At 42.3% G+C, this 144,179-nt stretch overlaps 3 protein-coding genes across 3 annotated transcripts in view; 2 read left to right on the top strand and 1 right to left on the bottom strand.

Annotated features, from left to right (window-relative positions):
• Positions 1-5,009, top strand: part of APPL2 (adaptor protein, phosphotyrosine interacting with PH domain and leucine zipper 2) — an 86,574-nt gene extending 81,565 nt beyond the window's left edge. The window contains exons 18-21 of the mRNA XM_036759992.1: positions 1,312-1,348; positions 1,478-1,618; positions 2,666-2,713; positions 4,465-5,009. Of these exons, the coding sequence (XP_036615887.1) occupies positions 1,312-1,348; positions 1,478-1,618; positions 2,666-2,713; positions 4,465-4,599 (361 nt within the window). The 3' untranslated portion in view covers positions 4,600-5,009. The remainder of the gene's footprint in view (positions 1-1,311; positions 1,349-1,477; positions 1,619-2,665; positions 2,714-4,464) is intronic.
• A 2,281-nt stretch (positions 5,010-7,290) lies between these two features.
• WASHC4 (WASH complex subunit 4) lies at positions 7,291-64,578 on the bottom strand. Its single transcript, XM_036759210.1, has 33 exons — positions 64,449-64,578; positions 59,661-59,800; positions 57,028-57,081; positions 56,871-56,936; positions 55,188-55,233; positions 54,718-54,785; positions 52,614-52,696; positions 48,720-48,762; positions 48,098-48,201; positions 47,068-47,188; positions 43,969-44,092; positions 43,188-43,315; positions 42,498-42,658; positions 41,323-41,449; positions 39,927-40,052; positions 38,649-38,756; positions 37,581-37,727; positions 37,396-37,475; positions 36,370-36,475; positions 34,670-34,786; positions 33,663-33,831; positions 32,808-32,962; positions 31,477-31,551; positions 30,852-30,956; positions 28,646-28,780; positions 26,905-27,013; positions 24,367-24,433; positions 23,773-23,859; positions 18,174-18,321; positions 16,087-16,183; positions 15,290-15,486; positions 14,964-15,063; positions 7,291-10,461 (listed from the first exon to the last, which is right to left on the bottom strand). Exons 1-33 carry the CDS (start codon positions 64,507-64,509, stop codon positions 10,385-10,387), a joined length of 3,531 nt encoding a protein of 1,176 aa, XP_036615105.1. The 5' UTR covers positions 64,510-64,578; the 3' UTR covers positions 7,291-10,384.
• Positions 64,579-79,454: 14,876 nt separating this feature from the next.
• ALDH1L2 (aldehyde dehydrogenase 1 family member L2) lies at positions 79,455-139,203 on the top strand. The gene is made up of 24 exons (XM_036760803.1): positions 79,455-79,531; positions 86,537-86,639; positions 100,395-100,539; positions 104,741-104,975; positions 108,483-108,648; positions 109,214-109,315; positions 110,938-111,027; positions 112,135-112,269; positions 114,816-114,941; positions 115,055-115,146; positions 116,580-116,727; positions 118,431-118,550; positions 120,739-120,866; positions 122,459-122,609; positions 122,936-123,006; positions 123,102-123,207; positions 126,413-126,500; positions 128,835-128,928; positions 129,791-129,890; positions 131,558-131,656; positions 133,031-133,196; positions 134,872-134,977; positions 137,303-137,502; positions 138,953-139,203. Exons 1-24 carry the CDS (start codon positions 79,455-79,457, stop codon positions 139,006-139,008), a joined length of 2,904 nt encoding a protein of 967 aa, XP_036616698.1. The 3' UTR covers positions 139,009-139,203.
• Positions 139,204-144,179: the final 4,976 nt, after the last annotated feature.

The raw sequence follows: 144,179 nt of genomic DNA, 5'->3' as shown, positions 1-144,179 counted from the left end.
GTCAATGGACAGAACCAGAGTCACACACACTTCTCATCTAGCTCTGGGGTTTATGGGTAGCATGACATAACCACACTGGACACACACAGAAAGGATACAAGGAGACATCTGCTTCTGACTTACTGCCATACCTGGCTTCTAGACCTGGTAAAGGAAACCACACATGTAACTTCAACCCAGGCAATCAGTTCTGTCTGGAACAATCTGATTGGCTTATGTGAATTACTCTGCATAATTTTATAATAACATAGAGAAAAGGAGCTAGAACCCTATAAATGTACCAAACTTGGGGGCCTCTAGTCGGCTCAGTGGATAGAGTGCCGGGCCTAGAGTTAGGAAGATTTATCTTCCCGAGTTCAAATCTGGCCTCAGACACCCATTAGCTGTGACCCTGGACAATCCTGTTGGCCTCAGTTTCCTCATCTGTCAGTGTGCTAGAGAAGGTATTAGCAAACCACTCCAGTATCTCTGCCAAGAAAACCCCAAATATGGTTACAAAGAGTTCAACACAACTGAAATGAGTCAACAAGGCTTTAACATGCTGCAACTTAACACATTAGATACTTGGAAAATGTTGGGGGTCACAGGCTTAACCATGCTCTTTTATAAATTTTATTTTCTTTAATTACTAAAAATCTACTTTCTCTCCCTCTCACATTCTCTCCCCCAACCCCTGCCATTGATTAAAAAAAAAAAGAAAACCTTTGTAACAAAGAGTCCGAGTCAAGAAAACAAAACCCCTCAATGTCCATGTCCAGAAATCAGATCCCATTCTTCATCCTGAGTCTATCACCTATCTGTCAGGAGGTGGGTGGCATTCTGAATCATTGTTGGTCATTACACTGATCAGAGTTCTTAAGTCTTTCAAAGTTGTTTATTTTTGCAGTGTTGTTCGTGAAAGTCTTCCCAGGTTTCACTGAAATCACCACTTCTTACAGCATAATAGAATTCCATTCCATTCATATGCCATGCCATGTTTTCCACACGATGGGCACCTCTATGGTTGCCAATCCCAATTTTCCACTGTAAAAATAGCTATGAAGGGGCTCCTACCTGGGATCTGTCAACCTGGCTTTTAAAAAATATCTTGATAATTATATTTCATTATCACTGGTTTTCTCTGCAGCCTTGTACATTTCATTTTATGCATTTAAGCACCACATGATTCTGAGAGGGTCCACAGGCTTCACCAGCCTGCCAAGGGATCTGTAACGCCAAAAAAGGTTAAGAGCCCCAGCCCTAGAGCCACGAGCTTTTCTGAGAACATAACTTTCTCATTTCCTTTTCTGCCTTGTCTTTTTCACATTCCAGGCTGATCGACCCTCAAACCCAAGTGACAAGGGCCAGCGTAAGTATTCTGTGTGCGTTCTTAAGTCCAGCGTTTCTAGTCACTGCCCGTCTCAGCCGAGGTTGGCTTTGTCTTTTCTGTTTGATTTGTTAAGTTCCATGAAATCCAGTCTCTTCTGTGTGTTTTCAGTTTGAACTCACCAGCGTCACACAGTTTGCGGCCCATCAAGAAAATAAGAGATTAGTTGGTTTTGTCGTGCGTGTTCCTGAGTCTGATGGAGAAGAATCCCTGAGCACATATGTGTTTGAGAGCAACACAGAGGGAGAAAAGGTGGTGATAGCTTTCTATTTTGATTCCACCCTAACTCCTTTTTCCCCCGCCGTGGAGAATTTTTTTTTTAGATTTTTTAAAATTACATGTAAAAACAATTAACATTCATTTTTTAAAATTTTGAGTTCCAAATTCTCTCCATTCCTCCCCTTTCACCTCCTTGAGAAGACAAAGCAATTTGATATAGACTATACGTAACTTCTATACCCTTTACCTCATAGGGGAAAAAAAGACCCATTACTGTCTTAAAAATTCTTTTATATTAGGTTCTTGAATTTCCGAACAAGATTTCAAACCATTCCCCACCCCCCAAATGCAGAGATTTGGCATCCCCCACCAGATATGTCCTTAAGAACCCCTACCTCTATAGACCCTTTCTTCTCTTCTGGACCCATGATTTCAATGGTGTAGGGGACTCCCAGTGAGGGAATTCCCTCTACAGATGCAGGTTAGCAACTTTATGGTCTTCTAGTTTCCTGGGACACTGATTGGGTAAGTGACTTTCCCAGAGTCACAAAGCTAGCATATTTAGGTCAGAGGAAAATGAGCTATTATCAAAGGGTATGAATTGAACTCTATGGTTCTTCCAAAACCTATCAGCAATTCCTTTACCTAAGGGGCAGGGCTGCCTACAGGGCACAAAGCTGGGGTCAATTAATTCTTGTGGCTCCCATTTTTGTTCAGTTGTGTCCCTCTTCATGGCCCTATGTGCGGTGTTCTTGGCAAAGATCCTGCAGTGGTCTGCCATTTCCTTCTCCAGCTCATTTGACAGATGAGGAAACTGAGGCAGAGCAAAGTGACTTGCCCAGGGTCACACAGCTAGCGAAGTTTCTGAGGCTACATTTGAACTCAGGTCTTCCCTAACTCCAGGTCAGGCATTTTATCCCACTACCACAGTGCTAATTTCCTACACCCCAGGCTTCCATTCTCATGGCCCTCCACTTACATACCCTACCCTGGAAATCGAGGAAAATGATATGCTTTCCTAAAATTCAATGTGCTTTCCACTGGACTTTCCCAAACCTCTAATTTTCTTTTTTTCTACAGATCTGTTATGCTATTAGCTTGGGTAAAGAAATTATTGAGGCTCAGAAGGTAAGGGGCCTTTCAGTTATTATCCAAACCAGCATTCTTCTAACGTACACTTGCAACAAAATCCAAATTAGCTCCAGTGAATAAAATGAAAATAGCACAGCTGACTTTGGTAGGGATGCAGTTAAGGGGAGGAAAGGGATTTTTCTCATACTGCCCACTATCAGCATTGAGAACACACACACAAAACCTGTTAAGATACCACTGGTATAAGGCAGCGCATCACTTAATGAGATGTCACCTCTACACTTGGCTGGGGCTATCATGAATGACGTGCCTGAACTCCTAAGACCCCTCAGGTGCTAGATGATTCATTTGTTTATTCATTCAACAAAGCATTTACTAAGCACCTACTATGTTGTAAGGCACTGTGAGAGATGCAATGGATACAGACATGGAAAATTTCCTCAGAGATCAGCAATATAATGGGGGGAAGGGTCTACAGGCCGGAAGCAGAAATAACATGTACTCAAATAAGTCCTATAAGAAATATGAGATATAGACTACGTGTTAATCAGAGGGATTCATGGAAGACAAAAAGTTAAGGAGAGCTAAAAGAGTCCAAGAAAATTTCATGGAAGAGATAGGACTTGCCATGGCCCGTGAAAGAGGGGCAAAATTTGGACCACTGATTTACAAATGGAACCAGTCAGCCAATAAGCATTTATTCAGAGCTTGCCATATGCCAGGTGTTGGAGATATAAAAACAAAAACTAAAGAGTTCCTGCTCCCACAGAGCTTAGAGTCCATCGGTGGATATCATAGGAATGTAAACAAAATAAATAAGTCACTGGGAGAAGGCAGCAGCAACTGGAGGGATGAGGAAGGGTCTCATCTGGGAGAGCCTGAGCTGAGCTTTAAAAGCATCAGGGATTCTGAGATGCACAAATGAGGAGGGAGCACATCCCAGGCACAGGGACAGAACATCTACACATAGGCTCCCAAAGAGGAGGTGGAATGCTGTAGATATGGTTCAGCAAGTAGGCTGGTTAAGCTAGCCCATTAAAATGCATGCAGGGGAGTAACAGAAGCTTGGAAGGGCCAGCAGGGGCCAAAGGAGTTTGTGCCTTATTATTCTAGAGGCACTTGAGTTTTACAAGCAGGGGAATGACGTGGTGGGGCTGGGGCCTCGGGAATGTCGCTCTGGCCACTGTGTAGGGCATAGATTGGAGAGGGAAGAGTTTTGAGGCGAGACCAAGGAGGATGCTATCTATCATTCCAGTCCAGGCGAGAGACAATAGGGCTGTGGGAGTGGAGAGATGTTCAGGAGGTAGGGTCAACAAGACTCGGCAAAAGTTTGGCAATGTGGGATGAGGGCTGAGAGTCTGGTCACTTGGGGGACTAGGAGAATAATGATGCCCTTCACACAAAAAGGAAATGTAGAGAGGGGTGAGTTTAGAGGGAAATATAATGGTTCTTTTTTGGAAGTGTTGAGCTCAAGGTGCCTGTGGGATATGCCATAGGACCAGTTAATGCTGTAGGAAAAAGGCTAGGGATAGATGGGCCTGGGAGTTGTCTGCATAGATAACTGGATTTATGGTGTTAATGAAATCACTTAGAGGGTGCAGAGAAGTGGGCCCAGGACAGAGCCCTGGGGTACACCCACAATTAGGCAGAAATTCTAAAATGGACCTCAGACGCCACCTGGTCCAGTCTCATTTTGCTACGGTCTAGAGAGTTAAATGATAAGTACACCCCTCTTTTCCTGTGCACCTTGCCTTGCTATGTGTATGATTTTTAATCCCTAATTGCAGGACCCAGAAGCACTGGCTCAGCTGATGCTCTCCATGCCACTGACCAACGATGGAAAGTTTGTGTTACTGAATGACCAGCCAGATAGTGAAGATGGAAACCCAAATGAAAATAAAGGCGCTGAGTCCGAAGCCTAAGCTCATTTCTGCTGGTGGTGAAGGTACTGGGGAGCCTCCTCGACGCGGGTTCTTGGCGTTTCTCCCTGCTGGGCAGTTTCTGTATTCTGACAATCACTGGCAGAATGTTTCATCCAAGCCTTGGTGCTGTGAGACCGAGAAGGATGACAGTGAGAAAGGTTGACGATGTCTCATTTCTGCCGAGTTGAAAATATTTTAGGTACTTTAGAGCAAAGTCCTTTTCCCTGTTTGTATCATACAGTTCTGAATGAAGGTTGAGGGAAAAAAATGCACTGTTTGCTTTATTTTTAAATGAAGTCAACGCCTCTCTCCCCAGTTCCTAGCGTCTTTCTAAGTGTGGCAGTAGCCGAGATTTACAATTTGATAAACACTAAATGTTTCCTATTAATATAATCTATTTTTGTACTTTACCTAATAAGCTTCAAGTGCCTCTCATTCTTACATGACCATTCTGTAAAGAAACACATTTGCAGGGCCACCATCCTTGGACTCCTGGATTTGAGAGTTTTCTCCTGCAGGTGGGCAGAATGCACAGTTTAGCTGCCTGAGATGTAGGGGCAAGTCTGGCTTTGGACGGCCATCTCATATATTGATCATGCAATAAAAACTTCAGCACAATGAGATGTATGATTTTATAATGAAACAAAATGCAACCAGCATCAGAAGCCTTGGAACAAGTGGCAGGCCTTTTTCCATGGTGGAGTCCCATATGGAAATTCACGTGCTGCTCCATAGATCCCTGTTTCTGCTGAGCCAGACCTGTCCCAGGGAAGGGACCAATTGTTTCTAAAGTGGATTGAGCCACAACCAGGAAAGGCTGGAATTCAAGGCCCAGTTATGCACCCTCCCCAGCCCACCCCCACATACAAACAATATTCTTACTGATACCAGACCTGATGATGGAGTCAAGCGTCTTCCTCAGCTGGATTTCTAGTCTGCCTCTGGGCCCTGTAATCCTCCCCCTTCCATAAAATAAGCAGACAGGAATGATGATCTTGAATTTACAGTGACAGAGTCTGACAACTCACACCTGTCTTTGTCATTAAATTAGTCTAGCACTAAATGCTAGAAAATAAAAAAGTCTGTTATCACTCTGCTTCTTCTCGTTATTTGCTAAAAGATCATCTGCAACAAGTCAGTCAGATGGATTCTGTAGCTCATTTCCAAAAAAAGAAAATATGAAAGTCTCATGTTCCTGTTAGACTTTCATTTTGCCTCAGACTGATGAGGGAAAGGTAATTCCTTAACCATAAACTGCTATCTGACCATAGTAAAAAGAAGAAAAAAAACAAGTCAGCTTTAGAATTTCATCTTCACATAAAACGTTTAATTCAAATCGACTCAACCACCTATAACCTAGATCAGGGCTGGCCAACCTTAGATTTTTATTGAAACAATGGACAATATATTTTGATTTGCCATTTTAGCGAGAGCTCGGTGGTAGTTCAGCTTTGTTACTAAAGCATTTATGTAAATTTCTATGCTTGTAGGTGGCCGCATAAATCACACTGCAGACCTGCGGGGGCCACATTTTGGACAGCCCTGGCCTAAACGAAAGCCATGTCTGTAAATGGGCAGCTTCCTCAATCTCTCACAATATATTTATACTCTAACCAAGGGTGGGGAACCTTCAGCCTTGAGGCCACATAAGGGCAGCCCTTTGACTGAATCCAAACTTTTGTTTGGGCCACACTTGAGGACCTAGAGGGCCACATGTGGCCTTGAGGCCCCAGGCTCCCCACCCCTGTTAGGGTATCACCCTGAGTCAGTCAACTAGCATTTATTAAGCACCTACTACATGCCAAGCACTGTCCTAAGGGCTGGAGATAACAAGGACAAAACCCAGGCCCTGTTCTCAAGAAGTTCACAGTCTAATAAGAGAAGAAACATGTAAACAAATATGTACAAAGATACACTAGGTGGCCTGGAATTGGGAAGATTGAGTTGGTAAGGAATGAGCTATGTAAGTCTTAATATGAGTTGAAAAGTTACTTGGAGCCTTTCTCTTAAAACACACTAAAAATTTCCCTTAAGACAGCCCAAGTTAAGGTTAGAAGTATTGTTCTTGCCACCGATGCATGGCTGAGCCAATTACAGAGAACTAATTCTCAAGCACGACAGTATGCTCAGTCCTAAATAAGGATACAATAATGCCTTTGTTTTCGTGTTTTCAGTGATTTCCTTCTGTTCGGGTAAACCATGGCAGAATTAATCCTACAGAGATATAAACAAATGCCTATTTCTTCCCAAGATATTAGAGTTGGCACAAATTATTCTCTTGTATCTTGGTTTAGTCAATATTTTATCTATAGATAATATTAATTTAGCAACAAGCAGTTTTGCAGCTTTGTCTAAACGGACTCAGAATTTTGTTTTATCTTAGAAGGGAAGGGAAGCACCTGCCCAATACGTGCAGAGGACAGTCCATAGACACAGGTGCCCTAAATGAAAGGAAGTGGTGACAAAAAATAGCCCAAAGCAGTAAATAATCCCAAAGCATTTTTTTCTAAGTAAATCTGCTTTCCAAGTCAATGATTCACTCATCATGGCCATTAATTTCCATTTACTGAAGACATACCAACTAGGAGGCTAAAAGTCTAAGAAAGCCTGGGCAAAAAAAGCGCCTACTGTACAATCCAATGCTGAATGCACAAAAACTGAAGATGAATAAAAAACCCACAAAATCACCCCTTATTGGTTCAACATGACTTTATTTTTGTAGTCTGTAAAACAAGCATTTGTTTTTTATAAACCAAATCCTAACTAGACACAGTTGTTGTCATCAAGCTCATCTCAGTACCCAGCAGACCCCCTAAATCTCTGTTGACTTTTCTATTTGTCTTCCTGGAGTCCATACTCTTCATCTGAAGTCTCTGGAGAGTATCCAGAATCCTAATGGAACATTCCCCTCATTTGAAATTTCTTTGAATAAAACTGTAGAACTAAATCTGCCACATGACAAGGAAAACCATTTTGTCTTGAAATTCTCTATCATCATAGCTTTAGGAGGAAAATGTTTTGGGGGCTTTTCAGGGTGGGGAGCAATATGAAATAGGTGGAATCAAGCACGTATGTTAGACTTTCTACTGTTTGCCAATGCAGCCATAGCTATCAGAGGAGAGGAAATACTGACGGCAATGGAAAACGTGGTCAGTACACAAGCATATGCACCAAAGGTTTTGTCACATGGCTCTTCTGGCATTGACTGACTACACGGCCTTATCACACTGCTCTTCTCCAGCCTGTGATACATGGATAGTCTGGATAGTCTCTGGTCTGTGCCAGTCAGACTCAGCTCCTGCTTTTCGGTAGCACCACGATCCCTGTTCGACATCTCTGACAATGCCAACTGGGTTGTTATCACCTCCCAAGGTAAAAAAAAACCCAATGATTCTTTTTCACTTGAAAATAGCAAGCGGTGAAAAGGATGGACTTAGAAATGGTAACAAGGAAGTTATGAGAACTTCTTTGAAAATAAATTGGAAACTTTCTTACACGACATTTAATTCTGAACATAAAAACTCAGGGGAATGAAAATCATTAAATTTACTGACAAGGTTTAATGTACAGAGTGTATTTTGCTCCACAAATGGGAGGGTAGAGGGGAGGGAGGCTGACAACAGAAATGAGGTTAACAAAATCCTAATTTTTTAACAAATAGAAGAGACAATGTTATACTTAGTCCTTAATTCCTGAGAATTTGATTATCTTTGTTATTAAAGAGCTTACAATGAGTGCTTACATTCATCCCTAAATTATAGTACATTAGAAAAATATGAAGCTATGGGAGTTAACAAAGAAAGTTATTACTATCTTAAAAGTCCAATGGACATGAATACACATGCCTTCCTACGGCTCTGCGGCCAAATAAGCACGGCCAAGTGCTCTGGCATCCTCCCACTGGTCTGGTCCCACACATGGATTTGTTAGCCTTCGACAGACTGGACAAAGTGCTGTGAACAGTAAAATTCAACTCTTCCCAATGGCAGGTGGCCAGGTAAGAACAGAGGTAAAAGTGTAAGCTTGATCTAGTAATGGGGAAGCCTTCAACTGATAATGTTTTGAGGCCTCCACAAAAAGGCAGGAGCCAATTCTCCCTCCATTTACAATTAGTTGCTATCAGACATCATACATGGGTTTAAAGTTAGAACAGCAATACTGTGGGGATTATTGCGAGGCAGTGACTAGTTTGGTACAATTAAATGCAAGATCACTTAAGAACATTCAAAAGTAAAGAGGGTGAATTATGCAGCATGCTCTAGGGCCACTTTTGAGTTAGGATGAAGCATAAATCAAGGACTGAATGCTTTCAGGGCATTACCAATCCACAGTGCCGTAAGGTCATGTTTAAAGAAGAAGCAAAAACAATTCCACATATTATGCTTCCTTTGACTTCAAATGAAACATGTTTACTCTGGAAGAGGTAACATTGACTCTCACCAATGAGTCCATGAAGGATGGAAGGACATGATGCATGGCTCCCAAGGGGTGGAAGTCAAAAGACCAAGCTTGGGGTAAGTTACAGCATTTCTTGAAAGAAATGTTAGGACAGGAAAATGCAATAGAAAAACAAGTCATTCCTGGATTTAAACTTGAATTACACTAAGAAAGTTAAATTCCTTTTTACTCAAAGTAATCTTTTTAATGCATTTTAATATGCTAAGATTGGCCTTTTAGTTGTTAATTGGTACAACTTGACAAAAATAAAACTAGCAGCCGGCCAATAGCCAATGATACGCAAACCCTCTGGAAGCTGTAGAAGCAGTAAGGGATTTCGGTTATTACATTATATTTTATTCTCACAGTGGTTATTTTTTCATGCCTGCACAGTGCAAATATTATTTCATGAGAATCCACTTGGATTATAACCTGTTAAAAGAAAAAGTATTTCAAATTTCCCTTGAATTCAGGCTTGATGTAAAAAGAAACCTGAGTGTCAGTATGAGAATAAGCTTTCATCTCCTATTTTGAGAGCTAGCCCACAATGTCCTCAACCAGTCTCTGAAGAAGAAATTGGGCCATCACTTTAATCTTCCTTAATTATGAGTACCAAGAAACAAACTTTCAATATTATCATTTAATGTAATGTTTAAGTGTTTTCAGAGCATGTAAACTGAGTGCACAATGACTCACAGCAGGCTTCCAGAGCTCTGGCAGGTCCACGCAGCATGTTACTAATGGATAATCCCATACTGCCTCGAATGGACGCCCAACACCTCAAGCTCACTGAACAATCCAGGACGTAATAGCAGTTTTATTCTAAGTCTCTTTACAGTGTCATATATGCTTTTAGAATTGGGCCATTAATATCTATATTTAAATAATATTTGCTAGATATGCACAGTATCTATTTTAAATTTGTTGCCATAATAGTTGAAAATCTTTAACTGATTTAATGCAAATCATGAATCAACAGCCTATAAAAACAAGCTCCCAACATACCTGTGCATGCCAAGAGATCTGCAGGTAGCAGCAGGAATTCAGATTTCCATTTCTACAACTTTACGTTAAACCATAACCATTCAAAAATAAGCACATCATTTTGGAAGCTATTAGAGGCCAGAACCAATTTTTGACAATTCTTTCAGCACCTTCTAAAATTAAAGTCTTTAAAATGAACATAGATTTAAAGCCTGGCCTTCAAAGAAGGCCTGTGACATGACACATCTGGAGAAATGCCGGCCCAGTCAGCCATCCGTGTATCACAAGGTTTCTAAGGTCCAACCTACAATTGCCGGTGTAAACAATGCTGGTTACCTGATGCTCCCCAAGCCCAGCCTCAGGATCACTTCACCACAGGATCAGTGAGGGCAGAGCTGTTGCTGCTGGGCGTGGAGTCTTCATTGCTTATTTTATTTTCTTCTAGAAGCATAAGGAGCAAAAATATGCATTAAGCTGATTTGCAAAATGAACTGAAAATTACGACACAAATTCTGGAAAAATCAGGCCTTGCTAGCTTTCATTTCTGCTAAACAAATATTTGGCTGCACCTGAAGAGCTCTCTCAAACACATCAGCCTGAAGTGAAAGCTGACGAGAGAAAGGCCGACTTGACATGTTCCACCATCATGTCCATCAGGCTTGCGTGCCGGGATGACAAGGGCCACACTGCTATGTCAAGGCACAACATGAACCAACAGAAATCATCTTGCTTTCCACTGGGTCAGGTGAGCGGCTTCTTGGTGCGGTGTCATGCACAGACACCAGACAGAACTCCAGAGAACTGGGCTCTAAGCTAAGCTTGACCACTTATTAGCCAGCTGAGTGACCCTCTCTGGGCCTCATCTGAAACCTGAAGGGTGGAACTAGAATTCAGCACTTCTTAAACTGTGATACGGGATTACAAACCACAGTTTAAGAAGTGCTGAAGGGGTCATGGGTGGAAAATTTTTTTTTTTTTAATAAATTTCTTTCTTTATTTTTAGTTTACCACACACGGTTCTACATAGTTTTGAGTTCCAGTTTTTCTCCCCTCCCTCCCCCCTCCCTCCCCAAGACGGCATGAAGTATCATATAACTGTCATGTATAACTTCGCACTGAATTAATTTATGCACTAGTCAAGTCGTGGAGAAGAATTTTGACCAATGGAATGAATCATGAGAAAGAAGAAACAGAACCAAAAAAAAAAAACCCAAAAACAAAAACAAAAGAGAAGCAGAAAAGGCAAGCATGTAGTGTGCCTCAGTCTGTATTCAAACTTCGCATTTCTTTGTCTCGATGAAGATAGCATTCTCCATCGTGAGTCCCCTGGAGTTGTCCTTGCCCCTTAGGTTGCTGAGAAAAGCGCAGTATGTCAGGGTTGGTCCTCACGGAATCCATATATCTGTGGCTGTGCACAACGTTCTCCTGGCTCTGCTCTGCTCACTCAGCATTATGTCATGTAGGTTTTTCCAGGTTGTTATGAAGTCTGCATCATCCCCATTTCTTATGGCACAATAGTATTCCATCACCTTCATATACCACAGCTTGTTCAGCCATTCCCCAATTGATGGGCATCCCTTTGATTTCCAATTCTTGGCTACCACAAAGAGAGCTGCTATAAATATTCTTGTACATATGTTTCCTTTTCCCGCTTGTGTGATTTCTTTGGGATACAACCCTAGAAGTGGTATTGCTGGGTCAAAGGGTATGAACATTTCTATAGCCCTTTGGGCATAGTTCCAAACCACCCTCCAAAATGGCTGGATCACCTCACAACTCCACCAGCAATGCAACAATGTTCCAATTTCCCCACATCCTTTCCAGCATTTATCATTCTCCTGATTTGTTATTTTAGCCAATCTGACAGGAGAGATGTGGTATCTAAGAGTTGTTTTGATTTGCATTTCTCTAATCAGCAGCGATCCAGAGCATTTTGGGGTGGAAAAATTTTAAGAAGCTCTGGACTAGATGCTCTGAATTCCTTATGGGCTTTGAAAGTTTATGATTCCACTGATTCCAACAAGTATTATTAAGCAAAGGTCCTGCCTTCCTGGACAAAAGGTTACACAAATATGATCCATAAACAGATAAAGACTTTATTCACTAACCTATGTGGCCACTGCAGCTGCATCCTTGAGCAACCTCTGGTTAGCATGAGACTCCCAAAGAGACCCAAGGGTGTAGCACAGCCCACACACCAATGCAGGACCCCAGCCAGCACCACATGAATGGAGGAACCAGGAGGATGCCCAAACACCAAGGAGCAGAAGGGTCCAGGAAATGAGACCAAAGCTCCTTTAGCCCCTCCTGGAGAGTGACTGAGGACACCACAGTGCAAGGGCTAAAGTCAGGGCTCTTCCTGACTGGTGGAATAGGACTGAATCTCCTGAAATCATCCTGGATGATGTCATCCATCTTTATCACCAATCTGCCAACCTCTCTGCTAGTTCACTCTCTGAACTGAACTGGGACTATTCAAAATTACCTTGTCATGCATTATCCTGGCTACTGGTAGTAACAGAAATAAAATTTGTGTATCTAAAAGAAAGCACCTTGAAAACACCCTTCAAATGCACACTTAGTGATTACTCAGTTCTAACTTCAAAAATATCTCAATGTTCTGAAGTAGTAAGAATAGTAATGTTTCATTTAACTGGCAATAGTGGGGAGTGAGGTATTCCCATATAAATGAATTTTCCAGGTAACTAAAGCTTCTTCATGCCAAAAGTTTTTCTTAGCCACCTTTAGTAGAAAGCTTTCTAAAACAGATTAATTATCTCTCAGCAAGTTTCTTAGATAAAGGTCCCACTTCCAAGACATATTAAAAAAATGATTCAAATTTATAAGAATAAGAGCCATTCCCAAGTTGATAAATGGTCTAAGGATATGAACATGCAGTTCTCAAAAAAAAAAAAAGTAATTAAAGCTATCTCTAATCATGTTACAACATAAGTAAAAAATGCTCAAGTTGCTAATAATTAGAGAAATACAAACTGAAACAACTCTTATGTACCACCTCACACCGATCAGATTGGCTAACATTACATAAAAGGAAAATGACAAATGCTAGAGGGGATGTGGAAAAATAGGGCCACAAATGTCCTGTTGCTAGAGTAGTGAACTGATCCAACCATCCTGGAGAGCAATTTGGAACTATGCCCAAAGGGCTATGAAACTGTGCCTACCCTTCGGCCCAGCAATACCACTACTAGGTCTCTATCCCATAGGGATCAAAGAAAAGAGGAAAAGGACCCACGTGTACAAAATAATTATAACAGCTCTCTTTGTGGTGGCAAAGAATTGGAAACTGAGGGGGTACCCATCAATCAGGGAATGGATGAACAAGTTGTGGTATATGACTGCGATGGGATACTACTGAGCTATAAGAAATGATGAGGGGGATGGTTTTGGGAAAACCTGGGAAGAGTTATATGAACAGATGCAAAGTGAAGCGGGCAGAACCAGGAGAACAATTTCTACAACAACAACCACAACATGGTAAAGATAATGAACCTGGAAAGACTGCGATCAATAAAATGACCAAACACAAGTCCAAAAGGCTCATGACGAACCACGCTCTCCACTTCCAGGGAACTAACGGACTGGAGCAGGCAGACTGACGTGGCTAACGTGGGAACTTGTGATGCATGGTTACACATACTTGTAATGGGTTTTGTTTTTCTTGCCTTCTCAATGGGGGAGGGGAGGCCAGGGAGAGGATAAGAGACAATTTGGAACTAAAAATGGGAATTTAAAAAAGGAAGAAAAGGATCCACATGCACAAAAATACAACTCTTGTGCAAAGATCTGGGAAGTAAGAGGCTAAATGTCTTAGGAAATGATGAATGGAATGGAATAATACTACTGTGCCATGAAATGATAACGGCTAGTTACATGGAAATCTGGTAAGATTTGATGCATGATGCAGAGTGAAGTGAGCCCAGCCAGGAGAGCAACTTCTACAGTGACAATGCTGTAAAGACAAAGCACTTTGGGAGACTTAATTACTCTGCTTAATGCAACAACCAACCAAGATTCCAGAATACTGACAAGGAAGCCCGTTAACCCACCTCCTGACAGAGAGGTGAGAGGCTCAATAGGCAGAATGAGACATAGAATGTTTGGATATGGTCAACAGAGCTGACGTGAGGACTGATTTTGCTAGACTGCATATGTGGTATTAAGGGTTTCATTTTCCTTTTTAAAAAATAAGATGGGGAGAAAATAAATGCTTGTTAATTGAAAAAACAATTTAAAAAATAAAGTATATTAAAATTTTATGTTAATATAGTTACTATGTTAATAAAACATGTTAATATGTTAATAAAATATGTTAATCCTTCCTTCCTTGTCTTCCTGCAGTGTATTACCACACGATTCCCCTGAGGACTCATGATGCTATCTTACAACATGGCCAATGCCTTGGGAAGAATAAAAACAGGTTTTCCAAAGTATTTTCCTCACAAGCTTGTGAGACAGGTCAGGTAGATATGATCTCACTTTAGAGATGAGCAAACTCTGCTAAGTGGGGCGCTCTTTTGCCCCAATGCTTCAGCGCCTGCTTCTTAGATTTCTGTCCCCTCTTGACAGCAGGTTTTCAGCTGCATCTCTGCACTTCAGAGTGCTTGCATCTACTAGGGTTCTTCCAGTACCTTTTTTATTGAGTTGGCAATCATTAGCTATGGTTCAGGATGCCTGATGCATAAGCAGATTACAACTGTGCGTTAAATTCAGTCAGGCTCTGAGGGAGGCCTAAAGTTCTCAGAGGAAAATGCAAAGCAGCACTTTGAGCTACACTAAGACCCTGTTCATTTACTTCTGGAATGTCAATTTCTAGCCGTTTCCCCAAGGGCTGAAGTAGCCAGTGTGCCCTGTAGAGAAGTAAGACATTGTAGAACGCTGAAGAAATATTCGTTCAACTTTCCAAAGCTAAATTTACTAACCTTCTTTCTCTTTCTTTTCTTGGTTTTCTTCAGCTGCAGTTTTGTCTGCTCTAAAGAAAATTCTTGCACTACTCAGTGAGAAATAGAGTAATTCAAATTCCTAAATAAAAATAATGGAGAATATTTAAAACAACTTCAAACATTTTCTATCTTATTTTTAAGATCCCATTGAACAAACGGATACGGAAACTCAATGAAGAAATGTACTCCCTTGGTTGAGATTCCTGCCTAAGGGTTCCCAGGGTCAATTCCTTCACCTCCCAGAGTGTCATGGGGATTCTGTCTTGCACAAGGCCCTGGATGCCAGAGGCTGCCCAAGGCCTTACCTGGAGATAGACATCGAGGCGCTTCTGGGTCAGGTTCATTGTCTGCAGCAGTTTCTCATCCTGGTTGGCCAACTGCACGCTCTGCTGCTTGGCCACGACCCTCATCTCTTTGAGGTACTTCTCTCTGGCAGACTGGAACCAGTGAAGTGAATCAAACTCCTGGTACTGATCCAGAAGCTTGAGAATATAAGCTACACCTGCAGTCACGAACAAAGTGAAATGACAATAAATTCAGGCATGGATGTTACCGGTTAGTCTTCATTTTCATCACAAAACCAAGTCATTTAGAATGCATCCCCTTTAAATTCCATTTTAGAGCTTAGCACTACACACTACAATCCTATCTGCTTCATTTCTCCACAGAGGAACAATGCTACAAACTATATTCCAAGAGCTCAAAAGAGGTCTTGCCAAAACCAAAAAAGTAGCCATTAATTTCCCAACACATCAGGCAGCAGCTACCATTGTGATGGGGGAAGAGGGAGGCTCTACCCTTAGGGCAAGGCAGTCATGGAAGCCAGCCATGAGAGAGCACCCGGAAAACTACCCTGCAAATCCAGACTAAATGGGCACAGGCATCAGAAATACTACGGGCACATTAGCAAGAAGGGCGAATGATGCCCACGCACGTCTGGCCAAGAAGAAAATACTGTTAAGAAGGTGTCATACAGTCAATACTATTCACCAACAGCAACGTGCAAAGAGCCAAAGGCTCCATTTCCAAGCAAACTTTTCCAAGGATTTATGAGCACAGTAGCCCATAAAACTAATGGAAAACACAATCCAGTCAAACTTACCCATGGCAAAGCCATCATCGGTAAAAGCTGCTCCCATTTTATTCTTTTTATTCAATTTCTCCTTGCAGCTAATGGAATGTTCTACAAAATTGAGGGTCTGAAAAGGAAAGAGTTGATGATGATTGGGAAGAGCAGGGCCTGACCAGGCAAACAGCAGCTTCAGGCATAATCTCCATGTGCATTCACATAAGCTTCCTTTGCTCTGAAAGGTTTTCTTCACATAAATACCTCCAAGTGGTTGCCTGTGGGTGAAGTGTATCTGGACCCTGGGATCTTCATCACTGGCTCTGTTTCCTCCCTCTGTGCCTGAAATGTAGTCAACACCCCTTGGCCCTCTTCTCTCCACATCCTCTCCTAAACAAGGGGAGTCACTATCTCATAGCTTCCTTCCAACACAAACCTTCTCCCCATTTCTAAATGCAAATTGCTGTTCTCAACTGGAAGACTGGCTCTTACTTCAAAATCAACATATCAAAAACTCCACAGCTTCCCCACAAAACTGCCTCCCTCTGCTCCACCTTCACTATTTCAATTAACAAATGGAACCACTTATTCAAATCAGTGAGAGTCAAAACCTTGTCTCTGGTTTCTCCATCATCCCTATAACAAGTTAGTCATAAGGTCTCTTCCCTACAGAATCTCTCACAAACAAGTCCCTTCCCCTTCCTTCCCACTGCTGTCCCATTAGCTGTGGCCCATATGACTATATGCCTAGCATACTTTAATGATCATCTTTAATGGTCCCTCTTGCCTCCTAAAAGTAGAGATGGTTTCCATCCATTCCATTAATGATATCAAACAGTACTTCCAACCATGTCATAACCCTGGTTCAAAACACTCCTCGGCCACCTGCAGGATCACCAACAAGACTCCTTACTCTCTAACAAGCTTAAAGTTTAACCAAACCAATTCACTGGTGGTCTTCTACATGGTACCCCAGTCTCATGTTTCCTTCTCTTCACGTCTCCTTCCTCCAGTTGGCCATCTCCTGCCAAGCTCCTGGAGGCTTGTGTCTTCCCTCACTTAAACAAACACGGTAATTCCTCCCTGTAGAATTCATCTGCAATGAGCAATGTCCTTGCAACATCTTTTCTACTGTTCTTTTGAAGACTTTGTGCAATCCTGTTGTTGATTTGTCTGGTACCTACAACGTGGGGCCCAACTACAATTGCTCTGAAGGGCCGTGGAGTCTGCGCACCGTGCCTTGTACCTCACCAGTGTGCTCCATCAATGTGTGTGGGCTGGACTGAGCACACACTATGGGACTTGAATAATAACTACTTTAAAAACTTAGAGGTGCCATTTTTTTACCTTAACATGCCCAGAAAAGCCCTCAGTAGATGCACAGTTATAACCTTTTATAGGGACCTGACCTTCAATGGGGAAAACAAATCCCAAACCTAGAAGCAGTCGCACTGGTATTGAAATACATGTGATTCACTTCCTTTTTATCCCTGGCATGTTCTCAGGTTGAAAAAGAATACTTGTAGGGTATGTGTTAGAATAGGATCAAGCATTAAACATTTAATTAGGATGTCAGGACATTCTACTGAACATTACCCTTCCCAGACGCTGGTGGAAACTTTCTCAAGGTTTGACAATTAGAGTTTGTCATTATTAAGTAACTGTTAACAAAATTTGTCATTATTAATTAAAAACTAGAATATTTAAGGCAACAATTCTACAAATAAGAAAATAATTGCAAAGAGTATGACAAACTAATCTAGTTTAATTCTGACAATAGCATGCCAGTAGGCAGCCTCTTCACAACAGACTTGCTGAGTCACAAACAACTGGCGAGGAACACTGCAGAGCAGATGCACAGGAAGCAGGCTCAGTTTCACTGTGCCAGAATCACCCAAAATGTCACCAACAATAACAAAACCATCAATATTGTGTGTAAAATATTTCATGTCATATTATCTCATGATCGAACAAGAGAACACTTATAAAGTGCTTAGCTTTACAAAGAAGGCCTGGCACCCAGCAGGCACTCACAAGCTTATTCCCTTCCCTTCGGGCTGCAAAGAGCCTCCTAGCACAGCAATAATCAAACTTACTGGGATTCACAGGCTCAAAGTACTGACCAAGGGAGGGACGATGATATGGAAATTTCGGAGGTGCATATTCTTGGGACTTCGGAATTCAGGAGCAAAAACATCCACAAGCATTTTGAAATACTCTGTGCCTTCTGCAGAATTCCGTGTGTGATCACTGAGGACTGAGTCCAGCTGCCTAAAAAAAAGAAAAGAAGGGGGTGGGGGAAAGGTTGAAAAACCATGTGGCTGGTTCCTCCCCCCCTCCGAGGAAGCGGAGATGTTAACCAGCTTCTGTCATCATCACTGCTCAAGGGCCCAAGGAGTTGTAGGAGGGCTTTCAATCTGTGGAAGGTGCTCAGGGTCCTGTCAGATCCATGGAGAAAGCTGAACCACGTTCTGCACAAGAAGTGGCAAGAAGCTAAGCAGCTCCGAAGACCAAGCATCAAACTACCAAGCAGCTGACTAGGGAAGACTCTGAGGCACCTTCTACCACTCCTTGAACCCTGGCTCCCTCCTGATACCCCAGGCTCCCCGGCTGCACTTTTACTCATTCCCCCAAATCACTGGTCGTGATGGGGGAGTCAGAATACTCCTTGTTCCCCACTGCCACTATCCCTGTCATCTCTTCTGCTGTGAGGTTCACTCATTCCAAATTTACCATACAATCAAGATTCTGGTGGCTGTCACCTACTGAGCCCCAAGACATCCCCCTTCCTTTCTTCCTCAATGAGTCCAGTCCCTGTTAACTGTCTTCCTCCCCACCCCAACTCCTGTCCTCATACTAGGAGACTTCCATATCCATGATGATACTCTCTCAAACACCCCAACTTCTCAGTTCCTCAGACCCCACCTTAGCTACACACAGAGACAATCATAAATTTGATCCTGCCATCACCCCCAAATATTCCATTTACATGGTCAAGGACTCTGAAATTCCTTTACAGGATCAGAGTCTTTAAATACCTGTCTTTGCCTCTGCCTTATGATCCATAACCCTCTTCAACCTGCCTGTGACTTTACTCCTTCAAGCCCTTCCCTCCGCAGTCCCTGACCAGGCCACCCCCTCTGCTTCTTTCCTCCCTCCCTTACCAACCTCAAACATTTGGTAAACCGGATCAACTGGTTCTGCTCTCAAGTTTCTTGTCCCCTTATCCTACTGCTAAGCATGTCTCACCAAGCTCCACATGGACTACTTGCGCCCGACCTGTGGTAGAGCCTTCCGATCAGCCACAGTCAGACACACTGTACCTTGACCCCTACATGGCAATGTCCTTTTGGTCCTCTTCAAGAAAGGACAACCATGACCACCACTATGCTCCAATCTTGGATACTCCCACCATCTACTGCCTTCACTCCTAGCTACCTGCTGCTAAACCGTATACAGTCTGATGTCTAATCTCATCATTCCAATGACAATGCTCTCTCCCCCAAGTCACCAAATCCAATGGCCTTTTCCGCATCCTCCTCATCCTTGCTGCTCCTGCAGCCCCTGATGCTGTCAATTGCCCTCTCTTCTTTAGATTCTCTCATTTCTCTCCCCTGACAGCACCTGGATTTTCACCCAGGTCATGCCCGCTAAATGTGGGTCCCCAGAGGCTCTGTGCTGAGCCCTCCTCTCTTCTTCCACTATACTATCTCACTCAGTGATCTCAACAGCTCTCATAGATCCAATTAGCTTCTCTAAGCAGATAATTCTCAATTTTACTTATTGGGCCTTAGCCTCTCTTCTTGCCTCTGATTTCACATCTCAAACTTCCTGATGGAGATCTCCAATCCTGAACCCTGGCAGGCTGAAAACTGAACTCCTTCTCTTTCTCCCTTTCGCTAACTCCTTTATCGCTGTTCAGGGCAGTGCCATCCTCCTGATGACCCAGGCTCTCAACTCAGATGTCGTTCTCACCTCCTCACTCTCTCACCCCACAGCCAGTCTACTGCCAAGGCCAGCCCACATTACTGTACCAATATTCCTTGTATGAGCTGCCTTCTCTCCCCCAGCCGAGCCACCACCCTGGGGCCTGCCCTCATCACCTCACACCTGCACTCCTGCAATGACCCTCTGGTTGGTCTCCTTGCCTCATATCTCTCCCCACTCCCTCCCTTCAGATATCAAAATGATCTTCCTAAAATGAAGGTGTGAGCATGTTGTAATAAATGAGATACCTTCTATCATGACACACATATAAAATTTATCTACCTCTTCAATAAACTACCTCTGACCTCCAGGACCAAAAATAAAATCCTGTTTGGCTTGTGAAGCCCCTTTTCATCTACTTTCCTCTCCTGCATGTCCTCTGTGGTCCTGTGACACTGGCTTCCTGTCTCTTCCCTCACCCACCAGACACTGTCTCCCAGCTCTAGGCATTCTCACTGGCTAGGGCACCTACTAAATGCCTCTGCAGGTTCGGTCTGTTTACAACAGCCTAGGGAATATAGTTCAAGAAAACTCCTCCAAGCCAGCCCTGCTCTCCTCTGAACATGCTTCCCCATCATTCTGGTTCTTCCCGGTTCAAAGCTGTAGCTGTCTTCCTTTATACGGATGAAACATGAGTAAGCAAGCCTGTGAAACGGGGGAATACCAGAATGAACATGGCAGTGATTTTTTTAGATTTAACACATTTTTCATCATAGATTTGCAAATGAAAAGATTAAAACATTCAGATTAACATAGTACTGGTTTCAGTAGGAAGTCAATTCTAAAGAAATGAGACGTAATCTCTCGTCAATCTCCAGGAACCACAGCCACTGGATAAACCTGAGAAGCTCTCATATATCCCAAAGCTGAAAGATTTCAGGCCATTTTGGTCAACATCCTCCCACCAGCCAGAGCACTGCTTGTGCTATGTTCCAGAACCTAGAAAATCTATGAATGTAGGTGTTTTTGTGCACACTCAGATTTACATTTAGCATGCTGAAACAAAGGCTCCATTTACTTTAAGTGTCTGTAATGTATCAGAAACTTTGCTGACTAAGTATAAATTAAAAAACAAGTGTTCCTGAAAACATATTCCTTATCTGCCAAAAGAACCCACACTATCTCCTCCACCCACAGTGAACTCAAATGGGGAAAGTGACAGGCTTCCGGGGCCTACGTAAGAACCTCCAATGCCGGAGCTGCTACAGGTGCAAGGTGTTTTTGCTCTCCTTTTGAATTGGATTATTTGAAAGAGGCAAAAGAAACTGCTTGTTTAAAGTCATTCCAATATATCAAGGAGAAGCCTGCAGTCCCCCTGCAATGTCTCCTCCCCTAGAGAGCTGGGCAACACTGATCTCTCCTTCAGCCCCCAGGCAGCAGGAATCCTGAAGTTACAAAGGAGCCACAGCATTTCAGACAGGGAGGGGAGAGCAATGGCCATCCACTCCAAACCATCCCTGCAAAGAGTCTCCTCCTCAGCATGTGTGGCCACTGAGTCTCACACTGAAGACCCCCAGTGAGGAAGAGCCCAGCCCATCCCGGTCAGCTCTAACGAAGAGCACTTTTGTCCTTGAATCCAGCCTAGAAAGACCTCCTGGCCACTGTCACCCCTGGCTCCTGGAGATGCCCTCTGGGCCACACCAAACAAGTGCCCTTGTTCTCCCACATGAACGGCAGCTAAGTCAGAGCCTGATTCTTCCCCTTCCCCTCCCTGGGTGACCTCAGAAAGGCATCCCCCCCTTGAGGCCTCAGTTGCCTCATCCGTAAAATGAAGAGGCTGGACTCTTAAGTCCATTTCAGTGCCAGACCTATTGCCCTATGGAAACAAACCCAACACCGACATGTGAAACTTGAGAAAATCACGTTGAGGCACATATTGTAAGCCATTCCCCATTTCCTTTAAAGAACTGCACACTGAGGCAACGAGCAGGCCACTGACATTGAGGCTTTGAGGCCAGCTGAACAAGAGATGTTACAAAAATACTTCCGTGATTCCAGATGTGCAGAAAAGATGAGACAACGTAGTGACCCTAGTCTGGTCACAAGACACCATATGGAATGTGGAAAAGGGATGGAGAACAAGGTCAAAGGGAATCCTAGGCAAATACGGCGTCTCCCTAAAAACTGAGAGGCTTGGGAGACCTTCAGACATCAACTTATGTCTTCTTGAGGAACAGAAAGTCTTTCCCATACTTACACAAGTAACAGAGAACACCAGGCTGGGGCGGGGGCTAAGCTTTTACTGGCTCTACCTTCTCTAACACTCTCAGATCAAAGAAATAAGCTTTTTTTTTTTTCAAGTCTTCCCTTAAAACATTCATCGTCTTTCCTGTTTTCAGTGACTCAGGCACTGTTTGTGGATGAGAATCCATATGGATTCCTACAGGGTCGATGTCTACAGCAATACACAAGAAAACCAAATTTAGCATGTTCCAATCCATCGTCACAAAGACTCAAACAAGATGGGCCAGTGGGCTAATACGGTGCGATGCAGGGCTCGACCACGGCTTTTAAAGTAGCTCAGGCAATTCTTTGTGACTCAACTTAACTTACGGCAAAACACAATAGCAAAAATGCTAAGAACCCATTTACCTGATGATGAACCAAAGAGAGGTAATGATTCTCCGCCAGCTCATTCTCACAAGTTGGACATACAAAAGATGGCCGTGCAAAGGGCAGATGCCTGTGCTATGGTCCCCAGGCTCTATGTCCTCTCCCACTCTGGGCTCACAGAGAGTGAGAAGAGAGAAGCTTCCTCTACTTTATGTCTTTCCACAAGAATACCAACTGTGAAATCTCACCCTCGATCTTTCCCGTGACTCTCAAAGAAACACTCACTAAGGTGTGACAAGGTCCTTTGAAAAGCTGCTCTTTGGGAATTAGGTGAGCATACTAAAAGTCTGCCTCAGAGCCCACTGAGATGTCACAAGGTTTAGTTATACTGTGGATCAAACTCACACATCTCTCTCCCTAAACAAGGACTATTCATAAAGGGTGTGCTGGTTAGCACTCTACCCTGGCATTAAGTTTTATGGGAAGGGGCAGCTTGGTTCAAGTTATTGCCAAGGAAGTCAAGTAAAGAGGCAGCCACCATGCAAGTAACCTTGACCTTTCTTTCACTGAAGCAGCCAGATCTGCCAAGGATCACTCCCTTGCCCCTCCCTCCCAGTACTATACCCTATGGAGACAACATATGGATTTTGAACATGCTGCATGCTTGACCTCTGTTCTATAAGAGTGTCAACCACCACCAGATGGAAGAAGGGCACTCCATGCTGCCAAAATATTCTGCCCAAAATTTATTCAATTTGTCCTGCCAAAGCCATAATTTGACTCCAAAGAGTGCAACAAGACAGGTTTAATCACTCCATTAAGCATTTACCAACCCCATTTACCTCTCTTTAATATTAACTAAATGCACATCAGAAAAATCAATTGTAGCCCCAAGTTCTAGTGGGAAGCACAAAGAGAAAAAGTAATAATCTCATGGGAGATTTCCTTCTTAACCAAATATTAAAGCCCATTGTCTGGTAAGCTCATTAAGAAATGTGACCTTTAATTTCATTTAGGTTTTTGTTGCTAAAGAATTGCTCAAAATGAACACTTCTGAACAAGCATCATGTTTCAGAAAATTGTCTTAAATTGCATTTTCATAGATTAATTTCTAGTTCCCTTTTTGCCACCTGATCAAATTTGACCCCAAGTACTTTTTGTAATCCCCAAATACAACATTACCTTGCTGCTTTGAGTGTTTCTTCTGAAAGCCCTTCTTCTTTAACTAGCTCTTCAAAGTTGACAATATCTTCAAGATCAGGAACAAACCTATAGTAAATTGTGTAGGATGTCACTAAAATTGGTAACATATTCAATTTACACAGACAGTGTGATCCAACTAAAAACTGAAATACTCACAGTGATTCATTTAAACTACAGAATCACCAGGCATTTGACTTACAGATGCCAGCATAGCTTCACTGAGTATAAAACGATCTGGGAGCTCAATAAACAAACTGATCCCGATGATCAAAAGATCATTTGAGAGCAACCTGAATGCTATACCATGTTGTAAAATTAGATTAATAGCAATAGAGGAAAAGGGAAAGCTTTTCAGAGATAAAGACATCAAGTGTGAGACAGCCCCAACGTCCCCTGCCCTGAAGGATGTCTTTTATCGCCCACCAAAGTATCTGATTAGAAGCAGAGGAAGAAGCTTCTCTCCTGTAGGAGGAGCTCCAGAAGGCGTGAAACAAATGGCACAAATGTTTAGAAAGGGTAAACGTAGAGGTGAAACATGCATCAATTGACAAGACAAAAGATGTCTGCCCCTACCTGATGGCGTTGCTGCTACAGTGGAGCCCGCCCGACCGGATCATTCGCACGTAGCCCATCGCATTCCCTTCAAAATGACAAAAGAAGCCAATTAGATGAAGGGACATCAGGGTCTCAACAAGTCTAACAACTACAGCATGGCCACACGATGCTCACAAACAAGGTCTGCAGCCATTCAGTTACCAGGTAATATAAAATGTAAGCACTTCCATCCTCTGATATTTTCAATTAAGCAAAATCTGCCAGGCTTTCATTTGACCAATCAAAGAATAAAAATGCAGAGCACAAAGATCTCCCCAAATCACACATGAGCATATGTGTGTCTGTGTGTCTGTGTGCTCTGTGCGTGTGGGTGTGTATGGGTGTGAATGGGGTACAGGAGGTGGTACATCCAAGTACGTCATTCACTTCCCTATTCCTTCCTACCCTTGAAACCAGAAATGATCCAAAGCTCACATGGCAGAAAGAACAGAAAGTGTGTAACAGAAAGTGTGTAACAGAAAGTGTGTAACAGAACACAGCAGTTGACAGCCAGGGTCTCACAGCTATCTCTGCTACTTTCTACCTGCATGACCTCAGTGGGTCATTCAATCTCTCAGGGCTTGAGACGTTATCTGAAAAATAAGTGAGCAGGAGGAGGAAGGGAGGGTGAGATGGCCCTTCTGGCTCTAAATGACATGAGGATTCAGCTGTCTATGAAAGCCTATTCCAGAGTTTAATCACCTTAAATTCACCATCAAAGACGTTGAGAATTGCACATGCAAAGGATGAAGTGTGAAGACTGCCACCCCATGGCATACAAAAGGTCTCAAAACACAACTGTTATTGTATAACAACAGCTTATCTTATTTAAACAGTATTAAAAATGAAAGATTCACAAAGGCAAAAATTCTAAAGTTTTGCTATTCTGATGTTTTAGTACCTTAAAAGCTAGCTAAGATAAAGTAAGTATAATTATAGAAGCGAAGCTGGTCTATGATGACTATATTGCAGAACGTACATTCTCTAAAGCACACATAACTTTTCAAAACTCAGTTCAACTAGAACGTGGGTCATCTATACTATGCCCAGCAGATTGGGGCAGGGCGGGGGGAGTGTCTGTTAAAGTCAAAGATCCAGCCACCTTCTCCAAAGAGCTTCTAGCTATTTGTAAAGAGAAGTCCAGCATACAAAAAACCGTAAAGAACAAAATACAACATCTAAGCAAGTGTGAGAGATGTGGTACAAGAAAGTTAACAATGAAAATTTAATATTTCTTTTTTTATTGTATCTATGGACACCCTTTAATTTCTTAAAACCTTATACTGATGTATGTATAAATGTATATACATAAGGTTAAACAAGTTGTCCCAAAAGTCTTTTGCACTAAGACTTCTGGGGCACCCTCCATCTCTTTTTTCTTTTCTTTTTGGTCTGTACCTGTGATTTCACTAGTCCAGGCGAGTTTCCCATGAAGCCGTTCTTTCTGAGCAGACAGCCCGGTAACTATCACTTATAGTCTCAGACTTGCCTAAGGCATGGGGAAGTTAAGTGCCTTGCCCAATCACATGGCCAGTACATATCACAAGGTAAAACCTAAACCCAGGTTGTCCTGACTCCAAGCCAGCCTTCTATCCACTGGACCAGGGGTTCTCAAATTTTTGGTCTCAGGACCCCTTTACACTCTCAAAAATTACTGAGGATCCCAAAGAGCTTTTGTTTATATCAGCTGGCTCTATCAATACTGTATTAGAATACAATATATTATATATCAATACTGTACTAGAAAATATTATGTCATATTAACTATCAATTTACTAGATTAAAAATTAAAACTGAAAAATTTTCAAAATACTGAATTCATTTAAAATAACAATAATAAATCTATTACGTTAGGATAAGTAACATGTTCTTATGAAAAATAAGTATATTTTCCAAAATAAAAAATTTTAGTTGGAAGAACAGAAAAGTTTTTATAATTTTTCAAAATCTCTCCAAGTCTGACTTAAAAGAAGACAGCTGGTTCTCACCTCTGCTTGCAGACTCAATCTGTTGTCAGATGCTGTTTTGGTCAATGGGCCTATGAAGAAAATCTAGCCCCATACAAATATGTGATTGGGAAAGGAGGGAGTATTTTAATAGGCAAATAACATCTTAGTATTACTCTGGAAAGCTCTGATCTTGAGGACCCCCCTGAAAAGGTAATGGGGACTTTTGGGGGTCCAGAGACCACAATGAGAGAACAAAGATGCACCAGACCACAAGGCCTCTGGTGTAAGAGTGTGTGTGAGTGCATGTGTCTATATGTCCATCTCTCTGAGAGTGTGCATATATATGTATGTGTGTATATATAGTGTGTGTGTCTATATCTATATCTATATGTATGTATGTGTACATGTGTGTGTATAAATTTATAAGCATAGTAGAGTGCCTGACTTATCTCAAAAGAATAAAGAAGAGTTCTCACACGGACATCGTAAGCTGTCCTATATTAAGGTTTATTTAAGATAGGATTCCCGTAAGAATGATGAACTCTAATTTCACAATAATTCTTCTTACCTATTTGGCTGATGAGCTGTCTAAACTGATCGAGGTAACTCTGGCCATCTGGTGTTATTCCAAGCTTTCTGATGCCTCGATTGAATTTTTCTGCTCTTTCAAAAGGATACTAGAGAGAAATAGTTTTAGGAGTACCTTCATAAGAACACAGAAGTATTTATCCTTAATGTATATATAACCTACAAGCTTTTCATATTAATTCCATTCTGGGTTCTAATTTGTTTACAGAATTTATCCAATCCAGCAATCAACCAACCAGTAAATATTTAATAAGCACCTACTATGTGCTTATTAGGCATTGAGTTAAGCACTAGGGATACAAAAAGAGGCAAAAGACAGTACCTGCCCTCAAGGAGCTTACAGTTAATAAAAAAAAACATTTATTAAGCATCTATGTTCCAGGCCCTGTGCTAAGCACCAGGGACACAAACATGGTGCTGAACGATTCAGGCAAGGCTTCTTTGAAGGATGATGGTACTTGAGAAATAGGGGTGTTCCCAGAGGGATGAAAGACAGACTATAAAAGTCACAGAGGCAAGAAACAGAATGTGATGGCACTGAGGCCTAAGTCTGCCAATTGGGCTGGAAGACCAAACGTGTGATGGTGAGCAACATATCAGTGACCTGGAAGGATAGGGTGGAGCCAGAGAAAGGCTTTAAATATTTCAATCCTGGGGCAGCTAGGTGGCGCAGTGGAGAGAGCATTGACCCTGGAGTCGGGAAGACTTGAGTTCAAATTCAGCCTCAGAAACATACTAGCTGTGTGGCCCTGGACAAGTCACTTAACCCTAATTGCCTCTAAATAAAAAAATGCTTCACTCCTTTGTGCTTTTATAATAGTTAAGATTTTTTAAAAGGGGAGATGACAAAAGTCTGATGTTAACAACTACCTTTCTTTTCTCTGATAAGTCACAGAAAAAATACTCCCCTTGATTGTGTGCTCCTCATCACCATGACTACATCCAAACATCTAACCAGCCTGCCCAAGGGTTCAAAAACAGAACCAAAATCCCTCTGTGGGGACATCTACTTCCTCATCCTAAAATGATAGGCAGGATGAAATCATTCCTGGAGGGCAGAAGCTCACCAAGGGCATTCATTCCCAAGTTACATCTGGCAGCTGGATTATATACTGCCACCAAGCAGACAACAGGCTTTTTCAATACACCGAGTTAAAGAGATGGGTGATAAATTCATTTTGGAATAACAATTAAGCCTTCTTTTTCCTTACAGAAGGAGAGAACATGATCACACAAGCTTTACTGACCTCCATTAAGGTAGGGCATAACCGGTGTAATTTCATCTTTGATAGAATGCGATCTTTTAACACATTCCATCTCTATTTTGGTTTGTTGCTCTGACTGTCACAATAATCACCAAAAAGGATGCAGAGCATCACTAGTTTATGGCATTTCCAACAGACCTTTATAAACTGTCTACTGTGCCTACAAGGGTAATTTCAAATAAATCTATGTTTGGTCCAGGCCTGTGATGTCAGGAGGGTGGGGAGCTCAGTATGGAAACTCCCTCCCCCAATGCAGAGCAGCATCTCATCTGTGAGAGTCACCGGGAGCAATAAGTAGTAAATGACCTGTTTAAGGCCAAATAGCAGGATGTGGCAGAAGCCAGGATAGTCACCCACATCTTTCCCAAGTACAAGGGTAAGCTTGCACCCATTAAGCCAGGCCGCCTCTGAAGCTCAACCAAACCATCTCAAAAATAGTAAAGAGATACAATATACCTTGTGATCATTTTGGTCCTTGACTTCTCTGAAAAACCGGATATCTTTGATCAATCTGGATTTGATGTGTTCATCATACATAAACTGACTAAATATATAGAACTTCTTTCTCAAAAACTGGTAGGTGAAATTAACCTGTTAAAAAGTTAAAATTCAAAATTAGAAAGGAGGACATAGTATAAAAGTACCTAATGAGTTTTTGAACCAATGCCAACAGACATAATTACAAAAAGGTCATGAAGTGGGGGACTAGTGATACTGACAAGAAAGAGGAGAAAAGAGGGTCACTAGAGCATTTTTTTAAATGCACAGAATACAAAGGAGTTCAGAAGTAGACAAACAGGGCAGCTTTGAAACTAACATGCTAAATTTATCATAATTCTTTTTAAAAATGCAATAGAGAGTGGTTTCATGTATAACCTTCTGCTTCTGTTCTTCTCCATATATGGAAATTCTCAAGTATGCTGAAATTTGTGAAGTTTAGAATAACCAAAAAAAAAAGATTAAAAGATGACTCTTTTGGTTTTAGATCTACTGGGTTTGAGGTAACTGATACCAGAAGAGAAAACCAAGGCTGAAAAACAAATCAAATCAAATCTGTAGGAAGAAAAACAAAAGGCCCCATTAAACCAAAATATTTATAGTAGCCCTTTGTATAGTAGCAAAGAAATGGAAATTGGTGCTCATCGATTAGGGAGTGACAAATTGTGGCGTACAAAGAATGTGATGACTAGAGAAGCATGGAAAGACTTACATGAACTGATGCCAGACAAAGTAAGTACAAAAACAGCTACATACACACACACACACACACACACACACACACACACACACACACACACCAATGTAAAGGGAAACAATAGCCAAGAAAAAAACTCCAACCCTGAATTCTACAAAATTGTAATCAACAAATTATTGCTCTGTTTTGTTTTTCCATTAAGGTTGGAAGAGGTAGGAAGGAGAAAAAATAGATGCTTTTTAAGTTTTTTAAAGAAATCATAATAGAAAAGTTTGGCCCCCCAAAAAATATGTGAAGACATTTCCTCTCACCTTCTTTGCAAAAGTGAGAGACCATGGGTGGATAACACTAAATATAACATTAGATATTTTCACTATATTGTTAACTTTCCTTCGATTTTCTTTACTTTCATTTATTCTTTTAGGTTGGCTCTCTGGGAGGGGAAGAGAAGAAGGACACACTAGAAATTATAGGTGATGTAAAAACAAAAGATCCCCAAAAAATTTCTTCTTAAAAAACACATAAGTAGATATTAACTGAAGATAAGGAAGTAAATGAGATTCCTAAGAGAGAAAAGGCTACTATAAGCTCTGTGAGGTCTGAGACCATGCTCTTTACTATTACCAAATGGTCCAGGGGAAGGGAATCTACAGTCTCAAGGGCACATGTGGCCTTGAGGCCACAGGTTCCCCACCCCTAGGCCTGCAGTAAGAAACCTGTCAATCTTTAAGACTGATTTTAACCCCTGCAGGTAATGGCTTGCACAAAGTTTGGAGATTTCAGGTGCTGAAACTCCCCCAGCCCACAATCCCTCCTTCAGACACATTTCACAGAAAGTCTTTCCTCTAAGCAATTATAAAATTATAGGGATAGAAAAGGTGAATTAAAAGTACTATGGGATGAATAACTTTCACTGTGAGGTTGATTTTTAAATTCTTCAAAAAAGCTTTAATTTTAAAAAAGACTTTTCATTATATTATGTACTAATCTGGAAATTTTGATAAGGAGAGAAGGAAAGCTCCCAAAACATCTAAATAATATAATGGATGATTATCTACCAACAACCACATTAACTGTTCTTAATATCTAGCAAAATTTTCAAATTAAGCACAGGAAAGAGCAGTGAGATTTTGTGAAAGGTCTGAGTTAAAGAATGTTTTGCCATCATGTTAACTTTCATGGGCACAGAGAACACCTAAATTGCTAAGTTGCCCACTCAAAGTTGTAAGAGGCTTGTTTTAATGGATTATGCACAGATAAGTTGCAATAAGCTTACTAACTATTTGCATATACTAAAAATTGATGTATCTAAAGTGCTTGAGGATGCTTGAAAACCTTTAGCTTCCTTAGGCACTGTACCATCTCCCAAGCATCCCTTTACATTGTGCAGCAAGAAGAAAAGATTTTCAAAGCAAACTACACCAGGAAAATTACAGATCCAGAAGAAAAAAAGCAAAAGGTACCTACTGTTGTGTTCATGATTCCTGTCCCATGAGTGCGAATTGAATTTGCAATGTGTCGGATGTTAATTGTATTCAAATGCTTGTTGTTGCTAGTCCGTTCAATGAATATCTACAAGTAACCAGATTTATGTTTAGTCAATTAAGCAAAGCACAGTGAATCAAAAAATTACCCCACACACAAGTCATCCAAGACTGAAGGTTTTCCAAAGGAAACATATGAATCAACAAGCATTTATCAAGCACCCACTATGTGCCAGGTACTGTAAGCCCTGGCAACAGAAGAAGAGATTAGATAAGAATTCTCCAAGTCTGGCTTAAAAGAAGACAGCTGGTTCTCACCTCTGCTTGTAGACTCAATCTGTTGCCAGATGCTGTTTTGGTCGATGGGCCTATGAAGAAAATCTAGCCCCATACAAATATGTGATTGGGAAAGGAGGGAGTATTTTAATAGGCAAATAACATCTTAGTATTACTCTGGACAGCTCTGATCTTGAGGACCCCCCTGAAAAGGTAACGGGGACTTCTGGGGGTCCAGAGACCACAATGAGAGAACGAAGATGCACCAGACCACAAGGCCTCTGGGCATCCATGAAACACCACCCTTCCCCTCAAGCCCAGCCACCGCTTACCTGATTATTGAGGTTGTAGAGATATCGGGACACAAATACGTGAATGTTTCTCATGATTTCCAGAACATCCAGACCCTGAAATTCAATCCATTTAAAAACTGTATTACAAGCGGCTTGTGATCATAAGTATTACACACAAGTCAATCCATCACAGGCCCTCGACCATGAAGAGAGCTTGGGCCTCCATCAAGAGCCAGCTACGGTGATTTCTAGTTATGCAGTGTTAACCAACCATTTAAAATCTTAAAGAAACAATACCACGGTCTCTCCACAGGACAAGCCCAAAATGTCCTTCAGATAAAGACAACTAGCAATCAGCTCCATAATGTGACTGGAGGATTGTGTGACTTAACCTCTTAGTACTTAGTAGGTAAAAGTTCCTAAAAGAAGCAGATTCACTACTCATCCTCCACATTCTTCCCATAGCCTTAGGGAGGTCTGAGAAATGAGCAGAAGAGGTGCCCCGGGACTATTAAAAGTCTTTTTGCTTCTTCAACCACCACGGGCAACTGGTCAGATCACCAAAGATTCCTCAAGAGGGACAAGTGGTATCTGGGTATAAAACCTCCTTTTTCATTAGCTATCAATCCCCCAGCTCCCTCTGTCCCAGGGGTACTCACAACAGCACTATTCTCCTTAGCAGAAAGCCAGCAGCACCTGACACAGCCAAAAGATGGAGTATAAAAGCGACAGCCAAAACAGGGTTCCTCTGAGTCAGTAAAACGTGAGTAGAAAGCTTTCTGGGAGGACTGTCCTGGATCCACCACCTAAGCATCCCCTCACCTCAGCAAGAACTAACGGGTGCCTAGGATGGATGGCCACTTTGTAAGCTGGCCTGGCTAGTCTGGGAGTCTGCTGGCCCAAGAGTGATCAACCTAACGCATCTGGACAATATCACAACGAGCTCTCTCTACTCTGACCCTGGGAAAGAGCGACATACTCACTGAGCTCTCAATGCTCCTTCCCTTCATGCAACAAATGTGCTCCTCCAAAAGCGTGCAGTCAAATCTTTTTTTTTTTTGAGGCAACTGGGGTTAAGTGACTCACTCAGAGACACAGAGCTAGTAAGTGTGCGAGGCCAAATTTGAGCTCAGCTCCTCCTGACTCCAGAGCCATTTTAAAAAGATTGTAGGGGAGGCTGGCATAAGGAGAATCTATGGTGAATCCTTCCATACGGCAAATAATCAGGCTCTAGTCCTTCCTACATAAGCTTGAATTTCCACCCATTGTCTTCTCAAAGTGAGGCATGATGGTATTTACAATGCAAACGAACACACACAAAATGAAGCATAAAAAAGAACCATTGTCAATCCGCTTTACACATACTCTACCTGCTCCAAAGTCTGACTGGGGAGATGGGCCTCTGTCATGACCAAGCCATAACGCTGAGTTGCTAAATTTCTCATTTCGCTGTAAGTGGCCCAGTCATGAAGAGCAACCGTTGTTAGGTTGTAGAAAGTCTTGTCCAAATAATGTGTTACAAAAGCTGTATCAAAAAAAAAAATAAAACCAACACCAGAGTCCACTTGGTATCTAAGGGATCCTGACTGCGTTGAGGAAGAAAGCCAGGAAAAAGAGAAAACCTCATCAGGCCTCTGAAAATGAGCTCTGCGCCTTTCTAATGAGATATTAAGAGTTAGAAAGTAGGCCCAAAGAAGAAAAAGGAAGCCACTCCAGGGTAAATGGATCAATGTGGAAATAAGGGTCTCCACTGGGTTCTTTAGCACAAAAAAGCCGCAAGTGGCCCAAATGACAGAGAGGGAACACAGAACTGACCCAGGGAGGGAACACAGGACTGACCCAGCGAGGGAACACGGGACTGACCCAGCGAGGGAACACGGGACTGACCCAGAGAGGGAACACGGGACTGACCCAGCGAGGGAACACGGGACTGACCCAGCGAGGGAACACGGGACTGACCCAGCGAGGGAACACGGGACTGACCCAGAGAGGGAACACGGGACTGACCCAGCGAGGGAACACGGGACTGACCCAGAGAGGGAACACGGGACTGACCCAGCGAGGGAACACGGGACTGACCCAGAGAGGGAACACGGGACTGACCCAGAGAGGGAACACGGGACTGACCCAGGAAGGGAACACGGGACTGACCCAGAGAGGGAACACGGGACTGACCCAGCGAGGGAACACGGGACTGACCCAGAGAGGGAACACGGAACACGCACCTCTGATGTCAATGTAGCGATCGAAGAAACGAATGGGGTTCAGAGAGAAGAAAAGGGCCAAGTCTTTCATGCCGACTCTGAATGGGTTTCGGTCATCCAGCTTGAGGTGGGTGTGCACAGACAGACGCAGGTCCTTCTCAATCTCTCTGCACAATTTCTCCAGCAGATGCTGCTCAGACAAATGTTAGCACACACTGCTTTAATCACACAATGACATCACCACTGGCTGCCTCCAATTTGCTTGGTAATCATGATATAGATGTTCAGATTAGCAAGGAAACAAAGTGCAGAGAAAATCAGTGACAATACCACGGAACAAAGGATTTTACTGGGAATGTGGGAATTACTTTGCTCCAATCCTTCAACTAAGGGTTTTACCCAGAAAGTACCAAGGTAAGCTCCACAATACTGTTTTCTACCATTACTATTTGTATCACTACCCTCACAAATTACTTCATGTGTATGCAACAAAGATGCCAACACAGTAGTAAATGCTTTTCAAACATACAAAAGCAGGGAACTTCAACTCCTCTGCCCATAGCCAAAGCCTGTGAAAAATCCACAGGGGAAGGAACACCAATCTTAGCATTTTGAGTCATATTAAAGAGACATTGTTAATAAGCAAATTTTTGCAGCTGTATATAGTCTTTCCCCAATCAGAAAGGTGAGTCCAATAACATTAAATAAACTACCTTCAAAATATATTATTATAACTAAGGATTTTATCCCCCAATTTATTTTGCCCCTAAAATTTCAGACTAAAACTCAAAATCCAAATACATTTACAATCACTAAAGGAATGTATGCTTCATTAAATTTTCCAACAAGTTTCCCAGTCTAAAATGAGAATTGCATAGCTACAAAAAGACGAACAGAAAACATTTTGGCTGCTTTTTCAAACCTTCATTTCGTAATTTTATCCTATTGAAAGCTCACTTTGATCCAAAAATGTACCCAAACACTGCATTCCAAATACCTATTTTGTTTTTCAGACAATATGCAGTTACCTCATTTAAAATTTCCATAATCTCCTTGTCATAGCAATTCAGAAGGATTTCATAAGACTCTAAATGTCTCGCGCACACCATAGCAGGTACGCAGTCCCGTAGAGCACTGAACATGTACTAAGAAGAGAAAGAAGTTACTATACAAATAAGATATGAACCCCCAAAGTCTATCACATCACAGGAAATGGTGCATATTTTATTTTGGAAGACATCACTTCAGTTCAAAGGATGACTTTCTCTCCCAATTTCTCCCAATTTTCCTTCTTGAAGACTCCCAAATAAATGCTTTATATGTCCAGAAAGTTTCCACCCCAGATTCTTTTTCCCAATATTCATTTCAAACAAGCTGACTTCCAATACTAAACATTCTGTTTTTCATGAGTAAATGATTTTTAAATGACTATGGTACCCAACAGAAAAGTTAAATTAACTGAAATTAGAATGATTTAAGGGGAAAAGGAAAGAGGGAATTATTTTCTTCCCCTCACTCAATAGCTGACTTATATTTAGTTATGTTAGTGCCTTTTGGTTTATTTATACCAATAATAACTTTCTAATACCCTCTTCTCCATAGAATCTTCCCTTGGAACAAAGGAAAACCAACTAACACAACATCTGAGAACTGACTTCCAGAGAGCAAAATTCATGGGGAAGGTGCTGAAAAGCAATGAAAACACCTAAATTTGCTCTGTATCATTAAAGATTAATACAACCATGAAAAAACATAATTAAACTTGAGGACCAGACAAAATTTTTGAGAATTAGGATTTGCTGGCATTCTTTCAGGAGCTGACTGCAAAGAGGACTCTTGGCTTTGGAGTCTAAGCATACCTGCTACTGTAATAATGAGGACAGCTGGACATGGGGCACAGTCTAAGTTCTACTACAAAGTACTTTCCACACATGATCTCATCTGATACAACAGCCTGGCATGGTAAGTGGTACAGGTGTTATCAATAACTGAAACGCAGACAGGTGGTGACATCCATGGTGTACAGCTATCACGCATCGTAAGCAGGATTCAAACCCAGGTGGCCCATCCTTTCCACTGCACACACTGCTTCAGTGGGAGTCACTGACACAGCTCCCAAGTATTCTAGAGCTGAGCACATTCCTGGTGTCAACTAAGGATCTTCAATTCAATAAACACTGAGTGCTTTGCCTTGGGTTGTGTGTCACCCAACTTCCTCCTCCTTCTTACCCCAACAGGGGATCTACTAATAGGAACGAAGGCTGTGCTGACAGATCCTATCATTACCAAGCCACTATTATCAGCCAACCTCCTACTTAGGCAAAGTTGGGAGCAAATAAAGCTCTGAATAGACTCCTTGAGAGATAATCCATTCCTACCATGCAAGAATTTAATAAAGTCAGGTTTGTTCCTCTAGTTCCAGACCAATGGAAATGGTTTCCATTTTTTTCACATGTTGCACTTGCAATTTCTCAAGTTTGGCTACACTACCTTCTTCCATAGCCCCTTCCTAATAATCTAAAACAGACAAGACAGAAAGAGCAAATTATTAAAATTAGTTCCATAAATAATAATATTAAGACCTCGTCCATCATTACTTAGCACTAATGGGAATGCACTTTTCAAACGGCTTAGTAAGGGTAATCAATGGTTCCTTTTTCAGTGACGGTGCCCTGCTAAACTAAATCAGTAACTGGCCTAGCGAGGCTTTTTTCGGTTCTTTACTTACATGTAATCTAGCTGCACCAACAGCATTTTCATACACATCATCTAAATAAATTGGAAAGACGGCTCGATGCCAGTACAGGAAGCAGCAGTCACACTGCGTTCGGACTCTACAATGCAAGACAATAATGAGTGGTCAAAGAAACCGAAGCTACTCAAGACACAACGGTGAAAGGAATGGGATCCTGAGACGCCAAATCACTGAGCTGGGAAAGAACCCAACACCACATTCCTGCAGCGCCTTGTAAGATGCTCATTAGCCAATAAGCCTGTGTTTTACGGGGTATTTGGCAATGGGTTCAAGTGCCTTTCAAAGGACCAAGGCTAACAAGAAATATCGTGCTGATTAGTAACTTATGAGGGATGCTTTATTCTCAGCTGTAGTGCCCACCTGTAAGTCAGAGAGCTAAACCTTCCCCAAAAATGAGTCAGGAGGTCACAGTCACCTATTTCTAATGCCTGTCAAATGCTTTTTTCATCTCAGACAGCAACAAATGACTACGCCTCCTACAATAAAGGGACATACAAATTCATCATCTCTCCTTGTGATGGGAGGTAAATGGCATCAGTTCCAAAAGGAATGAGCTACTTCCTCACTCCACTTCCTCCATTACGAAACACAAGGCATTCATGACTGTCACCTTAACACAGATAGGGGATGAATATCAAGTGTAGATCTGTTAGGAACCTAATTCGTCAGGAGTCAGGGAAGCTCTTAAAAAACCACGTAAATTTCTAGAGTAAGGTATTTTAGATGGCAAAATTTATGAGAACACACTAGGATTCACACTGCTAACCACATCCGAGGTGACAGCTTTTTTTTTATTAGTTGCAAAGAGCCTCATCTTTAAATATGGGGAAAATTGGCTAAAGAAATCCATGGTCCCCACGCACTGTCACAAGGAAGGACAGAACTGCTCATGAGACACAAGTGCTCTCTACTTCTGCCAATGTCTGAGTTATGAAAGTCTTCCTTCCTTTATCAAATAAATTTGATTCATTTTCCATTTCCAGCACATTGGCTGCTCACCTTTCTCTGAGTTCACTAATTAGATCCAGTTTTTTCATCACTACTTGGAGAGGGAGTAGCTCTTCATCCTTAAATGTTTTCTATTGAGGAAAAGAAAAAGAAGGGGCCAAACATTGGCTCATCATCATCGTCGTCTTCCAGGTTGGCTGCATTGTAATCAGAAACAGACTGAGGAGAGAACGTACCATCTGGGTGCCCACACTCAGAGCCAAGGAAAGGATGAGGCGCCTCTGACGGGTGCTTGGCCCATTCAGAGTGTTCTCAGCCAACACGAGGGCAGAGAGGACATCGAGGCGCTGCTCACTGTACTTTTTGTCGGAAATTACTCTTTTCTTGATGAGAAAAGAAGGAAAAAAAGGAAAGAAAAATCTGACTTCTGATGCCCAAGGAACAGAGGCCATGTGCGAGGTGAACATTTCCAAACCCCAAATATGCAAGATTCAGAATCAGCCTTCCATGCTTGACTTTTCTTTCTTCCTTTTAATAAATACTTGCTGAATTGAAAAATAATTTTACTGACTTTAAAATTGCATTTATTCATGGGTAGAGTCTACTGGACTAGGAAAGTATCCCTCTAATGGCCTCACCCCAAGCCTCAGCCTCCAATATCCCAGCAAATTCTCCCCTTCCCCAGAATGCACCCTTGGGGACCCTGGGCCTGGTCATTGCTCTGTCTCACAGCTAAACTCTCCTGTACATGTTGTTTCCCTAAATTAGGATGTAAGCACTTTAAAAGCAGGAACTATCTTGCTTTCTCTTTGAATCCCCAGGGCTCAACACAATGCTTGGCACACAGTAGGTACTTAACATACGCTTTTCTATTCCACCTCATTGTCTCCCACTAGACTGAGCCCTCCCTTGTGACAACGCAAAACCATTATAGTCTGACATTCCTTAGACACTCTTGGGTGTTCCCTGCACTAATCCTGGGTGTACTATTGTCTACTAGGCCCTGTGATGAATAGATCACCCATCAAACATGGCTCTAAAGGCCAAAACTGCCTTGTAATGCAATTGTACTTTTTAATTCATTTAATTTAATTAATACACTGTTATACCATGTTCCACTTTCAGGAAAAGGTTAAACCTAACATTTGAACTAAACCCAGATCAGAGCAGCATTACCTTAGAGTCTGCATTGGGGAGGCCAGTTACGAGTTAGCTCAAACATTTAAGACAAAAGCTAAAGGACAAAGACCTACGTAGAAGCCAATGAAGACAACAAGACTTGATGAAGGTGACATATAACATACCTTGGCCACAGAAATAGAATTAAGAGCTTGATGTTGAAGGTGCTGGGTTATGTGTGAAACAGAATCAGCCACAACCATACTTCTTCTGTAAAATGTATGCTCTATTGCCTTTAAGAAACAAAAGAAAAAAAATCCTCTCCAATGACTGCATTATTGAACTTTAAAAGTAATTTTTTCCCACTGACTTACTGATTCATCTCAATATTTTCATACTTTGATACATCAAAAGGTAGTTATTTGAAATTCTTAAATACTGAAATAGATCTCTTTTTTGGTCTCTTATATTGAGCCAAATATGCAGACAAATGCCATTTGGAAATCTGTCTAGGATAGACTACTAACTGGCAGTAATATTATAGGAAATCTATTTCTGTACAAGTTTAAAGGAAGGGTACTAATTCGCCCACTCCTAGAGACTAGAAGAAAAAAGTAATAATGATGAGGTTTAGTCGAAAATTTCACCCTAAATGTAACATTGTGAACCTAAGTTCATCTTCCTACATGATAACTGTATTTCCTCTAAAGAAGATCTGAAAAGGAATGCACAGTATTCTGACTTCACTTGTGAATCATTAAAGCAGAGTTAGCTTTTTACATGTATTTAGAAGGCCAGGCCACATTAATAAAGGGTACCTTCTATTAACAACAACAACAACAAAAGTTGCTCACAAAACTGTAATCACAAAACTTAAGAAACCCAAGTTAAGAGTATATTCATTTACTTTTTCTCATTATAAGCCAGTCCAAAAGGACAGCTCTCCATTGGTGATGAAGCTCAAAGAAAGAGGCCTCAAGAGGAGACCTATGGGGCAAGAATTCCCCAAGACATCCTTGCACCATGTGTTCTTCTTGTTTGCTGAAACAAAGCTCCGACTGCCATGGGCAAAGGAGGCCTGCCATCCCAACTGCCCTTCCATACACCTGTCAAACTACCTGCAAGTGCCTTGCAAAGTCAAACTTAAAAAATGACAATAAATATGAGAAAGGATATTTTAGGAAACAAAAAATATCTTAAATTTCCAAGAACAAAGAAGTGTTCTTGAACAAAAAGGCCACTTAGTTCTCTCACTCCCAGGTACATTACGTACAAGGGCAGTAACTTAAAATCAAAGTCATTAGTGTTGACATGAAGGCTTCGTGTTGACTTTGGTTCTTAATGTGCTGGTTCCATGCCTAGTCCTTGTCAGGCCTTTCTCTCACAAGCAACTAAAACCTTTGAGATCCCCCCAGCTCTCTGTCACTTCTGAGAGAATGCAGCTACATCATCCTGAAACGTACCTTGAGGAGCTCAACAAGTCTGCACAAGGCTTTGACCGAAGTTTTGGTCATGGGCTTCTGCATGGACATGTGGAGATTCATTGTAGTCTTAATAATGGTGCTAATGCTGTATGCATATAAAAAACCCTGCAACAAAGAAAATGCTACTTTAAGACAAAACAGTGGTGAGTGGGTTAGCTCTACTCACACAGGAGCTGTTTTCCAAAAGTTTAATTTGAAGTAGCTTGCTACATTGCGGTACAATGGAAAGCATGTTAAAACATGTCAGAGGACTCAAGTTCATATCCTGATTCCCCTGCTTGTCACCTGTGTGACCTCAGGCAAGTCACCTAATCTCTCTTCCTGAATTTCTTTATCTATAAAGTGAGCAGGTTGGGCTTCTGGCCTCTAAGGCCCCTTTGAGCTCCAGCTCTGTGATTCTTTCAGCCAATACACTTGGAAAGCATTTCCCACAGAAATGAAACCTAAACTAAGCCTTCTAGTCCCCACACTCAACATCACCGGGGCATTGTCTTCTCCCCTCCCCCTCCTAGGACACCAGACAGCAGGAGCAGGGACCCCCCCAAACCCACCCCAGTCCCTCCATGTTACCAGTGGCTCCCGGGCATCGAAAAGGGGGAGGAGGCTAGGAAATTAATGAAGGGGCAGGGGACTGGATATAAAGCACTCAGCCTGATGAGGCCTCCTACCAGCAAGACCCCAGGGGGAGGTAGTTCAGTCTCTTTCTTTCCTTCTAGGGCCCTCAAGGACAGATCTGCTTGCTCACCAATACTAATCCTTCCAGACTTTCCTTCTTTTCCTGGCCCACTGGGGCACAAAAGGTTATCTCACAGCTCCCACCTTTCCAGACTACCTCTCTCTGAAGCAAATACCTGGGACTTTTGAAATTGGCTAAGTATCTTTACAGCTAGTAACTCAAAAAAACAAAGCTAGCAGAGTAAGATGCAGATAGGCCGTGTGTAATGTGTTTGCTGAGCTGACTATGCCTCCAGGTGGTTTTTCTCTTCGATAACTCTGGGAAATAAAAGTCCTCACATCAAAATCAGGGTGCATTACGGGCATACAAAGCACTGAGACAGGATGCACATACATCCTAGAAGCATTCTGTCATGAAAGCCAGAATAAGAACCGACAGCTCTGGGGTAAGGAACAGAGACTCTGTGAGACACAGAGACCAAGAGAGGGAAAAGCCTGAGATGATGCTGATGAGGGAAGCGAGGAGAGCTCACACCAGTTCACAATTCCCTCATCTCATCCCTGGTTCCCAATCATGGCCTGTATGACAAAATGTTACTATTCTTTTCCAGGTAAAAGCCAAGCTTGTACTAATCCAATTTCCACAAGTTTTAGACAAATAACTTACAAAGTATTTCACCAAGGGCAAAACGTATGCTACCTGTATAAAAACGCTGCATCTATTGGTGAGGTCCTCAGCAAACTTATCCATTCGCTGTTCTTTAGATGAAATGGATTCCATTTTCATCATCCATGAGCTAACAAAGACGTAGTAAGACTGCACATCTCTAACGAAGAAAAACATGATGTTTTCAGAAGTGATCTTTCCTCAGACATCTAGAGGAGGCATGCTATCCATTTTATTTCAACTCTACAGATTAAAAAATATTAGTATTCCAAGATTAAGATTCATTTTCTAGGGGTAGCTAGGTGGTGCAGTGAGTAGAGCACTGGCCCAAGCGTCAGGAGGACCTGAGTTCAAATCCAGCCTCAGACACTTAACACACTTACTAGCTGTGTGACCTTGGGCAAGTCACTTAACCCTAATTGCCCTGCCTTCCCCCTCACAAAAAAAAGATTCATTTTCTAATAACAAAAGACCATTCAGAAGTAAGAATACAAGCATAAACAGTTATCACATATGAAGTCAGCAATAAACTACTCCCACTTTTTAACAGATAAAAAGAAGTCTACCCAAAGCAGTCGGCTTTTTATGGGGTACTAAACAAAGTAGCCAACATTTAAAGCTACCGTGGAATAAACCAATAGATGTAAATTGTCAATGAGTCCCATTTGGGGGGGGAGGTGCAGCTAGTTGGCAGAGCAGACAGAGCGCTGGCCGGCAGGCAGGAAGAGCCAACCTGAAATGAGACACTCACTAGCTGTATGACTCTGGACAAGTAACTTAGCCTGTTTGCCTCAGTTTTGCAAACTGTAAAGTGGGAATGATGATAGCACCTGCCTCCCAGAGCTGTTGCTAAGGATCGAATGAAGTCATATTTGTAAAGAGCTTAGCATGGTGCTTGGCACACAGTAGACACTATATAGACGCTGGCTTCTCTCAGTCAAAATACTATTTAATTCAACACCAAGAAATCCACATCATCTATTGATCTTTATAATCTAAACTCAATTTAAACAGATAGTCATGCAGTCATAAAGTTTTAAAAATTCTACTCATGTTACTCAAATCCAAACCCTAATGCCACTCACTAATGAGGAATCAATTAAAATCTGATGCCATCTTCCTTTTCCCACATGATTTAAGAAGACTCACTATTACATCTAGAAATAGACAACATCTTCCTGATTATTAGGCAGCTTTAGGTAACATACTTGGTAAGTGACTGGGCCTTTTGTTGCAGAAAAGTATCCCTGTGCGTTTTAATGGCATGAAGGCTTTTTTTGTCAAGGAGTTTGGCAGCTGCTGGCATTTTCTGGATCAAAAAGTTATCCGCAAACCAAATCATGTTAGCAGTTAAAGTGATGGCTGGTACCTGAAGCATTGAGAGCAAAAGGGAAAATGAACGCACACACTAGGCAGTGAAAGCTCATAAGATCAAAACCAACACCAGGGCGATGAACTAGTCTCATACAAAAATTTACTCCCAAAACAGGCACCACATAACGAGTAGTCCTCCATGACACATTACTGGCAGCTTTGTTCTTGGGGTTAAACATCATGATAACTCTAAAAGTCTGAATATTCTCTGGTTATCAAATCCCATCTAAATTACAAGAAAGATAATTAAACCCTCACTCCTTAGAGACGCACAAAACAGATGTTAATTCCCTGGGGACTGACCAGCTTGAATTCCCCTTTGCATTAACGTAAGAAATAACTGCTGAGAGATGGAAGTTCTGGCCAGACAGATCCTAATCCTGCAGTAAGGTCCATCTGAAGTAAGCTCCAAAATCTCTGTTTTAAATTATGTGCCAAATCTCAGAAAAGAAAAGAAAGCAGATGCTTTCTAACCTAGTTGTGTCTGTTTTACTTGAAAACAAAAAAGAGCACAAAATTCTTACCTTCTTACAAATGTCCAGTAAAGATTTATAAAATTTTTTATCTACAGTCCGAAAAATCTGGAAGTGCAACACAAAAAGTCCACAAACTCCAACGTATTTGTCTCTCTGGTCAATTTCAGAGGGTTCACCTGGAAAAAAACAAAGCCCAACTTGAGGATGAGGAGGAGAGGGAAGATTCCTCTTTAAATCTACTCCCCAGGAAGCCCATACAAGATCTGTGATTTCATCAGGGAGGGCAACTCCAAATGTGGAAACTCCTTCCGCCAATGCAGATATCGACCTGACCTAAGGCTTAGTATAGTTCTTTATTAACTTTGTTCAGACTGGGTCTCTCTATCTCACTCAAGCTGGACAGGTAGCAGCCAAACACCTCTGCTGATCAGTCCAGAAACTTTGACCTGCTCCATTCTACTCTTCAACTGGATCGACCCTCCTTGGGAAGAGTGGTCCTCCCCACCCCCACCCTTGCTCCCAGGAGCTTATCACAGCAGCGCTGGATTTAGTGCATTTCATAAGCTTTAACCAACCCTCCTGCAGCCCAGGAGATGCATTAGCCTCAAGTTCCCCAGTTGCAGGGACAACATGGATGCCAATAAAGAAGCTCTAAGGAGCTGCTTGAAAGAAATACTGAAGTGACTTGCCAAGGGTCACAAGACTAGAAAGTGTTGGAAGCAAGATTTGAACCCAGGTCTTCCTGACATCAAGCCCAATACTCTATTCTGCCTCACTGTAAAAAAGGCCAATCTGATAAATGATAAAATCAATGGGGACTTTGCATTACCGAGTTTGGCTTCTACGTTTGCAAAAATTGTGCGTATACTATGTGCAAATTCTTCAGCAAAAGTGCTATTCTTTGACACAGATACTCCTCCGTTAAGGGAATCAAACTGTTGTTCTATACAGGCCTAGAAAGGAAACATGCACAACAAAATAAGACCCACAGATTAGGAGATCACAATACAAAGGCAACAGAATCTAGTATAGATAGTATAGAATCACATCCTAAATTCACCATTTAAATGTGTTGCAAATTTAAATGCCATATGACGAAGCATTTTGAAAAATCAAACATGTTCATATAGTACACTATATAGAACAGCATATAGTTCATATAGTACACTACACAGAACTCTATTACATAGAACCACACCTCAGACCAGGAGTGGGGAGCCTCCCTCAAATGGTACAGTCTGAGATGCAGTAAAACTGAAGCTAACCCTATATCCATACACAAAGTAAGGCCTAGAAAGCCCAAGAGAAGAAGTCCTCCTCTGACAGCTCGTGGGAACACAGACACCACCTGGGAGGTCAATGCCAGCACAGCATGAGCTCAGGCAGATTCTGCCCAGTGGAAAAGGCTTCCAGGATAAGGTGGCTGAGGCCCAGTCTCGCTAAGCACTTGACAGGCTAAGCACCAGAAGGCTTGTCACTGGGGGATGAATTTTTTTTTTGGCCACTATGACATTTATCAAAGCAATAGAAAATATTTTCCACATTATTCCAAGTTTTTCTAAAGCAAATTTTATTTTGTTTTTCAGTCTTAAAGTTCTTTTCCCAGCCCACTTAGCTGCAGTGTAAACAAAATGCCCAACAAACTATGAGTGATCACGTCTAACTGAACTAGCAAGTAATGCTGTTTTTAAGCAGCGTCATAGGTTTAGCCACGTGAGTTTAACATTAAAAGCTGTGACTGAGCTGTTACAAAGTATAAGCATACAAATTATGCGTTGTGTGTTACGGAGGCTTTGTTTTTCGTTTTTTCCAACATAGAGGGAGAAGAAAGGGGAACAGGAATAGAACAGAGAAAGAACAGAAAGAAAAGAGGCTCACTGAGGCATCTGAAAAGAACAAAGGGAAGAGCAGAACGAGGGCCAAGCCAGAGAGCTCTGAAAGCTAGAGACTGATCTCATCACACACTTCCAATACACTACGAGACTGGCAATTTCACGTACAATCCTCTTTTTCCGTTTTACACAAATGCAAATACTCTTTATTTGCAAAAGGAAATGACGGGAATAAGCATCTCTAGCGTACCTACTATATGCCAGGCACCGTGCTAGATAGTTCTTTACAAATATTCTCTGACTTGATATTTGGTGTTTCAATTCAGAATAACATTAAAAATTACAGTCATCCCTTCCACATCACAGGGGCTAGGGGTGCGGTGGCCCTGCAAGCTGGGAAATCCATGTGAAAATTTTTGGCCCTCTCTTTGTACTAGAGAAGAAATCCAAATTATTATAGTATTACAATATGAAGTATGTTGATATTATCCAATGCTATACATGTATTTTATGCATTTATGAATTTCTAAACTTCTTCTGTGTCGTCTGCAGCTTCTGCAAAACTCCTCCAAGATTCCCATTTGATTTATGCCAAAATGTAATATAGCAAAACTACAATGGGGAAAGTCACAATATGGAAGGGATAACTGTAATTTTTAAAAAATGTGTTAGCGTAAAAGGAATAATATATGTTCCTTACAGAAAAATTAACATAAATAACATTTTATTCCTTGAAAAAGGAATAAAACTGTATGTTTTACTGTTGGACATCCCTACTTCTCTCACTAAAATACACTAATTTTGTCATCCAGATTCACATCAGTCATTTTCAGTCATGTGCAACTCTTTGTGACCCCATCTGAGGTTTTCTTGGCAAAGATACTGAAGCAGTTTGCCATTTCCTTCTCCAGCTCATTTACAGATGAGGAAACTGAAACAAACAGGGTTAAATGACCTGTCCAGGGTCACACAGCTGGTAAGTGTCTGAGAATGGATTTGAACTCAGGTCTTCCTGACTCCAAGCTCAGCACTCTATCCACTGCACCACTTATCTGCCCCATAATATTCTACTTACCATGAAACGAAGTCATGGAAAGGACTTAAAAACGGTACATCCTTTCAACTAGCAGAAATGTTAGCTCCTCTGAAAAGATTTTTACATCATAAAGCTTCTTTATTTAGCAAATCCTTTTTAAAATAAACGACACAAGAATGTTCCTGTGCTCTAAGAAACAAGGAATATGATCTGGGAAGACACGAAATGATGCCAAATGAAGACCCAAAAAAAGCCTCGACGTGACTACAAGCATGTAAACAAGAAGAACAAAAGAATAAAAACCAAACGGCATTGTTAAAATGAACAAAGCTGGCCCCAAAGAAGAGCATAAAAGGCACCGTGGCTAGGGCACACTGAATAAAATACTGGACTCAGCTGATATGTTGGTTAGAGTCTTGCCAAAGCGGGAGGCAGAGGGTTGAGGGGGGTGTCCTATTCTTGGCTAAAAGGGATAGGTCTCTGGGCTGGGGAATAGGAAAGAGAAGGAATATATTGAAAATGTGGGTGATCACAAACCAAAACCTATCAATAGAAATTTTTTTAAAAAGTCATTTCAATATGACAAATATCATGAATGCTAGAAAAAGCATTCACTAAATACTTGTTGATAATGAATGCTATCAAGCTCCTCTCTGAATTACTGTAAATATTGCATTAATAATTAATGAAATTATAGTGTGGTCACCACTTAAAGAAAAGTCAAAGCACTTATAAAATGAACATATCAAGACAGAATTTTATGCAATTATTTCATTCAGATTTTGGGATGGGTGAGTGACAATAAGCCACACTGCAGGGACAGCACAGTGGGATGCAAAGGGTGTTAGACCTCACAATCAAAAGGCCTCAGTTTCAATCCAAACTCTGCAACCTAAGACAAGTCAACTCTGCCTCATTTCCTTATATGTCAAATGAAGAGTCCTCGCAAGATCAACAGTCTGAGTGTTACAATGATTCTTGATTAACAGACCTCAAAGACATTTTTTCATCTATTATGGAATATGTTCTCTACGGTAATCCAAGAGCATCATTAAGTTACCTGGAAGATCATTCCGTCAAGTAACTGTCCTTCTAGTTTTTGCAAAAACTTCTCAAATGGCTTCAGTTTTTCCTCCTGGATGCCAAACTTTGAAGGATTGTGGTGGACAGACTTCAGTAACCTTTATTAAGAGAATCTTGGTTATTACTAGAACATCTTAAATCCAGTTAAGTTCTTTATATGTAAAGTTGAAATTCCACCCCAAAATTTAAAAACAGAAAACTTTCAAGGTAAAACTCTTAGCTGATCCTCTATACTTGGCAGTGTGAACATGAATGATCCTAATAAACTTCAATTCCCTTCTCTCAGGTCTGTTCCCCAAAAAACCTATGTTCATTAAACAATATCCAAGTAAGTTGACAGACGTGAAATAAATTGAAACCAAGCCAAGAGTAAAAGTGCAACTCTGACATAGCCCAATTCAGTTCAATTAGTGTTTACTAGAATTAATATTGTACAGGAATTTGCCTAAATATATTTCTTCCTTTTATTTTATTTTATTAAGTGAGGTATACTTTGCTTCAAAACATAAAAATCTAGATAAACAATACAGATAAAACAGATGTGATTATTCTTTTGAACCAAAGGATTCACTACAGGATTACTTTACATATAGACCTTCAACCAACCAATCAACAAGCATTTACTAAACACCTACAATGTACCAGGTACTGCTAGGTAAAATGAGATAATATTTGTAAAAATGCTTAGCCAAGCACCTAGCACACAGCAGGCCCCATATCAATGCTTATTCTCTTCCCTTCCTCTCCCTTCCCTAGGTAACAGGGATGGCAGAATGAAACAATCCCTGATCTCAAGGAGCTCACATCCTGGCAAGGGGAGACCACAAGAACATAAACATGCACAGACAGAATAAATATGAAGAGAATAAATACCAAGTAGTTGAACACCACTTTCACTTGGACCTTCACAAGTATATTTCAAATTGCATCATTAAATTTTTACTCATCTGTCAATTAAATAAAGACCCACCAGCCCCAGAAAGCAGAAAAGAGCCACATTCGCTCACCTCTTATACATCGTCCAATGGTCTTTCAAGGTGGCATGATTCTCAACAATTACATCCAGCGTCAGTAAAACTGTCAGCAGTTCTCCCAGGTGCTCATACATAGTCTGTCAAAAAAGCAAAAGTTTCAGTGACTGGTACTTCCAGTAGCCATAACACTTTAGAATGACAAAAGAACAGTTGAGCAGCTGATTTGATCCTCTTGTGGGCCACAGAAGAAGGAAAATTCTGCCACCAGATATACCCCTAGGCTTGGCTACCTTGGCTTGCAAATCCACAACAGAGATCTGGGATAAGTCACAGATGGCCTTGCTACTACTGGGCAACCAACTCAGGGTCCATGAGGCACTGAATAGGTATCATTAGGATTTTATTTCAAAGATAAAAGTCACTCTAATAAACTGAGACAGTGGCACTTTAGTAAACAGTCAAGTTAGCTTCTGCAGCCTTGGTTTTTAACAAGTATAGAATACTCTATACATATTCAGACTTCTTAAAAATTTGTTGGGTTCATTTTATACAACTTTTTTTCCCTTTATTTTAATAATAAAAATTAAACAGAAACAAAAATAAAATTTAGAGTACAAATGTGAGGATTTTTTGACTCAAGTTAAAGCACTCTTACCTGAAAATGAACTCCAGTTGTTTCTATGATTTTGGGGGCAATCCTACAAGAAACAAAACAGAACCTTGTCAAACACTATCTGGCTTTTTATGACTCGTTCCTATTTCAAGATGATGGAGCAGTAGATGGTTCTTACTAATTTTAATGTGCATTTCTCTCCATTAAGTCTTAACAGTAATCAGTAAGAGTTAATGTGACCAAACCAGCCATCATCATCATCAAACCCAGTTTTCCATGTGAGAAGCTGGTTCATGGACACTCGGACTAGTACTGAAAACCACTTAACTAGAGGCAGTGCTCTTCAGACAAAAGAAGACTACTGTCAGGAAACCCAAGGCCTGAGTTCAAATCCCAGCACCCATCAACACTAGCATGTCACCCTGAAATCATATAGCCTCTTACGGCTTCAGCATCTCCATCTATAAAATTGGAACCATAAGGTTTGCACTATTCACCTTATAGGCTTCCTGGGAAAGAAGTATTCTGTAAACCTTAAGGTACTATGGAAACATGAGTTCTGTTGGTTTTTTTTAAACTTGCTTCCCTGAAGGCAGGAACCTTACCTAACCTAAATGTTGGATCACCCTTCCTATGCCCCACCCCTGCAGGCCTTGGTCCAATGCCCGGCACAGAAGAGGCTCAGTGTGTCCAATGTGTTATAGTAGACAGACCTTCGGATCCTGTCAGAAAGGGGAAGGCTCCAACCCCACCCTGTCACTTAGTGTGCGATGTCAGGCAACTCACTTAAGCTCTATAAGCCTCAGTTTCCCCACCTTAAAATGGGGGGTTTGATTAAATGGTCTCTAAGGCTCCTTCCAGCTCTAAGCCAATGAGCCTGTGAGGGTCTTATCACACAATTTTTGTCCTCACCCGTGTTCTCCTCCCAGACAACTCCACAAACATATAATACAAACATGAGGAATCCCAAGGTAGAAGCAAAGAAATGCAATATAATTATGGGACCTCCCTACCCCAACTGCTAGACTTCATGAACAGGACTCTGCCTTACCTACGGCAAAGCAAATGCTTCTGCTAGCACCTGGGCACTACTCTCCCATTCAGTCAAGCTTATCAGACAAGAAAACCCATCCTGGATCCCTGCCTTCTCATGACAGAGGGGCCCCCCATAGCTCAATGAAACTGTGAGCTAGGCCATGCAGGGTTACCCAAGACAGACAGGTCACAGTGGAGAGTTCTGACAAAAGGTGATACACTAGAGAAGGAATGGCAAACCACTCTAGTATCTTTGCCAAGAAAACCCCATGGGCAGTACTAAATGGTAAAAGAGATCACACCCAAGGAGAAGCCCCTTAGGTTGCAAGATGTTCAACATGTTACTGGGGAAGAACAGAGGACAACTACAAGGCACTTCAGAGGGAATGAAGTGGCCAAAGCCAAAAGGAAGCTTAGCTGTGGGTACGTCTGATGATGAAAGGAAAGTCCTGGGCTGTAAAGATCAATACTGCATAGGAACCTGGAATGGTAAGATCTATGAACCAAGGTAAGCTGGATGAGGTCAAACTAGAGAAAAAGAGTTTAAACATCGACATCCTGGGTGTCAGTGAACTTAAATGCATGAGAATGGGTGAATTTAATTCAGGTGATCACTACGCAGTAGTATACCATGGGGAAGAATCCCTTGGAAGAAATGGAGCAGCCGACAAAGTCAATAAAAGGGAGAGAAAAGCAGGATTGGGGTATAATCTCAAAAATGACAGAATGAGATCTATTTGAATCCAAGGTAAACTGTTCAACATCATAGTGATACAAGTCTATACTCCAAACACTGATGCCAAAGAGGCCAAAGTGGATCAGTTCTGTGAAGACCTACATCACCTTCTAGAAATATCGCCAAACGATGTCACATTCGTCATAGAGGACTGCAGTGGTAGAGAAGGAAATTAAAAGATAATAGGCAAGTTACCAGAAGAGCAGCTTGGTTTTCCAAGAGACAGAGGAACTAGAGACCAAATTGTCAACATTTGATGGATTTGGGGGATACCATGGGAGTTCCAGAAGAAGAAAAAAAATCTATTTCTGCTTCACTGACTGCACTAAAGCCTTTTATGGTGTGGATCACACCAAATAGTGACTAGTCCTCAAAGAGATGGGAGTACCAGATCAACTTATTTGTCTCTTGAGGAACCTGTAGGTCAAGAAGCAGCAATTAAAACTGAACATGGAAACACTGATTGGCTTAAGATTGGGAAAGGAGCACAAGGCTGTATATTATCACCTTATTTATTTAACTAACATGCAGAGCATATCACCCAAAATGCCAGGCTAGATGAATTAAAGTTGCCAGGAGAATTACCAACAATCTCAGGCATGTAGAAAATACAACTTGGATGGCAAAATGTGGGAAAAGAACTAAGTGGCCTCTTGATGAAGGTGAAAGAGGTGAATGTAAAAGCTAGCCTGAAGCTTAATGTTTAAAAAAACTAAGATCATGGCAACTGGTCCCATCGCTGCTGGAGGGAGAAGAAATGGAAGCAGTGTCAGATTTTATATTCTTGGGCTCAGAGATCACTAAAGACAGCAACTGCAGCCATGAAATTCAAAGACACTTGCTCTTTAGAAGGAAAGCTATGGCAAATCTGGACAGCAAACTAAAAGCAAAAACATCACCTTGCCAACAAAGATCATTGGACTATCAGGAAAGCTGAGTGCCACAGAATCAATGCTTTTGAATTGTGGTACTGGAGAATACATTTGAGGATACCTCAGACAGCAAGAAGGTCAAATCAGTCACTACTTAAAGAAATTAATTCAGGAATTGGAAGATCATTGGAAGATCAAATACAAAAGCTGAAGCTTAAATACTATAGCCACATACTGAGAAAACAGGACTCACTGGAAAAGACCCTGATATTGGGAAAGATTGAAAGCAAAAGAAGAATCTCATCCCGGGCAGTGGATGAGATGGATAGATGGTGTCATGGAAGCAACGAACATGAGCTTGGACAGATTTGGGATATAGTGAAGGACAGAAGGGCCTGGAGTACTGTGGTACCTGAGGTCATGATGAGTTGAACACAACTCAACAACAACAACAGACAAGAAAAAAGTGGCGAGCATATCAGCTTGGGATCGGGAGACCTGGTTTTTAATACAGACTCAGTGATTGATTAGCTTTGAGAATTTAGGAAATCACTAAGTTGCTGGGGGTCTCAGTTTCCTCATTTGTAAAATGAGGATCACTGGACTAGGAGACTTCTAAGAATCATTTCAACTCTAACATTCTATGAATCTAAGAATCTACGTCGCGGTGACCATGGGTCAGTAACATTCCACTCATTAATGAAAAAGACAAAATAACTGTCTCCCTGAAGGGTGAAAAATAGGAACAAACATTACTAGTACCTTCTGGTCATAAGGTAGAAAGCACAGTGGATCAGGAGTCAGGAGACTGGATGCTCATCCTGCGACTGCCACCAACTTACTGGGTGAAATCAGGCAACACTCACAGCCTAAGAGACGGCAGACTTGGCCCTGTCTCTCTCCCTACCAAGCTACTATAAGGGTAAAAGGTGATCGTATTTGTGGAAACTGCTTTGGAAAATACTCTACAGCCCTGAGTTACTCTGTGAAACTAGGTCCACATCTGTATGGAAAGCTAAGAAACCCAAGTTCTAGCCTGCCTCATTCCTGTAAGCCTGGAGGAGTGAAAGAGAAACGGAAGGCCTAGAAATTGGAGCAAGGCTAATTTTCTCATCTAAGGTTTGGATTCATTTGAATTTAACCAACATTTATAAACAAACCTCTGAGATTACTCTGTTCAGATTCTAACTCAAACATAGCAAGATCTATTTCTGTTAATAAGGTAGAATTAAAGAAAAACAGCATTTTATGTGTCTATAACAGAAAAGCAAAGGTATTTCTGAAAATCATTACTTGTTATTGATATAAAGGGCGGCCAATTGATGGACTACATTCATCACCACTTCATAGCACCGTGTAACAAAACATGAGAGTTCCTGAAATGACAAAGGGGGTACAAGTTACACAGTTGTTTTCTCCAAGTATTTTTTAAACTGAAATTTATGGTACACAAAATCAAAATCACATAACCTTCATTAACAGCCCAGTTAATCAGCACACCCAGCTGATTAATGCCCTCCAGCAAAGGGCACGCTCTACACCCTCTTTGGAACCAGCAAAGCAACACTCACAAGGGATTAGCTTCATCAAAACTTTAATCTAAAAGGAAGAAAGCTTCATGCCACCACCTAGAGGCAGACCATGCAGCAAGCACGGGAAAATCATTTCTATTTGCAAGAAACAGGTTGTTAACTAAGAGTCAATCCATGGCCTTTCCCCAAAATTTACGACAACTTCTGCTTTCTACCTCTGAGTTTATCATCTTTAGGAAGGATTATCTGGCTGATTAAGCCTAGTTTGCTAACTTTATTTTTCCACTCATAAGACAGTTGAGATTTGCGCTTATCACTCACAGACTGACAAGTATCTCTTCACCACCCCAATATATAGCAGAATCACCTTGAGGTTTCTCACCGCTCTAATCAGACTTTACTTTAGAAACTACTGCTTTTCTCAAAGATATAAGAAGCTTTTTATTTAGGTGGGAAGTAATTGGGAGATTTTTTATTTCTTCCTGGTTCACCTTCACCCAAATCAGTTTAATTTAATTTTGCATTTTATAAAGTCCTCTGAAATTACTTAATTAATTTAAATTTATTAATTTAATAATAATTTATTATGATAGGGTTATTTGACTTGACTGTAGTTACTCAAGCTGGCTAGGCCCTGGGTCTCCAGCCTTGGGCCTATTCTGTCCAACATTTTTATCAGTTATTTGGATGATGTTCTTTGTGGCCTGCTTATCAAATCTGTGGTTACTACTAAACCAGGAGGGACTGCTAATATATCGCATGACAAAATCTTAATCTCAAAAAGGATCTCTAACAGGCCACATATGATCATAGGCTGAATCCAATTAGAGGGAGTTTGGTACAAATGTTAAATACAACAAATCCAAAAAATTCCTTGAGCAGAAACCTTAACTGAACTAATCCTCCTGCTAGAGCCTAGAAACTCCAGCAGAGCTCAAAGGAACCATCCCCTCCTGAGACACTACCTTTTGGGGCTACCACACCCCACTGTCGACACATAGTGAGCTTGTGGTCCACTAACACCCCCAGATCATGTTTAGTTGAACTGCTGTCTAACCATCTTATACTTGTCAAGTTTAGTTTTTGATCCCATGTGTATAATGCTTTACGTTTATCACGATTAGACTTCACTCTAATAAATGAGCATCCTAGCCCAACATTCTTGCCTGTCAAGGTCTTTGGGATGCTACACTCCAATGTGAGAGCTACACTCTTAGCTTTGTGTCATCCAAATATTCAGTAAGTACACCAGCTGTGCCTTTATCCAAGTCATTACTGAAAATGTTAAAGAGAACAAAGCCAAGGACCGATCCCAGCGGCATTCTCTGTCAAAGTCCGGCCAGTCAACCATTTCCCCATACAGTTAAATGTGCCTTTCCATCTGGTCCACAAAAATACCATGACAATCAATCTCTGTGGATCAATGAGGTCTTCCTTTTTATATAAGTGACCTTCCTGCTGTTCTTCACACATGGCCTCCCACCTCCATACCTTTGCACTAGCTGTGCCTGATGCCTAGAATGCAGTCCCACCTCTTTAAAATACCTTGCTTTCTTCAAAACTCTGCTAAAGCAAAACCTTCTCCACTAAATTTTTCCCAATCCACCCACCTGCTACTGCCTCGCCAATGCCCCACAAAACCATTCACTTTGTAGTTACTGTACATATTTTTACATGTACTTATTCATGTACATGTTTTCTTCTTCTATAAAACATAAGCTCCTCGAGGGCACTTGGTGCTTCACTGCCTCACACAGAGCCTGGCTCAAAGTAGGCCCTCCAGAAAGGCAAGGTGACTGGTTGATAACTATAGGATACAGGAGACTAAAAAAAAAAAAATTCCAGGAAAATTGCAAGTCAGTTACCTGTAAGAATGAAATGAATCTCCCCATCTGAATTTGGCAATCACCTTCTGCCATGCTGGAATCCGTGGCTTTAAAAAAGTAACAAAGGCAATCAGATTTCAGAGAAGTCAGCACTCAGACTTAATCAACAAAAAAATACCAGTTTTTAACTAAAGTACTATCTTTAACTGTGCCTAATATCACCAAACTGGTATCCTCACAACTCTGCTCAAGTGACAGCGTCTACATGCCCACCGCCAGGGCCCTCCCTCCCAAAATACACTGTGCTTAATTAACTCTGTATTTATGCTGTATAACTCTGTATGTGTACATATCCTGTACATATCTACATATATATTTCTCGTCTCCCCCATGACAAATGTAACCTTCTTCCAAAAAGGGATTGTTTTAGACTTTGTCTTTGTAAACCTCCATCATGGGGAAAGAAAGCAATTATTAGCACACCAGTTTTTAGAGCTAAAAGAACTTACCTCCTTCCCCATAAAACAAAAGACCATTGTAAAATTTCGTTTCAGCCTGTTTCAAAAAGAAAAAAATTGTGTTTTTAGCAGGTACATGAGCTTTGTCCATACACAGCTAAGCATAAGAAGTCTAAGGCCACAGGGGTACCTATGACACCATTTGGTGGCTCTGTGATCTCCTGCATGGCAGGACTCCTCCCAACACCAACAAGTACAAGCTGGGATGTGATTTAAGGGCTGCCCTGTCTTGGTCGACAGCTTATCAACCATCCCAGTCACCCAGACTTCAAATCTCAGGGCCCCACCCTACCTGCCCAGCCCTCCTGATTCTGTGCCCACAACACAGCACCCATTTGTACAGCCTTTGCCCACATCCACTACCAGCAGCATCATGCAGGCACTCCCACAGTGGTGGTCCTCCTGCCTCCCCCTCCTCCTCTCATGGCTACCTCACATGGAGCTGCCAAAGAAGGAAAGTGCCCATCTTGCTATCAGAAGGCTCAAGGGTGCCACCTCTGCCATTAGTGACTCTATGGTCATGGGCAAATCTTTCCACCTGTCTAGGTCTCAGCTCTTCGGGTAGAATGAGGGTCCTGTGTAAGAGGATCACCAAAGGCCTACCTAGCTCTCATGGTCAATTACTGACTCACTAGCTATGCCAGATTGAACAAGTCATGTCACCTAAGCCTCAGTTTCCTCTTCTGTAAAATGAGATTGTTGAGAGGAAACTGCTTTGTTAATCTGAAAATGCTACACAAACCAGTCATCCATGCAATGGACAAGTCCGTGCAACTCATTCTACTGCTCAAATGGCTTGCGTGGCTCCCAACTGCCACTGGATAAAGTGACCACTCCTCAGCATGACTCTCAGCCCTCCACAACCCTAGCTTTCCCACCTCCTTTCACACTGAGTATTATTATATATTATAACCTTGGATGCAAAGATAACTCCGCATAACTCTTATAGCTCTTCCCTGGGCTCATCCTTCCCTGCTCTCCCTCAGTGCACATATTCTCACTGTCCTTCAGGCCACTCTTCAACTCTGAAATCCTTCTCTCCCTTTAGGCTCAACTCCAGCGTCACCACCTCCAGGAGACTTTCCTTGATCCTTCTCTAAGCTCTCAGGCTGTTCTTCAGAATTTCTCTGCCCTCCCTTTCCCTTTGCTTCCTTCTCTCTATTTCTCTGTCTCTGTCTCTGTCTCTCTCTCACATACATACACACACACACACACACACACAATCTACAGGCTCCCTGAAGGGCACTTCTGTATCTTTAATAACTAGTATAATGACCCACAGATACTAACTGTCCACTAAATTGCTCAAGTCCATATAAAATGGGCTATTTGTAATCATCAGGATAAAGTTCTATTTCTAGTATTCTCAAAATAATCATTTCTTGCTTCTCCTTTTCTACATTCCTTCCTGCTTGCTTGCCCATTTTAATTGGTCTACATCCCCTAGAACAATACAAGAGTCTAAGAGACAAAAGGGAGCAGCAGAGTTAGGGGCAAGGTTAGAAGGGAACAGCTGCCCCCAAAGCTTTTACCAGCCCTTTGATGACCTGAGCTAAAGTTCAAAGGACAGTGGATTCAACAAATACCATTCAAGCTTTAAAAAAAAAAGGGGGGCCATATTTGATGGATTATTCATTTGAAAACAATCAATTTTAGAGAATATTTAATAATTACCTCATATTTTAATTTCTTGATTTCACAACAAAGAGCAGCATACACAGTGATGACTTTGTTTAAGACCTGGTTAATTAAGCAAAGTGGAGAAAAATTTTAGCATATATAATGTACATAACAGTTTTTATTTTAATATTTAGCTATCAAGATTCTTTACCTTGTTTTCTGTCTTTATGAGCTCCAAAAGGGAAGACTGTTCATAAGGCAACAACTATTTAAGAACAAGGGAAAAAACACTTTTTAGTTTGAAAACTGCAAACATATCAGGGCCCTAGTTATGACATGCTCACTACTACACTAAATGCTGCACTGCCTCCTTGGCTCAAAGCAGCAGGGATCTTTTTGCAGCTTCAGCCCATCTTGCATTCTGCCCTTTAGGGCCAAACGGAACAGGTGCCATCCCTCTTCCACATGACAGTCCTTCACATCACTGACAACATCGTTACACTGTGCCCGCACACACACATACCCTGCCTCCCCGCCCCATCCTGAATCATCTCTTTTCCAGGCCAAATATCCCTAGCTCTATGAATTAATTAAGACAAATGATTAAAAAGGAAAGGAATGAAACACAAAGAAGGAGGCTTTTGATAGGATACAGTTCTCATTTAGGTATAATTCCACTGGGCTAATTTTGGTTGTCCCCTGAATTCTTAGGCAGCTTCTGAATGAAAATGAGTGAAAGCGCAAGCTAAAGCATTAGGGGGAAAAATAATCCAAAATATGCTTATAAGATGTTTTCTCTGAGTTATCAGTTACGCCATAGGGAGCACCTGAAGGTGTCAACCTCCCACACCCAAAGTGCCCAACAAAACACTGAGTCTCAACAAAAGTAATAGGATTAAGACAGAAAACCTTTTATCACTGGGCAAAACCATGGCTCTCTCATATCAGGAGCATAATAAGCAATTCTGGTCCCCATTTTGCAAAAACGAGATCTACCTTTCAAGTTCTCCAGCAAATGCCACCACTCCATGAAGCGCCCCCTCCAAGGGAAAGTGATTGTTCCTTCTCCTTTCAACTACAAGAACACACAGAGCCTCTCGTGGCACTTGACACATATATACCATGTATTAAAAGTTATCTGTACACATCATGTCACCTCCATTTACTAAACAACTGTGTTTTATTTGTTTGGCTTGCAATCAGGGAAGACAATAAAATGTTTGCTAAGTGAATAGTCAAATGACAGGAGGGCCAAAGAAGGGTAACTACAACAGCCCAAAAAGGGAAGAGGGCAGAGTAAAAAGATGAGCATTCTAGGTGTGGAACCAGAGAGAAATCATGAAAGTTTATAAAGACACAAAGAGCATCACTCTTACCATCACATTATGGCACAGGAAGAACAGGAGACATCTCCTTAAAGTTGTAGAAGTAGGTTTAAGACAAATAAAAGGAAATGCTTTCACGTGGTCATTAATAAACTTTTAGAACTCATTACCCAATGAGGTGGCACTGGTTGAATCCACAAAAAACACTGCAAAAAGTTAGAGAAACTCACGAATGACTGACCCTTTGTGGAGATTTTTAGGGAAACTGTAGGATATTTGGGAGATCTGTCACTAAAACTCTGGCAGCCAGAGAATTATGCCCTCCTAACAACACGTCCACCAACATAAAAGAGTGGGACAGTGGGAACAGCGTTGGATTGGGTTCAAATCTCAGATCTGCTGGCTTCAAGGCCTCACGAGGGAATTCATCCATCTGAACCTTTTTACTGTGGTCCCTTTTAGCTCTGCAGCATATGAAATTACTGGAGTACATGGATTACAAATCTGATCCAATGTCAATTCTTATATTGTTGGAATAGATTAACTCTTTGGGAAAGAAATATATATTGAGAAGGACTTTGAAAAAAGTTTATTTAGTGGAAGATCACTGCAAGTGTGGCAGAAGATTGCAGAAGCGGGGTGGAGATGAAGAGGAAGGGCAAAAGAAAGTAAGAATTAGAAAAGCTAAAAAGAACACTAAGAATTTTCTAGTTTTAGGACTACAATTTAAATATTATAATCTTGGATGCAAAGATAATGATGAGAGTTTTGGGTTTTTTTTAATGATAAGGATTTTTAAGTCTCAGGTTATTTTTCCTGGAAGAGATGTATGATAGTGGATTTAGTCCTAACCTTTAACTAGATGAGAACTTAATGGCAGAAGGAGCTGCTCTTCCCACTTAGAGAACAAAAAGGAATCACCATACATCAGAGCAGGAGTTCTAGGGCTGCTCTGCCTCATTTAGATCCGATTCACTTACAAGCTGAGACATCACCTCCTGATGTCATTGGGACTCTTTGAGAACAAAGGCCAAACAACAATTCCTGGGTTAAATATGAGAGCTGCCTGACTCTGGGAGATCCAAAGAAGATGTAGAATCAATCGCTTTCTGAGAAGAAAACTGAGGGGGAAAAAGCCAACCATTTCAATACAATTCTACCTAGGAAAGAGATGGCAGAAGCCATAGCACTGGAGCTGACGCTGGAACCAGGAGCTCAAAGCTCATCTCCTGGCTCTGACCTGAGTGCAGCCAAACCAGGCCACCTCTGTGAGTCTGAGGGTGCTCACCAGGGAACAGTTTGCACAGTCAGCCTTTCACTACCGGCTGACAGGGCCGTGGGAGGGAAAGATGTGATTCACCTAAAAGTACGATGAAAACACGAGCAACTGAGGTAGGAACTGAGACGCAGCACACGTCCTCTCAGGAGGCCTTCCGACCCATAAGGTTCTAAATTCTTTGAAAGAATATTCCTTTAAAATGTAAAATGTAAAATTCATTATGCAATAAACAAAGCTGACCTTTAGTGCTATAGGGTCAAGCCTGAAGTCCCAAACATCACCAACGGAGCTGTCCAGCGCATCTTCAATTCTTCTTAGCTGAGATGTGTACTCCTCAAGAAATTTCCCATAATTCTTCAGTTGGACTTCAGCATGAATTTCTATAAAAATAAATTTCAAGACAATAGTTGATATGGCATACAGCAATATACTCAAGAGAAAAAAAGCTTTTCTTCTCACTTAAAGGTGATATTAATTATCTAAACGTCATGCTATGATACTAGACCTTCCTGAAATTACAGATTCAAAGTTAAAAGGGATCTTTCCTCTGCCAGTGGATACACTGATTTTTCTGGCATCTAGGATGCTACATGGGAAGCTTTCGTTATGAATCACTTATGAGTTCTGGCTAATCTAACAATTATCCTACAACCCTTCAGAATAAAGACTTTGCCCCTTTAACCAAAGCTTCTAGAAAGCCTCGGATCCCTGGGAAAAACCAAAGACAACTGAAGGTGCAATCGATATCTGCGTAAAAGTATTATTACACAGTAGAGGTAATATATTTCTAAAAGTATGATGTCACATTTAAGATCTTATTTTCTACATACTATACACCCTGAACTTAAAAAAATTTTCTCACATAATCTCTCTTCAAAGTCTAAATTTTAGCCCAATATAATTCTAAAAATCATTTCTCTCCAAAATGTGATTTGCACACTACATATGGATGAAATTTCTGAACTGGGCCTGTGACTGCACTGGTAGATTGCAGTGAAGAACAGCATCTGTTCCTGCAACCTGCAGTCTGAGAGGCTACGGGAATATTGGAGAAGCTGGAAATCCTGAAGACCTGGACTGCTGTGGGGCTCTGGACAGGTCCCTTAGTCTCTTAGTGAAGTCTCAGGCAACTATGATATACAATAGTCCATCCTTGCAATTATACAAATACATCACTCAAGTTAGAAAAACTGCACTATAACTGTATCCACGGAGAATCTCATATTCAAGTTTCATATGTAAATTATTTCTGGAGAAGGCAGATTTTTTCCAAAAATGATTTCTAAGAAATCATTTACTTACAGTAGCTATCTCCTCAGATAGTTATTGGGAGACTCAAATAAGATAAAGTATATTTAAAGCATCTGACAAATGTCCATTATTGCTACAGCAGATGAGACAGTCTTAAAGGCTCTTTGAAAGCGTAACTCTCAAGGCTCAGTGCACAGAGCGGTAGGCTTGAGAGTCAGGAAGACCTGAGTTCAAATCCAGCCTCAGACACCAGCTGTGTGACCCTGGGAAAGTCAATGGACTTCTGCCTAAGTCTCCTCCATTCTTTCCAGCACTTAGCACAGTATGTGGCAAAAAGCAGTCATTTAATAACTGACAGACTGACTCTTGAATATATGATTGTCTAAAAGACTATAAAAATATACAACTAATCATCTTACTTTAACCTTCATGGTGAATCTTTTTGTTTTCAAAGATGATAGAAATTTAATTGCAATCAAAATTCTGTTCCTTTTTATCTTTGTGTTAATATTGTATTCTACATTTTTGTGTTCTACAAAACCAAAGAGTTAATTCATCCATCCCCTAATGTCAGGAACACCTAAGTCCTTCCTAAGTGCTATAGTACTAAACCACAATACATAACAAGTTAGGAGACCAGGACTTGCTTCCTCATTTCACCAATGACTTATCTGAGTATTAAGATCCTTTAGCTAATCAGTGTTCTTCTCTCACAGTTTACACCCATCCAATTCTTAACTATAATAAAGTAGTGTTGTGGGGGCAGTTTAAGAACAGGGACAATCTCCAATGTGACACAGAATAGGGAAATGTATCTTTCCCATAGCTCTAGTTAACTTACATTTTCTCTAAGACGGACCAAGGAAGACATCTCACTGTCATTTCAATGTAAATTGTCTACATATGTGAGGGCAAGGAGATATATTTAAGAACAGACAAACTAAGTTAATGTCAGAAATAAAGTAGAAAGTTGTTTGTTACCAAATTCAAGCAAGTTTTACTTCTATGAGAGAATCTGTTCATGGCTGGACAATTTGTTCATTACTAGATCAGTCATACACTGGTGAGAAAATAGGTAACTTGTTAAAATATTTTAAAGCTACCTTCTCAACAAAACAATTTAAGTAAAATCTGAGAGAAAATCTACCAAAAATGGAGTCATTTAAAATGCTGTTAACATGATTTACCTTTTATAAATTTTGTAGAATGCAAGAATAAGAGAAAATTCTGCATGAGTAAAGAAGTATATGAAAACTACAAGTTTGGTTAATAATATACTGCTCATAGTAATACATAAATCTCCCAAAAAGGAGGAAAGGAACATATCATCCAATACATTTCTAAAGTCCTGAGCAACAATCTCTTTAAAAGATGTTTTGTAAAAAACTGCAAACTCTGGAAAGTCATATTAAGTTCAGTACTTAATGCTGGCCACCCTTCATGTAGAATCTAATGAAATTTAACTATGCTGTAGTTAATTTTTTTTTAAAAAGTGACACAAAATTTGGTTAGAATTCAAAAAGCATATAAAACTGTAATGATAGAGCTATAATGTAGGAAAATCTGTGCATGTAAAACACTAATTGACTAGAGATCTACAATCCTCAATTGTCTATATAATTCTACAGAATGCTTACTTTGAGATACACTTACACACATACATATGAGACGTACAAACACGGCCAATTACTAAGTCTTACTAAACAATAATAAGGCGTAAATTTCCAAATGTCGAGCTCTACTAAGTATAACTGTCCATTAAAATTAGGATCACATGCTCTCAGAAAAACTTGGAAATACATGAGCTGATGTAAAGTGAAATGTGCTACGTACAAAGTAATAGCAACATTGGAAGATGATCAGCTGTGAGTGACTTAGCTGTTCTCAGCAATACAATGATCCAAGACAACTATGAAGGACTTATGACGAAAAATGCTATCTACCCCCAGAGATTGAACTGATGGTGTCTGAATGCAGTTTGAAACACACTTTTTTGTACTTTATTTTTCTTGAGGTTTTTTTTTTGGTCTGTTTTCTTTCACAACATGACTAACATGGAAATGTTTTGCATGACTACACATGTATAGCCTATAACGAATTGCTTGTCTTTTCAATGGGGGGCCCAGGGAGAGGAGGGAGGAAGGGAAAGAATTTGGAGCTCAAAGTTCTAAAAATGAATGTTGAAAACTGTTTTTACACATAACTGGGAAAAATAAAATACTAAATAAAATTTTTTTAAAATGTAAAAAATATTTAGGATCATAGAATTTAGAGCTGGAAAGAACCTCGAATCATCTAGTTCAATGCCCTAATCTAACAGATGAAGAACAAGGCCCAGAGAGTTGTCTTGTTCAGAATCAAACAGCTAGGAAATAATTAACAGAGCTAGAATCTGAATCCAGGTCCTCTGACTCCAAACCCAATTCTGATAACTCAATTTCATCAAGCAGAACACCACACAAATAAATTAACTTTAATGAATAGAGATTCTCCTAGCCAAAAGAGCAGCTGCACTAAAGAATGCATCTTTGAACACTGCTTAATGTGAAACAACCCTCACCCCTCCCAAATCACAGAAGCCCTAAAATACACAATTTTTAAATAATGATCCAAGCAAAGATTTTCTTTTTTTTCTAAAAAACCGATAATAGGAAAGTGGAGAAAAGAAAGAAATGAACCAAACTCTCAATAATTTGGTTTCAAAAGAGAAAAACAGGAAACAGGAACCCAGACATCAGCTTATTTAAGAACTCCTCGCCCTGAGAAACTAGCCCCAAACCCAGGAGGCCACCAGCAGAAAGCAATCTGAACTCCCCAAGCATGCAGGCAACAGCAGGGCTTCTCCAGATGCTAAACATACCATCGCTAGGGCTGTTACTTCGGGTGAAGCTTCCTCTAAAGTCCCAACTAAAAACCCACCTCCTACAGGAAGTCTTCCCAAGATCCTCTTTAATTCAGTGCTTTCCCTCCATTATTTCCTATTTATTCAGCTGACAGCTCTGTTTGCTTGCTGTCGCCCCCATTAGACTGTAAGCTCCTAGAGGGAAAGGGATGACTTTTGCCCCCTTTAGTATCCCCAGCGCTTAGCACATTGCCCTGGTACATAGTAGGTGCTTAATAGATGTTTGCTGAATTAAAGTGAATTGGAATGAAGGAGGGAATGGGGTGGGGTGGAGGTGTCACGGGACTTGAGGCGGGGAGAAAGAAGGGGCACAAACTGGGGGGCTTGGAAGACAATCGAGGAGAAGATGAGGGTGGTCTAAGCTGGGAGAGAAGTGGGGAGGGGGCGAAAGGGCAGCGAGGGAGGAGGGGAACAGTCTGGGGTGGGGAAGATAGTGAGGAATGGCGGGGCAGCCTGGGAGGGGAGGATGGAGGGCACTGGGGGAAGGGGGCACAGGTGAGGAGGGGGCAGAGAGGGGAGATCGGCGTCGGGGGGGAGAACGGGTGGGGAGCAGTGGGAGGGGGATGGTGGGGAGGGGTCAGCTTTGAGGGGGTCAGCCCACGGGGGTCAGCCTGAAGGGGCTCCACCTAGGGAGGGTCCGTCTATGGGGTCAGCCTGGGGGGACAGCCGGGGGGCCCGGAGGAGGTCAGTGGTGGGGGATCGGCCTGAGGGGAGGCTCCGGAGGACCCTTGGTGGGGGCAGGACACGGAGGTGTGCGGGCCGGTTCCAGCGTGGAAGAAGGGGAGTCCCCAGGGCCGGCCCTCAGCTGGGACACCAGAGCCTCCATCCCCAGCCGTCCCACCACCGCCCCCTCCCTGTCCCCTCCTCCACCTTACTTTGCGAGCCGTCGTCCAGACGGTCAAACTCCCAGTCCGGGGATAGAGTCTCCACCGCCATCGCCCCAGCGACAGCCCGAGTGGCCTCGCCCCCGTGACTGACGGGCAAACGGGAGAGCACGTGACTTCCTGTCCCGCCCCTCTCCTTTTCCAAAACTCGGATATGCATGCTCTCCCCGCCCCCTGCCCCGAGGGCCGCCGGGAAATAGAGTCCCCGAATGAGGCTCCGCCCCTGCGGCCGCTTCCAGTCATGCCTCGGTTGGTGGCGCCGAGGCCGGGCGGCCCAGACTTCGAGACTTTTGCTGGGTCTCAGAACTGACAGGCTCCTCCTCCCCTCTCCCAGCCGGAGCCGACCCCTCTGTAGCGCTTCGAGGCGCCCGGGCCCTCAGTATACAGCGAAGCGACGTGGAATCGTGACAGCCGTGGGGGTCACAAGATTGTGTCAACCCCCCTCTTTTTACTGAGGAGGAAACTGAGGCCCAAACAGGGCCAAGTGACTGGCCCCGGTTCCCCCAGGGGGTGTCTGAGGCGGGGACCTCCGAGGGAACGCCAGTGATGCTGACGATAATGTTGAGGAGAATGAAGATGACGACGAGGAGGAGGCGCGTGATAGCGGCTCAAGGGGAGCAGATCAATACATTCCCCTCCTGGCACCAGGATTGGAGAGAAATCACGACTGTCCCAGAGTCCCCGCGTTGGGAGGACCCTCACAGGTAATGCCGGGTAGCAACCACCCTCCAACATCTATTAACCGCCTACCGTTTGCAAGATACTGCGATTGTACACATTCTTATGTGTAGTGACAGTAATGAGTATTTATATAACTTGTAAACCCCTTTAGAGTAACTCATAACATGTATTGTGTTAATGAAATATATATATGCATCGTCCATTGGTATGTATTTGCAGTGCCTTCGTCTATCATATAATATATACTATGTTATTGCATATATTATTAGAGTATATATACTATCTATACTTTTATTATATTTATGCATTGTATATTATATATCTTTTCAGTGCCTTGCATCTATCATATAATATATATACCGTATTATTACGCATATATTATTGTAGTATATATACTATTTTATTATGTATATATGCACTATATATTATATATCTTTTCAGTGCCTTGTATCTATTATATATACTATGTTATTATTCTAGTATGAATACTATTTTATTATGTATATGTGCATTAGATATTATATATCTTTTCATCTATCATATAATGTACGTACTGTTATTACATATATTATGTTATTATAGTATATATAATATATACTATCTTATGTATATATGCATTATATATTCTATATCTTTTCAATGCCTTGTATCTATTATATATATACTATGCTATTACATATAGTATATATGCTATTTTATTATGTATATGTGCATTATATATTATATATCTTTTCAGTGCCTTGCATCTATCATATAATGTATATACTATGTTATTACATATATTATATTATTATAGTATATATACTGTATACTATTGTATTATGTATATGTACATTATATATCATATATCTTTTCAGTGCCTTGTATCTATTGTATATATGTACACAATGTTATTACATATAGTATATATACTATTTTATTATGTATATGTGCATTACATATTATATATCTTTTCAATGCCTTGCATCTGTCATATAATATATATACTATTTTATTATGTATATATGCATTATATATTACGTATATTTTCAATGCCTTGCATCTATCACATAATATACATACTGTTAGTACTTATATGTAGTATATATACTATCTTATGTATATATGCATTCTACATTATCTTTTCAGTGCCTTGCATATGTCAATATTGTGTTAATTAATTTTATATATATAGTCATTATACATATATATTTGCAGTGCCTTACATGTCAACTAATTTAATATATGCATATATTTGCAATGCCTTGCATACATCACATAATGAATATATAGACACATTAATATAGACCTATTATATATAATACATAGGGGGTTTGGGCTGGCTTTTATATAACGCTTCAAGATTATGTGCCTGTAATTCTCTCCCTCCTCATCTCCACCTCCTGGCTTCCTTAGAGTTCCTGCTAAAATCTATTAGAAGTCTTTCCCTACTCCCCTTGATTCTAGTCAGGGTTTGGGAACCTGTGGCCTGGAGGCCACATGTGGCCCTCTAAGTCCTCAAGAGTGACCCTTTGGCTGAATACAAACTTATAGAACAAACCCCCTGTATCTGGTTCCTTCTGTCCATTGATTATCTCCAATTTATCTTGTTTCCACATTGTTTGCACATAGTTGTCTGCATGTCATCTCTGCCATTAGACTGTGAGCTTCTTGATGCCAGGAATGGTCTGCTTTTCTTTGTATCCCCTCTTGCTAACTGTCACATGGTAGGTGCTAAATAAATGCTTACTGACTTGACTTGATTATTATTATTACTAAAATATAAGCTCCTTGAGATCAGGAACTTTCTGACTTTTTATATTTATATCTGCAGTGCTTGGCAACATAAAAAGTTTTTTCATTCATTCATTTGGGGGAAGAAACCTAAAATAAAATTGAATATAAATGTTGTCTCATTGGATTGGGAAGCAGCTTTGGAGTCACTCCTCTACAGATTTTTAGCCCTGGAGTCAGAAAGATCTGGTTTCAAATCTTGCCTCTGGCACATTCTGGCCAAGTGACTCTAAGTGAGTCAAAACATCCCAGTACCCCAGGCATCTTATAAAACTATTCCAATTCAACTGGCATTTATTAAGCGTCCTCTACCAGACACTATGCTGATGATAAATTCCTCCAGAATAATCCTTGTCTTCTGTGGGGAGAAAAACAACACATAAATTCAATTGTAAAGGATCTGAGGTCACCACAAATAAAATCACAGGTCCTGCCCCTCCAAAATATATTTTTTTTTAAATTTTGTTGGAGGGGCAGCTAGGTGGCACAGTGAGTTAGAGCACCAGCCCTGGAGTCAGGAGAACCTGAGTTCAAATACAGCCTCAGACACTTGACACACTTACTAGCTGTGTGACCTTGGGCAAGTCACTTAATCCCAATTGCCCTGCCTTCCCCCCTCCAAAAAAAATAAAAATGTAGGAAAAAAAATTTTGTTGGATCCCAGCTTGATATTAATCGCAATGATGATAATGTTAATAGCTTATCTTTAGATTAGGGCAGCTAAGTGGTACACTGGATAGAGTGTCGGGCCTGGAGTCTGGAAGACTCCCTGAGTTCAAATCTGGCCTCAGACATTTACCAGCTGTGTGACCCTGGGGAAGTCACTTCACCCTGTTTGCCTCAGTTTCTTCACCTGGAAAATAATCTGGAGAAGGAAATGGCAAACTACTCCAGGATCTCTGCTAAGAAGACGCCAAATGGAATCACAAAGAGTCAGACACAACTGTAACAACTGAACAACATCATAGGATTAAGAGCTAAAAGAGACCCAGGAGGTCTTTTCCAAGCCCAACTGAGTTCTTTACATATTTTGTCATATTGGATCACAATATGACATAGTTAGAACTCTCACAGAACTGGAATGGATTTCAGAGCCCTCTAATTCAATTAATACCTGAGATACTCTTCTAGGTTATCCCACACAAGTAATTATCTACCCTCTGCCTAGAAATCTTCATAGAGGAGAACCTCTGCACCTCCCGAGGCAATGAAGCTAGAACTGTTGGCAGGTTTGCCTTACATCCATATAAGCCTCAAGCCAGAATGGGTCTCTGAGACTTCTTTCCAGTGCCTTTGAGTCTGCCTTGAGGGGCTGAAATAACAAGGTTAATCTCTGTTCTATGGAACAATTGCTCAAATATTTGGAGATAAGTATCATATCTACCTACCCTAAATCTTCCACAGGCTAAACCTCCAGCCATCTGGTATTTATTAAAGGCCCATGGCAAGTGGATAACAGCTCCCACCTGCTGGGGGTTTAGATTCTGCTGGGAATGGGGGAGAAAGGGGAGTGGTACAATATCTCCCAGTTCCTACAACAACCTTCACTAAGCATGTTTTTAATGCCCTTTACCATGCTGACTCACTTTAAGACACTCCAGAGAGTTCAAGGAAGTATGGTGTGGTGGAAAGTACTGGAAGACCTGGGTTAAAATCCTGCCTGTAAAATTTCCTAATTGTATGACCAAGGATAAATCATTTAACCCCCTCTATAAAATGGGGTTGGAGAGTTATACCAATGTCTACTAAAGTCATTTTAAGCTCTAAAACGATGCTCTTATAGTTAGTCCTTCCTAAAAGGTAGCACCTAGTACTAACTGAATACAGTATTCCCAAAGTGGTCTGACCAGGAAAAAATATAATAACACAACAAGCTGGATCCTAGGGTTAAAATTAGAAACAATCTTCATTTGCAAAGTTTACTATCCAGTGAAGGAGAGAATTAGGACATATATGTACATATAGATGGAGAACATTAATTGAAGGGATCAGCAGAAACTTAATATAAAAGTTGTTTGAGCTTCTCCTTAAAGGAAGAAATGGATTGGGGGTGGGGGTGGTATTGAGAGGGGTGGTTTCCTCTGTATTTTATGTATTCAAAAATCTTTGGAGAAAGGTTCCATAAACCTTACCATCTGTCAAAGGGATCTATTACACAAAAAGGGAATCATATCCGCTGATATGGAGGGAGAAGAGAAAAAGGCTCAAGACAAAAACTTTGTGGAGTACCCACAGTTAAGGGGCACGATGTGGGTAAGGATCCAGCAAGGGAGACAGATAGGTGGTCAGATAGGTAAAAGGGGAACCAGGAGAGAGGGTATCCTAAAGACTCAGGGAGAAGGAAGTATCCAAGGGAAGAAGGTGTTTAACAGCATCAAATGCAGCAAGATAATTAAGAAGGATTCAGACTGAGAAAAGATTATCAGCTGTGGCAACGAGGAGAGCACTGGTCACCTTGAACCGGACTGTTCCATTTGAGCGATGAGATCAGAAGCCATATTGCAAACCACTGAGTAGTAAGAGGAGAAGCAGTAGAGGAAGTTAATGTGGATAAGTTTTTCAAGGCAATAGCTTGTGAGGGAATGTTATGATCTAGTGAAGGTTTGTTTTTTTTAAACATCAGGAACTTACAGGGAATATTTGAAGGCAGTAGAGAAGGAACCACTTGTTAGGGAGAGGTTGAAGATTTAAGAGAGAAGGAGTATGATTGAGGATTCCACTTGCTGGAGAAGATGGATGAGGACAGGATCAAATACTCACATTGAGGGGTTACCTTCATCAAAGAGAAAGGCACCTCTGTCAGAGACTGGGGGAAAAGAGGAGAGAACAGGAAAAGGAAGAAAGGAAGGAAACAAGCATTTATTAAGTACCAACTCTGTGCCAGACACTGTGCTAAGTTCCTCACAGACATTATCTCATTTGGTCCTTACAACCACCATGGAAGATAGTGTTATTATCTGCATTTTACAGCTGAGGAAATTGAGACAGACAGAGGTTAAGTAAGTTGCTCAGGGTCCTCAGCTAGTAAGTGTGAAACTGGATTTGATTTCAGGTCTTCCTGACTCTAAGTTCAGAGCTCTATCCATTACACCATCTAGAGTAAATCATGAGATTTAAGGTGGCTGAGTAATTGGGGCTGGAGGGGAGAGGGTGGGAGTGTTATGGGCACTATGGTATGGATGTTAAAGTCTCCTGTACAAGGGCAGGAGTTGGGAAGGAGAGGAAGATGAGTCCCAGCACTGAACTCCTTAACAAAAGGGGGAGAATGACCTGGAGACACGTATTCAGTAGTGCAGGGCTATGACCTCCCTTGTTCTGTATAATCTGTCTCTAAATGTAGAAGAGGAAGGTTATGTTATATGACCTCAGCTTTTTCAGTAAAGTCAAAGGCGAGGGTTTCAGCTAATGGGGAGAAGATGTGTTGAGTGAAGGACTTTATTTTTATTAGGGAAATGGAACATTTCTGGGTAATGGTAAATTCCAGTGTGTGTGACCATCCTTATGTGTGGCTCAGGTACAGGGAAGGAGCAGGTCATGAGATTGAAGGTGGACAAGTAATTGGGAAGTGTGGGCAAGTGCTGAGGGTCCAGGAGCATTCCTGTATGAGCATAGGAATTGGGCAACACAGGAAGGTGGTGAACCCAGAGCTAAACTCCATGAGAAAGGAGGGGAGAATGACCTGGGGCTGTTATTCATTATCGCAGGGCACACTAGTGTGGCCAGCAGGGCCACTAAACCTTGTACAAGGATCCCTGCGGGCCACTTATGTTTTAAGGGCTTTATTATCTATGTCTTATTGTATTTTCAATTTTGTTCCATATATCCTTGGTTTCAGATTTTCATCTGGTTTCATTATTTCAATATTTCATCTGGTTCTGACCACATATTAGACACCTCTGCTGCCCACTTGCCTCTCCAATGCAGACTAGGATACTGTGACTTTTCTTTCAAGCCATAATCTGCCTCTGCACCTTTCATTCTTTCCTCTTAGTTCTCTCGTAGGCCAGCAAAACAAGAGGAATTGCTCTTCTGCAGGACCATCTTTTAGATATTATCCTATCCCCACAAAACCTTCTCTAGACTTACTCCCTTACCCATGTTCCTCACACTTGCCTAAAAATGCAACCTTCCCTCCCTCTCCCCTCCAAAAATCATCAGGTTTAGAAACCATCACTTACTCTTATTTTACAGATAAGAAAAGAGGCCCTGGGGCAGGAGTGGGGAACCTGCAGACTCAAGGCTATAAGTGGCCTTCTAGGTCCTTGGGTATGGCCTTTTGACTGAGTCAAAGTTTTACAGAAGAAATTCTTTTATTCAGGGGACTTGTTCTATGAGGTTTGGATTGAGTCAAAGGGGAGCACTTGAGGACCCAGAGGGCCATATGTGGCCTGGAAGCTTCAAGTTCCCCATCCCTGCTCTGGGAATTAGATGACTGACCCCAAATCAGCCATCTGGAAGTACCACAGCCTGAACTGGAGTCCTGGGCCTCAGAAATGAAAGGCAGAACTCCCTCCACTGCACCACTATGTAGGTTGGTGATGAAACTAAAGAAGTGCCTGCTACTGCCAAGGGACCCTCCCATTGACTGTCCCCATCAGGATCCCACGGTAAGCCCTGACAGGGAACAGCAGACAGAATGCTGGACCTGGAGTCAAAAAGACCTGTGCCCTCGGCAAGTCGCCGAAACTCTCAGACTGTTTCTTCATCTGTAAAATGGGGAGTTGTAGCACCACCTCACAGGGTTATTGTGAGGATCAAAGGAAATGTGTAAAGAGCTTTTCAAACCCTAAAGTGCTATGTCTATGCTCTCATTAGCTAATTATTATCAGGGATCACATGGCTTTCCATTTCATACTGTACTTAATGTAGGGAGAGCCAACTGCCAAACTAGCATCCTTGTGAGGGGAGAGGAGGAGGAAATGCATGGCCATAATTCTAATGTAATAGCTGGTGCTCTGTAAACAATAGAGGAGAAGGGTTGTACATCCTAGATTGAGAGCTGGAGGGAACCTTAATGTGAGGTCATCTCCATTTTATAGTCAAAGCAGAGTTTTTAAATCTCCCTCTTCTGTGGAGTGGTTAAGGTCTGACTGACACCCCTTGGAAGTGTGAAAATCAAATCAAATGAAGACTTAGGGGGAAAAAAACAAAATGGAATTCACTACCTTCCTCCCCAATAAATCTTTCCTCTAAATTTACTTTTTCTGTTGAGAGCACCACCATGCTAACCATCACCAAGGTAAGGGTTCTTAAGACCTGAGTCACATTCATTATTGACTCACCCTCACCCACCATCGCCAAATCTTGTCAATTCTGCATCTGTACCATCTCTCTACCCCTCTCTGCTCACATAGCCACTGGGTATATGCCCACCTTTTGCTTTTGCAGCAGCCTTCTGTTCTAAGCCTCCTGCTAATATGTCTTCACATATCTGGTCTCTCCCACTTCTCCTCACATGGCTGCCAAAAAAAAAATCTTCCTAGGAAAAAAATCTGACCTGCTTCACAATCTTCAGTGGCTCCCTAGTACCTCTAAGATAAAAACCAACCTTCTCAGCTTGATATTTAACAACTTCCACAGTCTGACTCCATATTACACCCTTTCAGACACTTTAGCTTCTAGCAAAAAAATGGCCTCCTTTCTATTCTCTAAGGTCAGAGTTCTATCTATGACTACACAAGTGTAGGCTATGCCTAAAAAGCATGTTCTCCTCACTTCAACCTCTTAGCTTCTTTCAAAGTGCTGCCTTCTATTGGAAGCCTCTCCTAATTCCTGAATTATTAGTGATCTCTTCTTAGTTTTCCCTGTATTTTCTTCCAAAATGTAAACTCCTCAAGAACTGGAGTATTTGTGATTTTGTGTTTCTCTCGGGCCCAGCAGCAGCTTGCAGATAGTGTTTGTTGGTGAGTCAATGCTCTCCAAGTTATTAATGTCCTTCCTAAAATGGCATCATTCAGAGCATTACTCCAGAGAGGCTCCTAGGCATAATGGCAGCATGGCCTCTGCTCCTGGGATCCCATGATGGCTCTGTGTGTATCCATGCATTTCAGAACCAGTGAAGAAACAGGAAAAGCCCTGGTACCATTACTAGAATTACACCATGCCATGGCCATGATGGTACATGAAAGTAAGTACACATCCTACTTCTGAACATTTCATCGGTGAAAAGTGATTATTAATAATCAGTATCTTAGAGATTCAGAGCTTCCTCCAGCCCTCTCCCTCCAAAGTCCTTTTTCTTCCAAGGACATTACCCATAATAAGATTGCATTAACTCTCCTTATCCTGGTCAGTGCCTGCCCCCCAAGCTTTAATCTGAGTTTGGGAAACCCATTGTATTCTACTACAACTTGGGTGGAGACAGATTCTTTTATCTAGCCCAGAGCTGGAAGTGGTCTGATATGGCTGGAAGTGGTCTGGTATAGAGATATTTTCTCTGTCCAGGGGTGAGGGAGTGACTGTGCACATAACCCAAAGGGGGCTCAGTTCCAACTGGCTCCCATGCATGGATGCATGCATGCTGCCTACTTTGAGAGAAATAAACACTGATACAACCTAATCTTGTTTGTCTTTCTTAGACCAAACTCTGATGGTTGACATATTCTAGTTCTAATAACACTATGACAAAATATCACAAATGTAAAGTTGTTCAAATACTCTTACCACAATATTGACTAGTATGGAATTTTAGGTAGAAAGGGACAAAGTCTCCACCAATAAATTTTTTATAGGAAGCTCTAGCTGACAAAAAATGAAATGAAGCTTGAAAACACAAATTGCGGGCAAATAAAGTGTTGAGCAATGTTATCAAAGCCATTCCTATAGGGAATACAGTCTTTATTTACTTCATGATCATGAGTTTCACTTGGTGATTTTTTTCTCTATCATATTGATTACTAGGAATATGAGTGTCCACCTAACAGGTTCTCCATGGAATAAATTCAGTACACAAGTGAGAAGAGATTTTAGTACTGCATCGTGACCTCTAGTGCAGCCTTATTTTCCATAAGCTGGCTATTCCAAAGCAATCAATCAACAAGTATTTATTGTATGCCAAGCACCGAAAGTACAAAGACAGATGTGAAGCTGTACCTCCCCTCAAAGAGTTTACATTCCATCACTACTGTGCCCTAGATACTCTGTGTCTAGGTCAAATGCCACAGCCAGTCAGAATTCATTAGTTATCTGTGACTATCATCTTCTCAAAAGGTCGATTCCAATAGCTTATGGTGGTATGGAGATGACTCTAGATTCTCAACACCAACAGAGCATAAGCCCCAGCATGTCCCACCATTAGGAAAGGTGTCAGTTACAACCGGCAACAGATGGTATCTCTGGTGTCCAAGGACTAGCCCCTAGAAGCATCATCGCCAGAAAGTTGACCACCAAGTGATGAACTTTTAGCAACTCGGGATTATCTACTAAGACATTGCAAGACATCTGCTATCAATGGAGGAATTGGGCACACCAATGAAATCATTGATCACTTGAAGTATTAAAAGATAATACTGCCTTTTTCGGTCTACGCAAGTCACATTTTCCAATCAGTTATATTTTGGTTCTCAAATATCTTCCTCCTCTTAAGCCACCTCAGAGATTGTATTTTACCTATGTTCCACATATTGTCAGAGACGGAAGTTATGCTAAGTCTTTCTGACTAGGGTCCTCCATCCACTATGCCCTGTTGTGACACATAAACAAAAGTTTGAAAGTCTTTCCCTTCAAAAGGGCCCATATGGTAAAAAATATTTATAGTGGCAAAAACTGGAAAGTAAGGGGGTGCCCATTATGTTAGGAATAGCTGAACAAATTATGAATGTATTGGAATGTTAGTACGTCCCAAGAAATGATGAAAGTGACAGTTTCAGAAAAAGCTGGAAATACTCCTATGAGTTTACAGAGTAGAAAGAGCAGAAACAATAGAAAAACATATGATAATAACAACAGTGCAAAGACAAAGCAACTTTGAAATACTTATCTAATGAATGCAATGACCAGCCAGGACCAGAGGACTGATGACAAAGCATGCTCTCTACCTCCTAAAAGAAAGGTAAGGGACTCAGTCTGTAGAATGAGACACACATGTTTGGACATGGCCAATGGAGGAATTTGTCAACTTGATTTTGCTTATTTGTTACAAGAATTGTCATTTTAAAAAAGCAGGATAGGGTAGCGAAAGGGAGGAAAAATAAATGCTTGACAATTAAAAAGATTAAATTAAAAAAATTTTTACCTTCCCTTTCATTTGAATTGTGTTTATGTTCCTCCTGAATTATGTTGCAAGTTCATGATGGATAGGAACCATGTCACTGATTAAGAATGCTTAATAAATTCATTGGCATTTGGGAATCATGCCAGAGAACTGTATTACACATGAAATTCTTAGAAGGAAAGCAGGCCAACCTTCTACCAAATCCTACACTATAGTAAATACTGTTTTAATGAGACTCCAGTTTCCAGAAGGGACATTGATGATATGGAAAGTGTCCAGAGGAGGGCAGCCAGGACAGTGAAGGTTCAGATGAGGATTGGCAGAAGGAACTGGGTATGTTTAGCCTGGACCAGAGGAGGTTCCAGGCATGACTCAATAACTCTCTTTAAGTGTCTGAAGGATTGTTATGTAGAAGAGGAATTGGAATTGTTCTGCTTGACCCCAGAGCGCAGAACCAAGAGAACTGGGTGAAAGTTGCAAACAGGTATATTAAGGCTTGGTTGGCACAGTAGATGGAGGGAAGGGCCTCGGGTCAGAAAAATCCAGCCTCAGGCCTTTATTAACTATGTGATCCTGGACAGGTCACTTAACCCTGTTTGCCTCAGTTTCCTCATCTGTAAAATGAGCTGGAAAAGGAAATGGCAAACCACTCCAATGTCTTTGCCAAGAAAACCCTAAAAAGGGTCACAAAGACACAACTGACATGACCAAACATCAAAAAAGAAAAACTTCCTAACAATTATAGATATTTAAAAGGAGACTGGGCTGCCTGCAGAGATAGTGGGTTCCCCTTCACTGGAGGTCTTAAGAAAAGGCCAAATAGTTATTTGTAGGATGTTGTAGAGAGGGATCTTTTTCAGGGGTATGGTGGACTAGATCACGACTGAGGTACCTTCCAACTCTAAAATTCTGCAATTCTTTCAAAGTATTTGGCTTGAAGAAGAAGTGACATTTAGCTGGAAGAAGAGAAAATTGGGGGGAGGGGCAGGGGAAGTGATGGGGAATGGGTAGGAGAAGAGACACAATAGCTATCTTCAAATATTTAAAATCTTGTAATGAGACTACTTTGTTGTTCCAGAGGTAAAACAAATGAAGAAATGTTACAGGGAGACATTTTGACTCCATATTCGAAATGATTTTTTAAAACTAGAGTTGACAATGAAAGAAGAGAAGCCTCAAAAAGCAGTGGATTCCCCATCACTGGAAGTGTTTCAGGGGTGGGGAACCTGCCGCCTGGTGGCCCCCTAGGTCCTCAAGTGCAGCCCTTTCACCGAATCCAAACTTCGCAGACCAACTCCCCTTAACAAAAGGATTTGTCCTGTAAAACTTGGACTCGGTCAAAAAGCCACACCCAAGGACGTAGAAGATATGGCCTAAAGGCCACAGGTTCCCCACCCCTGGTTAAGTAGAAGCTGGAAGGTCACCTATCTTCGATTTTGTAGAAAGGGTTTGGGCATTGGGACAGGAAGCATGAATAGATGATTTCTAACATCCCTTGCAACTCTGACACAGAGTTCTACAACTCACAGAACGTGTAGAGAATGTATTTAGGCTGCATTACACAGTTGACTTCCTAAACTAGCTTGTTCACTGATCCATAAAGTAAGGAAAATCACAAGTCTTGTAAGGACCAAATGAAATTAAGTAGGTAAAAGAATATTGTAAATTGGAAAGTGCTATACATATGTAAGGTATTACTCTTGCTGTAACGGGCTCCACATAAACTAATTTATAGGTGTATGAGATAATTATAAATCATAAATGTATAACACTTAAAATTTGCAAAGCACTTCCCTCCCAATAACCCTCTTAAGGCAGTGCAATTTGACAGCTGACGAAACTGAGGTTCTGAGAAATTCAATGTCTTGCCCGTAATCACACTGATGATGAATGTCGGAGGTAGAATTCAACCCTAAGTCCTAACTTGAAGTTAATTGTTCTGTTTAATACATCTTGCTGCTTCCTGAGTGACTATAGTTGTTGAATGATTTTCACCTGCAACAGTTTATATTTGCAGACAAAGTTTTGAAATACCCTAAATTTTATAGAATTATGGATTTTAGGCCTGGAAGGTACCTTAGAGGTCATCTAGCTGTCCCTGATTTTACAGATAAAGAAACTGAGGCCTAAAGAGGTTAAATAAATGTGTAGAGAGTCTCAAATTTATTGTTTTTAAATGTATTTTTTTCCATTTTAAATGTTCTATTGGCAAATTAAAGCAACTCTGAGGTTCTTCCTCACACCCATCAGATTGGCCAAATTGACAGAAAAAGGAAAATAACAATGGAGGGGCTATGGCAAATCAGGTACACTAATCCATTGTTGCTTCCAATTGGTCTTTGATACCACTATTCAAGGTTGATACCCCAAAGAGATCAAAGAAAGAGGAAAAAGACCCATATGTACAAAAATATTTATAGCAGCCCTTTTAGTAGTATGAAAAGAAGGAAAAAACAGGAAAATAAATATCAAATGGAGAATGGCTAAACAAATTTTGGTATATGAATGCAATGGAATACTATTGTGCCCTAAGAAATGATGAAAGCAACAATTTTAGAGAACCCTGAGAAGACTTGTATGAACTGATACAGTAAACCAGCAGAACAATTTGTATGATAACTTTGAAAGACTTAAGAATTCTGATTAATGCAACGACTACTCATCATTCCAGAGGACCAATGAAGAAACATGATATCTACCTCCTGAGAAAGAGGGGGACTCAGGGTACAAAATGGAACTTTTTTTTGACAGACCAATGATGGAATTTATTTTACTTTGCTTGACTGAATATTTGTTTAAAGGGATTTTGTTTCTCTTTTTTTTAGTAGGAAGGAGGTAGAAGGGAGAGATCCTTTTTTCTAAATGTTTTATTGATAAAAATATTCCTACTTTTCCTTTAAAAATGGACAAACCTAACATTGGAAGGTTATTTTGTTTTATTCACGCCTGCAGTAGAGAAAGGGCTTCTCTTTCCTCTTATTTCTTCACTAGGCACCGCTCTTGATTAAAGGCTGTACAAAAGCAGTATGAATGTATCCTACGATATTATTTCTGTTTTGAAATAGGACCCAAAGCCCCAAAAGAGATTTTAATTGATTTTGACTTTAAAGTTATTATGCAGTTGTCTGCCTGTCAAAAATCCCATCCTTCAAGGCCTTGCTCAGTTGGCAGCTCTCCATAAAGCCTTCCTTCATTCCCCCAAAAGAAGACTTTTGTACATTCCTAACATTCCCCCCATACCTCTCCTGGCACATTCTGCCATACATTATTGTTTGCGTAACTCTTATGTCTCTGGCTACATTGGAAGCTCCTTGTGGTCTCCGCCAAGTTTTAGCTATCTTTGTAGACTATTAGCACAGATCTCCCACATGCTAGGTACTCTGTGAACATCCATTAACCCACGGTTGTCCCAAAGCCAAACCAAACTAAGTTTGTTTAGTGGATGGATGTTACCATATATGGTTTGTTGAGAACTGATGGTGAGATGAATGCCTTATTCTGCGGTGATGGAAGACCCTGCGTGCTTAGCAGAGAGGAGGGAGGGTTAGGATGGAAGGAAGCCCAATTCTCCCACATTCCTGGGGGTGGCTTCTGTGCTCCTCCATCATCACTTAGCATGAGTCAGAGCGCCGCCCACGTTCTGGCCCTTGAACGCCAGGTGCATTACCACCCCCGAGAGCGCAGAGGATGCCCCGGCTTGGGGCGCGTGGACACTCAGGGCCGCGCCGACGTGTCGCTCGCACCCGGGAGGCGCGCGCTCGCCGAGCTGGGGCCTTGAAAAGGCGGTGGGCGGGGTTAGGGGCTTTGCGTGAGACGGGCTGCGCCTCTGCCAGCTGGAGGGGGGCGTGCCCTGCTCTCTGCTGGGCTGGCCGGCGAGTGGTAAGGCTCCGCTGCCCTGGGGACCTGGCTCCACTCTACACGTTCCTGCTAACCGTGCGAGATGCTGTGGCGAAGCGGCCAGCTCCTAAGGCGGTTCTCCACCGCCCGGGTGAGTGGGGACAGCGCTCCATGCCAACTTGGCCTGCGGGCTCCGTCCGGGCCGCGGCGAGGGGCACCCTCAAGTTGTCCTAAAAGTGGGGAAAAGCGTGGTCTAGGAAGGGAGACCTGCTGGCTGGGAGCGAAGGGAAGCGTTGGGTGAATATGGTCAGCCTGCGAGAAGGGGAGGTGTCCTTTGTCTCTTAATAGAAGGGAAAGGGAGCATCGGACTAGCTAGCAGAGCATCTCGAGGCGGGTTTGCGTGGCGGTGAAAGGGAGCTGCGGGTCCCTTCTCCAAGGGATCAGCTGCTGCCTTTAACCCTTTTGTTGTAAGGATTAAATCCTTGGACGGCATCATGAATGAGTGGACGGTGCAGGGCAGCGTGACCCTGGGCCATCAGCTTGTTCTCTCTGCGTCTCAGTTCGCTCATTGGTAAAAATTAGGGAAGATGGGTTGTGGACTTAACCTTTGAGGTCCCTTCCAGCGCCATACCTACTATGGTCCTTCTCCCGGGTACTGGCGACAGAGAGACTTAGCTGCAGGAGGCTTGGAAGATAAATGCCCCCGAAATCTGTGTAATGCCTCGCAGAGGCTGGCCCGATTTAGCAGCTACAGCAGGCACTTGGGTTTCCAGGATTATCACGGACTGAAGACTTGGCCAAGTTGAACCACTGTTATAACAGTAAGAGGTACAGTAAAAGCAGCTGTCGCTCGGTGCCTCGGAATTGCATCAGCTGCCTAAAAGTCGAGTGAGTGGGAGGACACGTTGCACGGGAATTTATCCTCAGTATTTTCTGGGTCGAGGAGTTAGAGATACCTTTCTAAGTAAGGCCCCCAGTGTACACTGCCCAGGATGAAATGCTTCCCAGAGAAGGGGAGAAATGCCCAGAGGCATGACTCGGAGTTAATTGTATGCCATTTTGTAAAGTAATTGCCCTTTGATTTCCTTTGCCAAATAGTCCTCAGTAAACGTGTGTGAATAGTTCTAGAGCAGAAAAAGGCCTGGAATGATATAGTATACCTGTAAAAAAATATTTCCCCAGAACCCTAACTACTCATGGAGACACCGGTACTCACTTCAGATGGTGCTTGTTCTATCTCCCTATCATGGGAGTTTATTTTTTTCCAAATCAGTAAAATCTCACTTGAAGTAGCCAAGGTAAAGTGCTTTGAGGGATACTCCTTGCATTTTGTACCATAAAATTCCACTTATCACGGTGTATGTATGAAGTTGTGAGCCTTCAGTATGGCAAATGTTAATTTATGTATGCCTATATATAAATTAATATGCACATTAAGTCACATTTGTCATGTCGAAGACTTGGAACATTTGGGGAGGGTAACACATTAGATCAGGAAGAGACTGAAAAAACTAAACAACATCAGTTTTGACCTCTCTCTGAGTAGAACCAGGTGAAGTATGCAATTCACCAAGTAAAAATCTGGGTTTCACAGAGAGCTCAAGTGCTCCACTGTTTTCCAAGAAATGTTCAAACCCTGACCTGGCGCATGTGTTGAATAGATTGCCAATGGAAGATTTTGGGGAGAATGTGAACCATGACCACAAAGGATTAGAAGATGTGGCTAGGTGACAATCACTGTCAGGAAGTGGGAAGAGTACCTGCATGGATGAGAACACAAGTCCATTAAAGTTAAAGATTTTAGCTCAGCTTTTTCAGAGCATTGATTTCCATCAACATTGGAAATGACTTTTACCTTCCCAATTGCTTTAACTCATTACATACAGCTGTTTTAATTCTACCTTGCACAGGCTTTCTTCGTCTCTGCCAAATGCTGAACATAGATTGTTAATTCCAAACCAGTGCTTTACTTCTCATCATTCTTATACCCAACAGCCCACCACGTAGCCCCATGATTTCATGTTGCACACAGTATAAATGCCAAGCTGGGTTTGTCATTAAAGGCCTTCCGTCATCTTAAGGTTTTGTGTTATCCTTCTCTTTGTCGTGCACACATCAGTCTTCCTATCGAGCATGTCCTGCCTCCCTTTCTTCAGCTAAGGAAATCCTGTCCAACTTCAGTTGGATTGCTGCTACCTATTGATTTCGAGGAGAGAGAGAAGAGTGAGTTGGTGGGGAAATAGTTGGTACTTCCATATATCCATGCAATTTCGTGTGCTTTTAAATTTTAAAAGCTTGTTTTCAGGTGTGGAGGAAAGGGAGTACTCCGAGGGTGAATGACTCATCACCCTGAGGAAGGAAGGGGATTGGATGCCTAGGTTTTCCTTGAACTAGAAACCATACTTTTTAAAAAAAAAAATTAGTTTTTAATAGGTCCACCCTTCACTAAATCCTGTATCTTGTCTGTGACTCATGAATTGTTGGCACCGGTCCTAAGAAATTCGTCATTAATGCCTGTTTTATATGTGGAAGAGCATGTTTACACAAGTTTGTCATTTTTTGAAGGGGCCTTGAATCTTGGTTGAAACATGTCTTTCTTGCATATGTGCACAAAACAGAAACTTGTGAAAAAAATATAATTTCTCACCTTTGATTAGTATAAAGTTACTTAGCTGAAGTAGAATAAAATATTTTAGTACTCCAGACTTTACACTAATGAACATACTGTAGTTATTTTCAGTTTCTTCCCGGTGTTGGAGATTTGGTGATGAAAATGGCTTAGCTTTTCCTGACAAGTATCTTTGTAGGTATGGGCAGGAAAATGGTTCGAATGGGCCAAGATCAAGAACCAGGAATCCAACTATTGGGATGAAGAGTCACTGTTTGACAAAAACTGCTCGCAGAAATTAGGGTTAGGTCAGCATTTCACACCATGACCTAGGTATTTAAAAAAAAAATCAAAAAAGTTGGAGGAGGGAAGAAGATAACCTTTTGCAACTACAGATAGTAAAAGAGAGCTTGAAGAAATGAGATAGGGAAGATCACAGGATGCTAAATGAACAATTTTGAGTATATAAAATTTAAAAAAAACTTTTGCACAAATAAAATCATGCAGCTAAAATTAGGAGAGAATCAATTAACTGGGGGGAAATCTTTGCAGGAAATTTCTCTGCTCAAGGTCTGATATCCCAGATATCTAGGGAATTCATTCAAATATATGAGAACAAGGGCCTTTTCCCAATAGATAAATGGTCAGAGGCCATGAAGAGACAGGGAGGGAGGGGGAGAAGGAGAAACAAAAGGAAGAGGAGACAAAATCAATAATCATAAGAAAAATGTTTCAAATCAGTAATGCTAAGAGAAATGCAAAATCAAATAACCCAGGTTCTACCTTACGCTTCCAGATTGGCAAAAGTGATGAAAACAGAAAATGACAAATGTTGGAGGGGCTGTGGGAATACAGGCACACCAGTCAATCAGTAAGCATTTAAGAAGCATCAACTCTTCTGGCAGGAATTGAGCTAGGCAAGTGCAAAGAATAAAGCAATCCTTACCACAAGGAGCTTACCTTCTAAGGGGTAGAAAAGCAAGTCTGTATGTAAGTATATACAAAATAACTTGAAATTGAATAAATAAAAATGGCATACAAAGAAGTTTGGAAGGGAAGGCACTAACAGCTGGGAAGGATCAGGACAGGTTTCATGCAGAAGATGGTGCTTGAAGGAAAAGGAAAAAATACATTCGGGAGGATCAGATGATAGATGAACCAACCCAAAGGAGGGACAGAGAGAAAGACCAGTTTGGCTAAAGTGTAGGAGTCAGGATAATGTCCACTGAGACTAGCAAGTTAGGGTCAAGATGTGAAAGGCTTTAAAAACTAGACTGAGGAGTTAGTATTGGAGGCAATAGGGAGTAGGATGGGGACACAGTCCCTTCACTCTGGCAGCAGTGTATAGGATGGACTGGAGTGGTAAGAGATGAGGCACAGGTATGAGACCAGTTGCACTCTTGGTGGAGTTCTGGGAAGTGGTGCAGCCATTCTGGAAAGCAGTCTGGAGTTGCCAGGGACATCTGTTTCTCCTAATTTGGAACTGACTCCCCCCTCAAAATCATGCATCCCTTGTGACCTAGACTGGGCATATATAAAAAGGAAAGGATCTCCATGGAGCAGAGAGATGCCACAGTGGACAGATAGCTGTGTGAACTTGGGCAAGTCATGTAACCTCTTTTTGCCTCAATTTCCTTACCTGTAAAATGTGCTTAATAATAGCACCTACCTCCTAGTGCTGTTGTGAGGGCCAAATGAGATCATTTAGAGTGCTTAGCACAGGGCCTATCATGTAGTAAGCACTATATAAATGTTACCTGGTGTTAGTATGTACAAAAATATTCATAGCACTTTTGTGGCAAAGAATTGGAAACTAAAAGGCTGCCCATACAGTCACATGGGAGTAGAATGGAATGTGCCATAAGGAACCATGAAAGGGAGACATTCTGAGGAACCTGGGGTGAATGGATCCAGCATGTGAAGTAAGCAGAACCAGGAGAAAAATGTATACAGTGACTTTCTAATAAGAGCTCTAATCAGTACAATTATTGACCACGATCCAAAAGATGGATGATAAGAGTGTGCTCCCCACCTCTTGACGGAGAGCTGACAGACTCTGAAGGAGCTGCATGAGGCATATGTTTCCAGAGATGGCCAATGTGTGAATTTGTTTTACGTTTGTATGATAGCTTGTGACAAGGGACTTTTTTATTTCCTAACTTCGGAAGGAGAAGGTGAGAGGCTAGTGACAGCAATTCCAAAATGAATGAATGAATAAAAGGGCATACATGAAATACTTTAAAATGCACAGATGAGAGTTGAAGTAGGTTTAGAGGGAAACAGGCAATCAGGACTGCTTTGAAACTAAACTGCTGAGTTTAATACATATGTAAAAAAATCAAGCTGTACATAATAGATATAAGTGGTTTCCATGCAATCCTCTCCATTCTTTGTGGAAATGGTTTTGGTTTGGGTTTTTTTTTTTGGAGGGGGAGAAGGCAGGGCAATTGGGGTTAAGTGACTTGCCCAAGGTCACACAGCTATTAAGTGTGTCAAGTGTCTGAGGCTGGATTGAACTCGGGTCCTCCTGACTCCAGGGCTGGTGCTCTACTCACTGTGCCACCTAGCTGCCCCTGTGGAAATTGTTTTGGATGTTATTTTTCAACTCTTAAAAAAAAAACCACACAGATAAGTTGAGCAGCAAAAAAAGGCCAGAGACGGGCAGATTTACTGAGAAATGAGCTCCTGGATTCAGGATGCCAGCATTGTCAGTAACAAGTAAGGATTTGTGTGAAATAAAGTGATATCATTTGTATATGCACCAGCCTTCTGAGCACTGGTTGGCTTTCAGCTCTGCCATGGATGGGGGGGTGGGGGTGGGGTCTCACTAGAATTCCATCACCATGATTGCTTATGGAACCTGAGTAGAGGCAGGCACCATTTGTTCCTGCAAGCGATTTCCTTGGGACCCTGCCTTAGTAGTGTACCTTTGAAGAGTAGCCTTCATCAACTGTAGGGCATAAAGATGGTAAAGTTGTTCCTTTATTTGGACCTGTATCCTCCTTACCTCACCAAATAATATAAGTGACTCCTGTATCTGTGAGTCCAGATTTCCTTGACTAAGAATTCCTCTAGTCCTCCTACCAGTAGTGGCTGGGCATGTAAATTAGTCTACATTGACTCTAGCTCCTTCAAATAACTTCTGCCCCAACTGTAGGGCTATAGGGAATAAGTGAAGGGAAGAATTATGGGTGAAAAGCAGTTGGAATGGAAGGGGATTGTGGGGTAAAGGAATGGATTATACAGTTACAGATCTTTGCAATGGGCAGAAGGTTAAGTCAGTAATCCTGGTGGTGGGAGGTATAACTACTGAGATATTTGAAGGTACTTTGCTGTTTTCTGTAGCATCAGAGGAGATAGGGAGGAGAGATGAGCCCTAACCTGCTTGTAAACAGAGTAGAACAAAGCAGTTTTACAAATGGAGCACTCAGATCCAGTAAGAGGTAGGCTAGGAAGATCTAGAGCTGTATTCTTTCCTTGAGGAGTAACCAAGCATTCTCGGGTCCTGTGATGGAGCTAATGAAGGTATAACATAAACCGTTTTCCGGAGGGTGACACTACCACCAATGTGGAGGCCACAGCTCAATAATGAAATCCATTGTTACTGCTGCACTCTGTTACACAATCCAAATGGCATGACCTTATACTCAGACCATCTCTGAAAGGTTTAAAAAGTCATCTTCCGTTCATTTCTACCCTGTCCTCTTCCCAGATCTACAAGAAAAGTTGTCAACCACCCGTCCCCATCTTTGCTTTGGGAACAGGGATGGCCTGATTAAACTGGAAGGAGAGATCAAGAATAAATGGCAGGGTGCCAGTCCTATGTCAGCATGGCATTGAGGACCACTCCCCCAGCCAGGGCAGACCTTTCTCTCACTGCTCTTCATAAAGAGTACAGCAGGGGAGGTGAAGTGATAGATGAGCTTCTTCTGCACCTTGTTCTACAGGAGAACTTCCAGTACTTCTTTCTTGGACCTGATCGGGGAATAAATACATTTAAAGGGGATCATGAGGATCCCGGATTTTAGAGCCCGTAGAAAGGATCTGAGATGTCTTTGAATCCAACATCCTCATTCTACAGATGAGGGAACTGAGCCCCAGAGAGATTAAGTGACTTACCCCAGGATCACACAGCTGGTCAGGGTCCGAGGGGGAATTTCAGTCCAGCTCTTCCAAGTCCAATGCTCTAGCCACCATTCCTTGCTGCCTCAGAAGTGATTTGCTCAAGGTAACACAGGTACTAAGTAGCAAAGTCAGAATTTGAACATAGGTCCTCTGACCTCAAATCCAGCATGCTTTCCAATGTACCGTGTGGATCCTTGAACAAAGTTGAATACATAGTCCCAGTGTCTATAAAGGAACAGTACTTTTGCCTCAATGGCATTGAAGACAAGCTGGCATTTTTACAAGGGTAGCATTATTATCTCAATGTTATATCTGGGGTTCCCAGATCACTCCCAAAATTGATAGGGCAGAGTCTCATACAATTGCTGTTAGAGATGTAGGATGTAGAGCCAGGCTATCTCAAGCTGTATCAGCTTGACTTAATACTAAAAACCGCCCCCAGCCAGTATAGAGGTACCAAGCCATATCACACAAGACACCTGGGGAAAAGAGAAACAGATGCCCAGGCAACTCCCCATGCTGCCTTATGAGAGGTCCCAGGAAAGAGGCGCTGCCTACCTAGGGAATTCTGGGGAAACCCCAGCAGCCATGCCTTTCCCAAGCCCACCCTGATTTGAGTCGCCTTACACAGGCTCTCTCAGTGACCACAAGCTCCTTCAATAATGGGCAGTCTCAGTTACCGCCAAGGAAAATCCACTCTTACTCCTAAAATCCTTCATGTGCAGCCACCATAGCCTTTTAGTTAACAGTTTTTGAAATGACAAGACAGCTCAGCTTTACATTTCTCAGTGCTATTCTTTACAAGGGCTGACGTTGCTCATACCCCTCTATTGCCTCATCCAGGATGGTAAACACTCTAATTCTGCTGATGCAACTTGGCATGTGGCCCTTTGCCAGCCTCCTCTATAAGTCTGTTGGCAGCAGTCAGTGTGGAATCCAGCTTGCTGTAAGTCCTAAGAAACGTTCTGGGTGTGCTGAGCCAAACACCCAGTTCCTCTCCCCGCAAAGCACCATTAGAGGTATAGCAGATCAGGTGGCATCAAGGATAAATTGGTCCTTATGTTCCCTCACCTGGATTCGTAAAGGTTTACTTTCCTTAGTCACTGGTTCTGCTCACTAGAGTCACCCATCCATGTCCTCTACTGCTTCTGGCCACACCTGGACTCTCTAAGAGGCTTTGTTGGTGTCTGTTTAGCTACTTTGTTTGGCTACTTTGTCTACATCTGCCTCCAATTTGCATGGGTTATTTAGGAATGTAGCATGAGGTGAGTGGGGAGAGTAGGGAAGAAAGGCAGCTGTGACCCACGAAGAATATGAGACCACCATGGTCAGACATTGAGCTGGATCCCTTTCCAGATATACTGTTTGAGTCCTAGGAGGATATTCACAAATTTGATTCTTGAGAACTCATGCAAGACCAGACCCATCAGGCCTTATACACATTGATCTGTCCACCAAAGTGTCTAGCTCACCTAGAGTACCATTGTAAATGTCCAGAAGCTGCAGACCTACTCCATGAGAGAGGCCTTTCTCCTCTGTTGGGAGATTTGTTGGTTGGTAGAATCATCCAAAACCTTCCATACCTCTGGTCAGGAGCTTTACTTGGTAGGGTGAGCCAGCCAACAAGATGTGACCTGGTGCATCAGTCAGCCTCAGGAAAGCTATCTGGGTGTGCTCAGAGCAAAACTGCTGAGGCCCAGGATGGTCCATGGCCTGGCAGGAAATGTTCCCAGGGGCACTCTCCAGGCCGTTCTGGTCCCTGCCTGCATGCCTCCATTTGAACTCAGAGCCCAGAATTGTCTTCATGCAAGGTAGTTCCCCTGCCCCAGGAGTCCTATTTCTATCCTATGTGACCCAGATCCTGCTGCAGGGCAGTCTCCTGAGCCTCACATTCTTTTCTTGTTTTTCCTTTAAAAATTAAAACTCGGCCAGCATGAGCATCACTGTATCCAAATCAGAATAGAAAAAGACAATGGCATACAAAACCATAAGGCAGCTAGATGGCCCAGTGGCTACAGCGCTGGGCCTGGAGTCAGGAAGACCTAAGTTCAAATCCAGCCTCGGACACTCACTAGTTGTGTGACCCTGGGCAAGTCATTTAACCTCTGTTTGCCTTAATCCACTGGAGAAGGAACCGGCAAACCACTCTAGTATCTTTGCTAAGAAAATCCCATGGGTTTTGTCCCATGGTCCATGTAGTCCTGAAGAGTTAGACACTACTGAACAACAAATATGAAACCATCAATCTCAATTATAGATGGCTTTTTTTTAAGAAAGCATATAACAGATTCAACCCAGTTAAGTTCCAAAACTGTCCTGCTTGTCTATCTCCCTCCAAACTTCCCTTTGCTGAGGCTGTAGCTGGTACAGCCATTGATGTTTGAAGTGGCCTCTAATACTTAATAGCCGAGTACCCAGAGCAAGTCACTAAATTCTGGAGTCCTTTTTAAGCAAATAGGATCTGGTTGCTTGGTGGGGGCGCAGGGGGTGGGGCGCAGTTAGAAAGGTTATCAGAAAGTGACCATACCTTTTTAGGGCTCTAGATAAAGAGAGGAGTGCCCAGGCATGAATCCCAAGCTATGATGAATAAGATCCAAAAAAAGGGCTTTTTAAAGTTACAGCACCTGGGCAAGTCACTTAACCTCTGATTGCTTCACCAAAAAAAGGGTGGGGGGCAGGTAGGAGATGGCGTAGATAGAGCACAGGCCCAAGAGTCAGGAGAACCTGAGTTCAAATTCAGCCTCAGACCCTTGCCACTTACTAGCTGTGTGACCCTTCCTTGGCAATTGTCTCGCCAAAAAAATAAAAATAAATATAGCAGAGGCTGTTTGAACTTGACAGATGAACAGGGATGATGAGAATGCAGAACCACTCAACTCCTATCAAACTTCTTTCTCAGTGAAAATGATCTGCAGACTGAGGAGTGTAGGACAAAAATTGTATGATCTGCAGACTAAGGAGTGTAGGACAAAAATTGTTCAAAGTGAATTGAAGACCTGCTGGGAAAACCCCTAGCTTCTTTTAAATGAACTGTTGTTATCAGGCTGAAATGAACTCTGTCTTAGGGCAATAAAAATCATAGATTTAATTGTTGAGGTCCTATTAGTGATCTCTGGGGAAGGAGAGGGAAGGAAGTAAGCATTTATGAAACAACTACCATGTGCCAAGCTCTCTACAAACCTCTTGTTTGATCTTTGGGAAAACTTAATTAGAAGGCAAAAGGTATTGCAAGCCTGGAGACAGACAAAATGGTCGGATTTTCAAAAAGGGGAAGAAGGCGGATTCTTCAACATGTCAACGTGCTTTAATTCCTGGAAGAATTTCCAAACACATTATTACAGAGTTTGCAAGCATTCTGAGAGCAGTGATTGCTAGGACTTGCCAGGAATATTAAAAAATGATTCAAGGCAGACTAATGTACGTTTCCTTTTGACAGAGTTCCTAGACTTGGGGATCACGACCATCAGTCATTCAGTAAGCATTTATTAGGCACCTGCTATTCCAGGCACTGCTCTGGGTACTGGGGATAAAAAGGCAAAATTAAAATCAGCCCTGCCTTCTAAAAGTATTTTTCTGTAAGGGGAAACAATATAACACATTTAAGTGGATACAAAATTTATACAAAGTAAATATAAGGAAACTTGAGCAGCAAGATACTGAGAGTTTGGGGGATAAGGAAGGGCCTCAAATTGGATGAGGTATTAATACTGAGCTTTGAAAGAAACTAGGGGTTCTAAGAGGCAGAAGTAATGAAGGAGGGCATTCCAAGGAATAGGGGCCAGCCTATGCAAAGGCATGGAGGTTGGAGATGTGGTGTCATATGGGGATGTAGGTAAGTTTGACTACAACATAGAGGGTATGAGGAAATGGTTTTTATTTCTTAGAACTTTGTAAATGCAAAATCATATCCTTATAAATAGGGGGATATAGAAATAGAGACCAAAAATGGAAGGCATTGCAGAAGTCAAAGTTTTGTTGGCTCTGCCATGGGGAGTCAATGATGACAGACTGGTGCTTAGGAGGTGGATCAAAACTGGATATCCAAATTTAGATGTCATCTGTTTAGAGACAATAATTGAACCTGTAGGAGCTGATGAGTTTACCAGCAGAGAGGGCAGAGAGAAAGAGACAAGGATGGAACCCTATAGTAGATCCTCAGAGGGTGTGCTGGCTAAGGAGACTGAGAAGGAGCACTTAGGTAGAGGAGAAGCAGAAGAGAGCAGTGTCAGGCAGACCTGGAGAGGAGAAGGTCCAGGAGAAGACAGTGGTCAACGGTATCAGATTCTGCAGAAGGGTCAAGGATGAGGACTGAGAACAAGCTAGTGGATTTTGCAATCAGATCATCACTGGTAATTTTAGGGAGAGTAGCTTCAGTTGGGTTAGAGGCCAGATTACCAGGACTTGTGAAAACTAAGAGGAAAGCAAAGTAGAAACAATTAATGCAATTTTTGCTAAGAATTTGGCAGTTTAAGAAGTGTTTTAAAGGCATAGGGTAAAGAACTGGGCTTGTTTGTAGGTTGTAGGGAAGGCACGAAGAGATTGAAGATTAGAGACCGAAAGGGATGATTTTGAAGGCAATTTACCAGGGAGATAACATGGGATGGAATCAAAGGTCCAGGTAGAGGGCTTGACCTTGGTGAGAAAGGCCTTATGCAAAACTAGAAGTAATAGGAGGAGGTTACAGACAGGTAGATTTGGGCTTTGTACAAGTAAAGCTTAGTAATGATCAGAGCTGTCTCAGAGACATGAGCTGGCTGCGTGTAGGGAGCTCCCTTCATCATGGGAGGTGTTCAGGAAGAAGTTGGCTAGCCATGTGCTCAAGAGTTGCAGAATGGAGATTCTCACTCAAGTACAGTTTAGACTAGGTGATGTCAGATGTTGCCTTGAAGTCCTAGGCCAGTGGTTTTCAGAATCTGGTCTGGGGTCACCAGTGGGACCTCAGAACCCTTTAAGGCACCCTTTGAGGTCCTACTATTTTCAAAGTAGTACTAAAATGTTTTAAGTTCTAATAGAGTAGCTATAGATGCTCTACAGCTATGTAGCACAGTGGTTCAAGCACCAGGCCTGGAATCAGGAGGACCTGAGTTCAAATACAGCCTCAGACATTTACTAGCTATGCGTCCCTGGGCAGATCACTTAATCCTGTTTGCCTCAGTTTCCTCATCTCTAAAATGAGCTAGAGAAGGAAGTGACAAACCACTCCAATATCTTTGCCAAGAAAACCCCAGACAGGGTCCTGAAGAGTCAGACGTGACTGTGAAAACGAATGAACAGCTACAGATATACACCCACATAAACAAAGCTCTTTGCAGGGGGAAGTCCTCAGTAATTTTTAAGAATGTAAAGGAGTCCAGAAGCCTTTGAGAATCTACCCTTTGCTATGCTATTTTTGATTGCCTGAGGAAAAGCAGTTCTCCCTAAAACAGTTGTGATTTGAAGGCTAATGCATAGAAGGAAATTAACATATAGCCCAGAAATATTTCTGAATCTATCATGCCCTTATAAGGTATAACTACCACCTCAGTGATTAGCACAGTGCCTGGCACACAGTAAGGGCTTAATGTTTATTGACTGACACCTTCAATAAAACAATAACATAATTAACCTTTTTTTTAAGTGTTAGCCACTCCTCTTTTGTACCATATCAGGGCCAGAAAATCTGACTTTGCTCATCTGTAAAATGAGGGGATTACATCACATGATCTCTAAGACCACTTCCAATTCTAGAACCCAAGGTCCCAAGTCTTCCTAGAACACTTTATATCCTTCCTTTTTCCCTGTCACATTCTACTTACTTTATATCGTGGTTATTTGCATATCACATCATAGCCCGCCTTACCAGAGGTGAGGACTGTGGTGTTTTTTCTTTTTAGCATTCTTAGCATCTTTCATAGTAAATATTTAATATTTGTGGAATTATTGTGGAAAGGAGTTCCCTTCCATGTCAAGAATGCTAAAGAAACTATATTTCTACCATTGATCTGTCAAACAGTTACTTTTTTATTCTTTAGAGAAGTAAGTCTTTAAAAAGCTCACATTCTTTGAGGCAGACTAATTGCAGCAACATAGTTTGCTACAAAAGATGTTTATCCATGGTATTGCTTTGAATTACCCTGTTCTCATTTCTGCCTTCTGACTCATGCTTCCATAGGGCAGATTTTTAAAATTAAATGCTGTTTTTCCCAATGCATGGATGGATATGAACAGAATGTTTTCCAAAGAAGAAATCAAAGCTATAAATAGCCATATTTTTAAAATGCTCTAAATCACTAATAATTAGAAATATGCAAATTAAAACAACTCTCCTATACCACCCCACACCCATCAGATTGAATAAGAACAGAAAAAGGAAGACAATTGCTGGAGGGGCTGTGGGAAAACTGGTATGCACCATTAGTGGAACTGTAATGTAAATTGGACCAACAATTGGTCCAAACAATTCTAGACAAAAATTTTGAATTATGCCCCAAAAAGCTATTAAACTGTCCATACCCTCTGACCCAGCAATGCCACTACTAGGCCTGTACCCCCAAGAGAGCAAAGAAAGAGGAAAAGGACCTACATGTACAGAAATATTTACAGCAACTCTTTTAATGATGATAAAGAATTGGAAACTCAGTGAGTGCTCATCAGTTGGGGAGTTGCTAAACAAGTTATGATTATGATAGAATACTATTGTGCTGTAAGAAATGATGAAGGGGATAACTCAGAAAAACCTGAGAAGACTTATATGAACAGAGTAAGATGAGCAGAACTAGAAAAACATTTTATATAACAATATTCTAAACATAAGTTAACTCTGATCAACAAAATGACCGATCACAACTCCAAAGGACTCCTGATGAAACATACCACCCACCTCTAGACAGAGAATTGAGGGACTGAGTAAAAATTGAACATTTTTTTCTTGATTTTTTTTTGATATGGCTAATGCAGGAATTTGTTTTGCATGACTATACATATTTGTAATGGCCTTTGTTTTCCTAGCCTTCTCAATAGTAAGGGTAGTAGAGGAAGGAGAGAATTTGAAACTGTAGATAAAATTAAATTAATTTTAAAAATAAGTAAAATAAAATTGTATGCAGTCCTTTTCTCCACAACAGAGATATGTAGTACCAAAGATTAGTGTAAATGTCTTCGTGCATCTCCCACCGACCATCACACATCTCAGACTAGCTGTCCTATAGGCATCTTAAAGTCAAGGAGACTTTAACTGAAACTGAACTCATTATCATGCTCCCTGCTTCCTTATTTCTGTGTCACCATCGAGGACACCACTCCTCTCCGTCAGTCAGGCTCAAAATGTAGGTGTCATCATTGACTCCTCATTCTCTCTCTCACTCCACAAATCCAATAAGTTGTCAATTCTTGTAGACGATGCATTTTTGCCATCTCTCATATACATCCTCTTTTCCTTTCTTGGTACAGGCCCTCATCAGCTCACACCTGGACCGCTGCCTGTTGGTTGATTTTCTTGCCTCAAGTCTCTCCCTACTCCACTTGCCTATCAAAACAATCTTCCTAAAATGCAGGTCTGACCATATGACCTTTCTATTTAGTAAACTAGTTTACTATGTCCTCCAGAGTCAAAAATAAATTCTCTGTTTGGTTTTTAAAGCTCCTCATGACTTGGCTTCCTCTTACCTTCCCTGTGTTCTTTTATCTCAAACTCCCTTCCATGTACTCTGTGATCCAGTGACTCTCCATCTCCCGACTCATTTCCACCCCTTATCTCCCATGTTGGGAACTCTCTCCCTCATCTCTGCCTCTGGGCTTCTTCTAAGTCTCAGCTAAAATACCACTTTCTGCAAGAAGCCTTTCTCAATGCTAGTGCCCTTCCCGAGACCACCTCCAGTTTATCCTATGTGATGTGGATCCCTAAGGATTAAAAATAATATTAAGGGTTGCTTTTTCAGTACCTTGCAAGGCCCCTCTTGAACCTGAGGGCATCCTAGAGTCTCTTCCCCTTTCTCTTGAGTTACCAATTAACTTCCCCCTTATCCTGGACAGTGGAATTCCTGGTCTCCCTGCCTCACCCTGGGTCATCTTCTGGTCTCCCTTATCTTGTGTCATTGGTTGCCCCTCTACCTGTGTCCTTATCCCTTTAAGACTTATCGTATCCATAAATCTCCAACCCCCATAAGAAACCCTAAAATCATCCTACAGGCTGTATAGCTTTTTGTCTATATAAGTCTGGTTCCTTCCCTACATCAGTGCCTTTATTTAGCTCCTTACTAAATCTCAGGCCCACCGCTTTTGCATCAATACAGCTCCCAATGGCTACAGAGAAGCTCTCCCAACTCTGACCTCATCATATACATATACATATATATGTGTGTATATATATATTATATATATAGGTGTCTGTCTATATTCTGTCTGTGTTTGCATGTTGTCTTTTCCATTAGATTGTTAAATCCTTGAAGGCAGATTTTTTTTCTTTGTATCCCCAGTATTTAGCACAATTCCTGGCACTCAGCATGTACTTAAAAGGACCAGAATTTAAGAATACTCCTAAGGACCATCAATTGACATCATACTTTTGCACATGCTAAAGAAAACAGGATGAAATTTTGTTTCAAAGTAAAATTATAATAGCTACTTATTTGTACAGATAGGAGAAATTATAGTAAATAACAGTAAAATTATTTTCGGTGGCGGGGGGGGGGGAGGAAGGCAAGGCGATTGTGGTTAAGTGACTTGCCCAGGGTCACACAGCTAGCAAGTGTCAAGTGCCTAAGGTCAGATTTGAATTCAAGTCCTCCTGACTCCAGGGCCAGTGCTCTATTCGCTGCTCCATCTAGCTTCCCCCCAACCCTTTTTAAAATTATTTTTAAGAAATTAAAAATTCTTGAATCAACTGACAATCTTGGTTCTTCTAATGTTAATAAATGTTTTGGGACTTGACTATCTGTAACACTGAAAGTCTGCCATCTCATTGTAGACAGCTATTCAATCATGAAATGTAAATTTCTAAATGCAAAAAGAGTCCTACAAATGTGAACAGTCTGAAGCCTTTTTTAGGAACATTATGAACCTGGAATTCAATTCCAAATGGAATTACCATGCCAGCTGAACATCTTATTAAATTTGAATTGTGCATGTCATATACAACTTATTTAAATGAAGAGAAAGTAGAGCATTGTTGTGCGTATTAGAATGATAAACAACTAGAGATTTTGTTGTTGGCATATATGCATAGTAAAGTTGAGACTGTATGAGATCCAGCCCCTGTTTTAGTTACCCTTTCATTTTTTGCCCTTAGGTTTACTTTCATGCCAATTAGGGAAGAGGATGGGAGCTGAGATGAGAGTTGTGCTGCCTTCCCACCCCCTTCTCCCCTTCCCCCACCCCAGCCCCTGCATGGCTTCTGTAGGATTTTGCTGGCTAGAGTCCCTAAAATAGGATTTGGAGACATAAACTTATAATTTGGGCTTTAACAAATAAGAGGAATTGTCTAACCACAAGTCAGATAGATGGCTACAACCATGTCTTTGGGTCTGCAGAAAATTAGAAAGAAAAGAAATCAGACTTAATCAGCCTGTGCCTTTTGCAGGCTGGCTGCCTGGGCATGGTGACTCACAGCCCCAGACTCTCCATTGAAAGAGCTTCAGCCCTTTCTTTAGCCATGGAGTAGTATGCTAGCTGAGGCAGCAGAAAGCAGCAGACAGACCAAAAGAGGGGAAGTAGGTGATGACCAGCAGATAAGAGGAGGGTGCAGGTCAGTGCCCGGTGGAGATACAAAGCCCATCTGAGGAGAGAGTGATAGTGGTGTTGCATCCGAGGTGTAAAATGCCTAAGTGATCCAGGTGCCCCGAGGAGTGGGGGATGCCCATGTGCATGCCCTTCCTGTGGTGGTATGGCAACCTGTTTGAACACACTCCATGTATACAAAAAGGGATCTTTTCCATCACTTAATTTGCTATGGTTAATTAAATGGTATTTGCTTTGAACAAATGTGTCCTCTGACCTTGCAAAAATAAACATGTCAGTGGGAGGAGGGGAAGTTTGAGTTAATGGTTTTGAATGAATGACCCATAGAACATGGGCTAGCTTTCCAGTGTCCCATGTGTGAAAGGGGGGCTGGGTGTTACCCAAAAATGTTTAATTCAGTATTTCAAAGATCTCTGATTTTGCTGGTTTAGGTACTCCCTGCAGTGACAGTTATAATTCTATGCCCTAGTAGATGGTCTTTGAGTTGCTAGAGTTCAAAATAAAAATAATCCTTTAGTAGCCCACATTTTGGTAATGCTCTTGTCAGAATTTAGCTAGATCCTCAGATAACAGAGTCTGAATGGCAAGAGATCTTAAAGGTCATCCATTCCAACTGAAACCTAAACAAGAATCTCTCCTATCACATCCCTGAAAAATGCTTATCCAAATTCTACTTGAAGACCTCAAATTAAAGGGATCCCCTTCCTCAGGAGGCAGTTCATTCCACTTTTAGACAGCTCTTATTGTGAGGAAGTGTTGTGGGTCGGACATCAGGCATCAGCATTTCCATACTCAAAGACTTTATAGTTTGATATAGGACCTGTCAAAGCTTGTACTAGTTTAGCCTTAGAGAGCCCTAAGTCACCTCCATGCCCCATGAGGACTCAGTGGGGCTTTAGTGGATGGTTTTACAGAATTTAAAGGATAGGGGATAGGAGGGAAAAAAATTCAAAAGAATTTAGTGTCATGGAAGGCAAGTTTCATTGAAGCAGTTTCAAGAAGGGATAGTCCCTAGTCTTGGTACGTCATCTCTGTTTCTTATCATACCATACATACCTGGTGAATCGCACCCAGGATAATCTGTGGTGAAACAGCCCTTCCTCTTCCAATAAAGGAATGAGGGGCTGAGGGCAAAAAATGTTGCACGATCTTTCTGTTGTTGTGTATAACTCTGTTACAAGGGAGGGTTCCATTTGGAGTGCTATATAGGGAAATGATTGTGTGATATACGAACAAAACATACCAATAACACTTTAAAAAAGGAAGAACATGTTTAACCCGCCAAGCATCCACTGCTGTTAAATGACATGCCTGCCACCTCAATGTGTAACATGGGCAAGATGAAAATCCTTCTTACTCCCCATTTTAAAATGAAAAGGTTCAGTTTTCAGTTTTTCTATGAAATGATCAATGGATATTCTACAACCTGCTTTTATTTTTAAAAAGAAATAAACTTAATCATCCCCTTCATTGCTGTGGGGCATTTCTGCATTAGATAGTGGGACCTGATATGCTTAGTTAAGCCCTTTCTTTCCATAAACTTTCTTAAAGTTCCCTTGTCTTCCTCCAATGTCTCTTGGAGTGGAGATAAGCCTGGGGTCTCCAAAGCTGCACCTATGGAGTCTCAGCTCTGACAGGGGCAAGTAAGCTTTAAAAAAAAAGCCTTCAAGTTCCAGCCTTGTGGTGGACTATCTGCCTACCTGCCTAGCTAACTTTGGAGAGGTCCATCACCCCATTGGCTGAAAGGCTTTCTTTGTTGGCTACAGTAACTCTTCTTTAAAGACTGTACAAAACCATGCATTTAATAGGCATTAACAAGATGCTTATGTGATCATGGAGGAATCATGACCAGCTTGGTAGAAGAGAACATCCACACTGATATCACTTTTCTTTCAAGTGCTGAACTGGTTGTTAAATGGGATCTTTGCTTACTCAGTAGGACTTGGGAGAAAAGGCCCTTAAACTAAAACACTCATTTAATTACTACTTTGGGGAGGCATCACTTTTACAGAAATAAGCCTGTGCTGCTCTAGACATGTGGCTTGTCACTCCAAAAAGGGATTTCTCTATATTCACAGAAATGAATTGGGAGCAGGGAAAAGTTCAGAGTAAGGGAAAAGATAATCACAGGCCTTCACTGTTTGGCTCCATTCATTATTTTAAAATGTTATTAAATACTTTAAAAATGACTTCTTGGAACACTTGATGGAATAAATATTCCATTAAATACAAAACCACATTCTAGATATAAACGATTTTGGGGGATTATCTATTATCTGTGTACATATTGTTGCCTTTGTAATTATTTAGCACATGTGCATGTATGATAATATTTAATATATAAATATTATGCACATATACAATTATTATATATAACTGGTCTCCCTGCCTCCATCTTTCCCTTCTCCAATGCATTCTTCACATCACTCCCAGAGTAACCTGGATAATTAGGTTTGATCATGTGTCTTGCTTAAAACTTTTAAGTGTATTCTCCACCCCACCCTCCACTAACTCCAAAATAAAATATTAAACCTTTAGGCTAGCATTGAATGCCCACTGTATTATCGTATCTGGTATTCTAAACCCCCAAGTTGATCAGCAGAGTCTCAGACAGATACTGTTGTCTTTTTCAGGAAAGCTTAAAAAATCAGACTCCTCTAATATTGGCAAACTGACACCACTACCCGTGTACCACCCACCTCAAGCTACTAGAGAGATTTACCATTGCCATAGAGCACAAGACCTCCAGGGAACATGTGAGGAAAGGGGACCTTTCTCAGGGGAACAGCATCCAAGGGAAACATACAATGAAGCCTCCAAGGGTTCTCACCAATAGAATTTCCCTCTTTGAACCCTGGTCTCTCCTGGAGTGTGTCACCCTCCAAAAACAATGAAAATTTCTATGACACCAAGATAACAGTAATTCTATGACTACCAATGGAGAAGTTATTCTTTCTCATTTAATTCCCCATCCACTTCCATCCCCAAAGCCATCCCCTGATACAGCCATAAAGGTGGAGCCAGCTACAGGAGACTATAGGCACTGTGCCTTGAAGCAATGGAGACAGCCGCCTGTTCTCATCCTTCCTGTTGTCCTTGACCATGGTGCTGACCTAGGATGACTCGGCCTTAATATGCATCATTTCAGGCAAACTTGGACAATTCATTGATCCTAGCCCATATCCTGCTTCTCCTACCAGAATACTTTTACTTATACCACTCTCCATGCCTCCCCCTATACTTTTGCTGGTTAAAATCTGCTATTTCTTTCAAGCCTAACTCAGGGGCTATTTCTGTGGTGCCTTCACTGATTTCTTCTGCTAACAGCCCCTTACCCTCCCCACTAGAATGAAGAGATCTTTCTCGTTTTAAACATCTTGTTTCACTTTTTTCACTTTGCTATTTACTTACTAAGGGGACTGCCACTTTGATTTGTCAGTGCATCAATCAATTTCTCCCTCCCCTCTCATATTGTTACCCATTAAGAGTCCCCAAAACTCCTTGATGAAGTGTTGACTACATCGGGTAGTAATTCACTGAGAAGACTATGCCTCTTATTGGCATCAGATAGGGGAATGTGAAAAATGGTTTTTCTTAGTAATCATTATCTTGGAAACTCAGATCTTCCCCATCCCTCTTTTTTTTTTCAAGGTTTAGTCCTTCTTCAAAAGGACTTTAAGATCTAATCTAAATGGGTCTATTCCTGCTCATTATGTTGCCCAGACAGGTCTGGGGAAATGTTGATTCTTTCCTATTCTTAAGGCAGGTGATACGGAAATCGATGTCTCTTTGACCTAGGTATTCAAGACCTCGTTTTAATATAGCCCACCTCCCAGCATGTTGATCAGAGTTGATTGGCATCCCTTGGGAACACGTATTCTTCAAAGGGCATGTAACCTGTACCCCCAAATCCCAAATAAAGCCAGTTTTGCACTGTTAACTCCCATGCAATGCATGTCAAGCCAGCTTGAGAGAAATTAAACCATAGACACAGGCAAAAACAACAAAAATGCCATCTTGTTTCTTTCTCTCTGCGCCCCTCCTTTATACTTACACCATAAATAGCCACTTGCTAAATTGAAAGATTCTTGAGGACAAGAGACATTTTATTTCTTTTTTGTTCTTCTATGACAGTGCCCTGTGCACAATCAATATGTGAAGGATCCAGCCCTAAGTCATCGGCCTAAATGTTCCCAACCAGCTTCCCATGGCACCAGCTCCTATGCTTTGAAACCAGACCAAGAAACATTACGTACTGGCCTTAGGGATTGTGCCTTTCACTACTGCTTCATCCACTAACTGTGTGATCCGTCTAAAACTCTGATCGTTTCCTCACCTGTAGAACGGGTGAAATGACAGCACCTGACTGCTCAAATCAGGTGACGCACGTACCCGTTTTACAGACATCAAAGCGCCATAAAAATGCTATCCTAGCCACAGGTGCATGGCGTGCTATTTCTCAAGGAGTGCTGTACTAATGAGTTAAACTTTTAACCCCTTCAGAGCTACAAGATGTATCCTTCAGGCTTTTTTTCTGTCACACTTTGTGATTTCTCAGTGAAATCAACTTTGCTGACGAGTGCTTCTGTGAATGTACCCACTAGCATTTAAAGGGAGACTTGTAGAGAGTCTTTATTAATTTTACCCTTTGGATAAAGTAGCCTCCGTTTGGGCAGTGGTGTGTTGGTGAAAGCCCTGGACTGGGCATCAAAAGGCCTGCTTTCAAGTCCTCTCCCTGCCGTTTAACCAGCCATGTAGCCGTGGGCTAGTCATTTAACAGTGTCTTCATGTGGAAAAAGGAGACAATACCGATTCTACCTCATAGGATCTAAAAGGATGTAAACTGTAAAGTGCCCTTAAAAATAACTAAAGCATATTATTTTTGTCTTGTCTATGGACTTATTGTATCCATAAAATTTTTGTGTGGCAGAGAACTTGTGATTTCCCTCTATTCATTCTAAAATGTCATAACATAATTATTTCTTAGGTTTATTACAAAAATCAGCTGAAGTTGGCACTTATAGGCCAGAGTCTCTTTGGGCAAGAAGTCTATAGCCACCTCCGGAAAGAAGGCCATCGCATAGTTGGAGTGTTCACAGTTCCAGACAAGGATGGAAAAGCCGATCCGTTAGGTAAGTATAGCCTGAAATAATTAATTTACTTTTCTAAAGGAGATAGTTTTTTGGTTATAGCTATTTTATGCCAGATATGACCAATTGAAAGTTGTTTTTATTATAATTCAGTAAACATTTATTTGGCACCTACTACATACAGAGCACTCTTGTTGTTGTGTTTGTCCTTCATTCTCGAAGAGGACCATGACGCCAGGGAAATGATGGTAATGACTTGAAGTTGACTTTGATTTGAGCGAGGGAGGACTCTCTAAAAGAGCGCCCAGCCAGGGTTGTAAGTGTCCTCAGAAATCATCTCATCCATCCACCGAACAGAAATACAAAGTTAAAGTAAAACTTGCTCTGACTTCAGTGGACAGATGTGGCAAATGCACAAATAACTATAATAAAATACATAGTAAATATAATATGTATTTAATACAAAATAAATACATTATAAAAAATACATAAGGACACAGAAGGATGTAAGCAAAGTGCTTTGTGAAGACCGAGGAGAGAGACTGTCAGCGACCCGTGCTCATAGACACACCTGAAGGAGTAGGAAAGTCTTCTGAGGGTGCTGTTAAGGATGCTGCTGTCACATTCCTATACATGCCTTCTGTGCCCAAGACCTCAGGGATCCCAGGCCAGGACCCACCTTACCCAGTAGCACAGATATGGAGAGGAACCCATCTAGGTATTTCCTTCCCTCCCAGAGTTCCCCTGCTATGCCATGGAGAAGTCTTCCTGGACTTCTTGTTCTCCTTCCTTCTAACCCTCACAACTCTGCCATTGCAGCATAATGGGCCAGTCTAAATACCAGACAGAAATTCAAGCTGCTTCTATTTTTACATGGTGCCTATAGGCAGTCTTGGAGTAGAAGATAGGTTAGTTCCCTGATGACTGCCAGACTTCTAGTCTAATTGTGGTAGGAACAGGAAAGGTTTTCTGAAGGAGGGGCCGTTTGAGTTGAATTTTAAAGAACATAAATAGAAAAGAAAGTCTATAAAAAAGCTTAACGAGGTCATTCAAACCAAGTCAACAAATATCTGGTTCTTGGAATATTCTTTTTTAATGCTAGTATTCATTGGTGGCTCTTTTTGGCAGCAACATTTTAAAAACTGGATTCCAGATGACTCAAGGCAGCAGGAAGGTGCAGGGTTGGCATGAATCCTATGTTGCCAGTAGTAGCGTCTGTGTTCAGAATGGGATAAAAGATCCGAAAAGGAGGCCATGTAACAAGGTGATTCAGAATGTGAATAGCCCGTGTAATGTAAAACAAACCAGAAGGTAGCCTCTGGCATCGTGAGTGGATCTTCTCTAGAGGATTCGTGATGAAGGCATGGACAAGATTCACAAGGTGAGAAGGCCTGATCTTTTCCAGGGAAGGCATTGCCCACTGGATCACAGGTCCCTCCAGATAGCAGGGCTGTATGCTTGAGAATCATGGAATACTGTGATCTCCAAAGAGTCAAAATGTCAGGGGACCCAAGGGGCAATGGAAAGATACAAGGTCCAGCATGTCACCAAATGATGACTGTGGCAGAGAAGACATTTTCACGGATGTGTATGATCACAAAAGCTGGTCATGGAGCAAGAATGACAGACTGTAGACAGCCAGCCGAAGAGAGCCTCCAGTTCATCAAGTGGATCATTTACAAAGGACTTATGAAAAAATGTGGAAGAAAATCATGCAAGATGAGAAGGTGTGGATGGGTTTCATTCTGTACCCACCTAAACAACACATGTACTATGGCACATACCTACCTTGGAAGAAAACTTGGCTTACCTTCAAAAGTGCACTACTTGTTGGATATTTTAAAGACAAGTCAGTACTCATGCTCATACGTAGGCATTTAGGGGACTATAAAAATATAACTAGAGAGGATGAAGAAGGAACTTCCATATTGATCTGAGGCATCTCCAAGCAGAGTAATGCTCCAGTGTCATGAAAGCCTGAGAAACAAGCCTGCTCTTCCTATCCCCATCTAGTAAGATCTTTGTGTGCCTCCTAAACAAACCCAAGTCAAGCTATGGGCACATGTAGACATGCCCCTTTAGCCCCTGAAGCCAGGCCTTGTATCTATCCATCACAGAGCAATTACTCTTTATTTACCTTGGTACTAAATGAATTTATGATTTTTCCTTTTTTATAGTAAAAAAGTTATGGAATAAATTTAATACTAAAGTTGATTTAATTCTAGTATGAATACTAAGTGAAAGTGCCTAAAAACTTGTGCTGTGTGGTGGCAGGTAAAATCCTTGGACAACAAGAAGGTCGAATCAGTTAATACTTAAAGAAGTGAATTGAGACTATTCACTGGAAGGTCAAATACTGAAGCTGAAGTTTAAATACTTTGGCCACATAATGAGGAGATGGGGGACTCACTGAGAAAGATCCTGACTTTGGGAAAGATTGAAGGCAAAAGGAACAGGGGGCAGCAGAGGATGAGATGGAGAGATGGTGTCATGGAAGCAACGAACATGAACTTGGACAAACTTTGACAGATAGTGAATGATAGAAGGTCATGATAGATTCATGAAGAGTCAGATACAACTGAATGAACATCAAAAATAACAAATCTTTTTATTGGGGGGTGGGGTGGCGCGACGACTGAATATTCCTATCTCACCCAGGCTAGAAGTACCATGGCCACTCATGGTCCCAATACCAATACTGATTAGCAAGCAAGGTTCAACTTGCTCCCTTTTTTGACTTGATTCAGTTGACCTCTCCTTAGAAAACCTGGTAGTCTTCCAGTCTCAAGGTGCTCACCAATATGGTGTCCTTAGTACAGACACCTAAGGCCTTAACCAGTTTGCAGGTCAGAGCTCCCAAGCTCAATTGATCCACTAGCCTTCGCCTCCCTCAGTAATAGGAATTGCACACTGGCCTCTTTTTTTTTTTTAAAGAACTTCAGAATCCAATTATCATTTGGGTTCTGCAATTATTCTGCCAAAGTAGGTTTAATCTTAGTAGTTAAAAAGGACATAACAATTCTAATTCATTTATGGCTTCTAGAAATTCAATCTATTCTTTTCAGTACTTGTTATTAAATAACTTTGATTAAGGAGCAACCAAGCATAAATATTCATTTAAACCAACTATGATTTTCCAACTTGATAGGTAGTTAATATTTAAGCTCACCACTTCTTGTTCTTGCGCTATAATGTCCACACCATTAATCACCCAGCAAAGAAGCACAGACCAACCAAGAGCAAAAAGAGCCTGGAGATCGGAGATCTGAGTTTAACCCTCGGTTTTGACATCGCTTCTTCCTGGCCTAAGTCACTTAATAAATGCTTTGTAGTCAGGATGTGCCTTGGGAAGAGCCCTGGACATGTAGCTAGAGAGCCTGGGTACACATCCTGGCATTGCCACCTCTCTTTTTCCCTGCGCCATCTTGGGCAAGTCACTGTAATTCTCTGTGCTTCATTTTCTCATCCGTAAAATGATAGGGTTGGACTAAAGGCCGTTCTCTCCTACTCTGAATACTTAGGATGGTCTGACCTTCATCTTTTGTAGACTGTGCTGAATAAACACTATGCTTAAGAAGCATCATGGCGCTTCTGTGGATAGAGTGGTCTGGCCTTGAAGTTGGGAAGACCTAGTCCTCTTCTGCCACAAACTAGCCATGTGACCAGGGCCAAGTTGCTCAAGTTCTCAGTGCCCTTAGGGACATCATGCTGACCTGCAACCAAGGAGGGACTTTCCACACTGGGCCTTCCCCAGTGGTTGGAATAATTTCATCATTCCACTAACAAAATCTTAGGTCTGGACCATCACCCACCCTCCCTGCAAATAAATGACTTCTACATTCATTTTCCAACTCTGAAATACCATGCTTTGTTTATATATGTAGATATAGATATATAGATATAGATATATATAGATATATATATCCTCTAGCCACAATCTTAATGAATATAACGATAAAGTTAATTTGTCATTTCCTTCATGCTTTAATGCCTTTCCTCTTATAAGCAAAATCCCTTATGATTTTTATAGTTCTCTAAAATGTGAAAAAATCGATAGGAAACCAGGTGATATTTACCACTGGTCGAACTTGGGCCGAGATCTAAACTATTTTGGTCATGTTATTTCCTTACTATGCTTTAGTTTTCATTTTCTTATTCTAGCAGTCATTCTTATACAATTATATTTTACATTTTCACAAGCCTAATTTCTTGAAAAATCTTGCTTCTTTCTCCCCTGCGCCAGCTTTGGCTGCAGAGAAAGATGGAATCCCAGTGTTCAAGTTTCCCAGATGGAGAACCAAAAACAAGACCATCAAAGAAGTCATGGAAGCCTACAGATCCGTGGGAGCTGAACTGAACGTCCTTCCATTCTGCACACAGTTTATTCCCATGGATGTTATCGATTGCCCGAAGCATGGTTCTATTATTTATCACCCATCGATCCTTCCCCGTCACCGAGGAGCTTCTGCTATCAACTGGTGAGATGTCTATTGGAGATAGAAAAGAGGCCATGGCCATCTGTCTGCTCTTAACTTGGACACGTGGGAGACTGGGCTGTGTCCACAAGGCCCCAAGTCGTTGCACCAGCTCTTTTCTCCTGACAGCTTAGCTAGCTGCTCTTTGACAAGGGAAAGCCTGCATTCTAGCATCGCCCTGGAGGCAGACAGAAGTAACTGTAGAAAACTTCTCATTTACTTTGCCTTTTGTCAGGGTGGGGTCACTGTCTCTGTCTGTCTCTCTGTCTCTCTGTCTGTCTCTCTGTCTGTCTCTCTGTCTGTCTCTCTGTCTGTCTCTCTGTCTGTCTCTCTGTCTGTCTCTGTCTGTCTCTGTCTGTCTCTGTCTCTGTCTGTCTCTGTCTCTCTCTGTGTGTCTCTGTCTCTCTCTGTGTGTCTCTGTCTCTCTCTGTGTGTCTCTGTCTCTCTGTCTGTCTCTCTGTCTGTCTGTCTGTCTCTCTGTCTCGCTCTCTGCTCTCTGTCTCGCTCTCCGTCTCTCTCTCTGTCTCTCTCTCTCTCGGCAAGGCAATCAAGGTTAAGTGACTTGCCCAAGGTCACACGGCTGGTTAGTGTCTGAGGCTGGATTTGAACTCAAGTTCTGTTGACTCCAGGGCTGATGCTCTATCCACTGCATCACCTAGATGTCCCTGGGCATTTCTCTAGGACCAATACCCCCCTTACCAGTATGTCCGTGGTCCTATGATACTCTCTGCTGCCCCCTATTGTCCGTGCATTGGTTTCTAAGATGTAAATATGAGAAAATTATTTCATCCTGTTTGAAGTTTTATTCTGTGAAATTTTTTCTTCCAGTTATTTGGACATTCTGCTAATGTTACTTTGGAAAGCAAATGAGCACATTGGGTCTTCAGGAAGATTTTTGGCCTAACTCAGTCAAATGTCCTGCAATTAGTAGATACTCCATGCATAGTTGTTATACAAATGAATGAATGAATTCCTGCATGTAAAGCTCTTCTGGTTCTAAATCCCAAGATGATTTTAAAAAACTCTTATTGATCCCTTTTTATTTTAATATCAAATTGTATATGCCCCTCCCCCACCTAGTGAGATCCCTTTGTAGCAAAGATAAGGAAAATGGAAAAAAAACAAAAACGGCTCATCAAAAGTGAGCATCAGCTATTCCTGCAATGTGGTGGTGTTTCAGCTGAGCTTTGAAGGAAACTGGGGATTTGGGGAGGCAGAGGTAATGAGGGGATGCGTGTCAGGCATTGAGGACTGTTTCTGCAAAGGTGTGGAGGTGGGAATTAGAGGTTGGAATGTCCTATGGAGGAGCAGCATAAAGGTCAGCTGGGCTGAACCATAGAGGATGTGAAGGGAAGTAATATCGGGTAAGCCTAGAAAGGAAGGTTGGTTCCAGGGAGTGAAGGGCTTTACATGCAGAACAAAGGAATTTGATTTGATCTTAGAGGTGATAGGGAGCCACTGGAGCTTACCGAGCAGAGGGAGGAGTGAAGAAGTCAGGCCTGTGCTTTAGGAATCACTTTGGCAGCTGTGTGGACGAATGGGAGAGAGGAAGAAAGGAAGCAGGGAGACCCTACCCCTGTAGGAGGCCACTGAAGTAGGACTGAGAAGGGCTGGACTAGGGTGGTGGCTGTGGGGGTGAAGAGAGGGGGATGAATACAAGAGAGGGTCAGCGGGGAGGATCGGTAAGACTTGGGGGAGCACAGGAGAAGGCAGAGTCACAGATGACTCCAAGGTGGTGAAGGTGGGTGTTGTTTATGCACACACACATATACACATGTATGCATACATGCAGACACATGCACATGTACCATACACACACACCCGCCAAGGTGCTTTCCCTAAAGCTCAGTGAGGACTCTGCTTGTGCTGCTCCAGAAAGCTCTTTCCTGAGAGATGGGGTAGTCTGTTGGCTCCCCACTCCCCTAGAATCAGAGGTCAAATCTCCTGCCTGGTATTCACCTGCACAACCTGGCCCTGATGCCGGGAATGGAATTCCTCCTTACCTCTACCTCTTCAGATTGCTAGTTTCCTTAAAGGCATAGCTTAAATGCCACCTTCTACCATAAGACTTTTCCTTACCCCACCCCCATCACCCCCCAACTAGAACTGCCTTCCCCCTCAAATCACTTCTGTTTGTGGTGGTGTTCTTCGGCCATTTCAGTCATGTTCAACAATTTGTAACTCATTTTGGGGTGTTTTCTTGGCAAAAATACTGGAGTATTGAAATGAGGCAGACAGAGTGAAGTGACTTGCCCAGGATCATACAGGTAGTAAGTGTTTGAGGCTGGATTTGAACTGGGAGCTGAATCTTAATTCCAAGTCCAGCACTCTGTGCACTATGGCACCACCCAGCTGCTATGTTGTCTTGTCTGACTAGGCTAGACTATTTCCTTTTTGTCTTTGTGGCACACAATAGGCACTTAATAAATGCTTGTCAGTTGATCGTGATGATGTTTAGTGCCCATGACAGAAATTGGGAAGTTCAGAATAAGGGAGCATTTGGGGGAAAAATTATGACTTCTATCTTGGGCAGGTTGAGTTTAAGATGCCTTGGGGACCTCCAGGTCAAAGAGTCCATTGGACAGTTGGCAGTGGGACTAGAGCTCAAGAGAGCCTAGAGCTGGATACCCAGAGAGAAGAGTAATGGGCAGAGAGGTCATTGAGTCAGTCCATGAGCACATAAAGTCACCAAAGGAAAGTCACCAAAGAAAGGGGACCCAGGAGGGAGCTTGGGGATCACATCAGAGGCCCAGAGTCCACACCATCAAACTCTCGGGTCCTTTAAATACCAAAGAGCAAACAGCCATTCCACGTGGACAGTTTAGAATCCTAAGCAGATTTTGGGGGGCTGCCTGTATTATTCAGCCTAAAGGAAACACCTGTTTTCCCTTTCACATTGTACTGGGTGTTCTGAATTTCCCATTGTGTAAGCATTCAACAGATTGGGGAGGGGGGAACCAAACTGATCTTGCAGCAGGAAGCTGACAGAACTAGGAGCCAATTAATTAGTGATAGTAAATATTAATGACGTTTCAGATGTGAACTTTCCATGATGACAGTAAAAAGGGCCACTAGGTGGTGCCATAGTGCACAGAGTCCCGGGCTGGGAATCAGGAAGATCATCTTCCTGGGTTCAAATGTGGCCTCAGAGACTTACTAGCTGTGACACCCTGGGCAAGTCATCTGACCCTGTTTGCCTCAGTTTCCTCATCTGTAAAATGAGCTGGAGAATGAAATGGCAAACCACTCCAGTGATTTTGCCAAACAGGCTGAACAGCAACAACCATAAAATTGCAAAGCAAGACTTGGCTGAAATAAGATTATGGAGCTGGGAAGAAAAAGCATGCATACGATAAGTGGTTGTTATGCGGTCCAGAAGGCTGACCCTTCTCTGTCTCCTAACTATTGATGTACATTTATGATGACAATTATTACAATTTCTAGTTATTGTGTAACTTATCACATCCATCTGAGGGCTTTATTTTTAAGTGGAAATAATTATTTTTGCAGGACATTAATTCAGGGAGATAAGAAAGCTGGTTTTTCCATCTTCTGGGCTGATGATGGTCTAGACACAGGGCCTCTTCTCCTTCAGAGGGAATGTGATGTGGAGCCCAATGACACAGTAGATGCCCTTTATAATAGATTTCTATTCCCAGAAGGAATCAAGGCCATGGTAAGTCTGTTTTTGCCGTCAAGGATAGTTTACTTCAAAGATCTATACCAGGGGTGGGGAACCTGTGGCTTCAAGGCCACATGTGACCCTCTAGGCCCACGGGCCGCACTTAAGGACCTAAAGGGCCACACATGGCCTCGAGGCTGCAGGTTCCCCACCCTTGAGCTATACTTACATCACTGTGAATAGTCTCTCCACCAATACGTATTCTCTCCTACACCTTGGAAATGGCCTTTCAGAATCACTGTGACCTTTTCCCCAGAGCACCAGAAAACCAGTATCAGTTGTAGAATCTCACTCCTGATACTTCAGTATTATTCCTCAGTAATTCCTCGTAATGACTTGGCTGATCCTCAAATGCCTTCTGAATCATCAAGGACAGATTCAGTTATTTTCAGTCTCGTTTTGGTGCCAGGTGTAGAATTTCCATGGAAATCTCTGAGCTTGTTCCATAGATAGCAACCCCTGGCTGACCAAAATAGTAAATGAAACAACCCATTCCCCATTCTGGATGGAGAGCATTTTGCTCTGTATTTTTAAAGGTGATATTTATTTTTATTTTTAGGTAGAAGCTGTCCAGCTCGTTGCTGATGGCAAGGCTCCTCGTATCCCTCAGTCAGAAGAAGGAGCCACATACGAAGGCATCCAGAAAAAAGAAAATGCTAAGGTCTCATCAGCTGAATTTAAAGTCTGGGTTCTTGGGATCTAGAGAGAAAGTAGGCTTAGAGATCGATCTTCCATCAAGTTCTGCCCCCTTGTTTTCCTGGGAAACTGGAGGAAATTGAGACCTAGAATGGCTTGCTCTGGAAGTAGCAGGTCCAGAATTCAAACCCAGAACTTCCGGGTTCTTTCTGTGATACCATGCTTAGAGTATATCCCTCAAACTCAGACCACAACTAGCCCAGGACAAACAGATTTGACTCAGGAAGCAGTCATTCCACTGGCCCAGACTGCTCTGCAGCATAGCCACCTCTAGGCCTTGCCTTAAATGTACCAGGTGCTTAAGTACTTCTCTGATTGGTACTGTCTGTCTTTCTCTGCTATGCCTGCTTGCCCCCACAATGAGACTGCCTGTGCACCATCACTTTTCCTTCCCCTCCTAAGCCTTTTTGGCTCAGATAAAAAAAAAAAACTTAATAGCTCAGCAATCCCAGTGGAGATTTCAGTGTGCCAATCTGTTTTAAAGCCTCACCTTGTAGCTCTCTGAGTCCCTGCCCTGGTCTCTTCCCCCCTGCTTGTGGGGGTTTCCAGTAGGGAAGAGGGCATAGCACTGATAGCAACAATAACCAGTTTTCTTCATCTCATCTGGAGTCTGGTTCCTAGTAGGGACTCCCTCCCCCCTTCCTTCTCTGCCCCCCTTCCTTCTCCCTCCCTCTTTCCTTCCTTCCTTCCTCCTCCTCTCTCTCTCCCCTCTTTCTCTGTCCCCCTTTCCATCTACCTCCTTTTGCTCTCATTTTCCTCCTTCTGTCTCCTTTCTTTCTCTCTCCCCCTTTTTCGCTCTCCTTTCTTCCTTTATCTCTATCTCCTCCCCTTCTTCTCTTCTCCTCTCTCTCCCTTCTCTCCTCTCTCTTCTACCCTCTCTCATTAAAAAAAAAAGATCCACTTAAGGTCTTGCAAGCCTTATTTCCCTGATTATTCTCTGCATTTGTACTAGATGTTCCCCGTTCCTGAAATACCCAACCTCCAAAAACCTTAGCTTCTCAGGCTTTCCTCAAGACTCATTTAAAATCTGACCTTCTGCAGAAGAACTCTCCCTGCCCTCTCCCTTCTCCCTAGCCCTTCCCAGTCCCTTCCTTCTGAGACTACCTTCTAGTCACACTCTATAATCAGTTAGTTATGTACATGTTGTCTCTGAAATTAGAATGTAAGCTCCTTGAGGGTAAGAACTGTCATTTTGCCTTTCTTGTGTCCCCAGAGCTTAGGTAAGCATGTAATAAGTGCTTACTAACTGATAAAAACACAGAACACTTTTAGTAAGATCTTTTTCTTGAAGAAAAGACTTCAGGTCAAGCCATCTTAATATATTGTTACATTTTGGGTGACTGGAGGGAGCACAGTATAGTGGGAAGAGCAGAGAAGATCTGGGTTCAAATCCTGGGCTGCCACTCCTCCCCGTGTAACCCTGAGCAAGTCTCCTTCCCCCTCTGGGCCCCAATTTCATCCTCTGTAAAATGAGACAGTTAAACTATAGAATCTCTCAAGTCATAGAATATTAAGAGAAATGTTGTCATTGTGCATGCCCACGTGGCCCAGCACAGAAGAAGCAACTTGGGCATCTCACCCTTCTAGATTTCTTGGGGCCAGCCCGCAGAAGCTTTGCACAACTGGATTCGAGGCCATGACAAAGTGCCCGGAGCTTGGGCAGAAATAGACGACCAGGTACGTCCAGGGGCTGTGTCTGATTTTCTTTTCTTGCTTTTCCGTCAGAAGTGTTACAGATGGAGACCAGACTCTTCCTGACCTTGGCCTCTGAGCTGCCACCTCCTCCTGCCTCTACCTTTTCGTTCAAATGCACCCAGATCTTTCCACATATCCTCTCGTCAAGTCTTCAGGGCCCTTCCCTGCCGTGTTCGCTCACCCTTGGGTGCTTCAGCCTATCAGTGGCTTTACTGAAAGATCTCCAGACAGGGTGTGACCTAAGCAGATTACAGTGGGGACAGTCCCCTCTGCTGCCCCAGAATATAGCCTTCTATTAAGCAGCTTAGAAGAGCATCGATTTCTTATTTCTAGAGGGGAGAGTTAAGGGGAGTGTGAAATCACATCCAGCTGAGCCTATTGAAATTTAGTGGACTAAAACCCTATCAATCAATTATCAAGAATTTATTAAATGCTGACTATATGCCCAGTACTGTGCTAGGCTCTAGTAATACAAATTTTAAAGTAGTTCCTGCTTTCAAGGAACTTACATGGTACCAAGAATTCCACATGTTCACAGATAAGTAAAATAAGGGCTATGTACAAAATAAATACTCAGCGATGCAGGGTGGGGGAAGCCTTCATATCTGGGGGAATCAGGAAGGGCCTTTTGAAGGATATGACAATTGAACCGAGTCGAGTGCTCCCTCCCCCCCACTGATGCATCAGAACCAAACTCTGATGCGCTTCCCCAAACTTAGCCAGGCCAGTCTTTGGACAACCCTTAGAGGCCATCCGGAGGCCTGGATTCAAAGCCCTTCAGCTCAGTAGGACCTGCCAGAGCTGGTACTCGGCAGGCATGGCCTTACAGGACCCAGGGCCTTTTCCACACCATGTGGAGGCACCAGAGGAAGACTTTGCTGGAGATTTCCTATGTCTCCTTAGGATCAAATCCTAGCAATGGGGTCACTGGGTCAAATGATATGATCTCTCTTAGGATTTCTACAATAGGTTGTCAGATCATGCTCCAAAACATTTTCACTATTTTCTGGTCCTGCCAACGATTTAAGATGGTCCTGGTTAGAAAAAAAGATACTCCTTTTCCAATGTCTTTATTGATGTCCCTGTTAGGTGGTTACTTTCTATGGCTCATCGTTACTGGATGGTTCTGTGCCACCTGGAGAACCCCTAACAATCAAAGGTGCTGAGAAGCCTGGTCTTGTCACCAAAAATGGGCTGGTTCTTTTTGGCAACGATGGGAAAATGGTGAGTCCTTGGTACAGTAGCTGATGTTTTTGAAAATCTTGTTTCTGTTTATGATCTAACCCGTTAGCTTTTTGTAAGAAAGCGAAGAGGACCTGCCCCATGTGGCCTGTCATCCATGGTTGAGTGGTGGGTGACCCCAGCCCCTCTGCTGGTCTGTGTTTATCCCTTTCATCAAAGGCAATGAGTTCACTAGATTGAGGAATTTATTAAGATGTGGACTCCGTGGGTAGCTACATTCCCTGGCTAGAACATCAAGCCTTTTTGGAATGGGTCTGACTGTTTTGATTGGTGCTTGACATTAGGAATCATCTTTGACAGGACCCGTATTAGGAAAGTTAGCAATTACAGGCACTTTAGCTCCCTGAGAGATGAAGAACTTGTTTTGACATAGGACAATTAGTCAGTGCAGTTGGTAATGTGTCTTTTTAATGCTAGTAAAAAGCCTTACTAACTGACCTGATGAAATGGGAGCCAGGTCTTCTGGGGTTCTCACTTGGCTGACTAACTCCCTGCTCTAAAAACATTCCATGGGGACACAGGCCATAAGCTTCAGAGGAGGGAACTGGGTCCCATCACAGGGTACAGGAAGTACCCCTTTCTAAACAAGGCATGCTGTGTTTCTAGCTTCCTGGGTGGAGATTTTGAGACACACCTCTCCCATTTATAACCCACCTTATTGTTTCTAATGCTGTTGGAGTTATTACAGCTCTGTTAGCTGGTGTTAATAAGCTTTGGGGCTGATGTGGAGCCCAGCGGTCATTTGTAAGCACATTCCAAACAAAGTTTCACATGGACTCTGTAATACAGTCTGCTTGCTCTAAATGAGAAACTACATAATGAAAAGCCTCATGGTTAAAAACACAATCAACTTTCATCCTCATGAATGAATGAATGAGCACTTACGTGCTTACTGTGTTCCAGGGTGATGGAAATTGTAGTAGAGATTAAAAAAAAAGAAGAAAAACTGGTTAATAAGAAAGATTGTACAGTCCATAATGTTTCCCCAATATACCATTAATTCCCTGTAGATACTTTTTGGCATTTTTCACTAGTGGCCTACCAGCTGATGAGGTTCTGCAAAGACGTTGAGTGAGTCATTCTTTAAGGCAGGGATTCTGAACCTGGGATCCGTGAACTTTAAAATGCATACATACACACATACATACATATGCACACACACACATACACACATGTGTGTGTATACAGGGTGTCCTTAAAGTCTGGACACAGGCAAAAATGCATATTTTGAAATATTTGGAATATTAACAGACATTAGTCCCCTTGACTTCTTTTTCTGGGGTATGCTAAAGGAGAAGGTGTACTCAATGAAAATCACAGATGCAACACTTGATTGAATGCATGAAGGGTCAATGTGCTCAGATTGACAGCAGCGTGGAATTATGGCTCATCAACCTTTGCATCACAAATGATGGGAATCATGTTGAAGATGCTATTTGTTAATATTCCAATTAAATGTTGTTGAAAATTTCATTCATTTCATTTCTTGAAAATATGTATTTTTGCCTATGTGTCCAGACTTTAGGAACACCCTGTATTTGAATAGAATTGCTTTCCTTTGCAGTCCTGTGTATTTTATTATTTGCATTTAAAAACATGATTCTCATGGCTTCATCACATTCTGCTAAATGGGTCCATGACACAAAACCAGATAAAACCCCCTGGTCTAAGGTAACCAAGGCCAGGGGTGTCCTGGAGCCAGCTCAGACAAGCGTTTAAGGGGTTCATTATTAAATTTCCATCAGCAGCATTTACAACTTAGAACTCCTCAAAGGCCACAAATCAAGACTTGATGTGTAGTATTGATTGGCTAGCCTTAAGACGGTCATGGAGAAAATGATAATAACACAGATTAAATTTGAAAGTGTGTCCGACAAAATACATTTTACCTGCCAGACCCCTCCAAGTTGCTGAACATTCGTTAGCTCCCTAGGACTAAACTTTTTAGGGCCACATAGACAGATGACTGTTAAACACCACTCTTGTGCCTGAAGAAGACACAAGCTAGAGGCCACAAAACAAAACCCACCTTGGACAAAATAGCGAGGAAGTAAAACTTGTCTGTGGCACCTTGTCTCCTGACACTGGCCCATCCAGGTATCTCTGCCAAACCATTGTCAGATCCCCCCCTCCCCATTCTGAGTGTGTTGGTGGTTAAGGGCAATTAATAGGCCTGAAAGTGAAGAGGCCTCCAGAGACGTTAAAAAGGGTATCAAGAGAATATTCTGGATCCCATCTAACTTGCTGCCACTTTTCCTTATTTTTTTAAAAGCCCTTGTAGCACTAGGAACTTTACTAGAATGATAAAACAACAGAAGTCCAGACCAAGGGATTGCACACTTCTTAACCTTAATCAGTGGTGAGTTAGCTAGCAGGGAGCATTCTGAAGCTTGGCAACTTTGGGGGAATTTCTGCTGCCTTCTGCCCCCATCCCCATAGATCATCCCAAACTGATGGTAAGGCCAGTTTCTCCCTCTTTAGCCTGTCCTAATCTTGTAGTTAACCTAGTTATTCTCATCACCTTGTAGCTAATGGTGAGAAATATTCAATTTGAAGATGGAAGAATGATCCCTGCTTCTAAATACTTCTCAACGGGGGAAACATCTGTGGTAGAACTCACTGATGAGGAGAAGAAAGTGGCCCAAGAAATCAAGGTGAATGTCTAATTCCGTATCTGAATTCTGTCACACCCTTGCTCTTGGGGCAAAAACTGCCCTCGGTTCCTATGTTGTTGCTTTTTAAAATAACCATTTCCATTCTTGCATAGACTATCTGGGCAGGAATTCTCAGTAACGTTTCTGCCATTGAGGACTCCACAGACTTCTTTAAATCTGGGGCAAGCTCGATGGATGTTGTCAGGTAATAGCACAAACACCTTTGGACATTTTCTGCTAGCCATTCATATCTGTGGCACTTAAACTAGATCGTCATTTTTCCTTTGCCTTAGTCACACGTACATTTGTTTCTTCTCCTTTTATTGTCCTGGCCTGTTTTCCCTTGGTCCCTGGGTGTTAGGAAATCTCTACTGCTTGCCTCTCCTCTTTTAAATTTAGCCTCCTATATATTCATTTCTCTAACTGGTTTAATCACCTACAAGAAAAATATAGTACATTGAAAAGTCTGGAAGTCAGACATGTTAGAAATTTACGGATTTCCTGTACAATTTTTGGCTGACATGGCGATAGACAAAGGGAGAGAGAGATGAATTTAGAGAGATGGATGGAGAGAGACAGGGATGGCGAATGGATAGAGCATTTATTAAACATTTACTATGTGTCAGGCTCTGTAATAAGTTCTGGGAATCAGCAAATAAGATGGCTTTAGCCTCCCAAAGCTTGTGTTCTAATGGAGGAAGACAGTACAAATGCGGGGTGCTGGAGAGGACATGGGAGCATGTCGAGACTTCAGGAAATTTTGTAGAGGCCAGGGCCTGGCAAAGCAAGGCAAAAAGCTCACAGTTGGTTCTGACTTAGACTGTGAAGCCAGAACGCCTTATTCCCACCCAAAAAACCATGCCTAGTGAAATAAACTGGGGATGATGATTACCAGGCAAGTGATAACATCATCCTACCCTCAGATTCCACTGGAGCAACACATGAAATACAACAAGCTCCATTGTTAAGCAGCCAAAGCTACTCGGAGAGAGGAAGGCCTAGGCAGGCTGAGAGCTAGTCAGACATGAGACCAGATATGAAGTAAAGAATGTTAAATGGGGCTGATCATCGGAAAATCAACCATTCAAAATATTTGTGGAGGCAGAGGCCAAAAGGGCCTCCCCGAAGAGCAGAAAGTAGACATCCAGGGTCAGTAAGTCTTCCAGAGGCATCTCCTTTAATTAAGCAGTTCTAATATATGTGTTCCATGAGGTCCAGTGCCATCATGTGGAGTGTAGGAGCCAAGTAGATACTCCTTTTAGGCATGTACTAAGCAGGTTCAGAGCCAAGAAAGCCCCAGTCTGGCTCTTAAACAGAGGAAAGAGACTTGGTCTGTAAGTCAATCCTTTATACCTTTGGGAGGACAGTTTTGATTAATATTGTCATATCCAAAAAGGTAAGCTCAAGGCGAGGTAAGGGCAATTTTGTGACCTGTCATCCTCATAACACCATTGCAGCTGCCAGTGTTTATCTAGAACACGGCCAGTTCCTTCCCTGTCATTCACACACAACCCCCAAATGGTACAACATACAGGAAGGAGCAGTAGAGGGGAAGTGGCAGACCCTCACAAACTCTGGGATTGGATTCATTCCCATTGACATGCCAGTCATGCAAACTAATGCTTCCTTTGATTTAAGGCTGGTTGAAGAGATCCGCCAGAAATGTGGTGGACTTCAGCTGCAGAATGAGGACGTGTACATGGCCACCAGGTTTGCAGACTTCATTCAGATGGTTGTGAGGAAGCTGCGGGGTGAGGATCAAGAGGAAGAGCTGGTTGTGGACTATGTAAGTCAGCCCCTCCGTGTTCACAAGTTGTATTTTCTCCATTGAGCATTGAAGGCATTCTGTTAGTGGAACAGAAGGAAGGAAGATGATCTTTGTCTTTGAGCATGTGAAAGGCCACCATGTGGGGAGAAATAGGAGTCATAGTTAGAAGGTACAGAGAGGCAGATTCCTTTGGGGGAAATGCCCTGAGAATTACAGTGCAATGAACCGTCTTGGAAAGGCAGATGACCCTCAGTTATGCCAGGTAGATTTGGAAGCCAAACCTGAATGATTGCTTGACCCTAGGATGGTAGAAGGGGGTCTTGGTGTCAGGTATAAGGTGGATTTGGTAGCCTCTGGGATCCCTTCCTACTCTAACCTTCTGTGGTTCTGTGAAATGTGGCAAACCGTATTTGCTCCAAAGGGGATTGCCTAGGAAAATGGGCCACGTTCTGACTTAGTGTGGAGCAGTCCAGACTCATCTGCCTCCATCATCCCTAAGTCAGGTGTCAGACATATGGCCACGGGCTTCAAACAACCAACAACACTCCTGAGTGCAGCCCAAACCAAGTTCAAATGTAACTGGGAAATAATTAACAAAGTAAATAAAAACGCAGTAAAACATAGAGAATACTACATTTTGAAACTAAGTCAGTTTGCAACTCACAGGCATCTATTTGAGGTTGACACCACTGCCCTAACACAGCAGGAACAAGAAGGTGGGATCTGCTGCCAGCATTTGGCTAAAAGACCCTTAAGTTGCTATTTGAAACTCCACATCAATCTCTCCCCTCCTCCTATTTCTCCCACTAAAAGCACCATGGAAATAGAAGAAAGAAAGAGAAATCTGAGATCAAGGGGGAACGAGAAGGCAGGAGAAGAGGGAAAGGGACTTTAGGAAAGCAAAGGCCTGAGATCCATGAAAAATCAGTTGGTGTTAAAGGAACTTTAGATTTCAGAGCTCAAAACTAGTCCAACTTGGGGGTGCACAAAACACGTGACCACTAGAGGGCAGTGTTTCCATGCTTTAGGGTTTGATTCCTTCATTCTAGAGCTACAAGCCTGGTCCAACTTAAACTGGACAGAGAGGAAACTGAGTTCTGGAGGGGGAAGGAGGCTTAGACCAGGTCATGCCGCCAGGTAGGGACAGATCCAGTTTCCTCATCTATAAGATGAGGTTAGCCTGGGTGATCTCTAAACTCACATCCAATTCTAAATCTTGTAATCTTTGTATGACTCTAGATGCTTTTTCATGATACTATGTTCCTGTATAACCTGGGAAAGAAAAATAGAAACCCCCAGCCCCTTAAAAATAGGAAGAGCCTGACTTTAAGTACCCTGAGATCATAAATTTAGAGTTGGAAGGGACCTGGGAGTTGGTGAGTAGACCAATCCAACCCCCTCAAGTTTTTCAGATGAATAAAATTAAGTCTAGTGACTTGGCCAGGGTCACGCAGGTATTAAGGGGCAGCACCAGGATGGGAACTCGGATTCTTAACATGGAGCCAAGCCAAGTACCTGGAGATCCTGGTTGTTTCCTGATTTCCTTCAGGAAATGTCTTGGATGACTCTGACTCCCAGATCAAACGCACAGTAGAGATTAGGACAGTATGGACCCAGCTCCCCTCCCTGCACTTAATATGTTTCCCTCAGCAGCTGTTGTTTCTATACTGAGAAGGAACGCATACACATCTGTTGAAACTTCTGATCTGGACCTTTCTTAGGTTTCAAAAGACATTAATAATATGACGCTGAAAATGCCTTATCAATGTTTCATCAACGGGCAGTTTGTGGATGCCGAAGATGGACAGACCTACGACACCATCAACCCGACTGATGGATCCGTAAGTCATTGTTCTGGGGTGCAGCTCGTGAACTTTGTGGGTGACCATGAACCACAGGCTTCACATACAATGGGAGGATTCCATCCATACCATTGCCTTACAGAAAGACAGCGAGGGCCGCTAGATAACTCTGGGTGTTTAACTTGAGAAGAAACATGATGGAATGGTTTATGTGGGGAAAAGCAAATAGGCCAGTTTGGCAGGACCCTGAGTTTAAGGAACACTGGGCCTGGAAGAGGCAGGTGGGAGGCGAGCTGTGAAAGGCTCTGTAGGCTAAACACAGGGGGTTTTCTGTTATCCTAGAAATAATAGGAAGCTCCTGGAGTTCATTAAGTAGGAGAATGAAATGGTCCTTCAGAGTCAGCAAGCATTTATTAAGCATCTTTTATGGGAAAGAAAGGAGCGTCTTGTCTTGTAGTATTGCCAGAGGTTAGGAAAGTGCCTGGCACCTGTTGTGGCTATTGCTGAGTCATTTTCAGTCGTATTTGACTCTTCATGGCCCCATGGGGGGTTTTCTTGGCAAAGATACTGGAGCAGTTTGTCATTTCCTTCTCCAGCATTTCACAGATGAGGAAACTGAAGCAAACAGGATTAAGTGACTTGCCCAGGGTCACACAGCTAGGAAGTGTCTAAGGCTGCATTTGAACTCAGGAAGATGAGTCTTCCTGACTGCAGGCCCGGCACTCTATGCACTATGGTGCCACCTAACTGTCCCTGGCACATAGCAGGCACTTAATTAAGGTTTATTGGCTGACTTAACTTCCTGATTGCTGGGCACTATGCTAAGTGCTAGCAATAAAAAAGGAGAAAAAGAGTCCTTGCTCCCAAGGACTTCACAGTCTAATAGAGGAGATCACATCATACCACAATGCACAAAAGAGATATGCACAGGACAAACTGGAGGTGATCACAGGGAGGTTACTAAGACTGAAGGGGATTGGGGAAGGCTTCTTGTGGAAGGGAGGCCTTTAGTGGTGACAGAGATGAGGAGGAAGAGCATTCCAGGCGGGGGCCACAGCCAGGAAAAATGCGCAAGCATCACGTGTAAGGAGCAGCAAGGACACCATGTCACTGGAAGGTGGAATGGAGGGGAGAAGATTGGGAAGGTTGGAAGGGCCTTAAAAGCCAGACAGAGGCTTTTGTACTTGATCCTGGGAGTCCTCCAGAGCCGATGCAGTGTGTCGTCATAGATCTGAGCTTTAGGAAGGTCATTTTGGCAGCCTAGCCTGGGGATGGACAGGAGTGGGGAGACAGAGATGAGGAGACCGGCGTGAGGTGAGAAGGGTCATCTCTGTCCTGTAGGAAGATCACTTTGGCCGCCATGTGAAGGTTAGATTGGATTGGGGAGAGATTGGAGGCCAGCAGGACCAGGTGGGGTCTTGGCAAGAAGTAATAGGGTCTGAACTAGGTGGTGACTGAGGGGAGAGAAGGGCACCAATCCACATGTTCTAAATGTAGCATGACAAGGGTCAGCCATCTAGACATGGGTGTTGGGGTGGAGGGAAGAGCTGGGAATGTCTATGATGTTGTGAACCTGGGAGACCAAAAAGGAGGAAGTGCTCTCAGCAGCAAAAGCAAACGAGGAAGAGCAGTGGTTTCCGAGGTGGAGATCACATGGTTCCTCATTTACAGAGAAGCAACACTGAAGCTCATGGAGAGTAGATAAGGGCACACTGCAAGCAGCCAAAGCAGCATCAGAGCCTGTCCCTAACTCCCAGTCCAGGGTTCTGTCCACAGCCCACAGGGCCCCTCCGAGCATCTGAGAAAGGCTGCCCCCCAGGCCTGCAGGACACAAGTCCTGATCACCCAAAGAAGTATCCACTTCCCCTGCAGAACCAGAGTGCCCTCCCACCATGTTCCTGTTCCGATATGGTGTAAAGGGAGAAGTGACTATACCATTGGGGGTCTTCATGTTTAGAATTGCTGAGTTTTGCTGAAACTATTGCTGCTTTTCCTGAGTGTTGGGATTAGAAAATGAGTTGGCTTTTATCCAATGTTAGTAATAAAATACATGCTGTTAACATAAATGAATACTGTTACTAAATAAATAAGCATATTTAAAATGACTGTTAGACTTTTACAAGGCACTCTTGTAGACTCTGGAAGTATTCAAAATATCCAACCTTTTGACTGTAATAATTTGATAACTTCTCTTAAAAACGAATCTGCTTTCATTGTCTTGAAATAGACCATATGTAAAGTATCTTACGCTTCAGTGGCTGATGTTGACAAAGCAGTAGCGGCAGCTAAAGATGCCTTTGAAAATGGTGAATGGGGAAGAATGAACGCCAGAGACAGAGGGAGATTAATGTACAGGTGTGTTTAAAAAAAAAAAAAACAGCGACAAAAAACTAAATACCTGTTCTCTGCCTTTGGGGTATTAGCTGAGTTTTTTTTCTTTTAAATCCCTCCAGAGCATTTCTCCCTATTATCTGCATTTCTCTTTAGGTCTGTATCACACAATGTGCCTCAGGTGGGAGATGAAGTCTGGGAATGAAGAGGGAGGTGGGCAGCAAGGAATGTGCCCTACATATGCCACAGAAAAACAGGAGGGTTCATGTATCAGTTCATCCATCCTGAAGCTAAGTGCCCGTCCCCAGTCAGATTTCACCAGAGCACAGCAACTTTCCTTCTCCTCCCCCCATCCCAGCTCTGGTTAGGGTTGGGGCTAGGGGCCCCAGCAGACAGAAGAGGGGGAAGTAGTGGTGGATGGGGACACCAAAGACACACTTGGCTGCCTTCCCAGGTTTGCCTAAGGCTAACCCAACACACCTGTGTTCAATTCAACCTTATCATGTTTGTCTGAACGTGGGTTACCCTGAGAATGTGCTACAGGAAGATCTATTGAAAGGGAAAAATCAGGTACATACTGAAGAATAATTTTATTAAAATGAACAGTCAACAAGCATTTATTAAGCACCCGCTGTGTGCCAGGCCCTGTACTAAGTTCTGGGAATACAAAGAAAGCCAAAAAAATAGTCCCTGGTCACTCCCTTCCATTAAAACAATGACCCACATTACAGTTAGCAGCTTGCCCTTTACAAAACATTATCCTCACAACATTCCGGTGAGGTGGGCAGCATAAATATCATTATCCGCATTTTATAGAAGAGCTCAAGTCATGACTTGCCCCCGATGTCACAAACCTTAGGGAGTAAACTTCTGAGTCATGATTAGAACCCAGGTCTAACGGCTGCAGTTACTCCTTCACTCTCAGAAACACAGATCTGGGGCTGGGAGGGATCCCAGAGGCCGGATGTCTTCTGGTGCACTCCCCCATCTTACAGATAAGGAAACTGAGTCCTAGGGAGGAGGGAAGTGAGGGTTGCTATTCAAACAGTTTCCAGTAGACCACGATGCCCTTTTGAAGATATTATATTAACTTGTTATGGTGCTTCTCTTTACCTAATTACTTTTATTGTGATTTCTTTACCAAGAGTGGGAGTGTAGGCAGAAGTCGGGTTTTGCACAAAGAAACTCTGAGGGAAGAAATATCCTATATTTGAACCAAAATGGTCAAAGGAAACCGGCCTGAGACCTAGAAGCCCATTCCATTCTGATGTGATAAATGGGTTTCATAATAAATGCCACGGTATCATTTTCCTCAGTGGAATACTTATTCCTGTTTGTACTCGAAAGAATAAATTGTCACTGGCTTGCCTGTGGTGTTGGTATAAACTTTCTATACGGTCACAGGCAAGTTCACTTTTACAATTCAATTTTATATAATTGGTAGGTTTGTGCTAATCCAAGTATCATACAGAGCCATCTCAATAGCTGTTACTCTGTAAACTGTGAGTGCATGTGTGTGTGTGTGCGCCTGTGTGCACTCTCTTGCATGTATCTGATGAGTGGACGTGTTGACTTGTTTCTCAGCCCCACTTTGTTCCCGGCTCCATGTCTTACAGACTTGCAGACTTGATGGAAGAAAATCAGGAAGAGCTGGCAACCATCGAGAGCATTGACTCGGGGGCTGTGTACACCTTGGCTCTGAAGACCCACGTCGGCATGTCTGTGCAGACGTTCCGGTACTTTGCGGGCTGGTGTGACAAAATCCAGGCAAGCTAAGATTCCTTTGTCTTGGCATCCGGGTCCTTCCAGAAATGCACCCCTGAGTGTCTGGGCATGGTGGTGGTGGTTGTTATCAGCCCGGTGCTTCACGGTGGGCAGCAGGAGCTTTTTAGGGTACCTCATTGGCGAGGCCGGCTGAGGTCAGAAGATGATGATCCCTACTTTTATTGCTCTTGTCCATTGTGATCATCAGGAAGTAGAAATTAACCACCTCATGGCAGTAAGCAGATGGGAGGGGTATAGGTGGACTTTTCTAGAAAGTGGAATTCATGTCCTTGCATTAGTATCAAATCTCCTTTTTTTTATTTTTTTAGGGTTCTACAATCCCAATTAACCAAGCCCGCCCAAACCGTAATCTGACCTTCACCAAGAGAGAACCTCTAGGGTGAGAGGAGGCTTCTTCTGTGACTTGTATACATGGTCTGTCCAATTAGAGCTGATCCTGAGTGATTGAATGTTTTGTTTTTTTCCCCTCTCTAGAGTCTGTGCAATTATCATTCCCTGGAATTATCCCCTAATGATGCTGGCATGGAAGAGCGCAGCATGTCTGGCGGCAGGCAACACCTTGGTGCTCAAGCCAGCACTGGTAAACTAGAAAAGGCCATGGTTCAGCAGATATGTTGGTTCATACTTCTGTGATTGAGAGAAGCAGCGAGGTCATGGAACAGTTATAGTCCCTTCCCACTTTAGGAGATGGAGCCAACGAGTTTCTCTAGACAAAAAAATGCCATTTGGTGCCAACCTTTTGGTGTGGTTCTCTCCATATTTAGCTAGGATGGTCTTCAGATAAGTGCATCATATGGTCCAGGATGGTGTCAGCTCTTTACCCTTCCCTCCAGTGACAGCCATACCATTCTTTTAAGGAATTTGTTTTAGGATCCCTATTTATGTGAATTTCCCTTTCCCTCTGCCCCTCTCCCTCCCTCTCTTCCTCCTTCCCCCGTTCCCTCTCTCTCCTTCTCTCCCTCTCCCCCCTTCCCCTCTTCCCCTCTTCCTCTCTCCCCCTCTTTCCTTCCCTTCTCTCCCTTCCTCTCTTCCCTCTTCTCCTCTCCCCCCTCCCTCTTTTCCCCTCTCCCTCCTACCCCCCTCTCCTTCTCTCCCTTTCCCCCCCCTCTCTTCTTCTCCCTCGTTCCCCTCCTCTTATTCAATCTCTCTTGTTCCTCTCTCCCCACTTTCACAAAATATATTAGTAAATTTGCCAGCAGTGCTAATCTTGTGGTGAAAGGAGGCCAAACAGCTGAAGGTATCATGTGCTGGTCCAACAGGAGCTCGATAACGGGGGCTCACACTGATGAGGGCTCAGGGTTGAGTGGAAGGGCTGCTTCAGGCTGCTTCAGATGGCAGTGTTACATCACTCCCAGTCATATGACAACCCTGTGGGTAACATGGGTATTACAGTGAGGGATCCTGTTACCCACCTCTTGACAGAGGTGGACTTGATAAGGTTAGGGTGCCACCTGAAATGATGTGCAATAGATGGTGTAGGTTCTGTTGTCCTGAAAGAATTCACCCAGCTAGTCTCCAACCTAAAGAAGGGCACTTATTGGGGTGCTGCTCCCCTTGAGGCAGAGCCCCAGTGGACTCTCTCCACGTGGGAAGCAGGGCGTAGCCCGCCAGCCCATGACCCTGCTTCCCATAGGAGGTGAAGTCGATTGGCCAGGTTACAAGGTCTGGTTTAATGGAATGGGGGGGAGGGGGGGAGAGAAAGCAGGGAGCAAGCGGAGCTCCGAAATGTCTGCCGAGATGTCAGGTAGTTGGGGGGTGCCTTTATTGTACAGATGAGCACAGAGAACAGGAGAGGGGAGGGGAAGAGCTGTTCTGGAATGTCAGGTTAGTTGGGGCTGCTTTGTGAAAGCATACAGGTAAGCTAAGCCCACGGTGGGGGCTTCCATGCTGAGTCTTCTTGGATCACTTTTGTGGCTGGCCACACCCTGCATCTTACCCCATCTCTCCTGTCCTGCATCCCACCTGCTCTATCCACCTCAAGCCCTCCTGTCTGCCTCACCTCCGCAGCTTCAGGGAGCAGAAGGAGATGTACATTTTGGGGACATGGCCAATGCTGGGATTTGCTTTGCTTGATTGTCCGTGTTTGTTACAAGGGTAGTTCCCTCACCACTTTATTTTTTACAATGGTGGGGAAGAGGGAGAAAAAGAAATAGATTTTTACTATTGAGAAAGGAATTTAAAATAATACTACTTTAATCTATGTGATTGCTTACCGTCTCAGGGAAGGAGAAAGGGAGGGAGGGATAGAACGGAGCTCAAAACTAAAAGAAACCAAATGTTTCAAAATTGCTGTAGTTGGAGGGGGAAATAAAATATGTTTTTTAAAAATAATAATACTGGTATTAAAAAGATGAACTTTTTTTTAGAGAGAAACTAGGAGCCATTAAAAGAGCGTTGCCATTTCCCCAAGGCCACCTTCCTCCTCAGGTTCAGTTGGCCCAGCTCCGTGTCCTTTTGCAGTGACTGGGATAGAGCTCATCCATTAGCCTATATACGTTGGCCATTCACCTCTTTATGGTCCTCTAAGCAACAGACATTCTGCTTCCATTTAGTTTTTCCTAGTTTAGCTAGCTCATCTAAAATCCTTCCAGTGGTTATCTCTGAATAATACTAGCTAACGTTTATATAGTGCCCACTTTAGGCCAAGTGCTGTACAGTTACCATCTCACTGGATCCTCACCGCAGCCCGGGGAGGCAGGTGCTGTTATTATCCCCATTTTCCAGTTGAGGAAACTGAGGCAAACAGGGTTAAGTGACTTGCCCAGGATCACACAGCTAGTAAGTGTCACATTTGAACTCAGGTCTTCCTGACTCCAGGCCCTCAGTCTTATAGTTTTCTTTGTGTGAACAAGCATCTCAGCTAATCACTCAGACTGCTGAGTCTTGAAGACAAGATTCTGCATACCCAAGTACCCCAGGGTCTCTCAAATCTGTGCCTCTTCCTTTTATAAAGCACCCACTCATGCTCACACTCATAATGACAAGTTAGTTCAGTCAATCAGTGGACATTTATTAAGCACCTAGTGTGTCACAGTTTCCCTATAAGGGGAGAGTACTACTATGAAAATAGTTCTGACCTTGCAGGATTGATTGCTTAGATTGATTCCTGGGAGTCCTTAGACCAAACTTTGAGAACCTCTGGCTTAGTAGATAGAGAGCTGGCTTTGGAGCCCAGAAAAACTTGAGTTCAAGTCCTCTTGACAGCTACTGACTGCGTGACCCTGGGCAAGTCACGTATCTGTAAAATGGTGATAATGATGTGCTAACATACCTCCTCCCAGGGTTGTCCTGAGGATAAAATGAGACAATATCTGTCAGGGACTTTGCAAAGCTTAAAGCAATATATACATTTTATTATCATCGTCATTATCATCAACTCTTATTATAGTAGGAGAAATGCTGGGTTGGAAGGTGTGCCCCAACTCCATTTCTTGGCTTTGAATCTTAATGTCTTTTTGACCTCTCAACCTGTCTCCTAATCTGCAAAGCAGGGGTGATAATCCTTGGACTGGACTAGCACCCTACCAGTTTGTGATGGACAGTGTTGTTTTCTTTTTTTTTTTTTTAAATAAGCGTTAAACTGCTGTGTAGAGGTGACCAACCTGCTCTTACTGTTGCCTTCATGCCATTAAACGGGTCTTTTCTCCTCCCTTTTCTCACTAAGATCAATCAGTCCGAGCCGCTGACCTTTTAGGGTCCTTCTGCCTCCAGGCCAGGTGCCTTGCCCCCAGACAAATATTAACTGGAGGAAGCAGCCTCACCCTAACTGGACTTGTTTCCTTTAGGTTACACCTCTGACGGCCTTAAAGTTTGCAGAGCTCTCCGCCAAGGCTGGCTTTCCGAAGGGAGTGGTCAATATCATTCCTGGCTCAGGTAAAACCCACTTTCCCAAGTTGTTTTGCCATAAGGAATGGGACGGGGCCAGCAGAGTCTTTGGGTTCCTCCTGTAACCCTGCGATGCAACTCCAAGTAGGAATGTTGAGCTGGAGAAGGGCCCCATTGCTGTGGGAGTGCTCAGTGTTGCTTTAACAGTAGGTGATAAGAGAAGCCAAAGAAATTAACACCACAACACTTAGATACAAAGCACAGTTTACTCATTAACACCTACAGAAATGCCTCAGAACAAGGGGAAGGAGGGAAGCTCTGCCTGGGAGAGCTGGTTGTTAAATTTTCAGTGCGAGCATTTACACCTCAGAAATTAGCAGCTACAGCCTGAGGGTTGATATATAGTTTTGTTGATTGTCTAGCTTTAAGAAAGTGATGGAGGAAATGTTAATAATGCAAATTAAACTTAAAAGTGTGTCATCAAGGGTACTTTTTTCCCCTGGAGAGCTGGTTGTTAAACATTTTGTTTTAGATTTTTTTTTTAACCAGTGCAGAGTTCATACCCAGAATGCTTCAAACCTAAGTGAGGACCACCAAGACAAGAAAATTCCTTCAGTTTGTAGCATGATGAACATACCTCCCTTAATGTTAAGACTTCGATGACCACTTTCACTATAAAACTGATGGTGATTGTCTCACTTCTCCCTGTGACTTTTCCCGGCCAGTCTCTTCACAGAGTCACACAGGAACAGGGCAGTGAAGCTCTGATCTGGTTCATTCTAATGCAACCTGCACAGATCCAATGTGCTGACTGCTCTGGGTCTTCTCCAGAACCCAAGTCCACTACTACCACTGCTCCCCTCATTCTTCTACTAACAAGAGGGGAGTAAAGGTGAACCCTTGTGCCCTGAGGACTTCCATGGCCAAGAAGCTGAAGAACTCACACCCCATGGGAAAGCAAATGCTCTTTCCTTTTCCAGAGAGAAATAGTTTGTTTTTTTTTTCTCTAAAGCAACAAACAGCCAATGGGGCTTATTTACTCTGCACAGCAGTACCTGTCATTTTGGTCATTAAATAGTAACTGATTATGAACTGCTGAGTAGTTGGTGACAAACTCAACATTAAGATCATGTCCTTTGTTCCAAGGCAAGTTGTTTCTAGAAGTCTGTATTTTTGTAAAAGCAAAAAGCAGGAAAGACAGCATCTGCATGTAGTTTAATTTAGAGGTTAGAGTTCAAAATAACCACCATGGAATGGAGATTATTCATTCAAGATACAGCATGTATTCACAGGGGATAGTCATGGGGGCAGCTAGGCTCGGTAGAGAGAGTGCTGGCTCTGGAGTCAGGAAGACCCCAGTTCAAATCTGGCCTCAGATACTAGCTGTGTGACCCTGGGCAAGTCCCTTAACCTGTTTGTCATTTCATTCCCCAGTGGATCAAGGCAAACTACTCCAGTGAATTTGCCAAGAAAACCCTATGGCTCATGGGGTCATGAAGTCAGACACTGTCTCAAATGACTGAAAGCAAATTCACAGGGGCTAGGGATAGGGATTGGACCCAGAATTTCACTTGTATAAGGAACTGGGTAAAAAAACCTCCTCCCTCTCCCTATGCAGGACAGCATCTTCCAAAGCTGTCCTTTATGGAGATGCTGGGGGTCAGGAGAGGATGAGGGAGTTTCCTTGGGTTACGGAGCTAATATGAAGCAAAGGCAAGGCCTGAATTCAGATCTTCCCGGCTCTCTTGGGCACTACAACGTGCTGTACACTACAAAGGCCACCATCACTATGTCCTGGGCTGTGGCCAGTTTTCCTGACTTGTCTTGCCACTGGACTTTAATGACTCTGGAGGAGAGAATGAGGCTAATGACTTTGTGCAACTCTGCCTCACTTAAATCCAATTCACATGCAAGTCAAAACATCACTCTCGATGTCATCAGTACTCTTCAAGAACAAAGGACGAACGACAAGACAACACTTTAATAGATGAATTCCTAGGTCTCCAGGCCCCTCACCAGCCTGCTCACCATTCTCTGGACCTGCTCAGCCCTGAGATTAGAGGCAGGAATTTGATCTAAATGCAAAATGGAAAAGAAAATAACACCCCATTCAGAAATACTTTTGGGGGTAGAATAGTCCAGAAGAATTACAATAAGGTTCCATAGCAAACAAAAAGTTTGTCATTTCAGGCAACTAGGTTCTAAGTAAGTTCTCCTCCCTTTATTTTTTGCCTTGTAGAAAAAAAAATTATTAGTTCAAGTTTACCATATTTAAATGTATTTAAATTTTAATTTAAATTGTGATTTCATTCAGATCTCCCTTTACCTTAATTGGAATTTAAGAATGATTTTATAATTTAGGTTTTGTTCCTCATCCTGCAGGTGGCTTAGCTGGACAGCACCTATCCGAACACCCAGATATTCGCAAACTTGGCTTCACCGGTTCCACAGCAATTGGCAAACAGATCATGAAGAGGTGGGCTGCCCGACTAGCAGGAATGTTGTCGTGTCTTCAGAGAGTATTAAACTCATCCCTTCGGCTCGTGTAGCTTGGATGGGGGCAGGAGGGATGGAGAGCCTCACTGGCAACCTTCTCAGCTGCCAGATGCCCATCTGACAGTGCTACACAGCGCTTTCATGTACTGGGTGCCCAGGGTGCCTCTGGTCTATTAAATCCTTTTTTTATTCCACAACTAAGACCCAGAGTACCACTCTCCACACAAATTCTGTCTATACAGGGCTACTGGAAAAACCCTTTTCTTAGACCACTCAAACAAGTCTGTTGTCTATTCCAGAGTCAACCCATAATCATTTATGTCCTATGTGCTTCCCACTTCTCAGCATTTCCCACTGAATCTTTTAGTTCAGAGAGGAGGTCCATTTCCCTTTCCATCATCAGCTGGATCAGGTTAGCCACATCTCCCTGGGCTGTTTTTTAATAAGCTCTCCAAAAGGGAGGGCTGAAGAACAGAACCAGTCCCACCTTCCTGTGGCTTTCAGTGTAGGGGCTATGACTCAGCCCCTCAATACACCTTCATACTCAGTGACTTCAGTGCAAAGGTGGACCCAGAGAAGGATGGAGAAGAGGCATTGGAAAGTATGGTTCAGGGCTAAAAAATGAGAGGCCAAAGCTTTGGACTGAAAGTTTCCAGGGTCTCTGGAATGAAGCTTTTGGGTCTGTGCCAATGTACGTGGCCTTTGTCACACCAGTTGTCCGCAAGCTTTAGCTATCAGGTAGTTACCATTTCCCCCAACAACTAAGCTAAGGGATGAGATGGAAGAAGGAAGAAGGATCTGATTAGAATGAAAGTGTTCATTTTTCCCATCTTTTCCCAAAGCTGTGCCGCGAGTAACTTGAAGAAAGTTTCCCTTGAACTTGGTGGTAAATCGCCGCTGATCATATTCAATGACTGTGAACTTGACAAAGCTGTGAGAATGGTAAGAGGGGAGCAATCCTAATCAACCTGCTGTCTAATCTGCCTTGTCATTAATTACATTTCAAGGTCTTAACATGACATGGACTTTCTACTGGGTGGGAGTAAAAGACTATTTTAAAAAGTTCATTCTTGGGAGATTTCAAAATTTGATTTTCCAATCCGAGGATGTAGTTTATCCTTGTTAAACTTGTATGTAAGTCTGTGCAGCAGTGGCATTTGGAAGCAATCAGTACAATATTTAATTTACCCCTGGGCAGCATTTATCTAGAGGCGTGGTGAATATTGCTTTCCTGGGGAGAAGGCATTATATTGAATTACTAAGGTGTGTTCTGTGCCTTTGTAGAAATAGGCTTGGTGAGTTAAAGCTTGAGTGTCTGAAGCACAGATTCTGAACTAGCCCTCTTAGCCCTGGGAGGCTCTGGGCAATTGTCTGCTATTCCAGCCCTGAGTAACCTTTTGACTAAATCAGGCCAATATGCTAATCCATCCCTGCCTTGGTGTCTTGACTGGCCAATATTCCCAGATTAGGGAAGTCTTAACAGTTGAAGGAGGTTGCAGGTTGATTTAACTGGGGCCAGTAATGCAGTAGGTCCAAAAATATGTAATTTATACACATTGTTGATAGGTGTGTGTACCAACTCATAATCCTTGCTGGTACATCTCTACTCACTCCTGGGCTTCACAACTGTATACTCAAGGGACTCTCTGAGAAGCAGGAACAGTATCAGAGAAGGGAGAGAAGTTTGTCACCTTGTCGCACACTGCTCACAGGGAAGTGTTTTTAATGGAGTCCCATCCCAGTGCATTCAATAAACAGCCATTCTCAGAATTACTTGTGATATGTGAACATGAGATCAATATTGGAAATGTAACTCTGAATTAAGAAGGTTCCAGTGTTGTATGGTCTTTACTGACCATCAGAAATCTAAAATTCAAATGGATTTGGAGGCAAGAATGTACAGTATTCCTCCAAAAAGTCATGCCTGCCCTCAAGTCGTTCACAATCCAAAGCAGACAGCATAGGCAGCAGAGAAGCCAGAAGGAGTTTGGTATCAGCACACAAAAGGTCAAGGAATCAAATGTTTTGTTTTTATTTAATCTTGGAAGACTTCCTGGAGGAAGCATACTGGAAAATGGATTTTAACACCTAGGTGAGGCCTTGAGTTCCGCCATATTTGAAAATCTTGCCATTCTGGGCAACTTTTATCTTAAGCATATTAATGATTTCAACTTGAGATCAGAATTCTCCTCAGTTTTTCTTCCTACACTCACAAGGCTTAAAAGGCACCAAGCCATTTACATAATTTGTTTCACTGTGCATCTTAATATTTCAAGGATTCATATTTCATTCATATGAGGTCCTCTGTGAATGCAAAACTCAGCCTCTCCAAACTTTAATAAATGGTTATTTGAATTTATAGTTATCAAAAACAATATTAGAAGTGCTAATGAGCAAAAGGGGAAACGTAAGGAAGGGAAAAATATAACTAAATATAACTCATGTCAGGGCATGAATAAATAGCCTAATGTAGTTTCCAGGCCCCAATCTAATTAATAGCTAACCCAATAGCTGTGGTGTAAGCAGAGAAATACTTAGAAGATACCCACATATAGCCTCAAGGATAACATCCTTCGTTTTAAAAAGGCCTTTCTTTTCTTTTTTCAAAGGGCATGGGAGCTGTGTTTTTCAACAAGGGAGAGAATTGTATTGCAGCAGGCCGTTTATTTGTAGAAGAATCCATTCATGATGAATTTGTGAAACGAGTGGTAAGACATTCTAAATGTTCTCTGAATTCAACAGAAATGTCACTAACCCTGGCTAAACATCTCCAGATCTAGGAAGTGTCTGAGGCTAGATTTGAACTGACTCCAAGCCAGGTACTCTATCCGCTGTGGCACCACCTAGCTGCCCCATCCCCAGATCTATCAACCATTTTTGGCATTGCATGGTTTGGAGTTCTTTTAACATACTAGTCACCCTTCTCTGGATGCACTCCAGTTTATAATGACATCTTTAAAATATGGTACCCAGATTTAAAAAAAAAATTCAAGCTGTGGCCTAACGAAGATAGAGTACAGCTGAACCGCCGCATCCCTCCTTCCAGATAGCAGATTTCTAATGTTACGCCTGCAATCATACCGGAGTTTGTTTTGTTTGGCAGCCACATCTTTGAGTCGCATTTGAGCTTGTCATCTGCTACAACTCCTGTGTCCCTTTTCCCATGAACTATTATTATTCAGCTATATTTCCCTTATCTTATACTTGTATATTTTTTTTAAACCAGATACTTCAGGTCAGTAACATAAGTGGTTCTGAAATATGAGGGAGCAATTGGAAAATATTTTTTTGAGAACCAGAAATTAAGAACCTTAAAGAGATCTTAAAATTCCTCTCAGTCCAACACCCTTATCCTACATGCAATGAGATAGGCTTAGTGGTCAAGGCTTTTCACACTGTTAGTACAATGTGACTCACTGAAGGCCATGATGATATCAACCATGTGTCACATAGAAGGCAGAGGGTGGGCAGCTAGGTGGAGCAGTGAGTAGGGTACCGGCTCTGGAGTCAGGAGGACCTGAGTTCAAATCTGACCTCAGACACTTCACTCATTTACTAGCTGTGTGACCTTGGGCAAGTCACTTAACCCCAACTGCCTTGCCTTCTCTCCCTCAAAAAAAAAAAAAGACGACAGAGGAGCAGCCAGGTAGCATAGAGGATTGGATGCTGGGCCTGGAGTTGGGAAAACCAGAGTTCAAATGTGGCCTGAGACACTTACTAGCTGGGTGACCCATGTTTGCCTCAGTTTCCTTATCTGTAAAATGGGGGTGACAATAGCACTTACCTTCCGGAGTTGTGAGGATGAGATAAGATAATTACAAAGTGCTTAACACATTTGCCTGGCACACAGTAAGCACTATATGAATGTTAACTGTCATTATTAGTATTTCAGATTGTGAGGTATATGCTAAACCTAAAAATACTTCTACCATGTAGCCTTGTGGAAATGCACTTTTGTTGGTGTCCTGTGTTAGTAAAAAACAGCAGCTTATTAATCTTAAAGATCTGAAGTTCAGAGAAACTAATACAGCTTTTGTTTTATAAATTATAATTGTGTCTGATTAACTGTGGGTGATCCACAGGTAGAAGAAATAAAAAAGATGAAAATCGGCGACCCCCTGGACAGATCCACGGATCATGGCCCCCAGAATCACAAAGCCCACTTGGAAAAACTTCTACAATACTGTGAAACGGGGGTGAAAGAAGGCGCCACTTTGGTATATGGAGGAAGACAAGTCCCCAGGCCTGGTAATAACAGCTGCTGTGCCGCCTTGCCTTTAGTTATAGTCTAGATTTTTAGAGCATTTTTTCCCTAAATGTGAAATGGATATGAACACAGTCACAGCCATGTCATACCTGGACCAGAAATTGTGGTGCTCATAGTTTAAGGGAAAGGAAAAACTTTGTGGATTCTTGACTTGATTTCTCAGCTCTGTTCTCTCATCTCTTGGCCATGTCACCTAATATCTACGAGATACAGTTTTCATGATCTTTTTTCTAAATGTGGAAAATGATACTTATCCCACCCACCCTATAGGCTTGTTTTGAGACTCAAAGCAATGAACGGGAGTCCATAAAACACTACGTAAACATAAAGAACAGAGGGTTTTGAATTGGAAAGGACTCTAAACATGTAACCCAACCTCCTCATGTGATAAGATGGGAAAGTTCAGCAGGATCCATTTTGTGGAGAGCTTTGAATATCAGATTATGGAGTTTGTATCTTACTCAGTAAGTCATGGGAAGTCCTGAAGGTTTTAGAGCTAGGGGATGGGTTCAGTGGTAGAAAGGAGGGTCTAGAGAGAGAAACACAGTTAGGTGGCATGGCAGATAGAGTGCCAGGCCTGGAATCAGGAAGACCTGAGTTCAACCCCAGCCTCAGATACTTCCTAGCTGGGTGACCCCGGGGGCAAGTCACTTAACCCTGTTTGCCTCTGTTTCCTCATCTGTAAAATGGACTGGAGAAGGAAATGGCAAACTGCCCCAGTATCTTAGCAGGTGGCATCACAAAGAGTCGGACGTGACTAAAAGTGACTAAACAACAACGATAAAGAAACCAAGCAGGACATTAGAAGAGTCCAGAAGAGCAGCGATGAGACCTGACCTAGGCCGGCGGCAGATCAGAAAACTGAGCATCAGACTGGATGAGTGACCCAAAGTCACTCAGGTCATAAGTAATAGAATTAAGATCAAGCCTAGCTTTTCTGAATCCAGGGGTCTTTCTACTCCCTGACTGTCAACACCTGGTAACTGCCATGTAATATCCCTACAACCTGATTTGGGGCATTCTGAAATTTCATCTTGAGATTTATTACCTGGGAAAAATAAAGTTCTGTTCCCCAAAATAAGGCCTGTGGGAGGTAGAATTGGCCCAATATCTTTGTGATGGACTAGAAAGCATAAATATGACACTGCCACCCAGCTAGGCATTGCTTAAACGCTTAAGAGGTGCCAGGTGCTGGGTTAGGAATTAAAGATGCAAAAAAAAAAAACAGTCCCTGCTCTCAAGGAGGGGAGACAGCCCAAAGTGGGAGTGGGCTTGGTAAAGTACAGAAAGTCAGAAGCACAGCAAGGAAGGGAGTGAAGGTTGTTGGCCAGCCTGGGCCACTCCCCAAAAATGGCGGCCCTAAGAGGGGCCAGTGGGAGAAGGGAAAGGGGGACCAGCATGGCAGGGGGAAGTTGCAGGAAGGGAAAGCTGTAGGGTAGATATTTATCTTCCAGGGTGAGGAGGCCCAAAACACTGAGGGAAGTTCCTAGGTGAGACTACAGCTGGGAGATGGTATTGAAATGGTTTTTTGAAAAAATGAAAAGGCAAGACATGTATTTTTATGAGCCCTACTATACTTAAATGGGAAGAAAGTAAATTGAGAATTACTAAGGCCATATTGATAATTATATACGTATATCTCTTTTTCTGGATTAGGCTTTTTTATGGAGCCAACTGTGTTTACAGATGTTGAAGACCACATGTACATTGCCAAAGAGGAGTCTTTTGGGCCTGTTATGGTTATTTCTAAATTTAAAAATGGGTATGTTTGCTGTTTTCAGTTAAATTTGGATTTTATTTTGATTTTTTTTCTTCACCACAGTATTATTCACACATGGCATAGACTTATACTATTGAGCATGACAGTGGCCTTGAATTACTGAGGGCTGCTGGAGGAAATCAGACCATGATGACTATGGCAACCACAGACTTAGACCTTCTGACCTCCCCCAGTCCCTGACTGCTACAGGGAAGGGTTTACTCGTCATCACCCCATCAGCTTCACCACATCAATGATTCCAGACTTTCTGTTCTTAAACCTCCACCCCAACATCACTCCCATTCCCCTTCTCTTTTTCATCAGACAACCGTACCTCCTACTTTATTGAACAGATCAAGAACGTCTGATGTGAGCTCCCTCAGCCCTCTTCCTCCTCCACACCCCAAAAGCTCTGTCTTTACCTGCCCGAGTCTCCTCCTTCGCTCTCCTCTATGAGGATGTTGGTCCTTCTCCCGGCTCTTCCTGTCTCCTTGGATCCTTCAGGTATCCCTTCTCTCCTCTGGTGGCTTTTTCTCTTCTGTTTTCAGACAAGCTCAGGTCTCACCCAGTCCCCCAAACACCCTAGCCTGGTCTTGCTGCCTTCCTCGTCATTCCCTCTCTTTACTGCCAAACTCCCAGAAAGAATAAGTCTGCTATTCACCCTACTTCCTCTCTCACCAGTCACTCCTCGGTCTCCTCGTAATCCAGTGTCCAGCCTACCACTCTACCATTACTGTTCTTCCCCAAGCCAATAATGGCTCATCACCAAAGTCAAGGTCCTTTCTTCAGGCCTCATTGTCCTTGGATTCCCAGGTTTTCCCACTTCTTGGTTCCGTTTCTGCCTCCTTGCCCGACTCCTCTTCCTCCTCCCAGCTCCTGAATGTGGCTCCACCCCAAGGCTCTAACTCTGGCCTTTTCTGTCTTCTGGCTGCTCCCTCTCCCCTTCGCTGGCTTTGCTGGCCACTGCATCCCACCGTCCACTGGACGCCCCACCAGGCTGCCCCCGCCTCGCTGATGAATCACCATTCTCACAGTTACTGTCTGGTCCTCCCTTCTTTACCTTCTACATCCAGCCAGCTTTCCGGCCCTGGCTGGCCCAGCCTCTGCAGACACTTCTTTGTGCCCCTGCTGCCGCCAGCCTAGGTCAGGTCTCATCACTGCTCTTCTGGACTCTTCTAATGTCCTGCTTGGTTTCTTTATCGTTGTTTTTTAGTCACATATGACTCTTTGTGATGCCATCTGCTAAGATACTGGGGCAGTTTGCCATTTCCTTCTCCAGCCCATTTTACAGATGAGGAAACAGAGGCAAACAGGGTTAAGTGACTTGCCCCTGGGGTCACCCAGCTAGGAGGTATCTGAGGCTGGGGTTGAACTCAAGTCTTCCTGATTCCAGGCCTGGCACTCTATCTGCCATGCCACCTAACTGTGTTTCTCTCTCTAGACCCTCCTTTCTACCACTGAACCCATCCCCTAGCTCTAAAACCTTCAGGACTTCCCATGACTTACTGAGTAAGATACAAACTCCATAATCTGATATTCAAAACTCTCCACAAAATGGATCCTGCTGAACTTTCCCATCTTATCACATCTTATCTGCATTTCAGTCAAACTCAATTAGGATCTTTTCATGCATTCAATCTGCCCTTTGCCATTTCTGTGCTGCCCTTCCTCCAAAACCCAGCTCCTGTGTGACCTCCACTATGAACCTTTGCATTATGAACCTTCCCATAAGTGACCCTTGCCTTCTTCAGTCAGTTCCTCTTCCATGGAGACATCTCATCCCCTCTAGGTCCTTATAGGCAGAGATGACCTGATTTTCCATGGAAAATGAATCGGCCATTTTGTCTGAAGTGGAGGTTTCATAGAGAGGGGCAATGAGAGGGAATCTCCCTCACAGGGCTGTTGTGAGAAAACTGTTTCAGTAAGTGATATATACCCTTGATAGTCTTATCAAGTCAGGGCCCAGATTTTCAATGACCTTGAATGCACGGGAGTTGATCTGGGTGGAAGTCCCACTTCCAACACCTCCAGATAACCCTTGGCACGTCACTTAAGCCCTCAATGCCTTGTGTAGCTCTCTGAGATTGGAAGTTGCAGCCCAGGTGCCAGCCTGCATTGACAGAGGGTGTTTGCTCATCTCTCAGGTACAGTCCCTATCTCTTATGCCTTGTAACCATGAGGTTTTTTTTGTAGTAAATTTCATTTATAAAATAATTTCATGGTTTATACTGCATGAAATAGTTTGCAGAAAATATTCAGAGGATGAAGTCAAATATGTGTTGATTATATTTAATGAAGAAAAGTGATCTTTAAAAAAAAATCTTACAGGGATATCGATGGAGTGTTGCAACAAGCGAATAATACAGAGTATGGCCTGGCTTCAGGGGTTTTCACAAGAGATATAAACAAAGCTATGTATGTGAGTGAAAAGCTGGAAGCAGGGACGGTCTTCATTAATACCTACAACAAGACTGATGTGGCAGCCCCATTTGGTGGTGTGAAACAGTCTGGTTTTGGCAAAGACTTGGGTAAGGCTATATTTGTGCTCCTGATCCCTCACTTAATCTGTCATAGAAGACTCTTAAGTCTGTTTTGAGAAAATTTAGAGTCCTTTCTAAGGGCTTTTGCACCAAGCTAGGAAGAAGCACTGTTGGAAGTCAGAGGATTACAGGCACTCTGAAATGACAATTTTTTTTAAGCCCAAGGTGAACTTTAAGAGGAAGACTGTATCTGTTTTAGAGATGGGAAGACTAGAAATCAATTTTTTAAGTTGGCTCTCAGCTTGCCCTTTTGCCATTTGCATTGTGCCTCATGGGGAAGGTGGAACAAAAAAGAATTGGCCATGGGCAATGACCAGGCACCAGGAGTAAATATTGTTTGCCATGTGGTGCTTTGAATCACAATGGTCACTGACTGTGAATCAGACTGGCAGGTCACAGTGTTCCAAAGTCACCTCAAACAGTGCATTACCACCCCTTGGGCAACAGGTATATTTTCCCCAGTGTGCCCTGCACAAAGAACAGCTTATATTAAACTGAAGTCATGTTGATACAATTAAAGCAGATATCCATGTTTTACTGGGCTGGTCGCTCCTCCCTGAGCACAGATTTTCAGTAGACACCATTAGATTATTCTTCAGCATAATTTACATTTGTTTTTCCTAACGCCTTTTGTGATTTCAACTGTAGATCACTTGTTCTACATTCCATTTGGTTGGGAAAGAAAGATTTTCCTTATTCTAGAGATGTATTTCTTTTTTTGAAGTACTTTGTAAACCTTAATGTGCCACTATGTAAATATGTTTTGAGGACACTGCTGTCACCCATGGTAGAGTAAAGATTCCCTGAATTAGCAAAGCTTATTTGCTTCTCTAATATTCTTTGAGTCCTGTACAATCAGGCTTAGTTCTAAGAAAGGAGGATCTTAACTTCTCCTCTGTAAAAGAGGAATAGTTGGTTCCCATAGGTTAATTGGATTCAGTGGCTTCCAAGGCCTCTTCCAGCTCTAAATCAATGATCCTAAGATCCTAATCTCATGGATTCCCTGACTTAAACAGCCTAGACCAAGAGTTCTTAACCTGGGAGCTTTGAAATTTTTTTTTTAAACATTTGGGTAACTATTTCAGTATAATTGATTTCCTTTATAATCTTCTGTATTTTATTCTATGCATTTAAAAACATGATTCTGAGAAGGCTTCCCCAGACAGAGGGGTCCAGAATACCAAAAAAAAAAAAAAAAAGCAAAGAATTCATGCCCTGGACTATAACTTGCTAAAGATATCACCATACAGCCTGAAGTTAGGGATGGAAAGGAGGAAGCTGTCCTGGGGCAGCTCTGGAGGAAGCCTTCTCTTCCTGCTCTGCCCCGGCCTTCCCCTATCTTTTTTTCTTTCAAACACAGCTAATATACAGAAGTACGTAGCACCTATGTGAGAGTAAGACAGTATACATCTTCACTAACTGATATCATCCCTTCCAGGTGAAGAGGCTCTCCGTGAGTACCTGAAAACAAAGGCAGTCACTCTAGAATATTAGATCACCTCGGACTCTAGAATTCCTCTAGAGGCATCTGCATCACTGTTCTCCACGCAGCACTTGATAGGACTCCTGGGAGTGCTCTTGGAACAAACATTATCAACCAGCAAAAAAAAAAAAGGCAAATTTCCTATGATTCAATTGCATGGGTATGAGTCTGAACATTTGTGAATATTTTTACACTCGATAACTAATTACGGCGATTTTGTTTTATGAGGTTGTACATTAAACACATTTTTAAGGGATTTCAAGATCTTTGAATTTTAAAAACCAATCTAGCCTTGTTCACTCCTATTCATTCACAACCTATGGTACCATAAAACTGTTCACCAATTGACAAAGTGCCCTTAATACCACTTTTGTATGATATGTACAGATTATAGAATCTAATCCTCACAATAAGTTGTTAAAAGTATTTTCTACCTCTTTGGTACTAATAAGCAGTAATAAAGAATGTGAATGGTGATCACATAAATCCAGAAATCAATCTTTGTGTTGAGCACTCCATAGTTACATCATCTTTTGCCCGGGTATCGTCTTCTGCCATCTTGTAAGTTGTCAGGTCCTTAGGGACCAATCACTGCCTTTCCTGACCCCAAAGTCCTTTCCAAACACCCTTCATGGCTGATATTTGAGAGAAGACCTGCCTGGCCATTCCAGACAGGAATCTCCATCAACAGATATCCCTTCACCTTTAGCCACTTTTATTCCTTCATTCAGCAGGCATTTATGAAGTTCACACCAACGCCTGTTAAAGACTGTAGCTTGAAAAGGCCAAGGTCTCCCACTGCATCTTGGGCCATCTCCAGTCATCCTGATGTACATCTGGTCACTGGCCCCAGATGGCTCCAGAGGAGAAAGTGAGGTTGGTGACTTTGCACAGCCCTCCCTCAGTTAAATCCAATTCACTCCCATGTCGTGGCATCACCTTCCTGATGTCATGGTCCTCTAGGAGAACAAAGTACAAACAACAACAATGAAGCTCCTAGTATTCAGGCCTCATGCAGGGCCTGGAGAAGGGAAAGGGTCTTCCTGCCTTGTTCCTCGAGGTTACTTCCTGACCCTTCCCTCAGCTGCTTTTCTTTATTGGAGTTTCACTTCATCTAGTCCTGGGTTTCTTAACCTTCTATGCCACAGCTCCCTTTCTTGGCCTAGTGAAGCCTATGGACTTGTGCTTTTAAAATGTGTAAAATACAACACATAGGATCATAAGGAAAACCAGTTCTATTGCAAGGCAGAATCTAGGCAGGAAGACTGTGATCATGTGTGATCTCTCAGGAAGAGTGGTGGGAGTCTAATAACTATAGTTATTTCCCAGAAGAGATGAACATAAATAATATCGAGAGAGATTTGCCACAACTGTAATGTAACATGAAAACATCTGTGATCTCTACTGGTGACAGTTATGGGTACTGTTGATGCAACTCGGTTTGTTGCCTACCTTTATACCTTGGAGATGTGATGTTTTAAAAGGTTTGAGAGACATACTTTCTGGGTAATTTAATCATTTTGTTAATAAGACCAGCAAGCGATTAAAAAAGGTTGATCATTTGGCTGCCTCTCTCAGACCAAAGACCCCTAGTGGTGGTAGGTTGACAGTTTATATGCCCCTCCAAGAGGAGGTGTTTCTGAGGGGTGGCAATCAACTCGGATCAGTTAACACAGACAGGTGTGGGCTATGTTAAATTGAAGGTCTTGGGCTCCATGACTTGGTCACTCAAATTTTGGTCAAAGAGACATAAATTTCCTATCATTTGTCTTGCTAACAGAGAGAATCAACCTTTCCCTAGACCTGCCTGAGCAAACACAACAAGCAGTAATACACCCATTCGCCCATATTTAGAATTTCTCTTACTATCTGATTAGATCTTGGCCTGGGTAAATCTCTAAGAGAGACTTCCCACACTGGTTGGTTTCTGAGTGAGGAAGTAGAAATGGGAAAAAACCTTGGTCCTAATACAATCATTAGTTATTAAATATAAGAGAGAAATATTCATTTATCACAGAGAGATGCTGTCTGAGTCAGATTTTTGGCACATACAAAGATGACAATTGTTTTCCTACCCAAGTTCACGTACACCTTGAAATCTATCCACAGAACCCTTAGGGCAGAGAGAGGAGGGAGGCAAAGTTAAGAATCATCAGCCGGGGTGTCTCATTGCAACAGAATACACTTCTTTCTTAAGGAGTCCAGTGCCTAATTCAGTTCCTTTCCCCAACACCCTAGCCTCCTAGTTCACCAACCAACTCCAATTCCTTGACTTATACCTTCCTTTTACCTGGGCCACAATCCAAGATGGACACCCCATTCCCTAGAACTTCTCTTACTTCTGTGATCCCATCTCTCCTTCCCTAAACCTCTTCTTAATCCTTGTGGGGGCCCATCTCTAGTCATCCTGATCTCTATCTCGCCACTGGACCCAGATGGCTCCAGAGGGAGAAAGTGAGGCTGGCAACTCTGCACAGGCCTGCCTCACTTAAATCCAATTCACTTACAGGTCATGGCATCACCTTCCTGACATCATGGTCCTCTCCAAGAATGAAGGACAAACAACAACAATCTTGGTCCTTGCTATGATGTATAACCAGTCAGTCAATAAAAATGAAGCAGTCCCATCTTCACCCACAGTAAAACGTGAATTCCTTGAAGGCAATGGCATTTATTTCTCCTTTTTATCTCTAAGATCTGGTGTACTACCTCAGTCAGAATCCTAAAATGTCAGATGTGGACCTTCCATCGGCATTAGTGATTTCCTGATGTTTTTTAAAGCTTTTCTCTCCAAGACCATTTAAACGATGAAATGAATATATCACCAGGACTTCCCAGTATGGTTTAGACCATCATTGCTTCTTGTAGTGAGTGTGTATGCTCTGGCCCACTCTCAGAGCTAGGGTTCCAGAGGGGCACCCTGAAGGATTGGCATATCTCTCCTCTACTGACATTGGCTTGAGCCCTTCAGTTGTTTGTCAGCATTGTCAGGGCCAGTGACTAGGACCCCAATTCTACTTATCCACTTGGTATCAGACAGCTTTTACAAAGGAAAATTTACTTCAAAGATATAACAAACATTTCTCTCAATACTTCATGGAGCATCTTTTTTCCTGTACCACCTTGGTCTTTGGAGGGGTAGGCACAAAACTTTCCAAGGTAACATCGCTGCCGGGCGTAAGATGCCAAGGTCCTTTTTGCTCTGCAGGGCACAGATGCTGGGCTGATTGCAACACTCAACCTGGTTCTGATCCCCAGACTCCTGTGGCATCCTCTCCTGACCTTTAAGAATTCACAGATTTGGAGATTCCACTCCTATCACCAGATGCCATGTGCAAGGGGGGTCACTCATACCCCCCCAGAAGTGAATGAAGCAAAGAACAATGACCAAAGCTGATGGACCTTTTCGAATGCGTCTGAAACCAACAAGAGATCCTATCCATCACGTAGTTAGCCAACAAGAACCAGAAACAGAATGTCTACACACGCTCCTCAGTCTCTCCAAGTCACCTCCTTCTTCATGTCATCACAATGTTTCCAAAAGCAAGCTTCCCAGCATCCTCCATGTAGAGAGCCTACATCAGCGGAGCAAGCTGATGGGGTCTGCCTATTATCACGAATCCTCAAGGTGGGGGGAGGGTAGATAACATAATAATTATATATCACTGCTGTCTCAATGCACAGAATTCAGTTCTTATAAATTTCCTCCCTTTTTTCTTTTTTTGGAGGGGGAAGGCAGGGCAATTGGGGATAAGTGACTTGCACAAGGTCACACAGCTAGTAAGTGTCTGAGGTCAGATTTGAACTCAGGTCCTCCTGACTCCAGGGCTGATGCTCTACTTACTGCGCCACATAGCTGCCCCCCTTTTCTTAAATGAGATGGGAAGAAGTTAGGGGGACAAATTGCTCCCCTCTACCCATTAGTGTCAGGAACTGAATTTTTCCTGACCTATCTTTAGATTTTTTTTTCTCTTTTTTTTTTTAATTTTAATTTTAATTTTTAGTTTACCACGCACGGTTCTACATAGTTTTGAGTTCCAGTTTTTCTCCCCTCCCTCCCCCCTCCCTCCCCAAGACAGCATGAAGTCTCATATAACTGTCATGTATAACTTCGCATTGAATTAATTTATGCACTAGTCAAGTCGTGGAGAAGAATTTTGACCAATGGAATGAATCATGAGAAAGAAGAAACAGAACCAAAAAAAAAAACAAACCCAAAAACAAAAACAAAAGAGAAGCAGAAAAGGCGAGCATGTAGTGTGCCTCAGTCTGTATTCAAACTTCGCAGTTCTTTGTCTCGATGAAGATAGCATTCTCCATCGTGAGTCCCCTGGAGTTGTCCTTGCCCCTTAGGTTGCTGAGAAAAGCGCAGTTTGTCAGGGTTGGTCCTCACGGAGTCCATATATCTGTGGCTGTGCACAACGTTCTCCTGGCTCTGCTCCGCTCACTCAGCATTATGTTGTGTAGGTTTTTCCAGGTTGTTATGAAGTCTGCATCATCCCCATTTCTTATGGCACAATAGTATTCCATTACCTTCATGTACCACAGTTTGTTCAGCCATTCCCCAATTGATGGGCATCCCTTTGATTTCCAATTCTTGGCTACCACAAAGAGAGCTGCTATAAATATTCTTGTACATATGGGTCCTTTTCCCGCTTGCATGATTTCTTTGGGATACAACCCTAGAAGTGGTATTGCTGGGTCAAAGGGTATGAACATTTCTATAGCCCTTACGGCATAGTTCCGAACCGCCCTCCAAAATGGCTGGATCAGCTCACAACTGCACCCTATCTTTAGATTTTGGGAAAGCCAATGTCAGGGTAGGATCTCTTGGCCTGAAATTCTACAAATGAATTAGAATCCAGGGGAATGGGCCACTCTTAGACCCATTTTGATGACATAAACCAATGAGAAATAAAAGGGAGTTTTCTGAAGAGATACAGTGCTGGTTTGAGAGTTGGGAAAATCTGAGTTCAAATCCTGCCTCAGATACTAGCTGTGTGACCCTGGGCAAGTCACCTAACCTTTGTCTGCCTCAGTTTCTTCATCTGCAAAGTGGAGGGAATAATGGCACCTACCTCAGGGTTATGAGGATCAATTCCACTGGACCACCTACCTCCCTGTATAGGCTCAGGAATATACCTGTAGACGATTTCATTTGGAGAAAAAAAAACAACCCACT

This window comes from Trichosurus vulpecula, chromosome 5 (genome assembly GCF_011100635.1).
Source record: "Trichosurus vulpecula isolate mTriVul1 chromosome 5, mTriVul1.pri, whole genome shotgun sequence".
NCBI classification, from domain to species: Eukaryota; Metazoa; Chordata; class Mammalia; order Diprotodontia; family Phalangeridae; genus Trichosurus; species Trichosurus vulpecula.
Note: the sequence above shows the minus strand (reverse complement) of the source record. Positions and strands in the feature narration are given on the sequence as shown.

Excerpts from the sequence above, each read along its gene's own strand:
- ALDH1L2 (XM_036760803.1), top strand. The coding sequence starts at position 79,455 with ATGAATGAGTGGACGGTGCAGGGCAGCGTGACCCTGGGCCATCAGCTT. Across the intron at positions 104,976-108,482 it reads GGAGCTTCTGCTATCAACTG|GACATTAATTCAGGGAGATA; the intron begins GTGAGATGTCTA and ends TTATTTTTGCAG. Across the intron at positions 114,942-115,054 it reads AAGTGGCCCAAGAAATCAAG|ACTATCTGGGCAGGAATTCT; the intron begins GTGAATGTCTAA and ends ATTCTTGCATAG.
- WASHC4 (XM_036759210.1), bottom strand. The coding sequence starts at position 64,509 with ATGGCGGTGGAGACTCTATCCCCGGACTGGGAGTTTGACCGTCTGGAC. Across the intron at positions 44,093-47,067 it reads TTGACGGAATGATCTTCCAG|GCCTGTATAGAACAACAGTT; the intron begins GTAACTTAATGA and ends TTTCCTTTCTAG. Across the intron at positions 16,184-18,173 it reads ATATCATCGTCCCTCCCTTG|ACCCTCAATTTTGTAGAACA; the intron begins GTCAGTACTTTG and ends TTTCCTTTTCAG.